Source organism: Narcine bancroftii, chromosome 10 (assembly GCF_036971445.1).
Source record: "Narcine bancroftii isolate sNarBan1 chromosome 10, sNarBan1.hap1, whole genome shotgun sequence".
NCBI lineage: Eukaryota > Metazoa > Chordata > Chondrichthyes > Torpediniformes > Narcinidae > Narcine > Narcine bancroftii.
In genome coordinates, this window is record NC_091478.1 from 88,667,955 (window position 1) to 88,812,133 (window position 144,179).

The 144,179-nt window shown below is 38.9% G+C and overlaps 3 protein-coding genes and 2 long non-coding RNA genes across 8 annotated transcripts; 2 read left to right on the forward strand and 3 right to left on the reverse strand.

The window, feature by feature from the left end:
• Positions 1–3,910: 3,910 nt before the first annotated feature.
• Positions 3,911–15,082, reverse strand: LOC138744903 (uncharacterized protein F13E9.13, mitochondrial). Of its 3 annotated transcripts, none has more exons than XM_069901719.1 (6): positions 14,852–15,082; positions 14,294–14,376; positions 12,054–12,234; positions 9,458–9,608; positions 6,293–6,420; positions 3,911–4,173 (listed from the first exon to the last, which is right to left on the reverse strand). In XM_069901719.1, exons 1-6 carry the CDS (start codon positions 15,024–15,026, stop codon positions 3,983–3,985), a joined length of 909 nt encoding a protein of 302 aa, XP_069757820.1. In that variant the 5' UTR covers positions 15,027–15,082; the 3' UTR covers positions 3,911–3,982. The 3 variants fall into 3 exon arrangements, with proteins under 3 accessions (XP_069757820.1, XP_069757819.1, XP_069757821.1); XM_069901718.1 differs by lacking the exon at positions 14,852–15,082 and adding an exon at positions 14,448–14,732; XM_069901720.1 differs by lacking the exon at positions 14,852–15,082 and adding an exon at positions 14,448–14,746 and having other exon boundaries at positions 4,083–4,275.
• ccne1 (cyclin E1) lies at positions 14,613–22,712 on the forward strand. The gene is made up of 12 exons (XM_069901717.1): positions 14,613–14,725; positions 15,032–15,078; positions 15,358–15,442; positions 15,682–15,741; positions 18,747–18,913; positions 19,004–19,139; positions 20,007–20,153; positions 20,230–20,325; positions 20,465–20,599; positions 21,349–21,460; positions 21,534–21,691; positions 22,198–22,712. The coding sequence occupies exons 2-12, from the start codon at positions 15,065–15,067 to the stop codon at positions 22,312–22,314; spliced, it is 1,227 nt and encodes a 408-aa protein (XP_069757818.1). The 5' UTR covers positions 14,613–14,725; positions 15,032–15,064; the 3' UTR covers positions 22,315–22,712.
• A 6,467-nt stretch (positions 22,713–29,179) lies between these two features.
• On the forward strand, positions 29,180–86,173 carry uri1 (URI1 prefoldin like chaperone). Of its 2 annotated transcripts, none has more exons than XM_069901715.1 (11): positions 29,180–29,546; positions 42,419–42,453; positions 47,207–47,285; positions 49,040–49,175; positions 59,076–59,164; positions 60,778–60,853; positions 61,897–62,077; positions 71,471–71,750; positions 82,471–82,613; positions 82,726–82,972; positions 85,079–86,173. In XM_069901715.1, the coding sequence occupies exons 1-11, from the start codon at positions 29,466–29,468 to the stop codon at positions 85,271–85,273; spliced, it is 1,542 nt and encodes a 513-aa protein (XP_069757816.1). In that variant the 5' UTR covers positions 29,180–29,465; the 3' UTR covers positions 85,274–86,173. The 2 variants fall into 2 exon arrangements, with proteins under 2 accessions (XP_069757816.1, XP_069757817.1); XM_069901716.1 differs by lacking the exon at positions 29,180–29,546 and adding an exon at positions 29,566–30,043.
• A 16,191-nt stretch (positions 86,174–102,364) lies between these two features.
• On the reverse strand, positions 102,365–125,782 carry LOC138744001 (uncharacterized). The gene is made up of 3 exons (XR_011345181.1): positions 125,706–125,782; positions 112,878–112,957; positions 102,365–102,676 (listed from the first exon to the last, which is right to left on the reverse strand). It is a non-coding gene; the product is annotated as an uncharacterized lncRNA (long non-coding RNA).
• A 7,648-nt stretch (positions 125,783–133,430) lies between these two features.
• On the reverse strand, positions 133,431–134,544 carry LOC138744002 (uncharacterized). The gene is made up of 2 exons (XR_011345182.1): positions 134,456–134,544; positions 133,431–133,809 (listed from the first exon to the last, which is right to left on the reverse strand). It is a non-coding gene; the product is annotated as an uncharacterized lncRNA (long non-coding RNA).
• Positions 134,545–144,179: the final 9,635 nt, after the last annotated feature.

Sequence of the window (144,179 nt, forward strand, 5' to 3'; positions counted from 1 at the left end):
CAGAAAAATCAAATGTGACTTAGAAACCATTTCCTGTGAAACCATTAAGCTAACAGGTGAGGCAAAAAAAGATGGCTGTTAATGGGATTCACATGCATCTAGGCTATTGTGAAATATTGGATGTTCAAGGGGCAAGTTTTTGTTATGTATTAGCAAGTATTTAATGATTGCAAGATTATTTGGCAGTTCTTTCAATCTAATTTCATTTAAACTAATCAGATTGATTGTAAGACACAAGATAATTTCCATTTGTTTTAGACAAAGTATGCCTTGCAAAATATTTTGAAATTTGTCCATGCCAAGTTTCAACTAAATTTATGATCCTGGTCCATAGATGGACAAGTATGTACATATATAGTGGTGCCTCCCATTGTGTTACATGGCCACACATTAATATCCAATACCAGCAACATCCACTTATTTTCCTCTCCATGATACACCTCTCCAAAGTGTTTCTTGCTGTTGGAATATGCACACAATTTGTGCTAAGGCTTATTAAAGTCTTAGCATTCATTATCTCTTGTTGATATGCAGCTCTGAAGCTTGCGTATCCAGAACCTTATCATAGTTACTTATTCCTAAAACACAGAATACCATTTAGCCCATCCTGTTGTGCTAGTTGACACAGTAGGCACTTACAAATTTCAACACCTGGGTAGCCTTCCTGGGAACTGGGTGAGATTACTGGTGTGTGTGCCTCCTGTATCTTTCAAACAGCAGTCTAACCTACATGTTAAATCACTAACCTGGTAATTTAAGGGGGATCCCGCCCCTGTGAATAATGTGGTGAGTTCTTTCTGTTCCCTTTCTGTTTTAAAGTTCCAGAGTAACCGGGTAGCCATTTCCCCATTCAAATAGGGAAAGGACACACAGGTAAGTTTTACTGAGCTCCCTGATCACCTCAGAGGTAGGTCTGGGACCCACGTAGATTTTGATCAGGCTTGCCCAGTTCGGTCCATTCAAATAGCCCTGTACCTGGGTCTTCAACCTAGTAAATTGCCCGGTCAACCCCATTTTACGAGGCAATTTGAAAGGGGGTAGTGAGAACAAACTCGACAGTGACAGAGGTTATGTTCAGTGGATGGTGTGACAGAGTATTTAGAGGTTGTTTGGGAGGAATTGTTAGAGCAGCTTGCACACACACATTTTAAAACACAGAATATTTTCAGGACTTTTGCAGAAGGCAACAAAGTATTGACAGCAGCTTGCCTGGGAAAGCATGTGATCTTTGCAGGCAGTGGAGAAGTTTTGCTCTTGGAGAGGGAGGGTGTGAAACAGAGAGAGAGGAGACACAAATCATTTCCAGAAGGACAAAGCTGGCCTGAAAGAAAGAGGATCATCTGGAAAACCCTGAAGGGGGCAAGTTTCGTCAGGAAAAGGAATCAGTTATGGATGTCCTGGAAAAGGAATTTCTCTCTGAAAACCAGCAAGAACCCTCCTGAGTGGTAACCATTTGCCTGTTTAACAAAGTTCACCAGTCTTTGGTGCTAATGCTAACTTCTGTGCACAGAACAAGAATTTCCTGCAACCAGTGAGATTGGACTGTGATCCAAAGAACTTTTCTAATCTTAAATTTACATGACACACACCCGTGCTTAGTGTTGGGGGGGGGGGTGGGGGGGGGGAATTGAGTAGTTAGGTAAGTTAATTAAGTAATAAGTTAAAGTCTAATTCTGTTTTCTTGTTCAATTATAATTTAAAAACTCCTTTTGTTTAAGTAACCCTGTGTTGTGGTGCCTTTCTATTGTTGCTGGTTTTTGGGGTCTACTGGACTCTGTTACAATGGGCATTACATATTTTAAATATTTCTATTAGTTTCAGATTTATAAGTGACCTGCCAGTACAGGTGGTCTTTGAGTTGCATTCTGGCAAACCCATCATAAGTTGAAAAATGTTAGTCAAAAGAGAATACTGCACCCACCACTTTTATAATTAAATTTTGAATACCTTTACTTAATACTGGGGAAAAAAACCATTAATGTACACAGCTAAAAGCACACTGGACATGCTGTATTATACTCTTGTGCGATGCTGCCATCGCCTAGCATCGCAAGGAAGTCGCATACTGCATATTGCAAGTGCAGGAACAGATCGGAATTCAAAATTGAAAGAATGGATTCAAACCATCGTAACTTCGAAAAATTGGAAGCCAGACCATCGTAAGTAGGGGAGCACCTGTAATTAACCACTGGATCTTAAAAGACTGATTTTAGATGTTTGCCCAGATCATCATCTTCAAGGTAATTGTGGGCATCTCGTTCTGTACGCTATTGTCTCTAGGTCCCGTATAAGTAAATCTCAGCATCATAAAGCTGCACATTGTGAATCTAGTAAATGATATAATTATCAATGCTTTGCATATGAAGTGCGAGAAGCTTTTTTTCCAAGGAACATTAAAAGAGCTGTGATAGAGCAGATATTTCATCTATTGCACATATGCTGTACTGAGATTAGTAAATGTTAAGTCAGCTGTTGACAGCAGGAAGGGAGACAGCTGGTTGCTTTGGCTTCTGTGCTTGGCATAGAGAAACATGTATTTTAATACCGACAGGGATGACAGTCTGTCTCCGAGTTGTCATTCCTGCTCAAAGGACATGTACTCACCTTTGGTATATATGGAATCGAGAAATGGTACCTTCACCTATTTGGGCCAAGTACTACAAATTTCGATGCAATTGCACAATATCACATCAACATTGTTCTTTTATTTAAGGGAGGAATAGGTGAGGAGAAAAATTAGGAACATTGATATTTACTTCAGAAAAATGGTTTTTAAAAACTTTACGAAATTGCTATTATGAATTATTTCAAGAACATTTTTTAAACGTAAAGTTACTTGTTTCAAACAAGACCTTTCTATTTGAAGAACAGCAGTTGGACATTCCACCTCTCATTTGCCATTCTATAAGATTGTGCCTGATTTCGGCTCGTGCTGTTACTGACCCACCATGTCACTCAGAGCTGTTAATATGCAAAAAAAATTTTTAGTCTCTTGCTGAACTTTTTCTTCAATTCTATATTGAATTTTCAGCTCCTTAATTTGAACCTGTGGCTCTAGTTCCAGATGACCCTGTCTGGGAGGACCATTGCTGCATCTAATTCCTTTAAGCCCTCAAAGAATTTTTTGCTTTAATGAGTCGCTTGTGATTTTCTAAACTTTGTAAAGACTTGGTACAATCAGTTTATTCTGTTCTGCAAGGACGACACACACCCTCACCGTTGAAGAAATCAATTGAATAGTCCCTGTTACACTCTTATCACAAGGCACATTGAACATACAGGTTGTAGCTCTTTAATCTGGCGACATTGTGACCTAGCCATTGCTGGACCACAGAAAATTCTGGAAAACAGAAATTGACCCATAAGGAAATGACTATATAAAATATATCAAAGGTAGAACAAAGTTTAAAACAAGAAATAATACTGTGGGGCAGCCCTGATAGCGTAGCAGTTAGTGCAACATCTTCACAGCACCAGCAATTGGGTCTGGGGTTTGTACTAATAACAGCAGATTCAAATGTGTTGAACCATGGGATTTGCAAGACCAGAGCGCCAGATAAGAGGTACAACCTGTATTAAAATGACATCAACAAATTAAAGTTGCATATATATAATTAAGGGACAGACCTAAGCAATTAATAAAGCTGTAGAGGTTGCAAAAGCCATCTTCAATCGATGTGCATCAATGTTAGAGATGCTCAGGTGTGATATTATGCTATGAAACTTAAATCTAACCTGCTTTTTCCTGAAGATTCATAGTAATATATTTATTTTTTTTATTTTGTAGTTAAAATTGCATTTTATAATCAAAAATATAAATTTGATTCAAACTTGGTGTGTAATAAAAAGAGTCAAATTCATTAAAGTTAATAGACCATGAGAATACAGAATAATAAAAAAAATATTCAAATTGTGATAGCATCAAAATTTATTCAGATTGCTTGAGATATTGCTTCAACAAACAGTTTTATAGTTTTGTCTTTCATTTCCTCAGTTGATGTATTTTTGTCATGAATTTCTTGATCCGTTCAGGCTCCAGTTCATTTGCCCAGTATCCTGCTTTTTTAAAATGTGAACCAATAATAAGGGCATCTGCATCCATGTACTGCTCCATGTTTTCATAGGTCACACCAGAGCCAATGAAGACAGGAATGTTTAAAGCCTGTTTAATCTCTGCAAAGAATGCCAGAGATGCAATAAATAAAGACAAAATTTTATATCGTAAGGGATTGATCATGTAGATAGTTCAACATTGCAGTGTTGAATTGCTGTGTGCTGCAAAACACAATGGAATGCATGTCAAAAAATGCAGAGCTTACATATTAGGAACATATTTAATGAAAAAGAGTTTACCAGTGGTGTGATAGAGGGAAGGAAACTGAAAGCTCGATTGGGCCAGTTAGCATCTTGCCAACCATAGATGTTAGAATTAATTAAAAGGAAGTAACTAATCATGTAGAAAAGCTGAATACAATGAATCCTAATCAACATTTTATGAAAGGCAATTCATTTTTGAAGAATTTGTTTGAGTACTTTGAAAATGTGACAAGGGGAGTTGATGGATGGTGCCAAAGAAGATACTGGTATATGAATTAAAAGGCCAAGGAATTCGAGAAAGTGCGTTAGTATGGTTTGAAAATGGGCTGTTACATAGAAACAAAGAGAATACATGAGTCCTCTTTTTCAGATGAGAGTACCCCAGGGGGTACAGCAGGAAATGGCTCTTATCCCTCAATGTTTGTTTATTTCAATTACTTGGAGAAGGAAATGAAATGTGAGGTTTCTTGTTTGTCAAAGACATTAAAATTGATGGAAGGGAATGTTGTGATGACTGATTCTGCAAAGTGTTTATGCACTTTGGTAAAAGGAATGAAAAGGCAGATTATATAACTGGAGACTGCAAATGGTGAAGTTCACAGTTCTTGAGCATGAATCACATAATTTTTGGGATGTGATGGTTTTGTCATATTAAGAGTCTAGACCAGGAGTGGGCAACCTTTTTTTAAAAAAAAACTTCACTGCTCTCGACCCAATTGTTCCTGAAATATTTGGCTTGAGTAAAATTGTCATTGGTCCATTTCCTTTGGAGTTAGGAAACAGTGTGCATGAGTCTATTAGAGATGACTGAAACTGGATTTTCATTCCATTCACATACCACCTTGAGCAATCCCTTACTAATCACAGGTAAAACACAAGATTCTGTTGATACCTTGGTTAAGTGAAAAAACACATAAATGCTGAAGAAACTCGGCAGGTCAAACAGTGCCTTTATGTAGCAAACCCACTAATCACAGAACACTTGTGGCATAGGGATTACTTAAGGTGGAATGGGAGTTTAATAAGGTTGGCCACCCCTAGTCTAGACAGCCTCCCTGTTTCTGCTTATACTTGACATAGGGCTCATGACAGAAATGTTGGTTACCCATTACTTCCTATAAATGCTGCACGAATTTCTCCAACACATTGATGTATTGCACTCGATGTCTGGATCTGCACACTTTCTTGCTTAACTCTAGATAGTTTGAGGTTGTATTCCTTGAAGTTTACAAAGAACACCAAATACATTACTCAAATATCCAAGATCATAATGGGGTTGGACTAGAAAGATGTTGAGAGGTTTTCAAAGATGGGAGATACAAAGGGACATGGTTTAAAAAAAGGGGGCAAGTCATTTAAAATTGGGGCAGAAATTTCTTCTTTTGAAGGGCAGTGAATAGCTGGAATTATCTACTCCCTGAAGGTAGTGGAGGCTATACTGTATTTAAGGGGAGGTGTATAAATATGTCAAAGATGAACTAAGGGGTACTGGCACAGATTAGTCCAGTTTAGAAGAGCCAGTTGGCCTACTCCTGTTCCTATTTCCTTGTGTCCTTGATGTCAAGAAGTGGTTTTTCCCCACAAAGATGGACTCTCTTGAACAGTTTGCCAGGATCCAGTGAACTTCAATTTTGCTGAATTGCTTTATGTAAGAGATATGTTTGTTTCAGCCAACGGCAAAGTTCACTTCTTACAAAAGAAAGCTATCTTAAAAAAAAAATTCCCAGTTTTGATCATCTGGAACAGGTGGTAGGGTGGGGTGAAGGCATGGATGGTGCAATCAGAGAGGAATTTCCTTCCTTTCCAACAAGCCTGGGTCTTTTTAAATCAGGGTTTGGATGAGTACAAAATGCACATTTGGTGAATATAACATAATTGATGTGGAAAAAGCTAATAGGCCATCAATGTTTGTATGTTTGACAAGATATTTGATTGTGAAAATGAAAGGTAGCAATCAAGAAAAGGCTCCACACACCTTTCAGCTCTGCAGGATTTGTCTCCTTTCCGGTGGTTATTCCTGTCAGTATGACACCATCAGAGAGGAAAAATTCAGCAGCTCTGCCGGTGTCTGATACACTGATATCTGATGTCACAGCGTGTGAGCTGAAAACAGCGAACAACAGGTAAACTATTGCAATGCATTATTTCAAACACCAGAGTATTATAATTAACAGTCAATGAGATCACAAGATAAAGAACAGAAGCAGGCCACTAGGCCCATAAAGTCTGTTCCATGACTCTATGCTAAGCTAAACTATGCTCACACCAAGTTCCAATTTCTAGCATTTTCCCCATATCCCTCGATACCTTTACTCATTAGGTACTTGTCCATTTTCTGTTAAATACTTCTAGCAATCTGGCCTCCACTGCTTTGTGTGGCAGTGAGTCCACAAATCCACGACTCTGACTAAAGAAGTTCTTCCTTCTCCCTGTTCTAATTGGATAACTTCTATCTATCCTGCATGCTTTTTATTATTTGCAAAAATATCTTCTAATCCTGCTCTGTTCCTCCAACTAGTTTGCATTTCCAGTCAACTTGAGCCAGTTCCTTTCTCATACCACCATAATTTCCTTTATTCCACTGAAAAATTGATACATCGATAACATTTTTACCTTTTTCAAATTTGAAATTGAGTTCAACCATGTTTATGGTCACTGTTCCCTAGAGGTTCGAAGACCTTTAACTCCCTAATGATCTCCGGTTCATTGCACATGACCCAATCAAGAACTGCTGATCCCCTGGTGGGCTTCTCAACAGGCTGTTCAAAAAATCCATCCCTTAGGTTTTCTACAAACTCACTCACCTGTGATCCAGTAATTTCCTGTCCTTCCCAATCCCCTGCCATGTTAGAATCCCCCATAATTATTTTGATATTATCTTTGTGACATGTCCTTTGTATTTCTGTCTGCATCTCATAGTCCACTTCTGGACTGCAGTTTGAGGACCTGTACATAACTGCTAATATGATCTTTTTACCCTTGGTATTTCTTAATTCAACCCATACTGATTCTACTGCTTTAGACCCTATGTCCCTTCTTTCTACTGATTTAATGTCATTACTTATTATCATAACCACCCCTCCTCCTTCCTGCCTTTCTTTCCTATAGAGTGTGTATCCTTGAATATTGAGCTCCCAATCGCACGTATCATTGAGCCATGTTTCAGTGTGAAGAAAATTAATGAAGATTGAAGCCTACAATGTAGACTGGTACGTGTTAATCAACACACTGGGCAGTTTCAAACAGGCATACATCTCAATCACCCATTTGTTCTTAATTCTTAATATTTTTCAAACCATCCACCTTCATGGAGACTTCATCAATCTATTCCATACCAGTCACTGTCATAAAATAATTCCTCTAAGGATGTCCATGCCCTGTGCGCAATTTGTATTTTAACTGAATATTGGGTTGAAGCCAATATCCAATAAACCATTATAATTATATGGCAGAGCTGGATAGAGGGACCATATAGACAACTCCTGCTTCTATTATGATCTTTTAATTGTGAATATTTAACGATATCTGCATAAATCTATAAAATCCTGTGTTCCAGCCATTCCTCATTATTTGATTTTTGTTAGATACGGGGTTGGCTTCTCCTATCTACAATGTCTAGACATGCTTTTGTAATGAAACAACCAAAATCACAACTTTTGCTTTTGACAGGTTATTGATGGATACAGGTAGTCTTTCCTCTTGGAAATTTTGTCAAGATCCAGTGGTGATGCTTTTAGTGAACTATCCCCCAATACATTTCTTGGAATATATCCCTGTATTATTTCATATAGTCCAAAGAAAGACTTGTATATTCTTTAGGGGCAAATAATCAATGAGGACACTTTTGATATATAATCTCAGCTATAATATAGTCAAATGCATCAACATTTCAGCAAGGTTTTACAAAGAATAATGAGACCAATGACCAAATAATCAGTTTTTAATGCTGTGGATTGAGAGTTCAGAACACAGAGAAATCATTTTTTTCTTCATACTCTTCAGCAGACAGGAGAATCCAGTTTTAATATTGTATGTGAAATATGTCCATCTGGTGAGACAAAACTGTCAGCCTAGATTCTTTATTCAACTCTCTAGAGTGAAGATTGAAACCAGGGTCATTTGACTCAAGGCAAGAATGCTAATGTTACTATTTTTAACCATCTTCAGGATTTAACTTGTACTCTTGTTATTCATTTCCCTCCCATGGTCTGTTTGTCAAGTGCTGATACAACAGTGGTTGGGTGACAGTATTCATACTTAAGTTAGGTATTAACAATGTTAAGACACTCTCCAATAATGAGCGCAGAACTAAAAGTGACCCTTCATCACAGACCAATTATAATTGAGCTATTAGTGCTGAGATTGTATCTCAAGTGACCTCATTAACTATTTGCACTAAAGAATATACAATTATAAATGCAAGTCTTTCTTTACGCTACATGAAATAATATAGGGATATTGCCAAGAAATGTATGGGGGTGGTGGGGGGAGAGGGAGGGAAGCATCATCAGCTAGAAAAATACTAACTGGACCTTGACATTTCTATCTTTTGGAGATAAGACCATTGCTTTGTCAGGGGATTTTTCTCTTGGATACCACACGATTTGATAGCTTTTATTGTTTGGTTTTTAAAAAGCTTTCCTGATGCCCAATTCTTCCCTCCCAAAAACAATCACTATTCTACCAAAGTGGTCTTCCTACTTATTTACTGCATTTGACCACATAATACTGAGATTTGCTTGGCTGAAAATGTGAAACATGCTGTATATACTATAATATTGAATGGCAAAGGTGGCTTGGGAGACCAAATACCCAACTCCAATGCCTGCTCTTTTTGGGCACAAGTTGTATCACCTAAAAGGGTAAAGGCAATAGTAGCAGAGGAACAGCATCTCAGAAGTCATGTTTTCCTGTCTTCTTTATCGCTGAATCAGTTCTATAACTGCATTCTGGGCATTAACCAGAAGGACTGTGATGGTTCATAAGCATCCACTACCACTCCTTGAGGGGAAAGTTTGACACCCACAAAGAATCAAAAGGTATTAAATATTACAAAACAGCAGAACATAAATGGATATATTTGAATGGGAAATTTTGGAAGAGATAAACTTTGAATTGGGAGCAATTATTTCAGCAATACCTGTGTTTTTTCTTAATATCAGTAAAGATTTGAATGTGCTCAGCTCCTATTTGTCTGCGGTATCTAAGAAGATCACCAGCACATGCATCCAAAAACCCTTCATCTGAAACTTGTGAGAATACAAATCCTTCAGCTCGAATAAAATCAGCATCTAGGGAAGAAATAAATGATGTTTATTCTGGGAGCGGCCACACTAAACCAGAAATTAGAATCAGAATTTGTCCTTGTGTGTCACAAAATTTGTTTTATGGCAGCATCACCGTGCAAACATTTATAAAAACCACATTTCAAAATAGTGCAAGAAAACGATAAGCTAAGGTAGTCATTGTGGTTCATTGTTTATTCAGAAATCTCATGGTAGAGGGGAAGAAGCTGTCCTTGTGCCACTGAGTGCTCATCTTCAGGCTCCTGTACCTTCTTCCCCAATGGTAGCAGAGTGAAAAGGGCATGGCTGAGTCGTGTGTGTCCTTGAGGATAGAGGTTGCTTTCTTAAGATACCACCTCTTGTAGATGTCCTTGATGGAGTGAAGACTGGTGCCCCTGATGTTGCAGGCTGAGTTAACAGCCCTCTGGAGTTTTTCCTGTCCCGAGCATTGGCAGCTCCATACCAGACCGAGATTCCACCAACTCTCCACAGTACACCCGTAGAAGTTTGAGTTTTTGGTGGCATGCCGAATCTCCTCAAACTCCTCACAAAGTATAGCCACTGGCATCAACGAGGAGGATCCAGGACGGATACTCAGAGATGTTGATACCCAGGAATTTGAAGTTCATGACCATCACTGCCGTCCCCTCGATGAGGACGGGGTCATGTTCCCCGACTTTCTCTTGAAATCCACAATCATCTCCTTGATTTTGCTGATGTTGAGTGCAAGATTGTTGTTGTGACACCACTCAACGAGCTGATCTATCTCCTTCCTGTCCTCTTCCTCATTGCTGCCCGTGATTCTGCCCACAACTGTGGCGTCATCGACAAATTTGCATATAGCATTTGAATTGCGCCTGGCCACGCAATTAAATAGAAGGGGAAAAAAATTGCTGGATGCTCATTTCAATTTCACTCTCTATTGAATTCCAGCTATTGCTTGTGGGATTTATGTTGGTTTTCTGACAGAGAAGGGAGATTTGTGGCTGTTAGAGAACAGAGTCATGACTTGATGCTTGGATTACAGAATAGAAGTGGGCTTACAAGATATTGAGAAATTTGTCTCATAATAACTTCAGGTTGCAAGTCCGAACATCTATGCAGAATAACCTGAAGTTTCCTTCAACTTTCCAGAAACATTCTTTACATGGTCATGGAGCACCGGTTAGCTTTAACTTGTCCAGGTTTGCATGTGTTTATTTCATAAAATTAGATACAATTAGGTGAAGAACAAATTGTTTCTCTTCATCCTTTGTTCAAGTGTGTTCTGATCATTAAAAGCAGAAAGAACAATGTACAGAACAAGGTAAAACTGTACACAGTACATTGATCTTAGCTCCCACTGAAGAGTATCTGCAAATGTAGTTTTCTTTAGCTTTGAACTTTTGATCGTCACAATTAGAATTTCAAGATTCACAAGTTAATACCTAAGCAATTCATTTCATTCTTAAAAAAGTCATCAAGTTTGCAGATGACACAACAGTTGGCTTAATCAGCAACAAGTCGCACTAGAGAAGAGGTGGAAAATCTTGTGAAATGGTGTGAGAGTAACAACCTGAGTCTCAAAGTGGACAAGGTGAAGGAGATGCTTTTGGACTTCCGGAGGACCAGGAACGACCACCCTCCCCTCTGTAGTAGAGAAAATGGAGAGAACCAAGTTCCTTGGAGTTCATTTAACTAGTGACTTACAGTGGACACTCAACATCTCACTTATCAGGAAGTAGCAACAGTGAATGCACTTCCTCAGAAGACTGAAGTGGGTAAGGCCATTATTATGTCAACCTTCTACAGGAGCTCTATCAAGAACATCCTGGTCGGCTGCATCATAGTGTGATATGGTTGCTACAGAGAAATATATTGAAGGTCAATCCACAGGACCATAAAAGTGGCAGAGAGTATCTCTGGGGTCTCTTTTCTTCCCCCCCCCGCCCCCCCCCCCGACACCAATTGACCTGATCTACCGGGACTGTTGTGTGAACAAGGCGTGCAAAATCATTTGAGGACCCCTTCCACACAGTATCTTTCACCCGCTCCTGTTGGGGAAGAGATACAGGAGCATTGGAGCTAGTACCTCCAAGCTGAGGAACAGTTTCTTCCCACGGGCAGTGAGAAAACTGAACAACCAAAGGAATTGCTTACACTAACCATCATATGTACAAAACAACATTTCTTTATATGTAAATAGGAAATAAATGTCCTGCATACGTATTGTTTGTCTATGCGTGATATGGACTGGTTGTGTGTCTGCATGTTTTGCTCCGAGGACCAGAGAATGCTGTTTCATCAGGCTATGCTTGTACAATCAAATGACAATAAAATTGACTTGATAAAGGCAGGAAAAGTTAAATGGAGATCATTTCTGCATATTCAAATCACGCATCAATTTCAAAATGTAAACAGTTTCAGTGTGCAATTTGAGACTTCAAGAGACATTATTATTGATACACAGACCTGCTGCAAGTGCAACTGCTATTGCTTCTTTATTGGCTGCAGAAAGGATCTGGACACCAAGAGGAAGGCTGGGGTAGGACTGTCTCACAGCAGCACAAACAGTTGCCATGACAGCAGTCACTTCTGGACCAACACTTGCACTGTAAGGAATGTCGTGCATATTTTCCACTATTAGTCCATCCTTTGGAGAATTCCAGAAAAAAATTAGTTGGACGGATAAACAGTTTATTTCATATCAACCAATTCCCACCCTTAGAATCTAAAGTGCTTTCAAAGTCAAAAACATTGCAAAATGACATTGGAATGTAATTTACATTTAAAATTTAGACGTACAGCACGGTAACAGACCTTCTGGTCCATGAGCCCGTACATTCTTTGAAAGGTAGGAGGTCACTGATGCTGTAATAGAGTTGCACTAACCATGCCGCCGATGGTTAGTGAAGTTCATTTTATGATCAGTTAATGTTATGCTCTTATTTGCGTTAAATGATTATTTTGATTGAATAATTTTAATTATTATGCTTTACTTGATACCATTCTTGAAGATTGTTAATAATAATGAGTTTACTGTCATATACATTGTACATAGCACATGCAACTACAATGCAGCCAAACTTGTATTTGAATAGAAAATACAAATATAATAGCATTCATTAAATTTAAAAGAGAATATCACAAAATTTATGGATAAATAGTTTTCAGAATGTTATCTATTAATTCTTTTTAGTATTTAGTTACTCAATGGACAAAAAATACACCTTATTATCTGATCTGGAAAATTGCTTCTGATCCACAAATAATAAAGCATGAACATTTGTAATCTACATCTTTGTTTTCTTTTATGGGATTGTCTGTTGGGTCGATGAGCAAACTGACCACAAAATGAGAGGAATTTTGCAAGCTGTTCTCTCTCTCTGATTCTGTTAGAAACCCACAGCAAAACAGAGAATGTTATAATGATTATATTTTTGCTTTTCAAACCTAATAATTGATTTATTTAATAGTAGATGGCATGATTTTGAATCTCAACATGTGGGTTCATCAAAAAAAGTTAATGTGAAGGCTCCACTATCAACCCACAACCCAGCTTCATACTGTAGCTTACATTATTCAAAGGAATATGTGAAGTCTGGCACATTGATGGTTAGTGAAGTTCATCTTATGATCAATTTCTTTACATTTATTTTTGATCGGGGAACACCAACATTTATTTCCCATCCCTCATTGGCAGAATGGCTTGTTGGGCTACGGAAAATGTATCAGGAAAAGTACACAGGTGTTGGACCTCCTCCCTTGAGGATCATTAGTGAACCAGAGGGGCTTTTAATGTCAAGCTGATAGTTTTGTGATCCATTTGTTCCTGTTTAGATTCTAGACAAATTACAAATTTAAATTCAATGGATGCCATTGTTGGATTTCAATTTGGGACCCCTCTCAGGTCTCTGGATTTCTCAAGAAACCAAAGACCCTGCAGATGCTACAACCTCAAACAAACAGGATGGAGTCTTGTTCAAAGCTCCCCACCTGAAACTTAAGACTGTCCATTTCTCTCCATTGAATCTGACTGACCTGCTGAGTTCCCTCAGCTTTAATTTTGTTTGCTCTTGTGTAAAACGCCTGGGTTTGATAAATAGCCCTCAATGTTTGAATTTTAACTAAACACTACCAAATCTGGAGCTTTGCCCTCTTGATCTAATGAAAACAGAAAATGTTGGAAATACTCAGTTCAAGCAGCATCCTTGGGGCCTTGGGGGGGGGGGGGGGGGGGGGGAACAGGGTTACAGGTTCAGGTTGGAAACTCTGTCCTTCAAAAGTCCCACAAGATATCGCTCGAGGAAATATACAATCAAGAAAGTGTCCACCTTTCTGGGAATAAAACACAACACTCCGCAGACACTGTGTGGTTGAAGTGAAAACACTCTGCCGGAGAAACTCAGCAGGTCAGTGGCAAAGAGTTCAACGTTTCAGGCTTCCTCAACGTATCTGCAAAATGTAGTCAAAAGGCTCCTTCATTGTTTGACCTGATGAGTTTCCCCAACTTTGTGTTTTAACCTTTCTAGGGATCCATGGTTTTCTTCAGAGTATTTTTTGAGTTGTGTATCATTACATTGTGTTACATGACAGTTACTGCCCACCTTCCATCACTGACATTTCTACCTTCTACCAGAAGGTCATTCACCACCAACCACCAATGGGCAGATGGGGTCGATGCCAAGGGCGGCGGGAGTTCCAATACTCACTATCCCAGCGCGGACATAGGCCTCCGCCTCCTCGAACGCTCTCTCCGTTATCTTGGCCACGGGCAACTGGTGCAGAGGGGCCCCTGATGGGAGAAGACACAGGATGAGACGGTGGCCATCAGGGGGGAGGCGGCTCCTGGCGCCCCGGCCTCACCTGGCAGCGCTCGCAGATGGACCATCCCCAGCACCGCGCAGCGCACCGAACCCCACCACTGGCGGAAGCGCATCCTGGCCCCGCCACCCGCTCCGGAGACAAGGGAATACGTGACGTCACTCCGCCAGCGTCCCCTGTCGGCGGGGGGGGGGCGGGGCCCGGAGCGCGGGGGCGGGGCCCGGAGCGCGGGGCGGGGCCCAGTGACCATTTCCTGCGACGGGGACCGCGCTCGCTCGTCTCCCGCCAGCGATTTAAAGGGATCGCGCAAGCGCAGTGAGGTGCCTCTCGCCCGGCTTTCCGCGGTGATACCGGCTGAGGGCGGGAGAAGGCGGTTTCCGGCGCAGTCGACGTGAGGGTTGAGGTCCGGCGTGAGGGGCTGGGGGTGAAGGCAGGCGGACACTGACCTTCCCTCGCGTGGCCGGGTGTGGGCTGGGCTGGGGGGTCTCCTCCTCCTCCTCCTCCTCCTCCTTCTTCTTCTTCTTCCACCCCCACCAGTGATGTGACCGGGCAGGGCGGTCCAGCCTCGGCCATCTCGCAGCTTGCAGGGTAGCCCAGCCTCTGACCCTGTCCCTTCTCCATTGCAGGAGACCTTTCTCCCACACGGCTCGGGCCCGAAGATGCCCAGGACAAGGTATTTACTAAAGTCAAACACGCAAATCTGCAGACACCGTGGTTGGTGAGAAGGCAGAGCTGGGGAATCTCGGTGTCCTTTATGTAACAAAGATATAGAGCCAACGTTTCGGCCTTAAACCTTTCCCAAGGGGGGAAAAGACCTTTGGGGAAGGGTTTGAGCCCCCAAACCTTGGTTCGGTATCTTTGCTCTCTAAAGGACACGGTTTGACCAGCTCCGTGGGGTTACTTTTTAAAAAAAAAACTCGCCACGTTTTCAAGTCTACGCTTTCCTCTTTAGTGGAAAAAGAGAAGAACATCTAACAAAGACCGAAAGAGCAAATGAGGCATGGCGCTCCAGAAAGCGAAAAGCAGACGTGGCCACGGTGAGTCTCAACCTGACACCCACTGTGCGTTGGGTATCACCGAGGCACAGAAAACAGGCCCTCCTGCTCCGTGCCGCAATCTCATCCCATCGGCCTGCACCCAGTCCATAACCCTCCAGACCTATCCAATGTATTCTTCACACTTCAAGATCGAACCCGCATTCACGACGTCAGATGGCAGCTCGTGACATGTTTCTTTCAAACTCTCTAATGATTCGATTTTCTTTTTAAAATTGTAGTGTTTGCAAGATTTGGATGAAATTAGCGAAGAACAGGCAATGAAACCATTCCAAGAAGAGGTAATGGCCTGTTGGGGTTGTTTCTGTTAGCTTGTCTCGTGCAAATTGTTCAAACATTAAAGGGGAGTTTTATCCTTAGTCGATGTTGCATTAACGTGTACTTTTAGCATTGTTTCCTGTGCAAATTTGGTGCGGATCTCACGAGACCTTAGGGGTGAATTATGTTAAGTTTTATGGTTTGTTGATCTAACATAAATCATTTTTGTATATCCCTCACAAAAAGTTAAATTCCATATTCAATTCATTCTTTTGCTTTATTCTGTAATGCTGGGCTTTCACCCCGATCCTTATTATTTCTTGTTTCTTTTGGCCTATTCTGCAACTTCATTCATGTCCTCTTGTCAATCTCCCAAGATATTTCTCGTTCGCGGTCGTTGCCATCTAGTGGGCATGAGCAGAACTGTCAAAAGTTAATCCTGTCGACGACGCAAAGTGCTGGAGGAACGCAGCAGGTCAGGCCGCGTCCATAGAAGGTCAAAGTTCCAGGCTCTTGCTCCAATTTTCCAGCATCTGCAGTTGCTCTAGTTTATCTGCTCTCACTCTTTTGCAGATTGCACTGATTAGTCGAGGTTGGAGAAGCTGTCCTGGAGTGATTTGCCCTTTGTCCCAGGAAGTTGTTTTTTTTTTGTGTTGATCCATTAATTGATTAAATATGATCACGTTGATATCTTGGCTTTGGTTAAGAAATGCCAAGGGTAAAAAGAACACTGTATGACCTGGTGAGTTTCTCCAGCATTGTTTTTCAAAAATCTGTTCACCTTTTGGCCCCACAAGATCCACTTCTGGTTCAGCTGACGTTAAATAATTTGCCAAATGCATGCCCATATTTTGTGTTCACTCCCTCAGTCTATCTTTATTGTTGCATCAAAATGGCCTTTTTCAAGTCACAAATGACCTTTTGTTTTTTGACTGGTAAATTTCCATTCTTCCCCAGCTTGGCACAATTGACTGTTTCACCCTCTGAACTTGGGAGGTGCTGCTCTTGATCGCATTCATGTTTTGTGAATTGTGACCAGAAAATCATCTGCAGTGGTTTCAGTTCCTCTGGAGATCTAATCTTGGCCACTTCTGTATGATAGCTAGTTACATATTGAAAATGCATTGGGTTTCTTGTGTATGCAGCTGATGTTCTCTTTCATCTATTACTCTGCAGTCTTTCAGCCTTGTTAGGTTGGTATTCCAACTCGAGCCTCTTGCACACTCAATTTGATTTCTCACCATTCTGAGTGGAATGTTCCTGATGATTTTTGTGGCTCAGATGTGTGCAGCTTGAGCCTCATGTGTAACTAAAGGTGTACTTTATTTTCCTGCAACATGTATGATGTCTAAAGAGGCATTTCACTTGGCTTATCCCTAAATATTCTCGGGTGGTGTATTTTGGAATGGACCAAACTTGGTTTGTAATTTCGACCAACTTGCAGTCGTTTCCAGAACAAAAAGTTGTACGGTAAACTAAAATGCCACAGTACAATCTCTTTGTAATCAGCTGAATGACTAGAATACCTTTACATTTAGGGAAATCTTGGATTATTTGCAGTTCTGTCGAGAAAATGTCTTGATGTCATGAAGTGCTTTGTCTGGTTTTAAAGTTTAATTTTGGAGAACTGTCTCTGACTGACTTTTGTTTTTGGCCCTGACTTTTCTCTCTAATACTCTTGACTTATTCTAGGCTGCAGTTTTTTTTAAATTTAAAAAAAAAGAGAAATACCAGCTCCCAACAGTTTATTACCCAGTGGTTATCCTTTAAATGAACTGCCAGCAAAAGCATTTTAATGGAATATTTGCATCTTCATATTTGGCTGAATTTTCCTGCTTCATCTAGAGTTGGGTTACTTGATTGCAGGCCAATATCTGGTCTAATCTTATTTTAAATATGGACAAAAACAATGACTTTTGGATAAATGGGCTTTTGGATAAATGATTCATACTATAACCAAATGTCTTTAGGTGGTGAACTTTAACAGTTGCTGGGAAGTGGCACTCGCAACATGTGGAAGTATTGAGATTTCCAGGTTGGGATGGTGCATGATTTGAAGTAGAATATCTTGGCATTCACTTCCTGGCTCTGGTCTTGTTAAAAAGGATGAATATTCTGCCCAAGAAACCCTTGGTAAAATGCAATTTGCAATGATTTAACTACGATGCACTGAAAATAAAGGAAGGCTTCAAGTTTAATTTGTGTGAGCCGCCTTATTTGAAGCATTTACCTGAGTAAATGTGTACATCCAAAATGTGTTGATGGTGGAGATAGTGAATGAATGTCAAAGGTAACTTTGGTAGAGTTGCTGGGGCTGTTGAGATTTTGTGCCTAGATTCTTGTTCACTCTTATTGGCCTCTAAAGACATTTGAGAACTTGATAAACATAGGAAAAAGGATTCGATAACATAAATTTGTTCTGCCACTCAACAAAATGAGGACTGATTTTAATACCATATCTGCTGCTTCTCTAATCCCGTGATTTTTTTTCATAATTCTTAAAATTTGATCTAATAACATCTAATTTGTTGCATAAATTTAAAATGTCCATGACTGGGGTTGCATTGCTTGTGTATGGACAAAGTTCTTTCCATAAATGCAATTGTTTTAATGGTAATTCAACAGTTTCATATTCACCTTTATTGGTGGTAGCATTTTATCTGGAATAATTTAAATTCCCAAGCTACTATGGTGGAATTTGAACTCTCATCCATTGGCTTGTTCAGGGTTTTGAGAAATCAGCATTTTATCTCCACAGTTTAAGAAACTGTCAAAATTTTCTGCTAGTATTGAAACTTTCCAAAGAAGGATGTAAGCCAGCAAAATTGCTATACTGTTTCAATGCCATGACATGGAGTTTGTCTAGTTGTATGGAGGAGGGTGAAGTTTTAAAAAATGTATTGGGGAAGGCAGCCTATCTAGCATGGGCAGTAGATGCTGCATTTGACTTTGCGATCATAAGCTGGATTTGGGCTCCAGTGCCAAGAAACGGCATTTTAAGAATTTACAAAATTGACTTTAATTGCAGGTTTGCTGGAGCATTAATACCAACTATGCGAGTCCATGCATTTTCATTTCATCATCACACAAAAATCCAGATAGCAGGTTTGCATCATATTCTACAAGTAATATACAGTACAAGTTCAAAAATGTCTTGGTCACACCAACTAGAGCTTCACCATTACCAGTCTTTTGGTGAGTTTATTTATTTGCACCATTCATTCGTGTACCTTGACTGCATATTCCAATGCATATCCAATCATGGTATTTTAAAAAAATCAACAGCTGGGCAAATGGCAGTGAAGTGTGGAACGTCCTTCTGAAAAAGGATCAGATCTATTTGAGAGACAAAGACGTCTTACAAAAACATCCCCTCTTGCAACCGAAGATGAGGACTATTCTTTTGGACTGGTTAATGGAGGTAAGCACTCCAATTAAATTGCCAGTCCTGCTTTGATTTTATTAAACCAATATGTGAAATATTCTTGGGGAAAATTGGCTTCAGAATTTGAATTTAAAATCTATGCTTTATTTGTAGATATTGACAAACTTGGTTTTTGCTTTTTAGTTATTCTCCAACAATGGTCTACAAGATTATGAAAGGCATATTTAGGGTGGACATCTAGTGCCTGTTCACCAGGACAAGAATAGCGAACACCAGAGGAGAGGAGTACAAAATAAAGGGAGGGAAGTTTGGGGGAGACATCAGGGGTTAGTTTAGTTGTGGGTGCCTGGAATGCCTTGCCAGGTATAGTGGTGGAGGCTGAAATATTAGGGGAATTTAAGAGACTTGGGCACATGGATGGAAGAAAAATAGAGGGTTATGGTTAGAACTTTTGTTAAGGAATATATGGGTCAGCACAACATCAAGGGCCAAAGGGCCTGTACTGTGCTGTAATGTACTGTGGTCATCAACGAATTGGCCTCTCCATTAGAGCATTTTTGTATTAGGATTTTGATCATTGGGATATGATGTTCAGGTTAGAATGGTTATACAAATAACTCCAGAACGAGAGTTGTAATATAATGAGTCTTTCCTGCCAAAGACAAGAAATCTAGAAAAGGCTGAATAGTCTGTATTTCTGGCGTTTTGTTTGAATTTATAAACTATTGACAGAACTAGAATAATGCAGTTTGACACCCATACATTAGTTTTCAGGGATGCTTCAATTAATATTTTAAAAAGTAACTGGAAAAATCATAGGAAATTTAGGTGCCTGTTAATTTTGATCTATTCATCTATCTATCTATTTATTTATTTATATATTTATTTTGCAACATTGAAAAGGTTTGTGAAGTCTACAAGCTACACAGAGAAACCTTTTATTTGGCCCAGGACTACTTTGATAGATTTATGGCAACACAGAACAATGTTGTAAAGACAAGATTGCAGCTTATTGGTATTTCGGCTTTATTTATTGCTGCAAAGCTGGAGGTATGATATTTACAAGCAATTCACAAATTGAGCATACTTTCCAACAGAGCATTCAATTATAATTTTTTTTTCCCAGGAAATATATCCACCAAAGTTGCACCATTTTGCTTTTGTTACTGATGGGGCTTGCACAGAAGAAGAAATTCTCAACATGGAACTTGTTATTTTGAAGGTACTTCAAATTTAGTGTTTTCAATAACTGCCATTATACAGGGAAGCTGAAGAAATTAAAATTATCTGTTGTTCAAAGATATTTGGAAATGCTGTCAATTGTATGTAACCTATTATCCAATGTTTTCAAATTATTCCAGGCTCTAAAGTGGAGTTTGTGTCCTGTAACCATTGTATCTTGGCTTAACATCTACATGCAAGTTGCTTATTTAAAAGAAATATATAAAGTACTGGTTCCACAATACCCCCAGGAAATGTTTATTCAAGTAATGGAGGTAAACTCATTTAGGTTAATTTTTTTAGCTACTGTTAACAAATAATCGGGCAGTAATGATTTTAACTATCCATCAGCTTGATCTCTTACTTATGGAAAAGTGGCAGCTTCAGCTTTATTATTTCACTTCTTGTGCCATAGTTCACAAAGCATCAGGTAGGTTTTTAATATGTAACACAATTGACAGGATTACATTTAATTTCATTAACAAGTTTTATTTTGTGCTTAGGCTTTGAATGGAGTGAAATAGAAGGATGTGTAAAATGGATGATTCCATTTGCTATGGTCTTGAGGGAAGCAGAAACTCTAAATGTAACATTTTTCAGGGGTGTAGAATATTGGAATAAATTACTGTTTGTAGATCAAAATAATTTTTAATATATAGCACATCAATTTAAAACTGAAATACAAAAGCTGAGTAGTGACCAATAAAAACAGATTGTGCTATTAATGGAAGGTTTCATCCTTGATAACCAGTTAATTTTAAATGTTTTTTTGTAAAAACGTGCCCTGATTTAGAAACGGGGGAAGTGAGCAGTTTTTTGCAAGCAGCTGTTGACTGCAGAAAATATTGGGTTCCACATCCATAGAAGCACAGGTATACCATTGTGCATACACAGAAATATGGTCTCGACTCGTAACTGTGTTGATCTCTCCAATAGATATGGGGAAGAAAGAATTTCCAGTCTCTTGCTTTTAAGTTCAGTTTTTGTAATGATAATAGTCACATGTTAATTGCTTTCTCAATAGCTACTGGATCTCTGTATCTTGGATCTCGAGTGTTTGGAGTTCACATCTGGAGTAGTGGCAGCTTCAGCTTTATATTATTTCACTTCTTGTGCCATAGTTCACAAAGCATCAGGTAGGTTTTTAATATGTAACACAATTGACAGGATTACATTTAATTTCATTAACAAGTTTTATTTTGTGCTTAGGCTTTGAATGGAGTGAAATAGAAGGATGTGTAAAATGGATGATTCCATTTGCTATGGTCTTGAGGGAAGCAGGAAGTTTAAAACTGAAGAAATTAAAAGGTGTCTGTCCTGAGAACATGCATAACATACAGACACACTCCAATTGTTTGTCATTATTGGTAAGCTTGATTTTGTATGCCTAGAGGACCAGACATTTTATAACTAACGTACCTTTGTACAACATTTGGGTGGGGGATGGGGAAGGGAAAGGGGAAATTGAACATGTTTCCTTTTAATCCCTTTCTGATCAATTTGCACAGTTGAACTGAGTTCAGCGTGATAATTCAAAAAGTCACCAATGCACTAAGAATGCAAGTTCTGAACAATATTTGTCTCCAGCATAACCTGAGTCTTGCTGTTTGCAAGAAAAAAGGAGCTTTCTCTTGCATTATGACAGTCACTACACTTAATACCAACAAAAATGCTCATGAAGACAAAAAACAAGAATGTCAATGTATAATGCTTGAGATGCACCCCTTGCTGCATACTTCTGAAAATGAGGAATACCTCTTTTGAAATGCCTCAAATTTGAATCTTAAAGTAAATTTTCCAGTTAACAATTCAAATGAGCAAAAATTCATTTCATCAATTGCCTTGATTTAATTTTTGTTGCTTTTGTTCTAAGGATAAAGCTCACTCAAGGCAAGCAATGCTGTTGGAACAAAGTTGCGCCATACCTTCTGGAATTTTGACCCCGCCACAAAGCAGCAAGAAACAGCACTCTTGGAGTGGGTCCTTGTGAAATTCAACTGCAACTTTTAAATTTAGTGGGTGTTTTTTTTTTCCCCACATCTAGAAATCTAAATGAAAATGAACAGAAATGTTGGGACTTCATTTGTGTAATATCAGATGCTGAAGACTGCCAGGAATTTTGCTCTCATTGTGCTCTAGTGGGAGTCTCACTTGATTCTGGGCCTTTTAAAGCTATCTACTTGTACGACTTGTTTTTATGCACCATTTGAAAGCTGTTTGTATAGCCAAAAACTCCAACCAAATCAGGAATACTTTAAGTAATCCTAAATGCTGCTAAGGAGGGTGGCTCCCTGAAAAATGAACAGTGAGGTGATAGTACTGATTTATAAAATTGTTAATGAACTTTAAGCTGCTATGTTTATTTTAAATAAAGGTACATCTATATTATATGCCCCTGTTCCATTTATAATGATGCAACTGGCTGAAGGTATGGAGGATGGAGAACAAGGGCTCTTTGATCTTGCTGCAACAAAGGGAAGTCAAGTTTGAGAAATCAGGAAATGTAAGCCTTCATCCCTAGGGCCATTAAGTGGCTGAGATAAGAGATGCATATTTTGAATTTTCCCTATATTTGGGGAAGGTTCCATGAAATTGGAAAATAGCACACGCCTTGTTGGATAAAAAATTTGCAGAGCAAACGAAATAATTTATATCTGCCCCTCCAGCCAAGTGTTACAGCCATATTCTGGTTTATAGACGCTCACCTTAATTAACAGTGGCTGTGGGTGGGGCAGGACTAGGGTGCTCCGCTGGCTCAGCGATTGCCCCAACTGAGGGTTTGTGTGTTGCTTCTGAGAACATTCTTTTAGAATTTTAAACTTAAATTTTTATTTATTCTAATTATTTTATTAATTTTACTTAATTCTTTTGCCGGTTGCTGGTTCCTTGAATTCCAAATAACAGGGATTTTGCTGTATTCAGAACTTGTGCAAATGAAAGTAATTACACCACTAGACTTGCTTTTCCTGATACAGGGGCAAATGATGCAGTTTTATATTACAGTAAACTACTAAGTACAGGTTGATGGGAGATAGCTGCTCATTTTGAAAACTCTTAAATATTTTTCAAGAGGTAGCATGGCTCAAAAATCAAGATATTGTAATCAAGCAATGTCAACATTATTAACCAATTTATTGATGTTCTGTAAAATGACACAGGTTATGCCAGTGTCCTCTAGTGTGTAAAAGAGCAACAGGTTGAAACAAAAATCGTGAAGGGTCTTGACATCCTGGATGTGGAAAGCATCTAAAAATAGGGATCACTTTATATATAAAAAAAAAAATTGTCCAATTTAGATGAGGTTTTTTTCTTAGGATGGATTCTTGAAGTTCCAAAGGGCAGTGGAGTCTGAACCATTGCTCATTTAGGGTAGAAATTGATAGATAATTGAAATCAAGGGCCTGAAAAATTAGCATAGAATTGAAGTTGCAAATTTTGTTAAATAACAGCAGGCTTGTACCCTACATCATTTTTAATTTACACTTTTTGGTTGACATTGCTGTGTACTTTCTAACTCACCACCAATAATTTTAAAAATGACCTCCTCTTTACCCAGTACTTGGATCTACCCTTTTTAATTTCATTACTGCATTAATCCTTACTCAACTAACTTTCTCCCTTAATTTTTTTCCATGCCTTTATGTAGACTTTGAGAAAGCTGAACACTTTCCTCCTACTTTTCAATTGACAATTTATATCTCACCAAGATTTTGATTTCTTTAATTTTACCTTTTTGTTATAGCTGTAGAAACAAGACTCGTCTGACTGATATCATAACCACTACCCCTTCTTTGACTTGGCTCTTCCTTACTTATAATAGTGAGAATAAGTACAGCATTCTCCAGAACTCTATTCATCTACCCTGAGGAACTATCTATTTCTATTGATCCAGTCCAAGTCAATCATCTATAACATAGTTGTTTAGGTTTGATCAGACACAGATAAAATTCCGTTAGTGAAGTCGATGTTTTAAGATGGTTGTAAATGAAGTGTAGAAACTTAACTTTGCATTTTTTTTAACCCAAGGAACTTGAAGAACAAACATTGACCTTTCCCCTAACCCCCAAGAAAGACAGCACAAATTCAGGAAGGGCTAGCCCTACCGAAATATCTATCATGTTATGGACTTCCAGAAAAGATTTCGTAAGGCTTTCTTAACTGAAGAGGTATCCAAGATATTGATCGAAGATTTCTACCTCCAGGGTAGAAAAACAAATCAAATAATATTCAAACATAAAACAAAGGAGGCAGCACAAAAGTATTGCTGCAGCCGGCAGCATGGTGGCGAAGCTGCTCCGAGTTCGACACCAAAAAGAACCTGGGACTTGTTCCCTTGAAGCACAAGATCCCATCCCCTACCGTCTGGGGCCGCCCCGCCTCCTCGATCTTCAAAGCCGCCGCCTTGACCTCGGCGTGCTCTTCGTCGTGTCGGTGGCGGCGAGCTGGGCTGACAGGCTGATTCACAGACACTAAGGAACCCGTCAACATGGTGGCCGCGGGGTTCCTCGCACACATAGAGGGGTATCCACAACAATCGCAGCACAAAATATTCTCCTGCTTGAGCGCAGCCTTGCCAAGGAATCGCCCTCGGTCTCAGCACCACCGCCAGCTGAACGCCATGTTCCTCGCGCGGAGGATGCCGGGAGCACACGCAGAGAGACGCCGGACCTGCTGCAGCTGCCCGCGCGGAGGATGCCGGGAGCACACGCAGTGAGGCCTGCTGCAGCTGCCCGCGCGGAGGATGCCGGGAGCACACGCAGAGAGGCGTCGGACCCGCTGCAGCTGCCCGCGCGGAGGATGCCGGGAGCCCACAAGTAGCAGGACATCTGAAAGTAACTTTCTCAGTTAGAATCTTCCTCCCTTGGAAGTAAGGGTCTTTATGGTTTAGATTGGTGTTGATTAATACATCAAATACATTAACATTAATTAATTAACTAAAATATTGATACATAATTACAACTTGGTTAATGCTTAAACTGGGACATTTACAAATGGCTTGAAATTCCGTAGCCCTGACCAAGGCCAGCAGAGAGTTAGTGGGTTGTCCCGGCATTTTGGCTTGATGAATTTCTAACAGTTTAGTTTCTCTTGAGTCATGTGATTTGCAGGAATGGTGGGTATTGAAACTGTGGAAATACCTTCAACTCTAATCACAGAGCACCCATGGGACAGGGATTACTTAAGGTGGTATGTGAATGGAAGGAAAGTTTGTCAACAACTGATTTACATCATTAACATCCCTATGGTACCTCGTTGCTTCTTCCTGCTCTGTTGTTTGAGGGGCTTCCTCTTGGTCTCAGCCCCCTCAAAGCCCAGTAATGTGAGAACTAGACTGTGGTCCTTTCCCACAGTGCTCTCATACTGGCTGCACCAAGCCTCTGTTTGTCCTTCAGCACGCACCGCTGCAACCTGGAATGTACCAGTTGGCAGCATTCCCACACCGACATGTCCGCGTGCTGAAAGACCAACAGGTTTTGGGCAGGCCAAAATGTGTCTTTCACCAAGTTGTTGGTCCAGGAGTTCTGGATGTCTGACTCTGTGTCGTCCCCTGGAACAGCCCATAGATCAGAGTCCCCTGTCACGCTACCACTGGGAATGAACTCTTGCATTCTTCACACACTTGTGCAATCAGCATTCTGCAGGTGGGTGGGTGGGATCGGGGACTACACGTATTGTGGGTGATGTTTTGGTTGTAGATTGTGGAGGATCTGTGTCAATCCTCAATCCAAATTCTGGGGTGAGAACTAAATCAGCAGTTTATTCTCCTGAGGAATGAAGGGCTCAGACTTTTCTTTAGCCAGTTCCCTTTATTTGTTACACAGGCTTGTGGGAGGGCCATCACCTCCACAGAGGATCCAGGAGCTCCCCAAAAGTACAAAGTCATGGGTTTAAATTCTCCAACGCTATCTGATATCAACCATTCTCAAAACAGTCACCTCCCAGGCAGCAAGCATTATCCCATCAGCATTAAGCAATGATATGTTCATCGACATCAGTGATTTTCAAACTTTTTCTTACCATTCACATACCACCTTAAGTAATTCCTGTGCCATAGGTAATCACAAAGCACCAATGGCATAGGGATTACTTCAGGTGGTATGAGGGTAAAGGAAAAGTTTGAAAACCACTGTTTTAATTGTACCTCATTGACTTGTTACGTGCACAGTTTCATAACTCCAAAGGAAATGGGCCAAAGACAATTTTTCTCATGCAAAATATTTCAGTAACAATTAGGTCTAGAACAGTGGTCCTTAACCATTTTTTTCACCCTCGCATCCTAATCACAGAGAACCTATGGTATAGGCAAAGTGGAAAGTGAGTGGAAAGAAAAAGTTTGAAAACCACTGATGTAAATAGAATTGGATGTATCAATGTACATCGATAGGAATGTATAGCTATGATTGATGCTATGGATGTGAAAAGACTTTGAATGTTTTTGTAAATAATTTATTGTGAATAAAGTCTATTTTGAGGGGAAAAAAATCTGTGCTGCACAGTTGCTGCTCTTCCCCACTACTCTATGCTACTTAAGTTAATGCTTGATACAAATCTGCCCCCTGAACCCAGCCTTGCTGAACTGAATGATCTGCTCCCCTCATTTCCAATACCATGTATTATCTCTCCCTCATGCTGGCATGGTGCTTCAAAGCTCCCCATTGTCTGTGCTGGCCTCGATGCAGCATGTGTTCTCCCCATGACCTGCACTGCTTCCTCTTCAGTTTTGGAAAGTAAATAACACTGGAGTTGCTGGAATCTGACACAAAAATTTCACTAAAGAAAATGCATTAGAGACAAATAATCAGTTATTAGGAAGACTCCAAGATAAAAGTAAAACACAAAATATTTAAACAGTCCCTCCAAATCTAAAAGGACTGAATTGATCAGAAAATACCGTGGAATATGCTTAAAGGACCTTTATAAATTCATCTCTTTATTTTGACTTTGCTTAAAATATGTGAGCAGCAAAGAACAAAAATGTGACTGTGACAGCTGCAATAAGTTCACACATTACAAGGAATTTAATACATGAACTTGATTTGGAGAGGAGTAAAACACAAGTCCACAGACACCATAATTGAAGTAAAAACTCAGCAAGTCAAACAGTGTTCTTTATATAGCAAAGATAAATATACATAACCATTATTTTGGGTTTGAGCCTTTCATCAAGATATGAACAAAATGGTAGGGGAGAGGAGCACAGTCAACAATCTGGGTTCTGTTGGCCCACTCCCTGTTCTCCGTCTCTTCCATATCCCTCTGGAATAAATAGAGTTACAGAAAATGGATGGGAAATGGGCTGACAGGCAACAGAGAATGGTCATAGTGCTCTGTCGGTTCTGGGACTGGAAGGAATTGTGTGGTGGTATTTTACCATGGGGTCAATGCCAAGATCAGTTTTTCCAACTCATTACTGTCTTGGACATCAGTGTATAGGGCACAATTTTCAAAGCTGCAGATGGGAGAAAAAAAGGAAACTGAGAATGGTAATACACTTCAAGAGGATATAATTGGAGGAGCAACACCTAATATTCTGCCTGGGCACTCTCCAACTGGATGATGTTGACTTCTCCATTTTCTGCTAGATCACTCCCTTTCTTCCTCTCTACTCTAGTTCTCTGTCTCCTTTCCTCCAGCTCTCCACCCCCTTCCCTCTCTATTCACAAAGCTATCCCTCCCTTTCTTCTCTACCTATTGCCCCTTGCCTGTGGGCCTATGTTCCTTCCTCTGCCCTCTCCGTCCATTATTCTGTTCATACCTCGATGAAGGGCTCAAGCCCGAAATGTTGGTTGTGCCTTTTTTATCTTTGCTATATAAAGAATGCTGTTTGGCCTGCTGAGTTTACAAAAGCAGAAATGATGGGGCTGCCCAGCCAATCAAGCAGCATGTGTGGAAGGAGAAACTAATCAATATTTCAGGTTGAAGAGGTTTCACTGAAAATCAAGTTCTAAACAGTGAAGGAGGGGAGAGAGAAAAATAGCCAAATAATGTTCTACCTCTTCCTCAGTATCACCAACTACTCTTCTCCCGTACTTGTCCTGCATATGTACTGCCTGTATGCGTGTTTTGGACCCGACGACCCTGTTTTGTTGGGTTGTACTTTTGCAATCGGATAATAAATTTGACTGTTTTCTCCAACATTGTGTTTTTACTTTACTCTGCGTCTGTGTTACTGTTGACTATTGCCTGCATGTTCACCTTCCCATAGCCTGTACTTGCTGAGCGCCATGCATGCGAGACTTTGCCCAGTATCGTTTCTTTTCCATGTGGCATGTGCCCTTCCCCTCTCACTTCATGTGCTGCCATTCTCCACGCAGCCCTCCCTGCACCCTGCGCGGAGGGAGGGAAACGAGTGTGATGCCTCGCTTGGGGAGCTCTGGAGGGCACATGCCACATGGAAAAGGGTTTGTGTGTTGCTTCTGAGAACATTCTTTTAGAATTTTAAACTTAAATTTTTATTTATTCTAATTATTTTATTAATTTTACTTAATTCTTTTGCCGGTTGCTGGTTCCTTGAATTCCAAATAACAGGGATTTTGCTGTATTCAGAACTTGTGCAAATGAAAGTAATTACACCACTAGACTTGCTTTTCCTGATACAGGGGCAAATGATGCAGTTTTATATTACAATAAACTACTAAGTACAGGTTGATGGGAGATAGCTTTCATTTTGAAAACTCTTGAATATTTTTCAAGAGGTAGCATGGCTCAAAAATCAAGATATTGTAATCAAGCAATGTCAACATTATTAACCAATTTATTGATGTTCTGTTTTGCTGCCTGCGCTCCCTGCCTCCGCCGCGCGGGGCGCTAGCGCCGTCACTAGGGCAGGTCCGACGCCTCTCTTGCGTGGGTCCTCCCCTCCCGGCATCCTCCGCGCTCGGAACATGGCGTGCAGCTGCAGGTGGTGCTGAGCCTGGAGGGGGGATTCCTTGTCGGAGCCGCGCTGGAGCTGGTGGGATTAAAAATGCGAGTGTGAGATGTTTCGTGCGGCGACGTGGTGGATGAAAGCGCCTGCCCCCTCTATGTGTGCGAGGAGCGTGGAGCCCCGCGGCCACCGTTTTCGCACACACAAACACTTCTTTAGGACTCCCCGTTGCTGAGTGTTCGCGGATCGGACCCCCGGCCGCCGCCTGCAGGGACATGGCGGACTCGCCGCCCCGCTCCGCCGCCCCGCAGACCCGCTCGCACCCGCTTTCCCGACTCAGAGAAGAGCACGACAAGGTAAAAGGCCTTTAATAGAGAGAGCGGCCAGTTGGAAGAGCGAGGAGGCTGAGCGGTGGGAGTGCCGGTCTCCGTCGGAAGGGGCGGGGACCCTCCGCCCGTTGCTTGTGTTTCGAGGGTTCGCTGCCCGGCTCCGGAGGTCCTGCTGCACCCACGACTGGTGGCGGACTTGGAGCAGCTCCGCCAACGCTGTTGCTCATCTCTCTCCCGGTGCAGAACTTGGTGGTTCTGCAACTGTTGCGATTAACCTGTTCGACCAGCTTGTTTTAAGAGTCAACGCGCTGTATTTCTCTCCTAAAACGATACAGATTTGATTTAAAAAAAACCCAAATTGCAACTGAATTGCCCCTAATCACTTTCGTTTCAACTTGTGTCTCTTTACCTGCATCGTGAACTGGGGTAACTGCTTTATTTTCAATTGTAAATAAGCAACCGACTGCCATTGAAAGAAAAGATCTGATTTGAGAAATATGAAGTTCATGTAGGGTATGGAGAAGGTAGGATATATTAGCTCAGACTCTGAAGCTTTTTTAAAAATCTGCCCCTTGTAGTGTATGCCAATGACTTTAAATTCTACCCCCTTGTTTTTGACTCCTCTGGTAATGGAGATATACCTTTATTTATTCCTATCTAGGCCCCACGTAATTTTGTGCATCTCATTTAGGTCTCCTCTGTTCCATCGAAAATATCCATCATAAATTACAGTTTTCTAGTCCTGAGGATCTATTGTGTATCTTTCCCCGTTGCAATGATGTGTGGCAGAACTGAATGATCTATTCAAGCTGTACCCCTGAACTAGTGTGTTGAAGTCAGACTTGGCCTCCTAATTTTGTATTGTGTCGATTGGAATAATAAATATTAGCATCCTGAAAGATTTCCAAATGGGTTATCTCATACTTCTCTAGATTAGGTTTACCATTTTTTGGCCTCTTCGAGACCATCTCAATTCCGCTGCAGCTTAAAATCATTCATTTTGTATCTATGCAAAATTTCTTCTATAATTGATATACCTTATTAAAATAAGGAATTGAATACAGAGTCCCAATGTGGCTTGGGTGATAGCCACATAGTCACAAAAGCACCCACCATTCTCTGCTTGCCTTTTAGTCAATTTTGGATTCATTGTGCCAGTCCTTTGGATCCCATGGGCTTTCACTTTTTGAGCAGTCTCCCACATGGAACCTTGGCAAAACCTTTACATAATTCCAGGTCACGACATCAACCACTTTACCCTCATTGACCATTCTTATTATCTTAAAAAATTTAAACATATTAATCAGAAATTACTTTCCCTTGGCAAATATATGCTAACTGTCCATGATTAATCTGTCCCCTTTAGAATTAATTCCATTCCTTTGTGCACCATCAAAGTTGAAAGAAATTGGCCTGTAATCACCTTTGTTTAAAAATCTGTGTCAGGTTAGCAATCCTCCAAACTTCTGTATACTACTTAATGGGCAGAGAGGGACTGAAGAAGTAAAGTCAGTTTATGCAATTTCTTCTCTTTTGTCTTTTAACAGACTGGAGATTTTGATTTATCCGTTTCTGAAAATGTTAACTTCCTTAAAAGGAATGTTCTCAGCTTTTTTTTCCACTCGCATACCACTTTTAAGTAATCCCTTACTAACCACAGGACCTATGGCATCCTATAGGTGTGATTAGGTTAGTAAGGGATTACTTAAGGTGGCATGTTGAGAACCACAGCCTAAAAACGTCGCTTTAATGCTTTTGTTCCTTTCAGTACTCCATGGTTATCTGCCTTAACTGCATAAGTAGTATATTTTCTCTCGATTGTGATGTTATTTTTAAATTTGAGACTCTGGCTCACATTCTCCACCTATCTACCATTCAATACATTTGAATGACAGGTTAGATGGTGAGACGTACTTTTTCAGTTGCTTGCAGCTGAATGTTGCATTTTCTGCCAATTAGCTGTGCTGTGCAGTCATTGGAAACTGGTATTTGATTTTCACGTGGACAGTGGTGAGCTTTGTTGGTGCTAATATTATTCATATGGAGAAATTCAGTCTTTAAAGTTTCAGGTTGCAGTTTTCCCTGTGCTGTTCTTTCATCTGTCTGGGGGAATGTTGGTGAGGAACCAGACTGAAAAATGGAGTCACGTTTGTGCTTTTTCATTCAAACTGGGTGCCTTTTCTAAATGTAAGATGGCATATTATCACTCCATTAGTCATTAAAAAAAAAAAGAGGTTAGGTGAGAACAAAAGCTAGAGAACATGGGTTAAGGATGAAAGGGGAAAAGTTTAAAGGGAATATTAGAGGGAACTTCTTCAGGCTGATAATGGTGGGAATGTGGAACTGACATTTAAGAAAAATTTGGGCTGGTAGATGGATGGGAGGGTCATGGAGGAATATGATCTGGGTGTAGGTCAGTGGGACTAGGCAGAAAAATACAAGAAGGGTTGAAGGGCCTGTTTCTTTGCTGTAATATTCTATGGTTCGAGAACAAATCTTTGCATTTTGTATACACATTGTTTTTGTGACTTGCTGAATGCCACGATCGGCTGTGGAAAAAGGGGAAACCAATTTGAAGGAATTACTGGTTGATTTCTAAGGGAGTTGATGTGCAAGAATTTAAATAATTGGAAAATGTATTCCAAAATTATCATTTTTCAAAATGGAAGCGAATGTATTACAAATGGGTAAATTAGATATTCCACTCTCCCAGTTGTTGCCAGTTGTGTTTCTAGAATATTTGGAAAAATGGGTATATTGCATCATGTTTAATTGATAAACTATATGAAAGGAAAATCATTTCATGAACAATGGGCAACAAGTTAAAAGGAATACAGCAATAAATATGGAACTGGCTCCAAATTTTCACTTGCTGAAAATCTCAAAGAAAAATATAAAAAATGCTGGAAGAAGTGAAAAAGCAGCACATTTGGTAAACATTTTGGGCCAAGGACCATTCATCTTAATTGGAAAAGTGAAAAGATGTGTGTACCTTAATTTGCATTGTGGTGGAAGGATGGAGAGAATGTTCGTAATAGGGTTCAAAATAAATGTGTTGTTTTCTCTGTTCCCATCTCCTTCTCTGCATCTTAAAATAGATTAGTCTTCTCATTTTACCAATTCTTATGAAGGGACCTTGACCTGAAATGTTGGCTGTTTTTCTATTCTCACTGTCGCTGCCTTCCTTACTGAATGGTTCCACTAAAAATAGAATGTTCCACTTTTAAACTTAACAGGTTATCAAAGTAATACATTTGTTGTTGCATATAAATAACATGGATATCTACTTTTTTACCTATTTACACTGAGTAACTAAATACATCATTTCGAAAACAGTTGGATTTGCTTTGCTGTTCAAGGGGCATTATGTCCACTTGGAAGTTCAACAATTTGCGCATGTATTTAATAATAGTGTAACTGAATTTACAATGTTAATGACTTTCTTTTATATTGAAAGTATGCTTTTAATTTAAATATTCTTTTCTTTGGCTTGGCTTCGCGGACGAAGATTTATGGAGGGGGTAAATGTCCACGTCAGCTGCAGGCTCGTTTGTGGCTGACAAGTCCGATGCGGGACAGGCATATATCGTATAGCTATTATTTTAATTTTTTTAATTTTAAGAGGTCTATAAATTAAAATTCAGGATACTGTAGTGAGCTGCATTGATCTACAAGCGAACCGGGTTACGGAGGTGCAGGCTCGCACTGGACTGATGTCGGGATGGGGGAGGGGGGGCCTGCAAAAGACCATGGGGATCATGGTGATAAGCTCTCTGAGTTCCAGTAAAGTCAGTTAATTGGTTCACCTCACTCACTGCTTCTGTGTGGATTTTCTTTTGTTTGCTGCACAGCGCACTGACCACAATGGTGACCCTGATGGTCCAATACGGGGGCACTTGGGATCACACAAGAAATGATACAAGTGACAGAATACAGTCTCACTGAAGCTGCTGACCCTTTGGACCTCACAGCCGCTAGTCTGGTTCAAACGTGCTGAGGCCCAGTTTCAGGTTAGGCAGATCACAGCAGACTCCACAAGATATTACTGTGTGGTCAATTCGCTCAACCAGAAGACTGCTGGATGAATCACCGACTTCTTACATCAGCTGCCAGCTTGCCAACAAGTATGAGGCAATTAAGGCACTCCTTATTCACACTTTTGACCTTTCCTCCAGGCTACTCCACATGGGCAGCCTGGGCGACCGTACACCGTCCACCTTTGAATGATATGCTGGTGTTAATGGTCGGCCACAGACCATACTTACTATTTTAGCAGATATTTCTTGAAAGATGCCGGAAGATGTCTGCCTATTCCTCGTGGACAATGACTTCAGCGACCCACTAAGGTTAGTAGCCTGTGCGGATGTTTTGTGGTACCTCAAACAATATGGTGGAGCATCCGTTGACCTATTTGCTGCATCACGCCCAGTGATTTGTGTGTCTCCTACTCCACCAAGGAGGCCAATTAAACCCGGTATTTCTACCAGGTTCTAGAGCCTGCCACTGCCGTCTACCTTGCTCTCATCAGGGAAACACCAAGGCTGGCCATCGCTGATAGCCACGATGGCAGGCCACCGAGACAGCCTACATTGGAATATGCAGTCAAGGTGCACTCAGGGCAGCATATCCCTTGTGGACAAAGGGGCAGAGGTCAGTGTCTTGCCCCCCTCGAGCCAAGACTTCCGTGCCGGGAAGTCAGGACCATCCTTCTCTGCTGCCAACAACAGCAGCATGTGCAGGTACAGGGTGCAGACCATCTTGCTCGAGTTTGACTCCTATCATTTAACCTGGACCTTCATTTTGGCTGACATGTCTCAGCCCCTACTTGGCACAGACTTCCTTTGAGCTTCCTTCCTGGTGGACTTGAAAGGGTGCTGTCTGGTCAACACAGCCTAGACCTTCACTCTTTGAGAAGCCAAGTTCCCAGTTCCCCACTTGACTCGGTAACTTTTTTGGGTATGGGAAAGTCCCTCTTCAGTCCTTCTTGCTGACACACAGATGATTTGATCACATCCATGTGGACATCATTGAGCTGCTGCTCGTTTCCAGAGATTCCACGTACCTGTTCATGATGGTGAACAGGTTCACTAGATGGCCAGAAGTTGTCCTGTTCTCAGACACCTCCACGATATCCTGCACCAGGGCCCTCATCGCCAGCTGGATAGCCCATTTCGGCCTTTCTTCCAATATCACATTGGACAGGGTGAGGGACACAGGGCACATCTGGCCTATGGGCAGTGGTGTCTCAGCTCCTAGGGACCGAGTTACATTACACCACTACCTACCACCCTCAGTCTAATGGCCTGATGGAAAGGTTCCATTGGCATTTGAAGACGGCCCTCATGACTCGGCTCCGAGGCCTGGATTGGGTGGACGTGCTGCCTTGAGTGCTTCTTGGCATCTGCACAGTGCCAAAGGAGGATTTGGCCATATCCTCCTCTGAGCTTGTCTATGGGGCCCACTGACAGTCCTGGGAGAGTTCGTACCAGAAGCTTACAGCCGAGAGGGAACACCTACAGTGCTGCTAACATGACTTCATGAGAAGGTGGGCACCCTAGCCCCCATCCCAACCTCATGCCATGGTCCAGTTCCACCCTACATCTTGAAGGATCTCAAAAGACTGTGAATATGTTTTCATAAGGAGGTGTGCACTGGACGGCCCTTCAGCACCCATATGAGGGTCCATATTACACAACAGGATTACGTGCATTTTGGACATTGGGGGTAGGCAGGAAATGTTCAAACTGGCACACCTTAACCTCAATCAACCAGTAACTGCTCCAGCCTTGTGGTGGAGAGGTTGGCTTCCCAAAAGTATGGACAGTTGACGAACTGTGAACTCGGCATTCTGAACACCGGTTCTGGAGGGGGGGGGGGGGTTCATGTAGCGGGCTATCTGCAAGCGAACTGGGTCATGGAGGTGCAGGCTCACACTGGGCTGATGTCACAATAGTCCGGGGGGGGGGGGGGTGGGGGTGGGGCGCAAAGTAGGTTGTGCTGATAAGCTCTCGGACAGTTCCAGTAAAGTCGGTTGGTTTAGCTCACACAGCTTCTGCGTGGTTTTCTTTTGTTCACTGCACAGCACACTGACCACAGTACTTTATTTTCAAGGCTGATCTGCTTTATCTTGGAGTCTTCTTATCACTGACTATTTGTCTCTGATGCAATTTCTTTATGGATATGAATAAGGCATTACATCAAAAATCTCAAGTTCAGGAGTGTTATCACATGATAGCAACAAGGAGAAGGGTTCTTCTGTGAACAGAGTAACCAGTGAGCTTGAATGTGTAAAGTAGGAGTGCAAGACTACAATTTCTGTTTCGTGATATAGTAAAAAGATCAATTAATACAGAATAAGGAAAGAAGCCTGTTGTGTGATTTCATGCTCTTGAACTGACTCCCTAATGAAATAATGACTTTGTGTTCAAATTTTCTTACTATTGTCTGTCTTCCCTTCTGCAAATTTCTGAATGGGAATATGGTACTAACATTTTGTGAGAATGTGCCATATCATCAGAAATGGCTATGTTGTGTAAATTAAACTTGATTATGTAGCAAAATAAAAACAACATTTTTTCTAGTAATAGTTTTAAGGACAACTTGTATTTAAGAAATATATTATGAAGTATTATTAAACACTTCTTGAGTAAGAAATGACTGGTTATCAGTTCTGCATATTGTGCAGGTGATGTACTGCCTTCATCTAGTTTTCTTCCATTAATGAAGATTCGAACAACAAGAAAATGTATTGATAAATAATATTTAAAGATTTTGTCATTGGTTGATTTTGAGGAAGAAGGTGTAATATTTAATATCTGAAATTGAAGGGAAATTCAAATATATACCAATAATACAATGCTCAAAGAAAATAATAAATTGAAGATGAGCAGGAAATAATTGAGAGAATAATTGAAATTAATATGTTTCTTATTAGAAATACTAATAAATTGTATGTTTTCTCACCTCACCATTCTTTTGAATGCAAATGATTGTAGCATTTTATCTCAGATTCACAAATCAAATATTATCCAAAATATTTTCTAATATAGCTTTTGAAGAACTCTCTGTCCTTGTATCTACACAGGAGAGGGGGAAATGCAAATAATAATAAGAATCCCTCCTGACTATGCAATAAACCTAGAGACATGGGTAAAAATATCCAGAAATGTTTTAAAAGCTTTAATATTTGTGTAATAAACATATTGAAATAATTGAATGCTATTTTAGTTGACAAGTTACTTGGATCTATGGTGAGATACTTTAATTTTAAAAAGTGTCTGGTTCTAATGCATGGGCTCTTCATTTATTGTTTGCTTCTGTTTATAGCTTTTCTCAGCCACTTGGCAACTTTCATGCTTCTCCTTAGTACATTTTGTGCAGAAATACAGTGATCAATCTCCAGACCTCTTGTATCAAGTGCAAACACAAGAAGCTGGAAGGACTAAGCAGGTTTAATTTAATTTAGAGATACAGCATGGTAACAGGGCCTTCTGGTTCACAAGCCTGTGCCGCCCAAATATGCCCACATGACCAGTTATCCAACCAACCCTGGATGTCTTTGGAATGTGGGAGGAAACTGGAACCCTAGAGAAAACACACATTGACACAGCACCAGATTCGAAACTGGGTCGCTACCACCGATAGCGCTCTGCTAATTGCTACACAGGTTTGGGTAGCATCCATCAAGAGAAATGGACATTTGTAGCATCTACTCTAGTAGTGCTACTAAATCAATTCACCAGATACTGATTGGCCCGGACACCTGCGATGCACTCGAAGGCCATGCGGCTTAAAGTGAAGGCGACAGGAACCTCATGTCATCTTCTAGGTGAGTGCCTAACTCCCTCCCTTAGTGCGCTGCGATTTGGCCCGCGGTGCTGCGCACGGCCTTGCAACCAGCTGCCTGAGTGGCGATTAGGTCCACGGCGCTGCGCAGCTACACAGTAAACATTTTGGATTGGGACTTTTTTGACACTCGAGAAAGGATGCCATTTCTCTCTGGATGTTGTCTGACCTGCTGAATCCCTTGAATTTAAGTTCCAGTCATTTGTCACAAAATTCCTTCTACAGGAAGAAGCGTTCTTCTGCCAGCAGAATTACAGGTGCTCCTCTAACATTCACACGTCCATGTAAATAGCTCAATTACAGAGTTTATGATTGTAAAGCAAAGGGAGATCAATTGGCATCAAGCAATGATTGTTCGACAGCACTGTTATGGGTCCATTTTCTGGTTAAGATTATAGCACCTGGAGCTCTTGTGTTCTCTTGAGTTAACTAGCTCCTTATCATGTGTTTTTTTTTTAAACCTTTGTACTTGTGATTTCAAAACCTACATCAACTGGTTGTAAATATCAATAGACTGACTGGTGGTTGGTTCTTGACGTTGAGGCGGCATCTGGGCTGACTTCAAGTATGAGGATCAGCAGATGGATAGAAGATCTATGGATAACAATTACTGTATGTAATGCTTAATTTTTAAATGTTTCTTTACTGGACTTCAATTTACTTTTGAATGGTTTTAGACGAAGGTTGGAGAGCCAAGCATGCTTGACAAAGCGAGGTAAACTACTGTGGCCATCGTACTTGGGGAAAATGAATGTAGATTACGAGTGTATTAAATGAAATATAAAATTCAGGTTATTTCATGGAAATAAGTGACCAATTTACCAAATATTAAATCTCACATAAAAATAGCACTGGTGGTAGCGGAAAAATGTATTGTGGTCACTTGGAAGTCCGACTCCCCTCTCCTTGTAGCATGATGGATTGCGGAAATAAACAGCTGTATACCTATGGAAAAAATTACATATAACTTAAAGAATAACTGACACTTTTGTAAAGGTCTGGCAGCCATACTTGGACCACATAGGGGCCCAGATACATTAATAAAAAGGATCAAAAAAGGCTGTAAAAGTAACTTATATACATACAAAAACGTAGTTTCCCCAACTGTACTCTATATACTTAAAATATATGTAAGCCCTGACGGTGAACGGATATGTATGTATGGAAGGGAGGGTCTGTTTTTGTTTGTTGTGTTTGTGAGAAAAAGTTTAATATATTGTATATTTAAAATGTTTCTACGCATAATTTTTGAAAAAAAAGTATAGAATTCTTAGAACATTGTGCTTCAGCCAAGTGCTTTAGTTAGGGACTGCATTTAATAGATGGAACAAAAATAGCAAGGTACAGTCAGGAGAAAGGGTTGGGTTGCTTTGATAACTTTATTTATTCGTTCAACAAGGTTATTACATACAGTAAAAAAAAAAGTACATATTATGAACGATAAAAAAAATTTTTATATATAAAAAAGAAGACCCCCCCCCCCCCCCCTCAGCCAGCTCTCTTTAGGAGAGCCAAAGAAAGAAAAAAAAACTGAAATGTATTTACTAAAATCTAATCAAGGTAAATCTAAATGTAAATACTCTGAATATAAAGACCACTTATTAAGAAAAAAAGAATAATTATCAAGTAAAACATGTGATTTTTTTCCATTACCAAACAAGTTTTCATCTCATTATGCCATCTATTAATATCAATCACATTAGCATTTTTCCATGTACTTGCTCTACATTGTTTTGCTACAGATAAAGCTAAATATACAAAAGCAATCTGAAATTTATCTAATCCCAAATCTTTCAAAGGATTCAACTCACCCAACAAAAATATTGTCGGGTCCAGAGGTATTTTGATCTTATACAAATGTTCCAAAAACAATTGAATTGCTTTCCAAAAAGATTGTATATGTACACATAACCAAACAGCATGAAAAAAGTTCCAACCGAATTACCACATCTAAAACAAGAGTCTGATTCACTAAAACTATATTTAAAAAAAAACTTTTCAGGTGTTAAATACAATTGATGTAAAAAAAATTGTAATTAACCATTGCATAACGAACATTTATCGATCTAGTAACACTATCATGACAAATATCTAACCAGTCATCCTCAGAGAAAGTAAAGTTAATATCCTTTTCCCATTTAATCTTCAATCTATCCCATCCCTTTTTTTCCATACTTTCCTGTAATATTTGGTACATCAATGAAATATATCCCTTCTTTGGTGCAATCACAAGAAAAGATTCAAATTTAGTCAATTTAGGTAAAATCATATCTCTACCAAATATTTGTTTTACTAGGGGTCGAAGTTGACAATAAATGAATAAAGAATTCTCATTAATACCAAAATCTTCCCTCATTTGATTAAAGGATAAAAATTGACCTTCTTTAAAACAATCCCCCAAGTTTTTTATACTTTTAAATTTCCAATGTAATAAACAATGATTATACATTGAAAAAGGAATAAATTGGTTATTATATAATGGTGTTAAAATCAATAATTTACCCTGAGAACCTAACGTTCTATTTTTCCTCATCCATAACTTCATTAAATGTTTTAGTATAAGCACATTATATTGTTGTAATAAATTTAAATTCCACCGAAACAAAAATTGATGTATTTCAAATTCAGAAATATTCACCATCTCAATTTTAGCCCAACTTGGGGGGCCGTTCCAAATCCATTAATGAACTAATAAATTTAAATTGAGCTGCCTCATAATAATTTTGAAAATGTGTTAAGCGTAATCCCCCTAATGCATATTTCCCGATTAGCTTATTCAAAGCTACTCTCGGAAATTTACCCTTCCAAAAAAATTCCCTAACCATTTTATTTAAATCTCGAAAAAAAATCTTATTAAGTAAACACGGAATTGACTGAAACAAATATTGTATACATGGAAAGATATTCATTTTGATTGTATTTATTCTTCCAATTAAATTTATAGGAAGATCCTTCCACTTAATCAAATCAGCTTTGATCTTTTTCATTAACAGTACATAATTTAATTTATATAAAGATTGATAATCAACATCCACATTTATATCCAAATATTTAATTTGATCAGTCCACTTCAAATTAATAATATCCTTATAAACTGAATAATCTCCTTCACCTATCAGTAAAATTTCACTTTTTTCCCCAGTTAACTTTATATCCAGATAAAGATCCATATTGTATTAAACATTCCTTCAAGTGTAAAAGTGACTGAGCTGGGTTTGTTAAATACACCAGTACATCGTCAGCAAATTAATTTTATACTCCTCATCTAAAACTCTCATACCTTGTATCTGTGTATTTTGTCGAATCAACTGTGCTAAAGATTTACATTTATTTATTTCTATGTACATATAATTTAAGAAATAACATCACAATATTCGAACAAATATGGGAACCATACATAAAATACAATAAAGAAATCCTACCATGGACCTCCACCACCTAAAATGACAGAAGGAGAAGACAACGAAATGAACTGACTTAAAAGACAAAAATTTCTGGTTTATTTTTATTAAGTGACGACATTATTTAACGGGTTTAATGTATCTTATAAACTGAACTTTGAATACATGGGAAGGGGGGAGAGGGAGGAAGGGAGGGGGGAAAAGGGGAGAAAAAAAACTGCTAAAGGTTCAATTACTAACGCAAACAAAGCTGGAGACAAAGGACAATCTTGTCGAGAAGGCTTGGGTTGCTTGATGTAAATTTGTACTTCTGTATAACCTGAATTAATATTTGGAAATTAGTTAAAGGCTTCCTTTTTGGGAAATTATGGGAGAAATTAGTACACTGTGAATTATTGGCATTGACCATTCTCCTTCCACATTAGATTATTATCTTGTAGTTTCACAGTTATCTTTTCCTTCTTTGGAGCATTGTTCTTTGTTATATTTAAGAAGCAAATATGGGTCTAGACTCTAGACAGTGATATAGGCTATAAAATTATAAAAAAGTATTATCGCTGAACTAATCATGTCATAACTTGATATCGACTCACGCAGTAAAATTTGTCGGCTGTCGATTAAAACAAGTTTTTTTTTTAAGGGTTCTTTTACTAAGGGTTGATGCCAGTTACAGCTTTTTTCCTTCTGCTAGCTCAGAGATGTCATAACAAATCAGCAATTGATTGAGATATTATTTCCTTCTTTATTTTAGAAAGAGCACAATATGGTTTATGTCCTTATGTTGATGTGCTTTATGCATAAATCAAAACAGTTTAAATCAATTGAACATGAATCTAATGAACAGACAGATAGAAAAGCTTTTTAAAGTGTACTCAAATCCTGTGATGGTGATGAAATAATTTGAAGTGTATCCAGGACATTGTTTGGTTCCATTATATTGAAGGATTTGCTTCATCTTTGTGACATACATTTTAAATTCTGAAATCTTGATCCATATGCAGCAGTTATTTTTTGTTTAATCTTCTTTGAAGTTCATATTTATTTTCCAATTTCTTTCTGTACATATATAATTAATTTAAATTGTTCAAAGAGACACTTATCAAAATCTACTACAACTTGTTTAGAATTTATTTGCTAATACCTTTACGGTTTATCTGCTGATATGTTTCTAATCTATTCTTTGTCAGATATGCATGCTGGATTATATCACTGTGCTTAGGCTGACATCTATTTAGTCATTTTGTCAGGATTTTCCATAAAGTACACAATTGACAAAAATTGGGGTCCAATTTTCATTGCAAATTGTGCTTTTACATGATTGTGACACACATGACACATCTAGATTGATTTATTATGTCAAGCAACAATGCTGTGTTTCAGATTTCACTTAAATAAAGTGGTGTTAACAGCTATAATGATTAACCCATTCTTAAATGAAAGCTGAGAAAAGGCTTTGCTTCCCAACAAATTTTCAGAACTTCATTAAAATTGTTTGACATATTTTTGTACTAGTTTGCCTAGGCTTGGTCAATTAATTGAATTAAACCATCTTGAATAATTAGGTTAAATTGCAATTTTTTGTTGTTTTTAGTGTAAGAAATGTGTGTGTTCCTTCCATTGCTGTTCATGAGCAGTTGTCTATTTTAATAACAGGTGGTCTCAAATTGCAAGGAAAAAATCCAGCATTGGTAAGTCCAAACATTTAGTATTTTCATTATTGTGCATAGTTTGTGGTTTTGCCACATTTAAAGATAATATCCTTTCTGTGCTTTACATTAAACCAGACATCAGTGTAGAAGGTTATGTCAGTATTTTTACATAATAACTCAGCTCTGTTTCTTGTCCAATAGTTTATGAATGTCACATGCTTTGCATATTTCATAAAAGTTACCAAGCAATTAACTAAGATATCTGGATTTGAAAGCACTTTGGATACTGGAAATAAACACACACAATTCAAATATTATTTTGCAAAATCCAGTAATTTGTCTTGGTACGGAAAGCAGAAATGTGTGATGTTCTGCAGGAGCTTCTGCGACCAACTATTTGCAAGCTCTTCTATTTGATTTTACATTGCATTCGTGAACTACCTGACTGATCACAAAATTACCTGGTCATGAGACATAATTTCCCTGGCTTACTCCATTTGCAGTGAATCTACAGACATACTTGGTGGTTACCATGCCAATGATCATGGCTTAGTACACCTTTGCTGGACAGTATTGCAGAGCTGAGGATCATCCAAACTTGGAAATATTTCTCTCAGACCTTTCGTCATCAGATATATATAGGAAAACGAGAGCAGAAATAGGCTATCAGCCTATTGAGCCTGCCCCATTATTTTCCCACTCAGCCCCACTGCCTGGTCTTCTCCCCATAACCTTTGATACCCTGGTTAATCAAGAAGCTATCTATCTCTTCCTTAAATACACCCAATGCCTTGGCCTCCACAACCACCTGTGGCACTAAATTCCACAGATTCACCACGCTTTGGCTAAAGAAATTCCTCTGCATTTCTCTAAGTAGACACTCTCCACACCTGTTTTTTTTTGTTCCCACTGTGTTTTTTTTTGTACCCTCTTGTCCTAGACTCTCCCACCATCGGGAACAGCCTTTCTACATCTACTCCATCAATGCCTCTTAACATATGAATATTTTCTATGAGTACTGGCCAAGAGCCATCAAATGTTTCTCCTATCATAACCCTTTCATTCCTAGAACCTCCTCTGAACTCTAACTCCAACATATCTCTTCTTAAATGAAGACCCCAAAGCTGCTCACAGTACTCCAAATGAGGTTTCACTCGTGCCTTGTAAAGGTAAAGCCTCAGTATCACATCTTTGCTCTTGTATTCCTCTTGAAATGAATGCCAGCATTGCATTTGCCGTCTTCACCACTGGCTCAACCTGCGAGTTTACGTTCAGTGTATTCCTGCTGGTGGACTCCCAAGACCCTTTTCAACTGGGAGTTTTCAGTTTTATTCACATTTAGAAAATGTATCTGCTTGTTTGTTTCTTCTATATCACTTCCATACAGCTAAGGTCACTGCCCTGAATCTATGTAGCAGCTTCTAGCACGCAAATACCATTTTACTATTTTCTATAACCATTTCTGTACCATTATGATGTATTACTTCAATTCTAACAGAGTTGGAATTGAGAGTTTTGTCAAATGCCCTTTGAAAATATTTTATCTTTTGTCATGTTGCCTTTGTCTAAAAATGATTACGAATTATTTTACAATAGATTCTAATGTTTCTCTGAGAACAGATGTTCGGAGAACGTTTTTTTCCTTGCCCTTCATTTTGAATAATGGTACCTTCCAAACCACAGGCCTGTTGCAGAACCTAGGGAATTTTGAATCATCGCAGCAACTGCATCCATTCTCCGAGCAACCACCCATTTTATAACACAAACCCAAGGGATTGTATAAAGTTTAGTCTCATAGTTTCTTTTGACTCTTTAGTTTCTTGGCTCTTTGCAATTTCTACTATGACTGGTATCTTCTACTGAGAAGATGGCTATGAAACATTTAAGTCAGTATTTGTCTTTTTCCCCCATTATAATTTCTCCTAGTGCTACCTCTGTCACATGATTACATTTATTACTTTTTATGTGTTTGATGCTCCTATAATTTTGACTTGTATTTTTTTTCTAGTTCACTCTTTCCATTTTCTCCCTCTGTTTTTGGTTTCGTGATGTTATCTTTAAAACTCCCAATCCTCCATTCGGAAATTACAAGATTTCTAATGCTGTTCCATACTTGGATCTTTAACTAGCCACAAATTAATTATTTTCCCAAGTTCTTAATGACAATAATTCATGAATTTGAACCTTTCTGCACCCCAACATGCTTCAGTCCACAAAATCAAAACAAATCAATTGGACATAGTGTGTTTGTGGTTTGGATAGTTTATCGTGGATAATTTTGTACATGTAGAAAACCACTGATCTTTTCATTTGGACCCTTGTATCTCGTATTCCCTCAGGAGATGTTCACTTACAGTTAAGTTTTTGCTATTCATTCCCTGTTACTGAATTTCCACTTTTTACTAATTCTATGTCAAATCAGGAAACTAAATCTTTAATTCAAATACTGGGTAGAAAAGATGGGATTCAGGATTCTTGGTCCCATTTGCTGTAGAGAGTGTCTGTACCTTTTAAATTATTGCCAACCATTACTGCATTTTTTTAAAATCTCTTGAAAGAATTTATTTTTTTAACATTTAGTAAGATGATGGAGAAATTTTCATTCTGTGTTTAGAGGGCTCAGAACTACCTATCTCATCTGCAGGTTATCAAGTTTTTTTTTCCCCGACAACACTACTTGGAAGATGATTTAGGCTGACATATCAAATGGATTCAAAGTGATGCATTTTTAAGATCCTATTTTCAATTAAGATATCAATTGAATGATACACAATCATGCGTCGCATAACGCCTGTTTGGGCAATGTCCAACTGCATATACATCTGTGGTCCCAGAAGGTTATAATAGAGTTCAGAAATACTGATCAGAGAATGGGACATAGCAGATTTCCACATGCAACACATGTATCTCTTGTCTCTTATATGCCAGGGATATAATGGTACAGTACATATATAACCTATAATACATATGTCTTGATAGTCATAATAAACGCCTATGTTACTCTAATATGGGGTTCACACAACGTCCAAATCACATAATGTTCTATTTCATAGAACATAGCATTGAGGTTAAGCAACACATGACTATATATAATACACTGTACAGATTTAACAAGTTTTACTTGCTTTAGCTTCCAAGATGTATGAAGCACTCTAGCAACAATTTAAATATAACACAAGGTGCCACAAAGAAAATAAAAATTAAAGGAAGAGAATATAAATATACATGTATAGAGAGAGTTGGCTGGTAGTGTGAAACGTGCTGCGTCAGTAGACAGATCTTTGGTGGTTTTGGAGTGATGTTAAGGTTCAAGTAATATTTGAAGGTTCACTTTGATGGCTGTGCTTTTAATCCTAGGCATGTTTGTCTTCAGATCTGTCCTCCTGCTGAAGTAGATGCAAGCTATAAGCTGTTATTCAAAACAGTTCTGTAAAACAGCCTGAAAGAGAATTAGCAGCCCAGATGTTCCATCTGGGTTTCAATTTACCATTTACCGATTTTTGCATTGATCTAATTGAATACATTAATCTTTGTTGTTACATTTAAAGAAGAGTTATTTCATAATGTCCTGGCCAGCACTTACTGCAGATAGATCATTATATATTGTGCACATTGACTAAGATTTGAAACTGAGTGAGGATAGACAATCCGTATAATTCTCATTGTTGTCTTGTGTGTGAGAGCAGAGGAATATATATTCTACAAGAGTCAGGAATAGGATTTGATCCTAGATTTTGGAAACGATCATCTCTGATCTAGAATGGAAACATGAGCAATGGAAAGCCAAACAGAGCAACATGCTTCGCTACTAGTTGTAGAACGAGCAGTGTAGAGTTGATGGTCACCTTTTTTGCATTTGCAGATGATTAGACACTACATGAATGAATGGTGATGAAGTATATGGAGTCCCTACTATAAATATTGTGCATGCAGTGATTTGCAAAAGATAACAACTGACTGGTTTCAAAAATAAAGAATATAAAAATAAGAAAAACAAAAGTGGAAGCTATGGAGAGGGTACAGAGGAGATTTACCAGGATGCTACCTGGATTGGAAAATAAGTCTTATGAGGCAAGATTAGGAAAGCTGGGACAATTTTCTTTGGAGTGTAGAAGGATGAGAGGAGACTTGATCAAGGTCTATAAGATGATGAGAGGCTTAGATAGAGTGGACAGCCAGGACCTATTTCCCAGGACAGAAACAGTAAACATCAGAGGACATCTGTACAAAATGAGGGGAGGGAAGTTTAGAGGAGACATCAGGGGTAAGTTATTTTACACAGAGAGTTGTGGGTTCCTGGAATGCATTGCCAGGGATGGTGCTGGATGCTGAACCAATAGGGGCATTTAAGAGACTCTTGGGCACATGGATGGAAGAAAAATAGGTTACGGGGTGGGAAGGTTTAGTACTTTTATTAAAGGAAAATATAGGTTGGCACAACATCTACTGAAGGGCCTGTAAGGGTTAGGATTCTAGTAAGGACACAGAACTTTACAACGCAACTTGAATGATCATGGACTTAATTTTTTTCGTATTTTTCAGCATTGTATCTTCAGGTCAATTTTATACAGTATCCTTTTTTATATATAAACAAAGTTTATATGTTTATAAAAATCCCATAAGGACATGTTATGAGTCGTGCTTTAATTTCAAAATTGGATTCATCCCAATTGAATAATTTCTGTCGTAAAAACAACCAAAGTCACATAGGATTCATAATTTATATTGTACTTGTATAATTCATTTTATGAATTCAGTTTGAAAATTCAAATATTAATATTTTGATATTTAGGGTTAAAGTACAAAATGACTATGATGCACTTCAAGGAAGGCTCAAGACCTTGCCTGATCAACTGTCTTACGATGTAATGGTGAGTATGAAATCTTGTTGAAAATTTCTTTTTCTCCCTCGAGAAATTGTGTGGATGTGTTCAGATTAAAAATCAGCCCTTCATCCTATAAAAGCTTCTATTTGACTTTGGACTGTTCTAAAGTAGGACCCAACAGCAAGCTGTTATTTCCCTGGTTACATAGTCTCTGATGTGTAAAGTTGTACTGTTACAGTAAGTCTCCAAAGAACATAGTGATTTGCTATGAGACTTCCGTACAACTGTACCAATGTTGCATTTTAATTGGTTCCTATAAAATACAAAATGGAAGTTTGCAACATGCACCTGAATTTTCTTTAATTAATTGTCCTTTCCCATTTTTTTGGGGTTGGCTAAGGTCAAAATTTAATATTGGCCTCAATTACTGGGTTTTGACAACACAAACAAATGGACAATTGTCTTTCTTTGTTGTGTTTACTTGTGTCCTCCAGTTGAGTATTAAAACAGGAGCATAGATTCTGAGATGCTTTATTAACTTGTAATAAGTAATGTAGTTCAGCACAATCTTGTTAATCTGATGCTCAGAAGTTGTTGCCAATACTAATTGTTACTGTATTTAGCAAGTTACTGCCACCAAGTAGGGATGCAATATAGCATTTTATTTTTCTTTGAGGTGAATTATTGATCATTCTTTTGGTGATTCACCAAAGAAGCCTACATGGTGCTTTTGCTATGCTTTGTCTGGTTATTACCTGTTGATTATTTTGTCCATTTTAACTGATATTTAACCATCAAAAAGTTCTAATTTTGGCATTGAAAGCAATTGGCAATGTATTTTTTTGTCACGTGTAATTTGCTTTCGACGGATCACTGTCTGCCACCATCATGGTCAAAAGCAGTTAGTGCAACTCGCATAGGCTCATTGGTCCAGATTAATCCACCATTTGATCACAGGACCAAGATCCCTGTTGATCAAGGTTTAGCTTTGGATTTGCTGTTTTTTTTTCATTTGTTTTGCAGTGGTGCATTGTGGGAGGACTAGCCTTTCTCTGGCATTAACCTGATTTTGCTTTGCTGAATTTTCAAGTGATGGACTAATGATCAAAATGATGTTGAGATGCCTTGCATTCCTATTTATACACTGAGGATTTTTTTCTGTTTGATGTGTCTTGGATAGACTTTAAAATATCCTTTTTCTCTTTCTCGAATCCACCTTGTGGCCAAAAATATCTTATTCTCTTGAGATGTTAACAATAATGACATAGCTTGCACCTATCCATCTACCCTGCATAAATGAGTGGCTTCCTAGTCCAGAGATCAGTTGAGAGATGGAGATTAGGTATTATTATAGCTCAGGCTTGGCAGGATAATGAGTTTCTTTCTTCCAGCTCCGGATGATTGGATTTTTTACAACAATCATAATTAACAATAGTTAAAATGATGTGGATTTTTGAAAAGAATTTAAATTCTTAAGTTGCCTTGACAGTACTTAAAATTTCTTTCTAAGGCTCAATAAAAGTTTGAAATTTTGATTGCATAGTTTTCTGTTTCTTAAATTTGACGGGCATAAGGACATCTTTGGGAAATTGTATGCTATTTTCATATTCTGTATATTGACTTGCATTGGGAAATTATGACAAATTATATTTACAGCATAGATCCCTCATGGGATTTGATTTGTATTTAAATACAAATTTATTGCCAATTGTTTGCAAAGTGAATGAAGACAACATGTTTAGCTCATGAGAATATAGACACTAACAAAGTTTTCTATTGCATAATTGTTTTTGTTACAGGTGCCATTTGGCCCACTTGCATTTATGCCAGGACAATTAATCCATACCAACGAAGTCACTGTTTTACTTGGTGACAATTGGTTTGCAAAGTGCTCTGCAAAGCAAGCTGTTGGCCTGGTGGAGCACAGGAAAAAACGTGAGTTACTGCCAATTTTAAAGCTGAATTTTGTTATTTTTGAATGGCATTGCAAACTCAAGTTTCAGATATTTTGGAGTTTAAACAGCATGATTCCCATGTGGGAGAAAAACAAATAGTATATTCTTGCAAATAACTGACGAATAGGATTTGATTTTCTGACTGTTTTAATTATAAAGTAATCTAATTTACTATTAGATCAATTTGGGCAATGAGCTACTGGTGATGACTGGTTACTGTTTGGCTTTGCATCAACAGATTGGATCTTCAAGTACACTCAAGTGTTGAAATTATTTTTCTTGAGGCTGAGTAACAACCACATTGATACATAAATGTGCATGTGGCCAGCTGATTGTCTTTGAGCCAATAAAGCAGATTGATGAAAAATAGTATTTTTTGCTTGAGATTTTAGACTATGCATGAGTGGGATTTAATGTGTAAATAACACAGGCAAAATTTAAAAAGTGAATTAATTTATTTGAGTTATTTTTCTGGATTCTGGGCAGGTCCTGGCAAATTGGAAAATAGCAAATTTCAAGCCATTGTTTTTTTTTAAAAAGAGGGGATGTAGGCAGAGACATGATTATCGGCTAGCTGTCGTTGAAGCTATCATTAATGAAGAAACAAGGATTATGGGAAAAGGCAGGTAGGACTGAGCAGATATTGAATGGCGGAGCAGGCTTGATGGGGGAGACTCTTGCTCTTATTTCTTGTTTCTTAAGTATTAAATGACCTAAACCACTCACACTGTCAGGCAAACATTAAAATGACAGAATATCCATGGAAACTTTGGACCCCTTGACACATTATCTTGGGTTTCTATAGTGCTTTCAATCATGGACAGAAGAAAATCTTAACATGGTTAAAGCCATTGAAAATATTTAAAAAATTTACTGGAGACGTAAAAATCTCTACTTTAGGGTAGGTGCACAAATAGATGAACTGTGAAGTTTAGCGCCTCGTCTCCATTGAACCCTCTTATTCACGTTTCCTGGCTTTGGTATTGAAGGAGTGTGAGTTTACATAGCAGTTGGGAATGCTGATGGCTGTTTGACAACTTTGAGAAATGGTACAACTCTGGGAGGGTGGAATTGCTGCTTAGATCAGGAAAACATTGAGTTGGAAAAATAGCATGGCCCACAGGTGGGCATCAACTGAATTTATTTGAGAAGTTTATTTCTCTGCTCTGTTGTTTTAATTCTATTAAAACTGTAAATGTGGAATTGCAAATATCACCAGCAAGATGGATGAGGTTATTTTGGCATATGAAAAATATTTAATATTATGCAAAAGTTTAAAAATAAAGATTAAATGGTCTTGTGCCCTGAAATGCAAGGATCGACAACGAGATAGACAACAGACTCGCCAAGGCAAATAGCGCCTTTGGAAGACTACACAAAAGAGTCTGGAAAAACAACCAACTGAAAAACCGCACAAAGATAAGCGGATACAGAGTCGTTGTCATACCCACACACCTGTTCGGCTCCGAATCATGGGTCCTCTACCGGCATCACCTACGGCTCCTAGAACGCTTCCACCAGCGTTGTCTCCGCTCCATCCTCAACATTCATTGGAGCGACTTCATCCCTAACATCGAAGTACTCGAGATGGCAGAGGCTGACAGCATCGAATCCACGCTGTTGAAGATCCAACTGCGCTGGGTAGGTCACGTCTCCAGAATGGAGGACCATCGCCTCCCCAAGATCGTGTTATATGGCGAGCTCTCCACTGGCCATCGTGTCAGAGGTGCACCAAAGAAGAGGTACAAGGACTGCCTAAAGAAATCTCTTGGTGCCTGCCACATTGACCACCGCCAGTGGGCTGATATCGCCTCAAACCGTGCATCTTGGCGCCTCACAGTTCGGCGGGCAGCAACCTCCTTTGAAGAAGACCGCAGAGCCCACCTCACTGACAAAAGACAGGAGGAAAAACCCAACACCCAACCCCAACCAACCAATTTTCCCCTGCAACCGCTGTAACCGTGTCTGCCTGTCCCGCATCGGACTTGTCAGCCACAAACGAGCCTGCAGCTGACGTGGACATTTTACCCCTCCATAAATCTTCGTCCGCGAAGCGAAGCCAAAGAAGAAGAGTAGAGTAATGTCAGAGACCAGCAGCAGTAGAAATTCACCAAGACAGTGTTATTTTAAAAACAATATATTGATTAATAACTATTAATATTACAACAACTTAACTTAAATGTGTTTGATTGATGCACAATTCTGGAAAGTCAATTCCCAAAGTTCAGTCTTAGAAATTCGATGTTGAAACTCAGAATTTTTAAACTGATGTTCAGAAGTAATTAAAAAGTAGATATGACACAGAATCATCAGACTGCTTTTAACTCATGAATCCATGTTGAGTTGCTTCCAGAGAAATGTTCTTTCATACAACTCCCTTCTTCCTTGCGTAGGGCAAATGAAACATGACTTCCGCAATGCTTCCAAAAACCCAGGCAAGGGTCAGAAATGACCATAAGAATGGTCATGATCCAAATGCAAGAATGATCTTGCTTCCTTTACCCAGATATGGGTCAATCATAAATGACCATTACGATGGTCATAGTAGATCATTGTTTCCCCTGACAAGGAGAAACAGCAGAAGTGTCCATTTCACACAAAGTCAGTTCATTTTTGTCTCTTGATCTCTGGTTACTTATTAATCAATCTTGCTGCTTAAAATGCCTCAATCACATGATTTGTTTGAGCAATACTCAATGTTGTTTCTTCAAGTGCCTCAAACAAGTCATAATCATATGACCTGTCTCTCAACAGATGTCTTTTCCTTGGGTGAACAATCCATTGTTTTGGTTCTTAAATGAGAGCATTAACTCTGTTTATGGTTTAGACCAATGGTGCGAGGCTGTCTGAAAATGTTGTGAACTGTGACTGCACCCTGCTCCAACCCCTAAAGTAACACTCACTAAAAAAAATAACAAGCTTGTAACAGTAGAAAGTAGGTATTAATTTTGTCTTGAGAAAATCTATACTCAAACTTTTAACTTTTCAACCAGATCATTAAATATTTTTGACACCTAAGGAGACTATTGAGTCCATCTTCTGTCACTGGGTTTATACTCTTGTACCTCAGAGCTTTTAAATTGTATATCCAAGTACTTTTTAAATGTGATTAGGGTTTCTACCTTTAGTAACTTTTTAGGCAATAGGTTCCAGATGCCTACTAATTTCTGGGTGTATAAAGTATTCATCTCCTTCCTAATCGACAAAAGTCTTAGTACTTGAATACTTTGAGTAAGTGAACTGTATTCTTCCTATTTACTGTATAAAATTCTTAATTGTTTTAATTAAACCTGTTCTGAAAACTATAGCTGAGCCATTCTTTGCATATGGTTATAATTGTACATCACTTGGATGTAGGAAAGATTGTTGAATATTAAAATTTGTTGCTGATTCCTGAATGTGAAAATTTGTTGTCCATGGCAAACACCATCTCCCTGGCCTTGCATTCAGTCCTGGAAAACCTGGATAACAAGGTTGCTTCTGTCAGGCTCCTATTTATTGATAATAGCTCTACCTCCATCATCATCATCTCAAACAAACTAATCTCCAAATTCCAGGACCCTATTCTTCAACTGCATTCACGACTTCCTGACTTGCAGATCACAAGTCGTGAGGATTGGTGACAACAGCTCCTCCTCAATAATCTTTAACACTTGCGCTCTGCAAGGCTGCACATTCAACCTTTTACTAAACTCCATACACTCATGACCGAGTGGCCAAATATTTCTCTAATTCCATCTACAAATTTGCAAATGATACCACCATCGTAGGCTGGATCAAGTCATGATGAGACGGAATACAGGAGGAAATGGATAATCTGTTGGCATGGTATCATTATAATAACCTCTCTATGACAACAAAACGAAGGAGCTGGTCACCAACAAAAATGAGGATGAAGCACATGCCCTGGTCTATATCTCTTTTATATATTTTTATTGTTTAACATAATAAGCATACATAATACATGTCAATTATATAATCAATTGAATACAGGTAACTACATATGAAAGGGAGAGAAAAACAAAATTATGAATGAGCTCAGGTTATCATGCAAACTAACCTCCCCTCCATTGATTTTGTCTAAATTTCCAGCTGCCTTGGGAAAGCAGCCAAGATACCCAAGGGTCCATTCCACCCTGGCCATACTCTTCTATCCTGTTGGGCAGTGAATACATGAGTTTGAAAATGTGCACCATTAGATTCAAGAGCAGTTTCTTTCCTTCTATTATGAGACTCGAATAGTCTGCTCACTGGTAAAATGATGATAACCTTGCAATGTTTTAAGTAAATGTTTTCTCATGCCATTCTTCTGTGCTTTTGTTTTGTATTGCACTACCGCTATACTCAAGTATGGTTTGACTTGGGTGCCATACAAAGCAATGTTTTTTTCACTGTTTCTTAGTAAACATGATAGTACAATCCAATTGTACATCGAATGTATGAAAATGGAAGCATTTAAAAAAAATGTTTAAAATGAACAAATGCAAATAATTTTGCCACTGAAACAGACTTACAGATCTTGAACCAGGTCCAACTTGGTACATGCTCCCTGAGCAGCTTTCTTGGTGCATATGTTGGTGAATCTCAGTGAGTTTGCTCTTCTGCTCCTTGACTCTGGATTTAGGAAGTTCATGATTTCCACTTTCAAATATACTTACGCATTTGTCCTAAGCTTCCTAGCATTATTGCAGGTGGATGTTAAGTTTGCCATGAGCTATTGACATTTCCCATCAGGATTCGACCCGTTTGTTTTCACTGATTTTCTAGACAGTTTAACACTTGCTGGGCAACAATAGCATCCCACCTAAAGCAGTTTTTAGATTTGGGTATCGTATTATCTTTGCAATTAAACAAAGTATTCTAAAAGATTGACCTTTTCCATGTCTTGCAGGGTTTAGCAACCATGTACATGGTTCAGTTTTTTTTAAACAATGCTCAGTTGAAAATTATCAAATAATCCTTGAGTTATTGAATTGTCTCAGTTTGACCTTTGCAGACTTGGAAGATGAAATAGCTTTAAGGCTTGGCTTTGCTATGGCAACATTACCATTCTGCAACTGTTTTTTTTAAAGCTGAATTGTTGCAAACATTTAATGTCTTAGAGCAAAATTTAAGACTTCATGAATATTTGCCTTATCATTTTACTTATGCACTGCAGTTCCAATAGTGCTGCACTTTCACTTTTTCTCTGGTTGCAGAACACCAAATGTTTCTTTAAGAAAGGTTTGGCAAATCTTTTTCATCATTTGTTATTTGTGATATTATAAACCAATACAGGTACTAGTAATATAGTCAGGAACATTCAACACGGAAACAAGCTTTTTGTCCCATTGAAGCATCCCATTGAAGAAACCATTAAGCATCCGTTTACACTAATCTTTTTTAAAAATTCTCAACACATTTTCATTAACTCCCTCAGAAATTCTGCCACTCATCTTGGTAATTATTAGAGGTAATTAATCTATCAAACCCTATCTTTGAGATGTGGGAGGAAGCCAACTCACCAGGAGGAAAGCCCTGCAGACACGAGTAGAATGTGCAAACTCTACACAGGTCAAGATCAAATTAGTCTCTGGAGTTGAGGGGAGCAGTTCTCGCTCTAGCATTGTGTGCCACCAAAGTTATTTTGAAGTTCCCTATCAAATTAACATGATGAAATTGAGTCATAAACTGACAACTGTTCTTGCCTCTTAAATTACAGATCAAATACCTGATAAATACCAATAAAATAATACTAATGGGTTAGAACTGAGCAAATCAAATCAATCCTTTGTGTTTTTCATGTATCATCATTGTGTTGGAAGCAGGAAATAACTGAGTTTGATGTAAAATGGCAGGGACAATCAATGAAATGACACGAGCATTTGTTGGAATCCTGTATTTTCCCATCAGTGTGTGTGCACAAAAAATCATTACTGGTAATAAAATAGTCTAGGACAACAAAAAAAAACTCTGGATATAGAATATTATTTGGTTGGAGACTCAAAATAAAGGCATGTTTATTGAAAACCCTGAATATGTGAGAAGGTTCCATGAGCTAGAGAAGTAATGTTTTGAAAGTTTATAAAGTGATGTCAGGATAAGGGAATTGTTCTCTGAATGAGATTGAATAGACTAAGCCCTATATTCTCTAGAATTAAATGAAACATGAAAGATCAGATGCTGAGGAATCTAGAACTGGAATCGGTTTCAAAAGAAGTCGGGCGTTCTTTAACTCAGTAGGCAAATTTGTAGACAACATTCAGGGTTAAAAATCAGTGGATGCTTGAATATCAAATGCAGGGAAGTGCAGCAGACCTATAATCTTATTCAGTGGTGAAACAGGCTTGAAGAAAGAAATGGATCAGTTTTACAATTTTTGTTCTTTCTGACCCAACTCTTTGTCCATGTTTGTCTCAATCACTGCCCTGCTTCTTCTACTTTTACTGAATATCAGGATGCTTTAATAACTTAGATGTTCCCGGTCCATCTGTCTGTTCCTCTCTAAATGCTAATAACATAGCATTCCAGTTTTTCCAAGTACAGCAGCTTTTACAGTTGTCTATGAGAGCAAGTGGTTTCCTTCCTTTTTAAAAAAAAACGTCAGCCATAAGAGTTTCATGTTTTGTGTCTCGCTAAGGCTAAGGCTTATTGAGCTAAAATGTTTCTGGCTTTTGTTTTAGGTTTGCTCTCCCTTGCAAATTATTTATACATTTTTTTCATAATTGTTAAAGCTTCTGATAATTATTGACTGCCGTCATTGATTACTGAAGTTTGGCATAACCTCTCGTCCTTTTAAATTCTATCCCCAGAAATCAGCTTAATAACTTTGATCACATCATCCTTAAGCTTTTTCATTTGAAGTGAATAAATCCCTGGAGTATGCAGTCTTCCTTAATGAGTATGCTCTCAGTTCGAGAAAAACCCTGTGAAGCATTTCTGTACCTTTTTCAATGTTAATGTCTCTTTCCATATAATGAAGTTCAACTGTATGATGAATAAAAGGAATTAATAATTGTATAGTCAAGAAGGCACCTGTGGAGGAAGTGTAATAACACCAGTGGAGGAAGTGTAATAACACCAGGGGAGGAAGTGTCATAACACCAGTGGAGGACGTGTCATGACACCAGTGGAGGACGTGTCATGACACCAGTGGAGGACGTGTCATGACACCAGTGGAGGACGTGTCATGACACCAGTGGAGGACGTGTCATGACACCAGTGGAGGACGTGTCATGACACCAGTGGAGGACGTGTCATGACACCAGTGGAGGACGTGTCATGACACCAGTGGAGGACGTGTCATGACACCAGTGGAGGACGTGTCATGACACCAGTGGAGGACGTGTCATGACACCAGTGGAGGACGTGTCATGACACCAGTGGAGGACGTGTCATGACACCAGTGGAGGACGTGTCATGACACCAGTGGAGGACGTGTCATGACACCAGTGGAGGACGTGTCATGACACCAGTGGAGGACGTGTCATGACACCAGTGGAGGACGTGTCATGACACCAGTGGAGGACGTGTCATGACACCAGTGGAGGACGTGTCATGACACCAGTGGAGGACGTGTCATGACACCAGTGGAGGACGTGTCATGACACCAGTGGAGGACGTGTCATGACACCAGTGGAGGACGTGTCATGACACCAGTGGAGGACGTGTCATGACACCAGTGGAGGACGTGTCATGACACCAGTGGAGGACGTGTCATGACACCAGTGGAGGACGTGTCATGACACCAGTGGAGGACGTGTCATGACACCAGTGGAGGACGTGTCATGACACCAGTGGAGGACGTGTCATGACACCAGTGGAGGACGTGTCATGACACCAGTGGAGGACGTGTCATGACACCAGTGGAGGACGTGTCATGACACCAGTGGAGGACGTGTCATGACACCAGTGGAGGACGTGTCATGACACCAGTGGAGGACGTGTCATGACACCAGTGGAGGACGTGTCATGACACCAGTGGAGGACGTGTCATGACACTGACAAGCCTATTAAATGTAAAGATGCAGGGATTGGGCTTTTAAAATATTCAACAGGAAATAGTTTTGAAATCAATGTGTACATTAAAAAAAAGTTAAGATTGGATTGATACATTAAGCTAGCACCATCAAGATTTCTAAAATTGCAACTTTTACAATTTGTTCATATAATGTTTACAGGCACAGTCAGTCACAAAATTATTAACTCTTAAACCAACTACATTGTCATTCAAGTCAATATAAGCAGCAGTTGACCCAACATCAATCCACCAGTCAGAGGCCCTCAATCTGACTTGCATGCCCCCGAGAGGGGGAAAAAAACCCATCTTTTTTATTGAAAGTGGAGGTGACATGATTTCTACACTTCATAAGTAAGAGTTAGGACAGCTAACTAGGCACCTTACTCATTAGGCTTGAAATACAGTGCAGAAATTTTCTATTAGAGTTAATCCAGGCATGGGAGAATTTAGTTGAAAGACTTGTAAAAATGGAAGTTACAAATGGATCTAATAGAACCATTCAAATTATGATGGTAAATAGAGAGAAACTATTCCTGGTGACATAGAGACCAAGAACTTGGGATATGGGATGAAGGTAGCAGACGTAGTACTAACATTAAAATTAGGGTATTTTTTTAAACTCTGTGGATATTTAGATTCTGGAATGCACTGGCAGATTTACAGTCCCTTGGAGTGGAGACAAATTCAGAAGTGGTTTGGAAAAGTTTCTCAAAAGGTACTTTCAGGTGGCCAATTGCCCCGCATGTAAAGCCGCATGTTTAGTCAATATGTGGCTGCATTGAAGTCACCTGAATGTGCAGGAGGTGCTCTTGAGGCGAGCTACATAACACTCCTCCGATAATCAGCTCAACTCAGCCTGATTGCAGCTGGCTGAAAGCGGATGTTAAAGGGTCAGGCTGCTGATCACAGCTGACACTGGGCAGGAGCCGGAGAGTGCTCAGAGCTGCATCCTGTGCAGCTGTGTCCTTCAGGTGGCCAGCGTTACGCTTTAAACACTGCCAACTGAACGGCAATTTAAAGGGCTGCTTCTGCTTCTTCAGGTGTATTCTTAGCATAGAATGCACCTGAAAAAGCCTAAAGAAAGAATTAAAAAGAAAAGGAAGGGTAATGAGACTAGTGCGATTGTATTTAGTTAGAGCCTATAAAAACTTTGGGATGAATGGCCATCTTTACAACTGACTGTTCTGTGTAAAATTAACAATTTACCTCCAACTTGTCTGGAACTTCATTCAGAATATAGTTGAACTCCATTGTATGGCAAAGGACATTAACACTGGTAAAGATGCAGAATTAGTTCACAGGATTTTGTTAGAATTGATAGCATACTCATTAAGGAAGATTGCATACTTCTGGGATTTATTCACTTCAAATAAAAATTCTTAAGGATGATGTGATAAAGTCTTTAAAATTATGAAAGGGTTTGATCGAAGTAGATGTTGAGAATATATTTGCGAACTCCTAACAAGGGGATATGTTGTCACACATTGACCTGTCCAGAAATTTCAGAATGCCCACCTTTACTTCCAGAGCAGTGAGAATATCAATCTTGCTACCACAGAGTGGTTAAGGTGAATAGGATAACACATTTTTGTACAAATTGGTTCAAATGGAATGGAAGGTTATGGTGATGGGTTCAATGAATGCAGGTCAGGTTAGAGCATAAATACCAGCTTGAATCATTTGAATGAGGTGTCATTATTGTGCTGGACCTTCTCTGAAGTGCAGTGCAATTCGGCAAGTAGCACTCAGAGAAACCTTGGAGCTACACTCTTTTTAAAATGCTAGGATCTTTGCCTGCTGCTTGAAACCTGCTATAGATAATAAATCACAGGTTTTCTTCATGAATCAAATGTTTACTATTCAATGCTTTCTCTTTTTCAGATGTTCAAAAAGCACTGGATGATCTTCACAAAGTTATGAATAATTTAGAATCTAGGATTAATTTCACTGATTTGGAGAAATTGGTTAATGTAGGTGATATTTCTGTTTTTTGTTTGGGCTCAGTTAACAATAAATGTGTTGTTACACTTGTTCAGTTGAATATATTCTACATTTTAGGAGACACCAGGATACTTTAATGTAAGCAGTGATGTTCAATGGGCAGCTCTGAAACATGAATGAAATTTCATCAGGTAGTTTAGAGAACATGAAGTAACTACATATGCATCAGGGTGAATGATGAAGCTGAGGGACCTTGAGGAATTAATGTCCATGTGAAAATAAACGAACACAGTAACTTCAAGCCAATGTTTAATTATTTAACATTGCAAATAATGAGCTTTGTTCATACAATTTAAAAGCAAGAAGCCCAACATCTCTCAGTTCAAGGACAGCTATCAGGCCCTTGAGCCTCCCCTTGTTATACTCATCAAGGACTGTTCTGACACCGCTAAAGGGTTATCTGCATTATTGCTAAGTCACTTTTTTTGCACCAGGATAACTGAATATTTATTATTTTTTTGTATTTATTGACTCTTTTTAATTTACACTTGTTGTTTTGCTTTTTTTGTGGTTCCTTTTTTCTTAGAATTTTGATGTCTATGTACACATTGTACAATGTTTGTACCTGTAACAATAAACTCTATCCATTAAACAAGACCTTCTGTCCACTGCGTCCATGCCTACTCTCAAGTCCCCATCCAAAACAATTCTACGCGTATTTTTTTTGGCCTCGCATTTCCTTCTGTCATATCTCCTGAATTTTCTGACACCCATCTGGACCAAGGATAATATGCGTGAGTCAATTAGCCTGCCACCATGTATGTGGGAGGAAGCAAAGTACCTGGGTCAAATCCCCATGGTCGCATTAGAACATTGAGACTGGCAATACCCAAGGTCAGGATCAAAGCCACACATCTGGAGCTGAGAGGCAGGTATACTAACTGGTTGGGTCACTGCTCCAACATTCGCTTTTGAATACAAAAAATAGAAATTGATCTGATTGGTAGATAGAAGCTCATTGAAATTAATCTCTGAAATCTACCTTTTTTTACAAAAAAGCAAACACTACTTTGCTAGAATCAGGTTATGTTGCAGAATTTTAAACTTCAGGTCATTATTGTGCCCTGAAGCAGCCAATTTATGGAATGTTAGAATTGGCTGCATAATATTGTGTGTATTTGTAGATTATTTAAACATCCCTTTTGAAAATTATGGGATAAACTACAGAATGCATAGACCCTTTCATGATCTGGTTTGACTTTTTTAATGTTGTTATCTAATGTCTTGGTTTAGTTTTGTCCTCAATGTCTAAATATTTTGCATGTCATTTACAATTAATCATACCTCAGTATTATTAGTTTGATTACTTTGCTACATTTTATTTATAAATATGAAATAGACATCCAGTCTTAAAAAATGGACTCTATATTTTTGAAATGTGGTACTGTAATTAGTGACCATAGTGGGAGGCAAGAAAAAAGCAAAATGTTTTCAGAAGAGCTATTTATTTGGTCAGGTTTGAATCACTGAAGAGAAATATCAAAATATATTGCTACCTCATTTATTTCCTCAAATATTTGCAGATAAAATGATTATATAAATCAAACAGAACTTTTATTATATAACTCTCTTTTGTGATTAGGAAAAGGAAGATATTGTAGAAATACATGAAGAAATTGAGAATGAAGATCTAGAAACAAAAGCATTGAATTCTGAAGGTATTTAGCATTTCTGCTGTTTACTTCTTGGGAGATGCTGGGCTGAGATTTATGCAGGGACTCCAAATGGTGCTGTGATTACAACAATAAGAGGTAAAACACAGAAATCTGTGGACACCATGGTTGAAGTAAAAACACAATGCTGGAGAGACTCAGCAGGTCCAACAGTGTCCTTTATGTAGCTCACTGGTATTTTCTCATACTTTGATGAAGGGCTCAAGCCTGAAACGTCAGTTATGTATCTCTGCCTTTGCTACATAAAGGACACTGCTTTGACCTGCTGAGTCTCTCCAGCATTTTGTGTTTTTACTTTACAATAATAATGTACTTATAAAGTTGATTTTTCTCTTCCTGACCCACATCCCACTCTACGTTATTGACCAAAAAATGTAACTTTAGTATCACAACAAATCGGAAAAAAATGCATTTAAGCAATCTTAGTTGACATACTGATTTGCAAAGTAAAATGGTGATCTTTTTTTTAAAAATAACTTTAAAAATATCCTCCTTGTAATACAGAATAAACTTTATGGCATGTCTTTGGAACCATTTTCATAGTTTTAGGCAGAAATAGACTGTGTTCTAACTATTATGAGAAGGCATGGAAATTACAGTAATGGCATTGACATTTCTCCACTTTATAAATTCCCTATTGAAAATGATGGAAGTACCTGAAATAAAGGAACAAATGGTTTCTGTCAAAAATACCAGATTAAAACTTGTATTCATAACTTTTTTAAATCATTATCCGTGGTAATACAATAGTTTTTAATTATTTATGAAATACTTAGAGCTCAACGCAATATTTACCAGCTTGATGATATTCAAAGTTAGAAATAAACATAAAGCTGAAAAAAATTTCTTCCATGTTAGTTTTTTTTTGGAGAATGGTACCTTAAAAATGTCAAAGCCTTAAATCATTGATGCATTTATGGTACCTAATTAGTCTCTTATGGTAGTATTGAAGCATTTACATTATTTTTAAGAGGATACCTGTGACACTTCAAAATTAGAGTTTTGTTCAGCTTGCTTAAATCTTGCAGGGAAACACAGAAAAGCACACAAGCCAAATGAAAATCGCAAACCCAAAGAGATTTTTGTGGCAGATTTGGAGGCTGGTGATGGTGATGGAGACTGCAAGTCAGATGTATTATCTGAGAAGGAATTGTGGGCCAGGCTGGATGAACTGGAGAAACAGGAAGAGATGCAGGATGAAATTGACAGGTAATCTGTGCATATCTTTAAAATTGTAAATAATTTTTCAGCATTTTTAATCTGATTCATTTCTTTTAACCATGCGCAGCACAATCCTTATTATTCCTACAGTTATGTTTGTATTAACAGTAAACATTTTTTTTCAGCAGAATGACAATCTGAGGATACCTGAGTCTATTGGGGAGAAAATTTGTAACAAAAATGTCTTTAAAATCTTTGGATTAATATTTATATTTTATCATTGGAATAGTGATTTGCTCAAACAGTTGGTCTCGTGATCAAAGGATAATTACATGATGCAGGAGGCAGAAGTTTCTCGGTGAGACTGATAGTTTGATACTAAGCATTTTGATTGTGTTACTTTTACTTCCAAACCCGATTCTATTGGTATAGACTAATCTATGTGGGCATTCAGTCATTTATTATGTTTAAATTTTCTCCTAACATTAAAAAAAACCCCAGGGTACATTTTAAGATAGTGGGAAAGATGTTTGAGGATGCAGGTATTTTGCAAGCATTACACATTGAAGCGCGAGGAACTATGCTTAGGAAGTTTTGGAAGGGCGTTGCTACATTTTGAGATGGTAGTGGCAATGGAGGATTTAGATCCAGGTACAGTGAGAGAGTTCTGTTTTGGAGAGTAACATTTGCAGTCTGATGTTGAATATCTCTTTTTCCACTTGGAAATTTAATCTTAATTGGATGTAACTGTAGGAAGAGGTCAAGGAGCTGATGCTTTGAAGAGTTATCTACATGTTAGTTAAGCAAAAGCCTGACAAGAGTACTCATGGAAATCTATCTAAATCCATCATGTCAGAGGTAATGGAAGGGCCAACTCTGGGAATTCATACTTTTTGCAATTTTGCAGTGTTAAGTCAAATACCATTAAGGATGCTTCCTCCTAATCATCACATACTATCCTCCTTCAGCTGATAAATTAGTGCTCCGTGTTGTACGAAACTTGGAAGAAGGATTAAAACAGCAAATGCAAATTTGGGGGATGTAGCATCAGTATCCATATCAGGAGTGCTTTGGAATCACTTACAACTGACTGAGCGGTATATATCTTGAAGGACACAATTGGAAAATCTGTGTTTGTGGAAGGAGCAAACTGACATGAGGAATAAACCCATAAACTTGTTCTCACCGGTCTGCTTGTTGCAGATATAATTTTTCAGGTTAGGTGACTAACTGGCCATATTGCAGTCCCATGAAGATAGACCACTGAGAACACTTTGTACTCTGTGACACCCCATCATGCTAAATGAGATGGACTCAACAAATCTAGCAGCTCCTTTTTCAATATTTTTATTAGATTTTCATATAAGAATACATACAGAAAAAGAGATTGATGCATAGCAAACTCACAATAACAAAAAAAATTACATTATGCAATACTATTACTTCAAAAATAAAATAGAAAAGAGAAGAAAAAAAATTATAATCCAAACCCCAAACCATACCAAAGTTGCATGGCTAATGTAAAGAATACACTACTAATAAAAATAAAAAGAAATGCAAACCCACGAGAATCAGATTACTTAATTATCATTACCATTAAAGGTTATGAAAATAATTCAAAAAGGAACCCCAAAGATTTGAAATTTTTTAATTGAAAACACTTGTACATCTAATTTTCTCCAAAGCTAAATATGACATTAAATCATGTAACCATTGAATGGGTGGGCGGGACAGCATCTTTTCATCTGATCAAAATAAGAGAGGCGATGGCTAATATCTGTTGTTGAGATGAAGACAATTTCACTACCTTCTGTTCAATCATCCCAAACAAGGGTATTAAAGGATCTGGTGTTTGGTTAACAATAATAATTATTAATAAAATACAGAAGAACTCTTCCTAATATGTGACAAGGGTTGAACAAGACCAGAGCATATAAATTAGTGAACTGTCCTCATTCCAACATCTCTCATAATAAGAGCTAATATTAGGATAAATACAAGTTATTTGAACTTTTGATATATAAGCTCTATGCACAACTTTAAAATGTAATCATTAATGACGGGCACATAGAGATGATGTGTTAACCAATTTAAAATAGAGTTCCAAGAATCTTCAGGAATTGAAACATGGAGATCCTAGTCGCATGTCTTTTTTAAATTTTATCCAATGAAGCTTGTCTTGATTTCAATATAGTGTCATATACAAAAGATTATTATCCTTTTCTGAGATGGTTGTAGATTGTTTCTATCAAATTCATAACAGGAGCTTGAAAAAGGTTAGATCGTTGTGAATGGAGAAAGTCCCTAATCAGCAAGTACCAAAAAAAAAGAGAATTTGTTAAATTAAATTTGGTAGAGAGTTGCTCAAATATAGCCAGATTATTATCTATAAATAAATCATAGAAACATTTAATACCTAATCTGAACCATTGCTGAAAGTCAGAGTCCATCAAAGAAGGTTGACAAAAACTAATTTGATGGAATAGGACTGAAAAGAAGAAACTTTTGGAGTCCAAAATGTTTTCTAAACTGGAACCAAATCCTAAATGTGTGTTTGACACAAGATTATCAATCTTTTTTACTAATAGGAATAGACAAAAATGCTTCAAATATTAAAACCATAGAAAATTTCTGAGTCTAATTCAACTCCAAATCAACCCAAACTGTCACCCATTTTATTATCATAATATAACCAAAATATAATGTAATGAATATTAAAATGTAAAAAAATATAAAAATTTGGGTAAAATATTAATCTTAATAACATAAATTTGTCTGATTAAGGACATCAAAGGAAGAGACCACTGAGATAAAGATTTTGTCACCTGATTTAACAGAGTAAATAAAATTTCCTTAAACAAATGTAACACCAAGCACCAAGATGTATAAATTGGCTTTAGCAATCTTAAAAAGGAAAAGCAGTGTTTAAATTTTTTTTCACTCTTTTGTAAATTTATATCCTGAAAACTGACCAAATTGATGGAGTAATGTTAATATAGCAGAAGTTGAAGAGTTAGGATCAGATACAAAAAGCAAAAGGTCATCAGGTTAAAGAGAAACATTATGGACTGATCCTCACCTAAAAATTCCAGAAATATCCTGAGATTCTCTGAAGGCAATAGCCAAGGTTTCTAAAGTCAAATTAAACAACAAGGGACTGAGAGGACAACCCTATCTGGTTCCACAATGAAGTTTAAAAGATTTACACTTCAAAGAATTGGTAAGAATAGAAACAACAGGGGATAAGTATAATAACTTAATACACAAAATAAATGTGGGACCAAAATTAAACTTTTATAATATTGCAAATAAATATTCCCATTCAACTCTGTCAAAGGGTTTTTCATCATATCAAGAAATAGCACATTCCAAAGAAGAAACCGAAGGGAATATATAGTATTCAATAAATAGCGAATATTAAAATGTGAATAACATTTTTTTAATAAAACCCATCTGGTCCTCAGAAATAATAAGAGGCAAAATATTTTCTAAACTACTGATCAAGATTTTAGACAAAATTTTAACATTGACATTTAAAAGAGAAATTGGTATGTAGGAGGTGGAAGCCGACAAATCATTATTATATTTTGGGATAAGAGAGATCATTGTAAAACATAGTTGGCAAATTACAAAATTTAAGAGTCAGAAAATACTAAGCATAAATAGGGTGCCAATAAATGGGAAAAAGTTTTATAGAACTCAACAGGAAAGCCATCAGGGCCTGGTGCTTTGCCAGATTATAACAATGTAATAACCATTGTTAGCTCTTCCTCTGAAATAGGTTTTTTTAACTGCAATTTTGCATCTAAAGAAAGAGTAGGATTTGTCAAAACTCTCCAGAAAATTTGTCATAGGAGTTCGATCGATGGGAAAGTCAGATTTATAAAGATTGGAAATATACTGTTTAAATGTATCATTAATTTCTACATGGTCAATGGTGATATTACCATCATCTTTGTGAATCTCTGTAATAACTAATCGTGCAGCTAAGCCTTTTAGCTGTTTTGCCAAGAGTTTACCTAGTTTATCACCATGAATGTAAAATTGACCCTTGCTTTTCAAAATCTTTGTTTCAATAGGATAAGTCGAAAGGAAATCATACTTAGTTTTAAAATCAAGCCGTTTAAAAAAAATCTTCTGATTTGAAGTAAGGGTATATTGTTGGTCTAAAAGCTTTATTTGATTGGTGAGTGCAATCCTTTCAGTGTTGGCCCTTTTTTTAAATTTTCACTGTATATGAGATAAGTTGTCCTCTAATACAAGCCTTAAAAGAACCCCAGACAGTTAAGCTAGAAACTTCTGGAGGAATTGTTCTCAAAGAAAAATACAATCTGTTCCTTCATAAATTTCAAAAATTCTGGATCGGATAGTAAAATAGAATTAAAGTAACAGTGTCTGACAAATTGAGGTAAATCAGGAAAGCTAAATAAGAAGACAAATGGAGCATAGTATGAAATTACAATAGACACACATTAATGGAATCCATTGTGTATCAGTAAAAAAAAAAAATCAATCCTTGAATATGTATGATGAAGATGAGAGAGTATAAGGAGTATTCCTTATCGTTGGGATGGAGAAAACGCCATGCATCTACAATGCCACACTTGAGTAAGAAAGAGTGAATGAATAAAGCTGACTTATGTAATGTAGCTATTTTGGAAGATGAACAATCCAAAACAGGATCTAACCAACAATTAAAGTCTCTACCCATTAGCAAAGAATATAAATTTAAGGAAAGGAGGAAAGAAAAGAAGAAAAGAAACGTTCTAAAAAAAACGTATCTTCAACATTAGGACCATAAACATTAGTGAAGGCAATCATTCTATTATATAGTTTCATATAAACAATGAGAAAACGACCATTAGTATCAGAAACAATATTACGATAAACAAATCAGATAGATTGGTCAATTAATATGGAAACTCCTCTAGCCTTGGCTATAAAAGATGTGCGCAAAAGAAATCTGAAAAAAAAAGAACTTTATAATAAGAGCAATGTCAGAAAAAAAATATAATTGGAACATCTTTATAACTCATACAAGTAGCTGTAAGTGCAGTAACCTTTAGCAATCTAAGTCTCATACATCTTGCATTCAAAAGAAAATACAGGAACAAAGAAAGCATTACTGATTCACAGAAGTAGAAGTGAGTTCATCAAGAAATTTCTGAGCATCCATTGGCCAACTCAGCCAGTATTTCGAATTGCTTGGGATTATTATCTGAAGATGTGCTGGAAATTAAAGGGAGGATTGTAACCTCCCTTATACAACTGGACATAACTTCTTTATATTAGATATGTTCTTTCATCTCCTTCATGCGACAATCTTCACCAATTCTGATTTTCTGCTGACGATATGTCAACATCCCTCTTTAGCGTGATTCGTGTTTTAGTAAGTCTTTTACTTGGAAATTATGTAAACAGAATTACTGAATGAGGTTTATTTCCAGAGACCGGTTTAGGAGCCAGCAATTTGAGCTCTATCTAGTTCAGGCAAAGTAGGTATCAGCATTTCACCAAAAACTTCCCGAAGTAATTCTTAAAAAAAAAATTAGTAAGTTGGCCAGATTTCTTTTTCAGATTAGGATAGTCATTTGATTTGCTTAATTGCGTATTAGCTGCATCTATAGCATCCAGCTGAGGTTCTGCAAATTCCACTGACCATTTGAGGGATTTAATCCATTCTTCCTGGTCTTCAGTTACCATTGCAAATTTCATCTGACCACATCAGTTTGATTAAGAGTAGTTTTAATATCTTTAATGTCTTTCTTGAGTGTTCCAACAAAGTAGCCAATGAATCCATAAACAGGGTTTTCCTCTTCTTTTCTCCCAACCTAAGTGGCTCTTCTTGTCATCATGAAACAATTTCAATAGTTGATGGAAAAATATCAGAAGAAGAAAAAATCTTTTGAAATAAGGATGTAAGAAATGGAAGGTAATTAAGAAATTAGAAGCAACTGTAGTTAGTTGCTACTCCATTGGTCGCCAGCGGAAAGTCTCCATCTAGCAGCTCAAAGCTCTAGCTTTTAGATATCACTGAGGTGCTATGAGTTTTCAGTAGCAATGAAATAGTGTTCCATCACAATCTGGCACAAAATGTATCATTTTCCCACCATTATTAAACCATTTTAATGCAGTGGGCATACCAGAAGCAACCCAAGGGTACATTATAAACATCTTTCTCCCTCTGCCCCCTCCCCCATGTCTCAAACCTTCAACAACAGAAGACACCATTCAAAAGGGTTAAATTTTAACTATTTATTAATGTCTATTAACCATATAATGTCTTAACACAATTAACCCAATTATAAGTATCTATTAGCAAATATACAGATATATATATTTATAAACAGTGTGTATGTGGGAAAAACCCAGACTATTACAGCCCATGCCCAATATTCAAAATAGAAAAAAACCCAGGGCAGTCAGTCAAGAAAGTTGGTCTAAAATAAAGTCCACAGATTTCAATCTCAAAGTTCAATGTCCAAGTTCAGTTCTTTAACTGTTATCAAAGGACGTCGTATTGAACTTTGGAGAGAGAAATGACTGATGTGTTGGAGTAAACTTGTGATTCCTCACTTATGAGGCTTGTGCATTTCACACAGCTCTCCAGCTGCCCTCTGCTGCTCCAACTGTCATTTTGCTGCTCTCTGTTTCACAGTTGGATTCTCCCTTTGTTCTTGAAAGCTCCAAACAATTGGTGAGTCAGCACTCAGCTGTATCACAAGTTGCACAGAGTTCCTTTTATAATGACAGTCCACAGTCCAAAAGGTCAGTCCATAGTCCACAAAAATATTTTTTTAAAAAGTATAATCTAAGTAAAGTTGCAACACTTTATATGTACCAAAAAACAAAAGCAGCATGCAATAGTTGGAATTTAACAATTTCACAACTAACAAATTATAATAAAGCTGTGTGTTTCTGCTACATTTAGTTATGAATGATGGTGAACAATTAAACAACTTATGGGAGGACAAGTTTCCAAGGGCATCCCTAATGTCATAGTGGCAGGACCCAGGAGAATAAATGATTGAAGCATTTGTAACCATTTTTAGCTTGAGGTATCATTTGCATGATTCCCAAGTGTACACAATCAGAAGTGGTGTTAAGACAACTTGATTAATCCCATGTGTTTCAGAGAAATGTTGGTAACAGCAAAGACTATGGGCATTTGTCTCTTGTACTGAAGATGTGCTTAAGAACTAACTGATTTTTGGGTGAAGCAGTTCCACCACAGCAACTGACATCTGCCTAATAATTTATTTCCCACATCTAATCCACAGTGGAGAGCAAATCCAACCCAGGTTGTAACCATCCAATTGGACTACTCTCAAACATCATCAAAGTGATTATGGTGTTTTTGAGTTGCACTTGCTCACATATTCTCTCTCTCTCTTTTCACTCTCTCTCTCTTTTCACTCTCTCTCTCTTTTCACTCTCTCTCTCTTTTCACTCTCTCTCTCTTTTCACTCTCTCTCTCTTTTCACTCTCTCTCTCTTTTCACTCTCTCTCTCTTTTCACTCTCTCTCTCTTTTCACTCTCTCTCTCTTTTCACTCTCTCTCTCTTTTCACTCTCTCTCTCTTTTCACTCTCTCTCTCTTTTCACTCTCTCTCTCTTTTCACACTCTCACACATACGCACGACATAGAATAATTTACCTTTGCTTAATTAGTATTTTAAAAGTTCAGTTTTTTTTTCAACTTTTTAAAGAAATTAAAAAGTTGCAGGTGATTAATTTTAACTGCCCAAATGTACTTATCCTAACAAAGCCCTTAAAGAAGTAAAAAAAGCACATTTTTGAACTACTGTTAGGAAAATTCCTTCTGTTACACTTCACCTTACTCAAAAGTATCTTTATTTGCACCATGTGGCATCAAAATTTGGCTGAGAGCACTAGATACAGCAAAGAGCATGGGACCAAATAGAATCCCATCTGGAGCATTGAAGACCTGCAATCCATAACTAGTGCCTCCAGCCAAACTGTTCCAGCACAGTTATGTTACAGACATCTAATCAACAATGCAGAATATTGCCCAAGTATGTTATGTTAATAAAAACTAGGAGCATTCTAATCTGTCTACCACAATTACTTTTCTCCAAAGCATCAGCAAGGAAATGGAAACTCTCACCAATGATTCTATCAAGTGAATTTATCAAAAACTATTCAATAATGTTCAGTTTGGCACTAACAAGGTCTACTAAGCTCCTAACTTCAACATAGACATTGTCCAAATGTTTCAAAAAGCACCTCCAATCCTCTCATCTCAACCACCAAAGTATTGCATGTTTCCTCTGTCCTAAATAAATAGAAAACCGTAGACTTAATGAACATGTAATAGGTACATTATATATTCCTTGATGTTATGCTGTTGTAGATTATGAATTTGACAACCTCTTGATGTCAGTTACTGTAATTCAACTGGAGATGTAAAAGTCAAGGTGCCATGAAACAAGTTTATTAAATGTTAATGCAAGTAAAATTAAGGTAATCAGCTTTCATTTGCCAGTACATGGTAAATGATTGATTGCAAAAAACTTGAGCATTTCATTTCATACCTCTAGTATCAGATTGTCAGAATTATTGGGGAAATTTAAAGTGAAATATTGGCATTCAATTTATACAATAGATTGATATTTTTCTTGTTTTTGCTGTAATGACCTATTTAATTTAAGGTATCAAGTGTGAGATTGTTTGTTTAGTTTCCCTGGTGCCAAATTGGGCAAAGCAAGTTTTGTAGTTCCCTCCAAGGAAAAGACAAAATGTCACCAAATTATAGGATCGGTCATTGATATTTTTTTTTCTTCTTTTTGCGGACTTTGTACACACCCTCAAGCTGGAGTGTGGCCACTACATTCCTAAATACACAAACTTCTTAGCCTTAAAGATGTACTAGAGGGACTCCAGTTTTGCTTCACTGTGGAACCTTGGATATGTCCTGTCTCAAAATAGTGTTAGTTGAACAGAGAATAAGAAATGTTACAATGAAAAATAATTGTTCATTTAAGAACGTGAAATTCACCAAAGCTACTGTTAACACCCTTATTCAAAACTATTTTTGAATAAAGTTTTCAAAGTTGTGTGTTGATTCATAGAAAACAAGAGACCAAGTTCAGAGTGCTTCAGGAGAGAGATAATTATTTCCTTCATCTGATTTTATGTATTTGCTGTGTTCCAAAGTGGGAAAACACATTTAATTTTTTGTTGTTGTCATATTTTCTTTAGGTTGAGTGTATTTGTCTAATAACTTTTAGTTCACTATGATGTCACTTCAGGCTACTTGTCACTTGAGCTGTTGGATGTAGTTTTTCCAAAGTAAACAACTAATTGAGAGTACTGTCAACAAAGCTGTGAATCACTATGTAATGACTGAAGTTTTGAAGCAGTTAAAAACGCAGAAAAAGTTGGTTAATGCTAATGAAGGTAATCTATAATTTTTAATTCAGAATGTCAGAAACGGCTAATGGACATAATGAAGAAAATAGCTCTTCGGAAGAAGAGAAAGACAAAAACATGAAATCCAAGAGTGATGGAAGACCTAATTGGAAGAATCTTCCTGCCGTACATGAAAGTGTAATTGATGAAGAAGCTGCAGAACTAAGTTTGCCTTCAGCTCCTATTAACAGTTTGGAATACAGTCACAAAAGTGAATATGATGAGGAAGCTTCTGGAGATGATAACAGTATTCCTACCATACACTTTACTCACACAGTTGAACCAAAAAGGGTTAGTATGAACATTTAGCTTCTTAATTTTTGATCATTTAACGATGTATAAGGTGAAACACAAAAAAACAGATCTCACAGCATGCAGAGAAGGTAAAGATGTATAACCGACATTTAAGGCCTGAGCATTTTGTAAGGATAGGAGCAAAAAGCAGGCATATGCCTGAATAAAAAGGCTGGGCAGGAGGAGCACGGGCCTATAGCAAATGGCAATAATTGGACATAGAAAGGAGGTCAGGAAAGGCAGCTCTGTGAATACAGAGCTGAATGACAGAAGAGAGGAGAGTTATAAGAAAAGAGGGATGGGGAGAGTGGTGGTGGGGGGGGGTGGTTGTTAACAAAAATTGAAGAAGTCTTGTGTTAATGCCATCTGGTTGAAGGGTGTATGAATGGAATACAAATGCTTTTCCTCTGATTTGTGTATGGTGTCAGTGAGGCAGTGTATGATACCATGGACAGATGTCAGCATCGTAAGAGTGGGGAATTGAAATGGGCTGCCACTGGGAGATCCCTGCTATTGCAGTGGACAGAGCAAAGGTGCTTAACAAAGTCTGCACCAAGTCTCTGCGATGTAGAGGAGAACCCAATGGACGCAGGAGGTAACACCTATGGATTCACAAGTGAAGTGTTGATTCACAAGTGAAGTGTTGCTTCACTTGGAAGGACTGCTTAGAGTTGTGGATGGTCGTGAGGGAGGAGGTGTGTGCAACTGTAGAATTTCCTGCGGTCACAGGGGAAGGTGGAAAGGAAGGAATGGACGAGGGAGTTATGGATGAGGGAATCGTGGAGGGAGTGGCCCCTGAGGAAGGCCGAGGGGGAAGATCTGTCTGATGGTGGGATCAATAAGGTGAAAGAAATGTCAGAGGATGATATGTTAGATGCAGAGGCTGTGGTGATAGGTGAGAACAAGGGGAATCCTTATTGCGTGTGGGGGCAGAGGGGGCCGGGGCAAATGTGTGAGTAATGGAGGATATTTGAGTGTGGGCCAAATTATTGGTAATAGAGGGGAGGCCGTGTTTTCTGAAGAGGGAGGTCATCTCTGATCATCCTCCATCATTTCAACAGCTTCCAGTTCGCTAAACTCAACCAAATCATGGACTTCCAATCACTCTACCTCTCCATCCCCATACCAAAGACCTCAAAACCCTCCCTTTCTCAACACAAATTCAACCAGTCCCATTCCACCACCACCCTCCTCTGGCTGGCAGAACCTGTGCACAATAACTTCTCCTTTGACTCATCAAAGGTGTAGCTATGGGTACTCAAAAGGGCCCCAGCCATGCTTGTCATTTTGTTGGCTATGTGAAGCAATCCATGCTACAAGCCGACACAGGCAAGACTCCTCAACTCTTCTACTTCATTCATGACTACATTCATGCACCCATAATGAGTTCGTCGACTTTCTAGAGGCATTCCTCTAGGCCAGGGGTGTCAAACTCAAATTCACGGAGGGCCAAAATTAAAAACTTGGACTAAGTCGAGGGCCGAACTAAATATTTATTGAAAATTTTCAACAACATCTGCATGTTTTCTCTTCTTTCAACATATGTAATGTTAAACTTTAGGATATAACTTTAGGAGGATAATGTTACAGGTCAGGAGTAGGTAGCTCAAGTTCACCCTTTGCTTGACCTGAGTGAAACATATTTGGTCCCTGTGGAGATGTAGTCAGTATTCACAGGCTGTGTCCATTTTGGCCTGCATCAGGATTCAGCATTTCCTGCTCACTCCTCAGGCTCTAGGCCTCTATTCACCCTCAACCCACCATCCCTCTACCTGACCAGTCCTTTACCCAACCTCTACTCACCCCTCACTCCACTCGCTCTGCCTCTACCCACCCCATCCTATACACGCCCCTCTACTGCTTCTCCCCTCAACCTGTTCCTCCCTTTACCCGTCTCTCACCCTCTAATCACCCCTCCCCTACTTGCCCTGCCCCTCCCCTTTTACCTCTTCCCTATCCACCCCTCCTACTCATCCCTCCCTCTAACTGCCCCTCGCACCACCATAACTTTCCCTGCCCATTACTCCTCACCTACACCCTCTGCCCACCCCTGCTTACCCACCCACTCAGGCCCAGCACGCTGCCGATCAGCCTTTGCGGACAGCCACCATCTCTCTCTTCACGTGCAGGGCCGAACCAGCCGTCCCTTGGGTCCGCGTGGGTGCAAGCGCTGAAGGCCGTGGTGACTGGGAGAAGTGCGCTCGCGCTGTGGAAGGGCCGTCTGGTGCCAGTTGCGCGGGGCTCGCGCTGCCCGGGGTCCGTGCGCAGCCTGCCATGCCCGTCGCGCCGACAGGAAATCACAGGCGCTCGCCCATCCGCCGCACTGTTCGACAGGTGGGAGAAGTGACTGGTTGTGCGGGGAGCCTTCCAACTGGCTTGCCGGCTGATGACATCGACAGACTTCTCGTGTTACAATTTCTCGTGTAACAATGGGGAAGGATGTGCAATGAAGGGGGAGGATGGTGGGGGTGACATTACCAAAAAACAGCATCGGCTCTCGCTGCAGGGCGGGCCACCTCTAATACATTTTTGAAATGATCTTGCGGGCCAAATTTGGCCCGCGGGCCAGAGTTTGACATGTGTGCTCTAGGCTATCGGGGCTGAGTAGAGACTGGTATCGGATGTCACAGAGGCTGCAGTCTCCAGGGAGACAAGCTTCTGATCCTTGGTGGACACTAGTGAGTGTTGAACACATGGATCCAGCAAGTGTAGGGGAAGTCTGTGGCAGGCTGTGGTGAGTGAGGTACGGAGCTGTGATAGTAAGAGAAAGAGGAAATGAGGGTGCTTCGTAGGATGCAGCGAGAGAAGTGAAGAGAGCAGCAGTCAATGCAGCACATGTTCTTGAAATACTGTTGGAGACCAATCTGGGAGACCTGGAACCGGAGCTGGTCCCAGATAGCAGCGGAGACAAGTAGCTAGGAAGGACACGTGGCCGTGAAAGTGAATCTGGGTGAGTACGTGGTCATAGAGCTTGAGAGCGGCAGGCAGTGCAGATGGGAAGCAGTGAGAGAGACTCTCATAGAACTCCCTTTGAAGAGAGGAGGAGAACCTCTTCAGGGTAGTCATCCCTCTCAACTATTTTTCAGTGGAGCAATGGAGTGAAATATGAAAGTCTGCAGATGCTGTGATTATAGTAAAAACAAAAAAAAAATAATGCTGGTGGAACTCAGCAGGTCTCGGAGTGCCCTTGGGAGGTAAAGATAGATAACCAAGGCTTTGAGCCTGAGCCCTTGGTCAAAATGTGAGCAAAAAGCAGGTAGACACTTGAATAAAAAGGCTGGGGGAGAAGAAGCACAGTCCAACAGGCAAAAGGTGATATTTGGGCATGGATGTGGATTGGGAGGACAGGAGAGGAAAGTTGATTGAGAGGGATGTGGCTCTATGAACACAGCTGGAGGAAAGGAGACCAAAGGGAGTGGGTGAGAGAGAGAGACAGTGTGAGAGGAAAGGAGGCATAGGGATTTTTTTGGGGGAGTGCTGTGTGGGGCTTACAGAAACCTGAGAAGTTGATGTTAATGCCTTCTGGTTGGAGTGTGCCCAAATAGAATATGAGGTGTTGTTTCTCTAATTTATGTGTGGTCTCAGTCTGACAGTGCATGAGACCATGGGCAGGGCTGTCAACAAGTTATGGTTCAGTTATGGACAAACTGTGGAAATGGTTATTGACCTTTTAAAATTCAATAGAATTGTGTGCAAACATCAGTAGGCATAATTCTTTTGGGAGGAAAAAATTGAAGTCCAGAAGTACTTACAAACTTTTTCCTCTTTTTAGTATTTTTGAGTTTTATATATTATATACACACACACACTTGTAATAAGAATATCAACAAGGGAAAAATACATGAACAAATAGCTGTAAACAATCTATGAAAGACAAAAACAAAAAGTATATTAAAAAAAATATTCTACTAATACCTGTTGATAATGTTGGCTTGAAGTCACTATTGAGCATCACTTGGTGTTCCTACTGCAGCTGTCAACAACCATTTAACCATTTAAAACCCTGGAGAGCCTATGGGGCATCACCCCATACTCTTGGCCTTAGTTCAGGGTGGCAAGGAAAATGAAAAAAGGAGGCTGCTTTGCTTTCTTTCACACCAGGGCTACAGGGGAACAGGTCTTATGTGTTTGGTCCATTTCCAACACCAGGTTCAGATTTCATCATCTTGCTTTTTTCCTCTAACCAGCAAAGTGAGCTACTCCCTGAAACCTTTGCAAGCAGTTGATCAGACCCATCATTTCTCAATTTGTATACATGCCAATTCCTCAATGTTCCCTTTTTGTGCCACTAACACTTTTGTTATGATGTCTGCTCCAGAAAGGAGAAACATCTAGAACATGTGTCTGTGCGCAAGGTAGCAAATATGTGGACACTTGGCACTTTTAGGCCATGCCAAAAAAGTGCAGTGGAGATCTAATATTCCTAATGTCTGCTTTGTGCAAAATCGCTTCTTGGGTAGAACCTTATTGATGGTTTTAAAAGCCCAAAGAGAGCTGATTTCTCAAAGCAAAAAATTCAAATGTTTTACAAAATGCATTCATGTGGTCAGATCCATTTTTGTAAGTTACCACTTGAAACCATGGGTTAAAAGGCAGTGGAGTAGAGAGGATGCAATATTGTCTTTGGAACAGGAGCCAGTAGGTTTTTTTTTTTCACAAATCTGGTTAATTGAAATCTGGAATAAAAACAAAATGCTTTTAAAACCCAGCAGCTCAGGCAGCATCTATGGACAGAAAAATAGCTAACATTTCAGAATCAGAACTCTTCATCAAAACAGCGACTGAGCAACAAGTTAAAGTAGGTAGCAGAACCTGTGGGGTGAGGGCAGTGGATGAAATGCCGGTAATTTATTTGATGAGGATATAACAATATGACAGTTAAGATTTTGAACAGTATGTGCTGGTATTAGGACCAAAGCTCTGTTTAATTATAATTATTTGAGGCTGGCGGAGGGGATTAATGCAAAAAATTAGCACAGAATTGAAATAATCCACATTGGTCTTCCTGAATGGTGGGGCAAATAAGAGGATGAAATGCCCCAGTTCTGCTTCTGTTGATGTTCCCGCATTCTTCATTATTTTTAATAATTTTATTTTTTTTTAATTATTTGGACATACAGCATGGTAGAAGGCCATTTTGGTCCATGAGTCAGTGCTGTTCAATTTACCCTCAATTAACCATAGTGGTACGTTTTTGAATGGTGGGAGGAAACTCAAGCAGACACAGGGAGAACGTACAAACTCCTTACAGGCAACGCGGGATTTGGACACTTTTTCCAAATTTTGAGAGCTGAAGGCACAATAATGATAAGGAGGGTGGTTTCAGACCTGACAGATATAGGCTGATGGAATGGATAGATAGGTGACAGGTGAAGATCAGTCCAAGAAATGTGAAAAGTCACATTTTGGATGGGGAAAAAGAATTGAAAGATATAACAAAGGGAACAGTTTTAGAAGTACTGCAAAAACACAGAGATCTGAAGAATAGTGTTTGTGGAAAGCAGCAGACCAGGTTTAAAGAATGAACTTAAAAAGTATATCCTGGGCCTTATAAATAGAGCTTAGAGGACAAAAGGAAAGAAGTCCTGATAAAGATTTAAAACACTACATTAGACAAAATTTGAATATTGAGTCAAGTTTTGGATGCCATGCTTTTGGAAGGTATGAAAGCTTTGGAGAGGGTATCAAAATAATTCCAAGCATGGATGGGTGCGGTGGATAAACAATACTTCTTTTTAGAACCAAGGAAATGGCAAGATTTGATAGAAGTTTAAAATAATGAAGGATGCAGACCAATTAGGAACTGCTCCCATTAACTAAGGTATTAAGAATTAAGAAACCTTGAACAAAGTGATTGGCTAAAGAGCCAGAAGTGACAAGGGGCCAGATGGTTTTTACATAATGGTTAGAGTGTGGAATGCAATGGCAAGATGGTAGGAAACACAGATATCATTATAGCACTCAAATAAGTTGGAGAAGGCCTACTTCCATGCTGTGATGTTCCTGTGAACAGCAATTTGGAGGGTTAAAAATGTCCAAGCAGAGTTGTATACAAATTAAACACAAAACGTAATCCTTGCGTCCATTTAATCTGCCAGTTTATTCCAAAATGGGATCATGGTTTCCAGTAACAGAGTTGCACCATGCTGAAATCTCATTTGGTTGCACAATCTTTATTTGCATTTCATTGAGCTGAGCAGCAGTGTCTGTTCTTTTACCATGAACTGATTGTACCTTGTACTATTTGAAATCAGGTTTATGATTGATTATCTCTTGATTATTAAATGGCACTAATCAAAAACATAAAATGTGTGGTTAATGTTAACCCTGTGTTGCTTATTGAGCTCACTCTTCCCATTTTGTGGGGTATTGGGTCAGGAAACACACAGAGCTGATTTGTTGTATCTTCTTACTTTTATATTTCAGCCATATCTTTTGTCCTTTGCAGTGCACGGGAACTTCTGTTTGTCACATAGATCCTGATCTGCTTTTCGATAGGCTACTATATCCACGAGGAACTGGAGGGAGGAGGCCCAGGGAGCTTAAATTTTATGCACTTTTTGAATTCCTCAAGTTATATACTCCTACCTAGCATCATCTGGAACTATATATTACCAGCATAAAAGAGTCATTTTAAAGAAAGTTTATGAACATTTTTTGAGATTTTAATCATGAGAGGGAATACCTCTGAGAGAAGTATGTTTTTAGTTGATTTAAATCTAATATCTACTCAGCTGATTCCAAAGCATCGGGACTACTGTGGGTCAAATTTACTACAGGACAAGAAGATATGTTGGATGCAGAGGCTGGGGTGATAGGTGAGGACGAGGGGAATCCTCATTGCATGTGGGGGCTCATTAGGACTGTATTTGTGAAGACCCCAACAATGAAGACGCTGTTTACATCCGGTACCGCACGGATGGCAGTCTCTTCAATCTGAGGCGCCTGCAAGCTCACACCAAGACACAAGAGAAACTTGTCCGTGAACTACTCTTTGCAGATGATGCCGCTTTAGTTGCCCATTCAGAGCCAGCTCTTCAGCGCTTGACGTCCTGCTTTGCGGAAACTGCCAAAATGTTTGGCCTGGAAGTCAGCCTGAAGAAAACTGAGGTCCTCCATCAGCCAGCTCCCCACCATGACTACCAGCCCCCCCACATCTCCATCGGGCACACAAAACTCAAAACGGTCAACCAGTTTACCTATCTCGGCTGCACCATTTCATCAGATGCAAGGATCGACAATGAGATAGACAACAGACTCGCCAAGGCAAATAGCGCCTTTGGAAGACTACACAAAAGAGTCTGGAAAAACAACCAACTGAAAAACCTCACAAAGATAAGCGTATACAGAGCCGTTGTCATACCCACACTCCTGTTCGGCTCCGAATCATGGGTCCTCTACCGGCACCACCTACGGCTCCTAGAACGCTTCCACCAGCGTTGTCTCCGCTCCATCCTCAACATCCATTGGAGCGCTCACACCCCTAACGTCGAGGTACTCGAGATGGCAGAGGTCGACAGCATCGAGTCCACGCTGCTGAAGATCCAGCTGCGCTGGATGGGTCACGTCTCCAGAATGGAGGACCATCGCCTTCCCAAGATCGTATTATATGGCGAGCTCTCCACTGGCCACCGTGACAGAGGTGCACCAAAGAAAAGGTACAAGGACTGCCTAAAGAAATCTCTTGGTGCCTGCCACATTGACCACCGCCAGTGGGCTGATAACGCCTCAAACCGTGCATCTTGGCGCCTCACAGTTTGGCGGGCAGCAGCCTCCTTTGAAGAAGACCGCAGAGCCCACCTCACTGACAAAAGGCAAAGGAGGAAAAACCCAACACCCAACCCCAACCAACCAATTTTCCCTTGCAACCGCTGCAATCGTGTCTGCCTGTCCCGCATCGGACTGGTCAGCCACAAACGAGCCTGCAGCTGACGTGGACTTTTTACCCCCTCCATAAATCTTCGTCCGCGAAGCCAAGCCAAAGATATCACGGCTATTTATTATAAACCAAATCTGTGTCATTTTATACCCTCTCTTTACAGAATTTTTCTTACTGTATAATTCTTTTCCTACTGTTCTTTCCCAAGACCACATTTTGTCAAGTAAAATCATTTGGCTGTGCTCCTTTTGCCTTCAGTCAGTGATAACCAGAAGGTGGTTGAGAGAGGCTGGAGAATAGTTAGAGGACTATCTCAAGTCAGTGAATTGGATGGTGTTCAAGAACTCAGCTGAGGTTCTGAATGATTACAGACTTTATCAAAACAGCTGTGGATGAGTATGTCTCCTTCAATTCGTTCAGGGTTTTCCCAACCAGTAGCCCTAGATGAACAATGAAATCTGGAACCTGCTGAGAGCCAGATCACAGGCATTTAAGTCCAGAATCCAAAACACTACACAAGCAGCAGGTACAACCTATGAAAAGCCGTCTCCTGGGGTGGAGATTCTCGATGAGAATGGAAACAGCGGAGGATACCCGACAGCTGTGGCAGGGCCTGAATGACATAACCTGTTGCAAAACCAAATTCGGTGTCTTAAGAGACAGCAAAGCTTAACTCCCAGATGAACTCAATGCCTTCTATGCCTGATTTGACCACCAGAATAAAAAAGCACTACGCACTCCCATGTCCCCTACTTTCAGTATTCGAGTATGATGTGGAGTCAGTGGGTGAATCCAAGGAAAGATATCGTCTCGACGGAGTAACTGGCCAAGTACTGAAAGCATTTGCTAACCAACTTGCCAATGTATTCATGGATAGTTTCAACATTCCACTCTGGCAGGGCTTGTTTCAAACAGGTCTTAATTGTACTGGTGCCTAAGAAGAGTGTAGTAACCTGCCTAAATGACGACTGACTAGTGCCACTCACATCCATAAAAATAAAATGTCTTGAGAGGCTGGTGTTGAAGCATATGAGCTCTGTCTGAGCAGCGACATGGATCCATTCCAACAGCGCTGTGGCAGATGCCATCTTCCTGGCTCTACACTAAGCCCTGGAATACTTGGACAGCAAAGACACACACACACACACCAGGATGCTCTTTATCAACTACAGTTCAGCATTCATCATCATTCCCTCAAAAGTGATCAGTAAATTCCAAGGCCTGGGCCTCAACAACACACTGTATAATTGGATCCTGGATTTCCTCGCCTCCAGACCACAGTCAAAGAGGATTGGGAAGAAAATCTCCCATCAGTAACGGAGCACCACAGGGCTGCGTTCTTGGCCCCCTGCTCTAATCGCTTTACAGTTACGACTGTGGCTCCAATACACAACAACACCACACCATCTATAAATATGCTGATGATACATCGTGTAAAAAGGGACGAAGAGTCAGCGAGCAGGAGGGAGATTGAAAACTTGGCTTACACTCAACGGCACCAAAACTGCCATCGGAAAGCGGCTGCAATCATCAAGGATCCACACCACCCTGAACATACGTTCTCGCCATCAGAAAAGAGGTGTAGATGCCACAAGACTTGTACCACCAGGTTCAGGAACAGTTGCTACCCCTGCGCCATTATACTCCTACAGGATCATTTAAGGACTCTTACTTTTCACTATTTATTATTGAATAATTTTTGATGCACAGTCACTTTCCTTGATTTATTTTTCTTTACTTACATTTGTCCTTTGTATGCATATCTTTTCTTGAGCACAGTTTTTTGCACTGCCGATATGTAGAAATTCTGCCTAGACTGCTGGGAAAAGAATCTCAGGGTTGTATGTGATGTCATGTTTGTGCTTTGATAATAAATGTGAACTTTCAATTTTCTTCATGAGGTTAACTGTGTTACTTTTATGACCTTTTCAAAGCAAACAAAAGCTTGACTTGCACTTCAGTGCTTCAAACCAGTACTCTAGATGACACTTTTCAATTCTAGTTTTTCCCCACTTCAAAATGTGTCATCTTCAAGGAAACGTAAGCGATGATATTCTGAAATATCTTATTAATCTAATAAACCAAACTTTGTTGTTGCAGCTTTAATTCGTTGATAAAACGGATAAATATTTTTCATAACTGCATTGAGCATTTCATGATGATGAATAAACAAAGCATAGACTGTAAAATAATAAAACAATATTCAACAGAATCAAGAAATAGACAAAATTAAGATGAATTCAAAAAAAAGTATCTCGAGCTTGCATCCCGTTCGTAATCCTTCGAAGAATGAGATGCAAGCTCTTGGTCCGCTCAAATAATACGACATTTAACACCATAGTCACTATGGTAACACTACAAACAATGCTTTCTTAAAGGGACAGGCACAAAATTAACTACAAATCAAAAGCACAAGGTTTTAACCATTACACTGCCATTCTGAAAGAAAATAAATTCAAAAGTTGTGAGAATTCAGCAAGTGATTAGGTGAATGAAGTTGTGGACATTTATGAAATTAACAGTCTAGTCTGATTTTTTTTAAATTCAGTTATTTACTGTTATGCATCTTTAACTGGAGCTTGAAAAGAAAGATTAGGTACCTTGAAAATTATATGAAGCAATCCACGTAATGTAAAGTGAGACCACAACACTGCTTTAGGATTCTTGCTGATTTTATTCAAATTTTTAATGCACTTTATCAATGTATCCCAATTATTAGCATGGATTATTTGTGTATATTATGAAGGAATTTAAATAGAAATGAAATGTTTTGACTTGACTGTTCATTTTTATCTTCTTGTTACTTAGCCTTTTGCTTTTCAAATTATATATTTAAAGGTAAGAATAAACACTGGAAAAAACACAACATTAAAATTCAGTGAGAAGAAGGAAGAGGCCAAGCGTAAAAGAAAGAATAGCACTGGCAATGGAAACTGCACTAATGAGCTACCAAATATCAAAAGTCCTGCAGACATTTATAGGTATTTATAGTTTGCCAAACTTTAAAATGGTGTTTTCTTGGTTTAGCCTATTTTTTTCTACTAACATTATGCCTTTCTTGTTTCATAAACTTATTTGCTCCATCTTTTCCAGACTTTTTGTTGATGTTGTAAATGGAGAATATATGCCTCGTAAATCCATTCTGAAGTCACGAAGTCGGGAGAATAGTATATGTAGTGATACCAGTGAAAGCAGCATAACAGAATTTGAAGACCGACGGTGTACCTTGCGCTCTTTGAGTCACGAAGAATCAGGACACAGTGATGCTAGTGAATGCAGCATTTTGGAAGAAGATGAAATCTTTTCTGGCAAACCTATTCCTTGGCCAAGCTCATTTGAGGTAAGAGATGAAGATTACTTTTTATTTACTCAGTTTTCTTGGGAGAACATAACTCTTTTTGCTTAAACCAGTGGTTCTCAACCTTTTTCTTTCCACTCACCCACCACTTTAAATAATCCCTATGCCATCGGTGCTCTGTGATTAATAAGGGATTACTTAAGGTGGTAGGTGAGTGGGAAGGTTGACAATCAATTGTTACTGAAATATTTAGCTTGAGAAATATTGTCTTTGGAGTTATGAAACTGTGCACATAACAAGTCAATTACATTTGATTAAAACAGAGGTTTTCTAACTTTTTCTTTCCACTCACATACCACCTTAAGGAATCCCTTACTAATCACAGAGCACCGATGGCATAGGGAAATAGTTAAGGTGGTATGTGAGTGGAAAGAAAAATGTTTGACAACAACTAGCTTGAATTTGGTTTGATAATTTTGAACCAAATATTTCAATGGCTTGGGATGATTTCTAATATTAAAATAGCAAGTGAAATCCTTAACTTTATAAACAAAGGGATTGCATGCAAAAAGCAGGAAAGTTGCGTTAAATCATCAAGAAACACTGGAAATCAGATTTTTTTTAAAAATTCTGATTTTTTAAAAATAGAAATAAACATTTCACCTTGGTGAAATTTCATGATCAGTATATCAAGCTAGGCAGGAGAATATGGATAGTCATATTAAGTTGTATTTGTTGACACACCTGACGTTTGCTGAGGGAAGAGTACATGAATGAAAGAGCTACTGAAAATTCCTTTGAGAAATTGGAGAAATGAGAGTCTGCAAAGCCGCAGTTGTCTGCACTGCTTCGCTCTGTTGTACAATTCATATGGTAGCTTGATTTATGGAAAAGTTCAAAATAATTGAATGATTCATTACTTTTGTGTGAACTCCTAATCGATGGAAAGAAATAGTTTCACTCGAACTCTTATCTCTGGCAAACTCTCTGATATGTTGCCAAATTGATTCTTCATAATATACTCTATGACCTTGTACAGTATCTACTACCAGGCTGTGGAACTTAAACTTCAAATCTGTACAACAGTATATCCATTCTAACCTGAATGTGATCTTGAGTGTCATCCAAGTTATTTGGATTATGATTTTTGAAGCCCAATGTTTTGATCAAGGTTACTGGGCACTGAATCAGGAGCAAAAATCTCCTGATCTTTCATGCTTTTTGCCATTTTAAACAATTAATGCTTTGAACCACCTGCAGCTACTCCACTTCCAATTCATTCTTGAACCCACCTGAATTATATTGCCGGCTGGCAAAGCACTTGCATTCTGATGTGATCAGCACCAATTGCCTTGCTATTTTTAACATCTTCTTCAGATTTGTGAAAAATAGGTATGGGAAAGTTTCACTCAAAGTGTTTTGTTACTATGTGTAGAGTTTGGCATCGGGACTTGAACTTAAGAGTTTTGGTTGCTGAGTACTAACTTGACCCATTGAAGGTCACTACATGTGTCTCATGGTGACTAAAAATGTGGCAGCACTTAACTCTTGCAGCCTCGTGATAACCGACACAGGTAGCAGCAATGTCACTCTGACTCTTTCGCCAGGTGTAGCAGATGGCAATTAAAGCAAGCCCATGATGGTGGTCTTCTGACAGATAGTGTACACTGATCTCAAATGTCTGTAACATTTAGATTCATCAAAACAATGAGTACATTTGTGTTAGGTAAGCGGTAGAGTATTGATTTCCAACACTATCCCGACTGCTGCATGAGTATAGGTTTGGAAGACCGGCATATGCTGCCTTGTGTACTGCAGCTAGCCAGTTGCGAAACAAGACCTTTTCAGCTGTTCATCAATCATTCATCCCATTTATATTTTTGTACCATTAAGACTAAATAAAAAGACAGCCTCTGATAATTCAAGATGTATGTTCCATTCGTACATAGATTAGGGACTTATTTCATTGTTATTACATTGCATCATGACCCAAAATGAGCCTTGTGCTTTCTTCATTAATGAAAATTTCTAGTCAGAAAATGCAACATCAAAACTTTTTAATTTGCAGGCCATAAAAATTGAAAGTAAAATTAGAACTAAAAGTTCAAAATTGATAATAAACCAATTAAAATTTCTTATTTTTGTTAGGCATTTTCCGGCATGGTCGTGGAAAAGGAACCTATCTCACCTCCGCTAATTTCACATCTAACTCTTGCACATTCTATCCTACCCACAATTCCTGAGAAGAAAGTGTCTGAGGAAGAAAGTTTCCTTGAAATTCCACAGGAGCCTCCAAAGAGAGTTTCAAAATTTAAAGCTTCCAGAATGCAACAGAAAAAATGAACTTTCTTCAGTACCATCTGTTTCATATTTTGTGGCTGAATTAAATGTTGATGAACAGGATCTTTGGAGAGTCCATTTTTGCACAGTCATGTTTGATTTCTGGTTAACAAATCTTTTCAGCCTGTGATTTACTTTAATAAATTGAGTGTTTGTTTCTAGGAAATAAATCTAAATGTGAAACTGATTTTATAAAATTTTCACAATGCCACATTTTGCAAGCATTCATTTGTTCATTTGTTGGGCAATAAAGCAAGCTAGTCAGGTTTCTTGATACATTTAACCTGGTGCACTTAGCTATGTTTATTTTAACTTGTCGAATAGATTTTAAAATTTGCATTTTTTTTCCTAGCTGTAAAGATCCTATTTTGTGTAGAATTCTTAAAAGACCTTTGTATATGTGTTAACTAGAAATTTACAAGCTTTCATCTGTAAATTTGTGTTGTGCATCAATCTCATTTTAATAAATTTTGCACGGCATATTTTACCTTCCTACTTTTTTTTCGATGTGTTACTTTGATAAGATGATGAAATTACTGAACATATTGAATACTATTTATAACATCGAATTGTACCCCTTTCCATTTTATGGAGTGGTTTTGCTTTTAGAACAGACATATCAACTCATTGGGAAAGGACTGCTTCTGAATATTTGTCTTCAGCTTTTACTGCAGCTAACCTATGGGACTTTCCAGACCAATTCAGTGCCGTTTCTCCATGTGTTTTTTCCACAGCTAACTGTATTGGGGATAATATGATTTTCACCCCTTTCTATGTATTTTATAATCAAGTTCCTCCCATTCTGTGGCTTGTGCAATGGCAAGTTTCATATCAGGATCTTGCGGTAAGGGCAATTATGAGTGCATCTTTTATTGATGTAATAAAATGATTCATTCCATGTAATATCCCATTATGGCCTTCTTGAAACATTATTGAATTATACAGTACTTAAAGGATTGAGATATCACAGAATGCAAGATTATTCTTGTTAAACTTGTGGTAATCACAAAGCTATTTTATTTTGCCAAAACTTCTCAGATATTATTTGTGTTGATTAACCCTAATTTGAAATTGCAATCATGGTAAATATATTATTTAAAAGTACTTATTTAGTTTTGGCTAGGAGGCATCTTCTTTTGAAAGAGTATTACATGAGTGTCAGATGATATGCAGTTATCAGATCTTTTTCATTCCATTAAATGGAAATAAGATGGTTTACCAATCATCTTATAATTGAATCCATGGATATAAATCTTTTGAGAAACAGTGGTCTGATTGATGAATATTTTTCTTTTAGTTTATAAGAATTAGGTAAAAACTACAAAGCACAAAATAAATATTTTCAATTCAATTGTAATTCAATAGTAAAGGTTTCTGCCACAGTTTTAGATTTTTCTCTGTTACTTGGCAGAATGTCATATAAATTGTGAAAACAACCAAAATTGCAAAATTTCCCTTGGCTTCTCCAAATTCTAAACAGCATTCTTAATTAAAAGTAAAATTTGTCATAACAATGAATAGGGAAGAAGCATTCAAAGGGGTAAGGAAGCAAAAGTTTTAAAAAATGTGAAGGGTTTCTAAAAGCAGGTTTGTAGATAACTTTTTACCTGAGGGCAAGAGGAATTGAATATTGCCATGTATCTGGGATATAATTAAATTTCTTGTTTATCATGAAATCCAGCAAGTTAACACATAGTGTTGTGTACAACAGTGCAATATTCCCATTTTTACGTCTGTCAAATGAGAATCCTATTCTGGAGAATATGAGAAAGTTTATCTTTGAATATGTGAGCTCTATGGACTACTTTAGATTGTAAGAGTGAATGAATCGTGCATAATGAGGAGGTATTGATCAATTTAAAGATCAGATCCCAACTTTCTTTAGATATTGAAAATTGTAAGTCCTGTTCCCATGCTTTTTTAAATTTTATCTAAAGGAGCATGATGCAATTTCATCAACATAACAAATAATAGATACTAAACTTATCTGTGAAGGTTGTAAATTATAAATTGTGTCAATAATATTTAGATCTGGAGCATTGGGAAACTCAGATAATTGAGATGGAAGAAAGTTTCTCATCTGCAAATACATTAAAAAATGAAATTTTAGGTGAAGCAAATTTGTTTGCCAATTGTTCAAATAAAGTAAGACTATTGCCAATAAATAAATCTTTGAAACTTGTAACACCTATTGCCTACCAGTCATAAAAAGTTAAATCATTCATAGAAGGTTGAAAAAAACAATTGGATAAAATAGGATTGGAAAGAGAAAAACCGTTTAAATCAAAATATTTTCTGATTTGTAACCAGATCCTCATTGTATGTTTAACTACTGGATTATCAATTTATTTAACTTAATTAAAGAAAAAGGTAGTGCATATCCAAGAAGTATAGTGTAATAGAGAATTTTCTTGCCATTTGCCAATTTTAACTCCAGTATGACCCATGTTGGGCAATCCAGTCGATTATTGTTCTACAGTTAACGGCCCCATTGTAAAATCTGAAATGAGAAACCTCCGTTACTTTTTAGATTTTTTGAAGGTGGGTTTTCTTTAAATGAGGACGTTTATTCTTCCGCATGTATATCGATAAAATAGAATCAAGTGAATCAAAAAAAGATTAAGAAATGAAGGTTGGTATAGCTTGAAAAAGATACAACCATTTAGGTAAAATATTCATTTTAATAGAATTAATTTGTCCAACTAAAGGCAAAAAAAGGGGTAGCCATTTCGATAATGACTTTCACCTGTTTTAAAAAAAAATAAGAAAATTCTCTGTCAATAGATGTTTATAATTTTTTTATAATTATAATACCAAGATAAGTGAATTGATTTCTGAAAAACTTGAAAGAAAGACCAGTATCAGTAAGAAAAGGTCACTTTTATGAATATTTAATTTGTAGCCTGAAAATTGACTAAATTGAAAAAGCAAGGATAAACGTAGAAGGAATAGAAATTTTGGGGTTGGAAATAAAAAGCATATAATTTGCATAATAAGAGACTTTATGAACAGTCTTGTTCCTACAGCTTACTGAAATGCCCCCAGATTCTTGAAATGCAATAGCCAAAGGCTCTAAAGCCAAATAGAATAGTAAAGGACAGCCTTGTCTAGTACCACAATGAAGATTAAAAGGTTTAGGTTTTTGAAACTTGTTAAGAATGGATGCTGTCGGAGATAAATATAATGGCTTAATTCACGTAATGAGACCAGATCCAAATCTTTAAAAAAAAATTCAAACAAATATTTCCACTAAACCCGGTCAAAAGCTTTCTCTGTATCTAAAGAAATAACACATTCCGGACCACAGTGGGAGTTGAATATATAGTAGTCAATAACTGATGTTTATTAAAGTGTAAGTAATGATTTTTAATGAAACCTGTCTGGTCTTCTGAAATGATAGATGGCATTATATTCTCTAATCTGTGGGATTAAATTATATCTTAAATTTTAATATCTACTTTAAATAAAGACATTTGCCTAAAAGAGGCACAATTAGACAGGTCATTGTTTTTTTTCGAATTGGAGAGATTGAGGCTTCATAAAATGTCATTGGCAATTTGCCCAATTTAAGAGTCAGAAAGGACAGAGTATAAATGGGGTGCAATTACATGAGAAAAATGAGAAAATGCCTTGGGAACCTCCCCCCCCCCCCCCCCCCAGAGAATCCATCAGGGCTAGGTGCTTTCGTGGACTGCAAGGAAAAAATTGCCTTTAATATCTCCTCTTGTGATATAGGATCATCTAACCACTTTTGATTATCTGAAGATAGCGTAGGAATATTCAAGCAATCGAAAAAGCTATTCCTTAAACTTCTATCATCAGGAAATTCAGAAGTATACAATTTAGAATAAAATTTTCTAAATGTATGATTTATTTCAGCATGGTCAATAGTGATATTACCATCGGTTTTTCAAATCTCTAATTTGCTGTTTAGCAGAAAACCCTTTTAACTGATTGGCTAATGGTTTTTCAGATTTGTCTCCGTGTATATAAAATTGACTCTTTTTACAGGCTGGGTTTTGATTAATTTAAGCAAATTGGGGTTTGGTGCCAAAGCTTATTGTTGATCTAATTGTTTCAATTTGTTGGCTAATTCATTTTTTCCTTATTAGCCTTTTTTTAAAAAACATTTACAGTATAAGATATAATTTGGCCTCTGAGGTAAGCCTTCAAAATATCCAAGACAATCAGTCTAGAAGATTAATCAGAGAAGTTGGTTTTAAAAAAAAAACTGATCTGTTCCTCTAAAAATTTCAAAGACTTTCAGATAATAAGGTTAAATTAAAATGCCAATGTCTATTAATTTGAGGTATACCAGTAAAATTTATTGATAATAACATGGAAATATGATCAGATATTAGTATGGTCTTGTATTCACAGGATTGAGTTAATGGAACCATTTGACTATCAAAAAAAATCAATCTGTGAATAAGTATGATGGACAATGATGGAAATGCTCCCAGTCCTTTGTTTGAAAAAAAAACAAATATCTAAAATACTACATTTTAATAAAAAAGAATGAATAAATGAGGCTGATATGTTTAGATTTGCTGGATTGGAGATGAGCAGTCTAAGATAGGGTCAAACCAGCAATTAAAGTCTCCACCCAGCACAAAGGAATCCATGCTCAAGCCAAGCAAAAAAAAAAAACAAGCTTTCAAAAAATCCTAGATCATTAATATTAGGAACATAGACATTGGCGAAAACCACTATCTTATAATTTGCCTGATATGATAACAGCATTTCCATTCATCATTTCAGGCTAAAACCAGAGAGGTGTCGATTCTTGTGGACCAAACCATTCCCTTTATTCAATACAATGTTGTGTCTGACATTGTATTGAATAAAGGGAATGGTTTGGTCCGTAAGAATCGACACCCCTCTCTGGCTTTAGCCTAAAATGATTAATGGGAATGCTGCCCCTCCACTTTCTGATAAGCAGCAAATGATCACCATGTCGAATGTGTGTTTCCTGCAAAAATATAATTGTAGCCTTAAACTATTTAATGTGTGGAAATATTTTGCTGCTTCTTACAGGATGGTTAAGGCCATTAATATTCCATCTAATTAAGTTAATATCAATATTCATTATCTCTAATTAATAATGAAAGTTGTATATAAAAAAACACAAATTCTGAGTGGTTAACATGAGCAGAGAGATCAAAGTAACCCATAAAGGACAAAGATAAACATGTCAATGAAAGGCTAATACAACTCTCAAAGAAATTCCAATCCTTCCCCCCCCCCCCCCCCAACCACCACCCAAAACTAGAAAGTTGTCCTAAAGGAGGGAAACATTGAACTAAAACGAATTGAATTAAACTAATTGAATCTTTCTACTGGCATCAATTCTAATTTAATCTTGTTAGTACTTCCAGACTAAACAAACAATCTGTGTTTTGCATCCAAAATAAATCCAAGGATTAATTTTTGACTGAAATTATTTCACAAGATTGAATAAAAACTGAACACTATCTGAATGTCTTTGTCCTAAATAAATTCTTACCACTTGTATTATTATCGAAAAAGAAAAGAAAATCTGAAACATCCTTGCACTTAAAAAATCCTGTATTGATTTTCAAAGGAACTTAAAAAAGAGTTATCAGACAATTTCAGTCCAGTTACTAAGGTCGAGAAATAGATGAAAGGTCTTCCAAATATTACTGGGCTTTGAACCTAGCCACTTCTTTGATGTATCAGGAAGTATGACTTAAAGATGCATAAGGAGGAGCAATGCAAGTTCTGACATAACTTCTTTGTAAGTAGCACGCTCCTTCAATACTTTCCACAATTCTGATGCGTTGACCGTGATATACAAATGTCCCTCTACGACGTGATTCACATATAAGAAGATCTTTAATTTGGTAACAGTGCAGTCTTAGGATAACTGAACAGGGTATGTGTCCAGCAGCTGGTTTAAGCATTAAAGCTCGGTGTGCACGGACCAACTCTGGAGGAGATGGCAAGACCGCAGATCAAAAAGCTTCACAAAGTAAGTCAGCAAAGAACATATTGGGCTGCCTGATTTCAATATCTTCCTTCAAGCCCAGGACTTGTAATTTTTGCCTCCTACTTCTTCCTTCCAAGGCTATGAGTTTCTGTGTTAATTTCTTAATACTACCAGTTAGTCTACTGCAGATATTCTCCAATACTCACATCAGCTGTTTCCACATTTTTCAACAACAGAGATCCATCCCTCATAATCATCCATTCGCCTTCATAAAGCATCCTGTTTAACATCAGTTTGATCCAAAAAGCCTTTGAGATCATTAGCTACTGGCTTTGTGTTGTTCCAACAAAGAAGTGATATTCTCCATAGATAAGGAAGTTTCTTCTCTCTTTTCACCATTAGCACTTCTCGTAGTCATCTTTAAAATAGTTGTGAATAAAGATGCAAGAAGCATACGCCTTGTTATGAAATTATTTTGGTATAAGGACATTAGTAAATGGACGACTTGTAAAGTAGCAATCTGCTACTCCATCAATCGCCAGCAGGATATCCCCTCCAACCTGTATTTTGACATCATTTCCAGTTATTCAGCCAATAACTGTGGAGGTGTCAGTGAATTTATAGATTGCTTTGGCTACGCAGTCATGAGTGTACAAGCCATAAAGCAGAGATCTGTTACTGCTGTATTGATGGTCAGTGGTTTATTCCTGTAGAAAAAAGCACAGCTCCCTTTCAAATCACAGAAAAACTCTTTAATTCCATCCTAACTAAAACAACGATTACCAAAAATGGATAATGTTATTCTTACTGTAGTTTTGCAAAATATTGTCTAATCTTGACAGCCTCACTGGAGACTTGTGAGGAAATTTAGCTCCAGGTAGCAATGGCATCTGTCCAACCTTATTTGCACCCTGCCAGCCAGATAACAAGCCAACAAGAGCAGAGATTGGGTAGCCTGCCAGACCTTGTGCTGTGGGGATATAACGTCCTCTTTTTGGTGGAGTGATCTTTCAGAGTCTTGGATGGAATTAGTTATTTATCATGGTCACCATAGCTCGGTCTTTAGCACAGGACCCAAAGGGTGTTTCTGTCATTCATAGATGTACAAAGAAAATGTTAAATTTAACTTGTAGTAACTTCTCTCTCACGGAATAAGGGCAGTTTTGTGCAGAATAGGTATCCTCAGGCAAAAATTACATCTCAAATCCCTGAAGTAGAACTTTAAAATTATCCAATTGGTCCTTTAGTGATGTACTTGCTACCATTGTAAAACAGGCTGAGGAGTAAAACCTCCCATAAAAGGCATTCAACCATGAAAAATGGGTCTAAGAGAGGAAACATGATGTTGAGCAAAAATGTGATAAGATTGAGTATTAGAAGCTATTTAGAGCTCAACAAAGCATAACTGAGGAATTGTAAAAGAAAGAAAATAAAATCTCCGAATAAAGTAACATGAAATATGAAAGTTAATAGTAAGAACTTTTCTTCTTTGGCTTGGCTTCGCGGACGAAGATTTATGGAGGGGTAAATGTCCACGTCAGCTGCAGGCTCGTTTGTGGCTGACAAGTCTGATGCGGGACAGGCAGACACGGTTGCAGCGGGTGCAGGGGAAAATTGGTTGGTTGGGGTTGGGTGTTGGGTTTTTCCTCCTTTGCCTTTTGTCAGTGAGGTGGGATCTGCGGTCTTCTTCAAAGGAGGTTGCTGCCCGTCGAACTGTGAGGCGCCAAGATGCACGGTTTGAGGCGATATCAGCCCACTGGCGGTGGTCAATGTGGCAGGCACCAAGAGATTTCTTTAGGCAGTCCTTGTACTTCTTCTTTGGTGCACCTCTGTCACGGTGGCCAGTGGAGAGCTCGCCATAGAACACGATCTTGGGAAGGCGATGGTCCTCCATTCTGGAGACGTGACCCACCCAGCGCAGCTGGATCTTCAGCAGCGTGGACTCGATGCTGTCGGCCTCTGCCATCTCGAGTACTTCGACGTCAGGGATGAAAGCGCTCCAATGGATGTTGAGGATGGAGCGGAGACAACACTGGTGGAAGCGTTCTAGGAGCCGTAGGTGATGCCGGTAGAGGACCCATGATTCGGAGCCGAACAGGAGTGTGGGTATGACAACGGCTCTGTATACACTTAACTTTGTGAGGTTTTTCAGTTGGTTGTTTTTCCAAACTCTTTTGTGTAGTCTTCCAATGGCGCTATTTGCCTTGGCGAGTCTGTTGTCTATCTCAAGAACTTTAGTGAGTGCACAAAGCATGTGGCAAAACATGCACTAGTTCCTTTGAGTTGAAATAAATTATTATTGAGAGTAGTTGGAATGGCCAAGAGCTTAAACAATTATGTTATTTGGTCCATAGTAGAAAGTACAAATATTCTAGAATTGAGGGGCACTAAGGGGCTAATACATGTGAATAACATTAAAGAAAAGCAGAAGGAGAAATTAACTTGATAATTGTTGACAAATCTTAGGTGATTATGGGCTTTAGATAACAGAATGGTGGGAATGCTCAAATTCTCCCAATACCTGCTGATAGAAAATCTAAGCCTGACATTAATAGCAGGGAATTTTAAGGTTTTTTTTGAGAGACTTAATAATGAGGCAATTTAGCAAACATTGATGGTGCAAAGGGAAGGTCAAAATAGTGTGCACAGTGGAAAATGTACATTTGTATCTTTATTTTTTGAAATGAATATCATGTTTGACATATTTATTTGGGATATTTTGAATAGGTGGACCAGGAGAAATCCACTTGGATTTTCAGTATGTATTCAGTCAAGTACTAAAGCATTCTCTAAAGGGGCTGTTGGAATTTGGGAATGTTGTTCTCTGGATTGGAGTTTGATATATGAAAGAGAGTAGGAGTTAATGGGTTACTTGTCTGGCTCATTAAAATGCCTCATTATCAAGTCTTTTTTTAGAAAAAAAAACTGGCAATTTCCTTGCTAATAACCCAGCCAAATGGTCATTCATTCTTTTTTGAGCATTCTGGCTGGTCGCATCCCTACACCATTTCAAATTGTCTTGTAAAATGGGGTTAACCAGACTATTTAGCCCAGGTATAGGGCTATTTGAAAGGGCCATACCGGGCAAGGCACAAAATGATATGCAAAGGGAAGATAAAGGCACAAGAGTAAAATAAGATCAAATTGCTTCATATCGAGAAATGAAGAAAGGCTTGAAAAGGCTCAAAATATTTCATAACTTTAGATAACAGAAAATGTGTTTCTACTTGTTCGGGAGATCAAATCCAGAAGGCAAGATGGTAAGAAATCAAAGAGGAAAATCTTGAAGATTTATTTTCATATCAGCCCATGAGTCCGTGCCACCCAATTAACCTACACCTCCGGTACATTTTGAACAGTGGGAGGAAACTGGAGACCCCAGGAAAAACCCACGCAGACATGGGGAGAATGCACCAACTCCTTACAGACAGCGTGGGATTTGAAGCCTAATCCCAATCGCTGGTGCTGCAAAGGGGTTGCACTCACGGTTGTGCCAACTGTGCCGCCCTGTAAAATTTGCCGCAGGAAATAGTAATTGAAAGTTATGCAAATAGAATTCTATTTGGAGGAGGATGAAATGAAGCAGAAGAGAAGTATGAGCTGGTAGGGCTGAATGCTATGTTTTATTGATTTGAATTCTGTCTAATAATGAGAGGTCATCTTATTGAAGGGCATAACGTTTTTTAGATGGATAAGAGCCTGTTTCCTTTATTGTAAGATGGGAGCTGCTGAGCACACAGAAGGGAAGTTTCTTCATTCAGTGTATTGTGAAACTTTGGAATTCTCAAGCCAGAACTGGATGCTTAGCCATTGATTGTATTTGGAAGAGTGGTTATAGATTATTCAGTAAGGGAATCCAGCAATATGACTGCAAAGTGGAAGGCAGGCAGGGAAGATCAGCCATGGTTTTATTATATGGCTGAGGAGGCTCTAGGGGATATATTGCATATTCCTGCTCCTACTTGTATTCGTATGCACTTTACATTTTCAATTAAATATCTCAGGGTATTTTACACAAAAAGAATTACTTTCCACACACTAATTACTTTTGGAGCACAATGTATTTTACTTAGACAAACATACCTCAGTGTTAAATTTAATTTGCCATTTGTCTTCCCAATTACATAGCTGATCTAAAGAGAATCATGCAATTTGAACAATTAAAATTTTTTGATTGATCCTGCTCCTTGACTCCTAATAGCCTGTTATCAACTGTAGCGGAGTAATTAGACCACAGTGTCTCACCACTATGGCCTACACGATAGCACTCAAATCCACAACTGTAAGATTAAGAGACTACGTTAGGCCCTAGAATCTTAATGATATTAAATGATCAAAAACAAAGATGAGCCTATGGGCTATTTTGTGTATTTGACAGCAGGAATATTTAATCATGGATTGAAATGCCATTCAATAAGGTCAATGATAATTCAGTCATGAGTCCTTTATGCTGAGAATGTATGAAACAGTTTGACTGGTTGTGCACCCTGCATGCTTTGCACTGAGGACCAGAGAATGCTGTTTTGTTGGGTTGTACTTGTGTAATTGGATGATAATAAACGATTTTAAGTAGGGCTTGTTCTCAGTAAATCTGAAATATCATTTGAAATAAATTATATGATTTTTCAAATGTTTGTCTGGAAATTGGATTTCACTCCCATCTGGTGCAGAAAATGAGTGCTGAATTTGGTGCTCAGGACAATTGGAGCTCTCCCCATTAATTTCTAGTGTTAGGAATCTGGACTGAGGGGCCAGGGTAATGGTGGGAATAGGAATATTTATGAGGCATTCGGGCCTCACAGATTAGGAAGAGGGGTATATGCCATCTTCATTAACATAGAACATTACAGCACAGTACAGGCCATTCGGCCTCTGATATTGTGCCGACCCATATTTTCCTACCAAAAAAAGTACTAATCCCTTCCTGCCTTGTAACCCTCTATTTTTTTTCTCCCATGTTCCTGTCTGAGATTCTCTTAAATGCCACTATTTTTTCAGCCTCCACTACCATCCCTCACAAGGCATTCCGGGCACCCACAACTCTGTGTTTATTTAAAAAAAAATTACTCCTGGTGTCTTCCATAAACTTTCCTGCCTTCACTTTCTTCATAGGTCCATTGGTGTTTGCTATTCCTTCCCTGGGAAAAACGCATTGGCAGTTGGACATCCAGTGCCTTTTTCTCAGAGCAGGAATATGCCTCTCAGAATCTTGTAGACCTCCAAGTCTCCTCTCATCTTTCTTCTCTGCAAAGAGAAAAGTCGCAGCTCTGCTAACCTTGCCTCATAAGACTTGTTTTCCAATCCAGGCAATGTTCTGGTAATCTCCTCTACACTCTCTCCATTGTTTCTGCATCCTATAATGAGGTGACCAGAACTGAACACAATACTCTAAAGTGTGGGCAATATAGACATCATGGGCCAATGCAGAAACGAGCAAATCTCCCAGCTGATGTTCCAGAGGGTTTGTCCCTTCACAGTGAGTTTAAAAAATAAGTCTTGGGCTGCACATTTTTGGTTTAATTACTGTTAATAAAGCAAAGGTAAAGCAGTGGACATGTTAGGATGTCATTAGTCACCACCACCAGATACATTTTTCCCTCTCCTCCCCTCTCAGCCTTCTGCAGGGACCGCTCCCTCCATGATTCCCTTGTGCTCTCATCCCTCCCCACCTATCACACCCCGGCACCTTCCCCTGTGCCCCCAGGAGGTGCAACACTTGCGCCCACACCTCCTCCCTCAACATGGTCCGAGGCCCCAAACAGGCCTTCCAAGTGAAGCAACCCTTCACTTGTACATCCAGAGGACTTATCTACTGCATCTGGTGCACCCTTTATGGCATTCTCTAAATCAGAGAGACCGGTTGCAGACTGTGAGATCGCTTAGCTCAGCACCTCTGCTCCATTTGCAACCACAGCGACCTCGCAGTGGTTGACCATTTCAATTCCGGGCCACGTTCCTGTGCTCACATGTCTGTCCATGACCTTGTGTACTGTCCCACCCTGACCATCTGCAGATTGGAGGAACAATACCTTATTTTCTGTCTGGGCACTCTCCAGCCACGTGGCATGAACATTGACTTTACTGCTTTCCATTAAACCCACTCGCCTTTTCTTTCCCTTCCCCTCCCTTTTCTTTTCCAGTCCTTTCATTTCTTTCACCCACACAGCCTTACCATTCCTCCTTCCATTTATTGCTGCTGTCCTCTCCCTCCTTTCTCCACCTATTATCTCCTGCCTTGCTACTCCTCCCCCTTCCCCCTTCCTACTCATTTGTTTGGACGTTTGCCGGCATTTTCTCATACTTTGATGAAGGTCTCGAGGCGAAAACGTCGTTTATGTCTCTCTGCCTTTGCTACATAAAGGACACTGTTTGACATGCTGAGCTTCCCCAGCATTTTGTTTTTATTTCAACCATGGTGTCTACAAAATTTTGTGATATACTTAGGGTGCCATAAAGATGTTGCCCGAACAATAGAACTTGCTGAGGGTGCAATGAGGCTTCGGTGGACCTGTCTAATTTCTTGGTGCCCACCATTTCATACAGGAAATACCTGCTGTTCATTACAAAACTCAGATAATGATTTTTATGTACAAGCAATAATATGGATGCAAATAGGTCTTATTTATGGACAATCAAATGTGTTTTAAAGAAGTCTCCTGATCCTGGGAAATTAATTGATGTTAGACCAAGACTTTTGCTCTACTTCACACCTTTGTCTCAGTATAGGCTTTCAGCAGCCCTGTTAAAGGAGACGGTGTTGATTTATTTTTAAAAATCCTGAGAACATGGGGTTGGGCTCAAGATGGCAGTGACTGTGATTGGCAGTGTCCATGAGGGGTTGCAGATTCCAGGGAAGCAGAGGACTGGAGCAGGGCATCAGAAAATGGGGGACCACCCCTCCCTCTTGAGAAGGTGAAGCAGACACGACCCATGGGATGGTGACCACGGCGGTGGGACCAGTGAGGGGCTCTGAGTCTGAAGAACACACAGGCGGTGGGCTTTTGGTGACTTGAGGTGAGAAACCCATGTGGGCTGTTGGAGATTGCGATCAAGGGACTCCAACCAGGCTGCAGACTGGCTGAAAAGGTACCATGTTTTACAATGGTTTCGACCTTTTGTTTGCCAGTCACATATCACCTTGGGTAATCCCTAACTAACCTCATGGGACCTATGGCATAGGTGCTCTGTGGTTAGTAAGGATTTATTTCTTTTTAAAATACTTTTATTAGTTTTATTTTTTAAAGCAGAAAAGTACAATGAGCAATTGTGGAGTTTTAAGTGTAAATAACAGATTCAATCACTAAAAAAGATTTAAAAAATGATAAGACATCCACAATTTATAACCATATTAATAATTTTAGTCCAATTAGAGAGAGATCCAAACCCCATCCCTACTTTATCCACATTGTATGATAATAAGCATATGTAATTACTAAAATGAAAACAAATAAAGGTCAGGTATTTTATTATATTAAAGACTAAGAAAATGGCCCCCACAGCATTTGAAATCTCATCCAAATTATCAATTGAATAACAAATCTTTTCCAAGTTCAAACATGACATAATATCGCTCAGCCACTGAACATGAGTGAGTGGGTGGGGCAGCATCCTTCCATCTGAGTAATATTGATCCCCGAGCCAAAAGAGAAGCAAAGGATAGAGTTCGACATTTAATTGAAGTCAAAAGAACATTATCCTTTCCTGTGGTTCTGAAATGAGCAACCAAAGGATTTGGCTCTAAATTTATGCAAAAATTAAAGATAAATATGAAAGACATCTCTCCAGTATTTTTACAGACTAGGGCAAGTCCAGAACTTGTGAATTAAAGAAGCTTCTCCTCTCTTGCGTGGATCACAGCAAGGGTTTGTATCTGAATAAAAATGAGATAATTTAGCTTTGGGCATGTGACCTATGTATAACTTTAAATTGTAGTGAACATGATGAGTTATTTACCAACTTAAAAAATAAATCCCAAATTTCATCTGATATTGAAAGTTTTAAATCCCATTCCCAGGCATTTTTAATTTTAAATAATGGGGCCTGTCCTAAACATAGTAACATCGTAAATAATAGATATTAAACCTTCATGAGAAGGCTGCAAACCAAAAAAAACTCATCTACTAAGTTTGCCTCAGGAGTTTCAATAAATCAGAAATTAAGATTGAAGAAATTGTCTATTTTACAAATATCTAAAGAAATGAGAATTGGGTAAGTTAAACTTTTCGGAGAGTTGTTTGAATGATACAAAGGTGTTGTCAATTAAAAGATCTTTAAAACATTGAATACCCGCTCTGTGCCATTCCTGAAAGACAAAGTCATGTTGAAAAAATGATTAGATAAAATAGCACTTGAAAGAGAAAAATTGTGGAATCCAAAATGTTTTCTAAACTGTACCTATATTCTTTCAGAATGCATAACAGTAGGATTATCAATTAACAGTTAACGGAAGTTGAAGTGAAGATCCAAGAAATGCTAAATTGGAAATATTTTTAGCAGGGTTCATTTCCATTGCTACCCACAATGGACAGTCGTCACGATTATAAGAATGTGACCATAATGTAAGGCAACGTAAATTGACCACCCAATAATAAAATCTAAAATTAGGTAGTGCTATACCTCCATTTCTTTTAGATTTTTGCAGAAATACTTTGTTTAAATGAGGGTGTTTACCCTTCCATATATAAGAGATGATAGTCAAAAGATTTAGGGGTCAAATTGGTATTGATTGAAAAAGATATAAAAATTTAGGTAAAATATTCATTTTAATGGAATTAATATGACCAATAAAAGATGTAGACAAAGATGACCATTGCAATAAAGACTTTCACTTGCTTTACAAAGTAAGGACATTTTCCTTAAAAAGATGTTTATGATTCTTTTTAATTGTAATATCAAAGTAAGTGAATTGATTTCTAACAATCTTAAAAGTAGAACTATCATACAGTAATGAAGGTGAGATCAAGGGAAAAAGTTGACTTTTATGCAAATTTAATCTATAAACTGAAAACTGACTAAATTGTGAAAGTAATGACATCAAAAGTGGTAAGGAGGTATCAGGGCTTGAAATGAAAAGTAAAAGATCACCTGTGTAAAGATAAATTTTATGCTCAATCCCCTTCCTCCATATCCCTGAATTATCCTTACACTCTTGAAATGCAACATTAGTAATGGACTTAAAGGGCATCCTTGACGAGTGCCACGTTGAAGATTAAAAGTTTGTGACTGTTGTAAATTAGTAAGAATTGAAGCAGTAGGGCATGAATACAACAATTTAATCTATGTAATGAAACTAGGATTTTTTTTTTAAGATCGTGAACATATACAACCAGTCTACCCGACCAAATGCTTTTTCTGCAACTAGAGAAAGAACACAGTCAGGAGCCTCACCAAAGGGCAAATAAAGAATATTCAATAAGCAACATTTATAAAAATATGAATAATGATTTTTAGTAACCTTTCTGATCTTTAAAAATAATCAGTTAAAATATTCTCCATCCTGTTGGCCAAAGCCTTAACTAGAATTTTAACATCGACATTCAATAAAGAAATTGGTCTATCGGAGGAGCATTCAGTTGTATCTTTACCCTTCTTCGCTATAAGGTATATATAGGCTTCATTAAATTATTCTGGAATCTTACCCTGCTTGAATGAATCGGATAACATCCTACCTAAGTGAGGCAAGAGCAAATGAGAAAATGATTTGAAAATCTCTACTGGAAACCCATCGGGTCCTGGAAACTTTCCAGATTGTAATGAGCAAATCGCAGCAACTATTTCCTTCTATGATATCGGCTCATCTAATCTCATTTAATTATCCAAGGAGATAAAGGGTATATTTAACCAATCTAGGAAATTCATCATAAAACTGACTCTTGGTCTTCAGAAGTTGACATTCACTTGGATACATTGAAAGACGATCAAATTTAGTTTTAAGTTCAATTTGATTTTTACATAATTCAAGATTTTTAATTTGAGCATATTTTTAAATCTATTTGTTTAATTTGATTAATTACTTCTAATCTTTCTTTATTGGCCTTCCTTTTTTTTATTAACAGTATAATAAATAATTTGTCCTCTAAGAAAGGCTTTCAAGGTATCCCATACAACCAAACTGTAAGTTTCCAATGAGACATTAATGTCAAAAAAGTTCTCTGCTCTTCCATAAATTTCACAAAATTACTTTCTGATAATAAAGCTGAATTGTTGAACAAGTGTCTTCCAAATGTTGAACTCAGCCACAGATCATTTAAAGTAAGTTCCAAAGAAGATAGACACTCATCTTGATCTTTAACAATTAGGCAAATTTTATAATTTATCATTTAGACTTAGCTGAATATGTTGAGTTTTGAATTCCTTGGCAATCAATAGTTTGATCTGAGCAAGTTCTTCAGAGATAGCCTCCAAGGATGGATTTGCCAGAATGTCTTCCTACTTCTTGTAGTCATTTCAGAATGATATATAAGCAAGAAGGCAAGAATATGAAATCTGACAGACTAAGGTAATGTAAAAAAGAATGGAGAAGTGAAAGAATATAAATTACGTAGGATCTAATGACTGAAGCTGTTTCTCCAGCAGTCCATAAGGAATTATTTAAGGTGAAATATGAGTGGGGGAATAAAATGTTGAGGTATTGGAATCAGAACACATGAGGGTGCCAAGGGCTTCCTGATCGTGTCAGAGGTGTTCATCTAGAGCTCGGATTACCAATGATTTGGACTGAAGGCTGTGTGTCTGTGGAGGTTGCAGGAGTGAATCCACTGACACTCAGTCACTAGGGGAGGAGGGGGGTTTTAATCTTTTGCTTCTCTTTCTGTGACTGTAAAGGGTGCCGGGCAATTTCTGCTGATAGCAAATCTTTGACTGCCTTACATTACAGTAAAGGAAATTTTGTGTAATATCACATTTTCTGTTTTATTACATGACAATAAAATAATCTTGAATCTTAGCCAGCCTGACCAGCCCCACAAGTACAGCATTTTGAACAACGGTTCAGAGCCTGAGTACATTGTGGCAAATGGCTCATCTCAGATTTCTAAGGCATCTCATCATTTCCAAAGGTCAGCTGGAACATCATTGCCTGCTTGGATGCTTTCAGCTCCACCAATAATCAAGAAACATGACATTTTTCATGATCACCCATCCAGTGATTTAATCTTGTGCTTTTTTCACTTCATCTTTTGCATTTGGCAATTGTGTCTACTGTCCAGAGGAGGCACAGTTTCACAACCTCAGTTCGTCATCTCCATCGGCTTGAAGAACAAGAACAGATGCCTCACCTCCAAGTTCCACACCACTCTGCAGCAAATAATTCTTCCTCGTTTGTCATCGTTCTTGGTTGAGATTGGGGAACTCCTTGTCAAATAGCATTATGGGAGGCCCCTCACCACATAGAAAGCAGTAGTTCAACAAGGCGTCCCTCGAGAGGCAGCTGAGGTTTTGCCAGTTATGCATACATTCTAAGAATGAATAAATAAAAGAGTTGAATTTTTCAAGACTTTTCATTTCACAAGTTTTTTTTTGATGATTGTAACAGTTTTGGATTCCCTGCTTAAAATCAGTCATGAATCTCAACCTTTTTTTTCTACTCAGATACCACCTTAAATAATCCCTTACTAACCACAAAGCACATACGACCATCCTATCCCATAGGTTTTCTGCGGTTAGTAAAGGATTACTTAAGGTGGTATGTGAGTGGAAGAAAACAACCACCGATCTTGGAAGAAACAAGTTTGAGAATAAATTAAATATTGTATATGCAATTCTTGCATTTATTTAAAATATCGTGTGCTACAAGATTGTAATTTATCATTTTTTCCCTAAATGATAGCCCTCTGATGGAGAAAGATAAATACAACTGAAATTTCAATGAACATTAACTTGTTGCGAATTTTTAAGGAATGCAGCAGGTCACCGATTTCATCACCAGGTGGCAGTGGTGGGTAACTGCAGTATTGATCTGCCCATTTTCAGTCTGGGCATGACATGTGACTGAAGTACTGCGATACTTGTCTAGTCTGAGGTATTCCCTAGGCAACATTTCCTGATATTACTCCTGCAAATTGTGGCAATTGTACTTTGTTTATTTGCCCCACTGCCATCAGTGACTTGAAGTGAGTGACAACACCATAAGATGCTTTCAAGTGTAAAAGGCTTAGGCTGTGATAAAAATGAACATTTTGCTACGCATCTTCCATTTGAACCTAAAAGTCAAAGAATATGCATTTTTGCAAGATTTTCACATTATTGACAGAGGATGAAATTAAGCGCACAGCATGACAGAATGCATTCTTACAGTCAGTTGAAGGCAAATGAGTTCAAATGAAAGCAGCTATGCCTTTGCTTGCTCATTATCTACTCAATTTCCTAATTTTTAATTTAGTGTTTTCAATGTGTTCTATGACACCTTGACGTCGTTCTGCTCTGAAAGGTTGCACACAAAATAGTCTAGAAATTTTTCAAAATCAACATGTACATTAAACATTTCACAAGAGGCTGCTTTCACAGTAAATAGCTAAAATTATCACTGGAGTCTAACTATCTGCACACTTGATGTTGCTTTAACATTGATAAAGTCAGTGAACATGAGTTCAGGACTATGAAGCAATATAATGACTGGCCCATTCTTGTTGGACCCATTCTAACTAGGGCCAATTTAAATGTGAATTGATACTTCTGAAAGGTGCAAATTGTTAATTGTTTACAGATGCTGAGTTTTCTCTATTAATAAATCCTAGATTAATTACAGATAAGTAAACGTGCTTTGATGAATGATGATAAACATGTGACTATAAATCACATTGAATTCACTAAATTTCCAAATTGTGAACCTCACACGAAGTTGCTGTTTGTAAAGTAAGCTGTTCCTTTGGGGTTGTCAAAATGCAATCTTCTGATGGGTTGTTATAGAGATAGGTATTGAATGTGGCATTATTTAAAATGTCCTTGACTTTTGCCTGGTATAATTGAAAAAAAATTAAACTTGGTGCACAAAGCATCATGTAGATGTATCTTTTGAACATTTTAACCACTTGATTGTTTATTTTGTTTGAGTTTATGTTGCCCAGCAGAGGGCATTTTGTCTTATTTCAGAACATTTGTATTAAGTTTTACCAGCACTTCATCTATTTGTTCTACTAAAAGGCTGACAAATAATGTAAAAAGCAATGATTAATGTTCTGTATTTAACATAGCCTTGAAACAAATCAATAGTTGGGTAGTCCCATACATCTGTAAACTAATAAAGCTATGTAATAGATACGACTGGAATAGGATTGCCCTGAGAAATTCTGGGAATAGTTTCTGGGGAAGAAAAAAGAAAAATTCAGTGATTGAGAATTCATGCATTTTTTTTGTGGTCAAAGCTAATTGTGAAAGTTGTATAAATAAGAGGCAATTTCAGGTAAAAGATACACAAAACTTTTTTGTAATATTTTTATCATTTTTTGGAATATTTTATTTTAATTTTCACAAATTCATAAAATTCAAACAAGCCATATAATTTTTAAAATATTCATGTAACATACAGAGTTTGTATTTATCCCATTGGTCTGAAAAGCTGTGCTAGCGGAGAGAGCTAGTGTCCCCTAGAATCCATCCCTCCGGGTAATGTTGGCCTTTGCCAGTGCAGACCCTCAGAGGATGAAAGATCTGTGGTGAGCTTCGTACATGTGTGATATTTTCAATTTAGGAATTTCATCTTGTGACTTGCATTGCTAGCAGAGAGAGCTAGTGTCCTCTAGAATCCATCCTTCCGGGTAATGTTGGCCTTTGCCAGTGCAGACCCTCAGAGGATGAAAGATCTGTGGTGAGCTTCGTACATGTGTGATATTTTCAATTTAGGAATTTCATCTTGTGACTTGCATTGCTAGCAGAGAGAGCTAGTGTCCCCTAGAATCCATCCCTCTGGGTAATGTTGGCCTTTGCCAGTGCAGACCCTTACAGGATGAAAGATCTGTGGTGAGCTTCGTACATGTGTGATATTTTCAATTTAGGTATTTCATCTTGTGACTTGCATTTCAGGGAGCAAAATGTACAGAACGTGAGAAGTAGTCCATTCAACGGGATCAGGTCTACTCTCATAACTTAATGCTACGTTCCTGGAGCAATCCCATATCCCTGGATCTTCTTGGTGTTTATGAATCAAATGATCTCTCTTGAATATACTGCACTTATGGGGATTGGTAGATACCGGATAATTGAATTTGCCAGTTGCTTGAGACTGCGTGTTGCTTGAGATTGGGTGATTGGCAAACTAACTGCTAGGGGTGGCAATTTCAAGCTTCCATATTTTTAACCTATTTTCTGAAATTTAATATTTTTTTGTTGCCAGTTGCTTGAATTCTGGATAACAGGGATTTCACTGTATTCAGCAGCCCGGCTTCCAGTGCTTTCTTGAGTTGTGAATTCCAAAGATTCACCACTTTGAGATGGTGAAACCTTTTGTGTCTGGGATGAATAGTTGACAATTACTCGAAGGCTTCATTCCTTGGGGTCTAGAAACCCCACCCTGCATCTGTCCCTAAGAATTTTGAACATTTCCATGAGATTGAGAGAAAGTCTGAGGAATTGGGAGCATCACAATGGAAAAGTGAGTGCCATTGTGGGGGTGTTGGCACACTGGGGACCCTGCAATGCCCTGGGTGTCCACAGAAATAATTTGATCAGAAAGGCAATCTTTGGTAACCTCTTTGCGTTGCTGAGCAGCTATCTGGGAAACTCGAGGCAGAATAGTGCTGTGGTCACGTAAGAAGCTCGTGTGAGGAGGAAATTCAAATGAAATATCATTTTGATCTCTGCAGTAAGGCCATTCTAACCAGGAGCTGGACCAAAGGCCTTACTGCAGAATGTCCCAAAGCTCAATGGTGATTCCATTTTATTCCAGTTTATTGTGATTTGATTGTACAAGCACAACCTGATGAAACAGCATTTTCCGGTCCTCAGTGCAAACCACACAGACACGCAACCAGACATGATGGCATGCATACAGACAAACGATCTATATGCAGGACAAATACCTGTATTCATATAAACAAATAAATGAAAAAATTCTTTCATGAATACGAGAGTCCCAGATGGTTAATGTGAGCAGTTCCTTTGGTCGTTCTGCATTTTCACTGCCCATGGGAAGAAGCTGTTCCTCAGTCTGGAGGTGCTGGCTCTGATACTCCTTTCTCTTTCCCAATGGGAGCAGCTGAAAGATGTTCGCAAGGTGGAAGGAGTCCTCCAAAATTTTGCACGCCCACTTCAGACAACGATCCCAGTAGGTCACGTTGATTTTGGGGGGGTGGGGGGGTGGGGTGACGGCAGGGAGGGAAACTCCAGTGATCCTCCCTGCCACTCTTAGGATCTTGTGGATTGACCTCCAATCCATTTCTCTGCAGCAACCATACCATACTGTGGTGCAGCCAGCCAGGATGCTTTTGATAGAGCTCCTGTAGAAGATTGACATAACGGTGGCTGGTAGCCTTGACCACTTCAGTCTTCTCAGGAAGTTCAGTTCCTGTTGCATCTTCCTGACAAGTGAGGAGATGTTGAGTGTCCACAAAAGGTCACTAGTTCAGTGAACTTGAAGGAACAGCTTGGTGCTCACCACTCTCAGCACCACAGAGTTGTTGATGTCTGCTAATATGTTGTTATTGGTAGATTGCAATATTCTGGAGCAGGATTTTCACCATCAATTTGGCTCCTGCCCTAAGCCCCCTGACCCCTCTGTCACTAGTTCTTACCATTCCAATGTACCTGGTAATGGAGTGCGCTTCTGGTGTCATGACTGACCATGCATGCTTCAGCAGCTAAATGTTGAAGGGAATGAGAACTCACTGTTGATGGTAGTAAATCTGTGAGCTTCGGGTTTTTAAGCAGTTCTTGAGATGTTCAGTCAGGTCTTCTGATGTCACCAAAATGTACCTTTTTAAGTGATGAGGGAGAAATGTACACTCAGTCAATGTACCAGTTTGACTGTGACTGCCATGACAGTTATAGGATACAATTGTCTGATCCCATTTGTGTCTGTACAGCCAAAAATATGGATAATAACATTGTTAGAGCTGTGTGTAACATCAGAAAAAAATATCTGGTGCAGAGAAATGAATTGCACATGTGTCTGGTCGAATTTTGTGAATGGTATGATTTTTGCTGAGAAATTATCTATAAATCTACTCTGGCTAAAATTGAAATGGAAGCATGTTTTGTCCAACGCTTCAGTATTATGGGAACCAGCTTCTAGACAATAGTTTTGAAATTGTGTAGCTGCCAATCTATGTACTTCCACCATGTGGCACAATGCATGAAATGATGAACCATTTATAATACATCAATTTAAAATATACACTTTCACCCTTTTAATCATTTACATTTTAAGAGTCTCTCATGTAACACAGAATGTCGTGCAAAATATGATTATTTTGGATATAGTTATTAGCCCTCAAAAATAAGTGAAAATAATCTTCATGAATAGAAGAAAATATTTTATTGGGATAAAAATTTGAGTGATTTTGGTACCTATGATTCTGGTTTTGGATCAGATATGTTCACTATGCATTCTTGCAATGTCAAAGTACTGCCTTGTAGTACTGCACTTGTAAATTTCTTTTGCATGGCAGAATGTTAGGGAGTAGAACATCTGCAATGTGATTACAATAGCCATCCCCTTCAAAGTGAGCCACAGGGACCATTTGGGATGGCCCAACCACACGCTTCCAAATTTGCTTTCCAGATGAACTTTTTTAAGGCCCACTTTGCCCTTGCGTATGTACCAGAGGAAGTTGGTTTCCTTCCTTTTTCCAGTCATGTGAAAGGAAAGCAGGAGCAGATCATGTGGCCTCTTGAGTCTCCCTCCGTCATTCAGTAAGAACCCACATTCCAAAGATGTAGGGGGTTAGTAGGTTAATTGGTCACATTGAGTTTATGTAGGCCTGTTACCATGCCGTATCTCCAAATGATATAAAAGAAATTGAAAATGAAATTTTTGATTTACAACTCTAGTTCCTATGCTAACAAATAGTAAGTCTATCTCTGACCAGAGAAAGGCACTTTGCCTAAATACCCACAATTCATTTTGCACAGTATTTTTCTCTTTTCACGTCAAGTTTTACTATTTTTGGTACACAGACAGCCAATCTGTTTGCTCATAGTTTTGCTATTATCTGATTCCACCTGCATTGAATTCGCCCATCGTTATTGAATGAAAATCTACCGGGACCAATGCCTGAAGAGGGCGCACCGAATCAGTGAACCGGTGTGGACTCGAAAGGCCAACATGGCCTTTTTTCCGCTCCGTAAATGGTTATATGGTTAACAAGGCTAATCTTGGACCACTTGTCTGTTCCATGTATCACATTTAACTCGTAGTTCAAAATTCTATCTCATCTTTGAGTGTATCCAGTGATTTTGCCTTTACGGGTCGTAACTCTCTGAGAGGTGAAAGCCTTGCATACCCAATGGTTAGCAGATTGCCTTTACAGTGCCAGCTATTGGGATCGGGTCTGGACCTGGGCTCGAATCCTGCACTATCAGTAAGGAGTTTGTAGGTTCTCCCTGTGTCTGCGTGGGTTTCCCCTGAGGGTTCCAGTTTCCTCCCACCCTTCAAAAACATTCTGGGATGTAGGTTAATGGGGTGTAAATTGGGGAATACGGACTCGTAGGACGGTTCCAGTGCTGCATGTCTAAATTAAAAAAAAAAAAAAAAAATATCTGTCTCACAAATAGAGAACTCCTTATTCTTCAGCTATTCCTTTCTACAGAAAACAAATATTTCATCGCTGGAATCAATCAGGTAGAACTTTACCTGAGCTGCTTTGAATGCAAGTATATCAGTCCTTGAATACGGAGACCAAGACTGTACACAGTTCTGCATATGTGATCTTAACAATAGCATGTATAGTTGTAACAAGACTTCACCAATTTCACCATTCCATCTGCAATTCATTTTGTCTTTCTGATTGCTTCATGTATAAAAAGGGACAACATGGTTAGGGCGATGCTGTTACAGTGGCAGCGATTGGGGTTTGAATACAGTGCTCTCTGTTAGGAGTTTGTACATCCTCCCCGTGTCTGTATGGGTTTCCTCCAGGCAGTCTGATTTCCTACCACTGTTCAAAACATCATTGGGATTGTAGGTCAATTGGGTTGCATGGGCTGGAGGAATGAAAGAGCCTGTATGTCTAAATTTAATTTTTTTTAAACATCTGGATACCTCTGCAGTGTAATATTCTTTAGACAATCATGTAACAGCATATAATTTTAAATGGTTCCTACCAATGTCCATAGGCTCATATTTCTACACATTATACACCATCTGCTTCATTTACCCACTCAATTAACTTTTCTATATCTCCTTGCTGGCGCTTTGTTTTCTCACAGCTTGCTAACCCCATCCCTGCATTATCAGTAAATTGGCTGCAGTACCCTCAGTTCCTTCATTCAAGCCATTAGTTTAGTTTGTAAATAGTTAATGCCTCAACACAGATCCTGTGACACCCACTAGTTACTGATTGCCAATCTGAAAGTGATCCTTTTGCCCAATTCTGTTTTCTGCCTTTCCTCTATTCAGGCTTGCACCAATGCTCACAAGCCCTCGTGCAATCATGTTTCCGATAGCCCCTTACTGAATGCTTTTTGAAAATCCAAATAAATAACATTGACTCACGCCTCTTTGATTCCTCAAACAACTCAACAAATTTGTCACAATCCATTTTCTCTTTGATTAAACAACAGTGATTCTGCTTCCATTGCACTATGTTCTGAGTATTCTTCTCCTTCATCCTAAGTGATGAATTTCAGAAATTTCATGATGCCACAAATTGGGCTGTGTGGTTGATTGTTTTCTCTTTTCTTGGATGGGGTATTACTATTTACTATTGGGTTTTCCCCCAATACACTGGGACCATATTCCAAGGGTCTTTTAGAAATGCTTAATTTCACCCAGAGGTCCTTAATCCCATTACTTTATCAAGTACATTTTTTCACTGATCGCAATTGTTTTAAATTTCTTTCTTCCTCTCCATCTGTTTTTCTTTGGTGTGAGAATTCGATGCGTGTCTTCAAGCAGCAAGATTGATACAAAACCTTTGTCGTAAATAATTTCAAAGTTCAATCCTTCAGTCGATCAATATTTAGTTTATTCACGCTCGGCCTTTTAAATACTTGTAGAATCTCGTACTGTTTGTATATTTCTTGTATAGTCTTATTTTTGTCTTTTTCTTGGTCTTGTATTTTGGATTTCATTTAGTTCTAATTTTTTTTCCAAATAGTTTGTTTTACCACTGCCATATTGTGTGCCATTCCTTCCATTTTGATACAACGGATCCTTCAGTCCATGAAACCGTTGACCACCAAGAACAACTCTCTGCAGTAATCTGACCTTAAACCAACGGTTCTCAACTTTTTTTTTTCCACTCACATACCACCTTAAGAAATATCTTACTAACCACAGGACCCCTATGGCATTAGAATGCCATAGTTGTGTGTTTAGGGTTAGTAAGGGATTATTTAAGGTGGTATGTGAGTGGGGTCAAAAGGTTGAGAACCACTGCCTTAAATCATTTTTCTTCTCCACACAATCCCCTCAATCTCACCCCAGAATCTACCACTCATCTACACTCTGAGGTTAATTGGCCATTGAATACTACCCTATCAGCCTGAACCATTTTGGGATCTAAGAGGAGGCCCATATGATCACAAGAAGTATGTGTAAGCCCTATAAAGGTTTGGACTGACTGAGGTCAACATCTATGAAGCAGTAGCTCTATTAATTTGGTCACCCAAATCCTCAGGTCTTTGTTTTACCTGGATGAAGCAGGTTATTTGGCACTCAACCCAGAGCTTTAACATTCATTGGCTCCAACAATAGGAACCGTCGATTATTCACATAGTCTGCATATTCTTCCCCGTCTGGCAGAAAGGTGAAAAAGAGGAGACAACCAGGACGTGCACCTTCCCACCTCCATCCCCACAAAATGGCTAATGAGAGAGGGTCAAATTGATCTGACTGTACTTCCCAGTTCCCCAAGATGTGAACTTCTCCATCATATTTTCCTGTTCATAAAAACTAGATTATCATTTATCACAACAGAATAATGGCTAACCACTGACAGAATGCCAACCCTTATTTATGTGTTCGGCCATGACAATAAAATGGTCAGCCAATCACCCTTGGGTGCTGTCTTTATGTACCTTTTCCAGACCTGATGTTCCTGAATGTTGTCTGCTAAACCTTCCTTTTTCCCCCAATCAATTCTCACCTTTCCTCCCTCCTCTCCTCCTATCCATAACCAATTAATAGCTTTTGTCTAATGGTCTGTGTTCCTTCCCCTACTCTTTCTTCCCAGCCTTTTCAATCAGACACGTGCTTACCTTTTACTCCTTCTTTGGAGAAGGGTTAAGGTTCGAAACGTTGGTTCTTTCAGTAACTCCAAAGCCATAGAATGAGGAATGATGGGCTTTATTATACTTTAGATGTAGCTTGCCTGGTTCCAAGTACTTGACTCAGGACAGAGAGAGGGAGTTCGACCTTTATTTCAGGGTCCCTAGGGGAGGAGTTACTAGCGAGCAAATCACCAGTGGGGGATGGGCCAGCTATCCATCAGTTACAGATTTGTATCACCACATTCAGGCCCTCTTAAAACATAAAACCCGTGGGTTAAAATTCCTAGAGGCTCAGCCGGTTGGGTGGTCTCCTTTGCCTCTGTGACTGGCGCAGTTCTGCCGGTGGTATAATGGTCGGCTCCATTGCCAGTCGTGTGTCCTGAGGCTGGGGAGGGAGGGCTGGCTCTGTCGGAGGTGGGGCTTGATTGTATGTGGGGGGGGCAGTCATGGTGGTTGAAGCAGCTGGAGCAGGGTCTGGAGTGTATGGCTTGTTGGGTGGGGGTAGGTGGCTGACCTGCACCGAGTCCCTGACGGAGGTAGATTGGGTACATAGGTTTGCATTCCGCATAGACCTGACTAGTGTCAGGCATCCTCAGTGGAGTAGGGAAGGTTCCAGGCTTTCACTAAGTGGAACAATCTCGTGAGTCTGGGGTGGCAAAGGTCGTCGTGGAGGGACTGGAGGCAGCTGAGATGCACACTGGCGCACGTTCCCCTAGATAGGGTGTCGGTGGGTGGGGGGGGGGGTGGTTTGTAGGAGGAGAGTCTCTTCCTGGCCAGGAAGTACTGTGAGTAGACTTCATTTACCCATGGTCCGTAGAGGAGGCAGAGCTCAGTCATAGCCATAGAGTAAGTTGTGCAGCCCCTGATTGCCAAGTACAGACGGCAGCTGACCCTTGCTCACAGTAACTTGAGTTTCTTCTCGTCAGAGTCCATGAGGTCCTCAGAATCTTCCAGAAAGTCTGTGAAGCACTCGATCCACTGCTTGTACAGCTCTGGGGCTCTGGGTGTCTGTGGATTGAGGTCTTTTCTGTGGGGTCACAGCAGTTTGTCCATCCCATGTGGAAAATTTAAAGTAGAATAAATTGATAGACTCTATCAATAACTCCAAAGCTGTAGAGTGAGGAACAATAGGCTTTATTATACTTTGGACGTAGCTGGCCTGATTCCAAGTGTTTGATTCAGGACAGGGAGAGGGAGGTCAACCTTTATTCCAGGGTCACAAGGGGATGAGTTACCAGGGAGTGTCACCAGTGGGGGGACAGGCCAGCTATCCATTGGCAGTTACATACTTACATATTTGAGAGACTTGCAGAGTCCCTCAACCATTTCTGAATTTCCAAACCAGTCTACTCCATATACTTTCCACAGTATAACTGTAATAAAAAAAAATGTGGCTTTAAGTGCCATGAAAGATTACAAATCTTCTGATTTTTTTAAAATGAATTTGGTTTCTCAATCTGCCTCTTTGTATAGTGCCTGTACAAAATACTGCTCTATTGAGATAAATGGGAAAACAAAACATTGGTGCTTTGCGATTTTAGGGTAGGACTTAGTGGTGGGAAGAATTGTTTTTATTATTGTTCACGGCAAAGCTTTAGAGGAAGTGGAAAAAAAGGACTTGAAATGGATTTTAGATATAAAACTGTAACTTTCCAATTAATTTGAATGGAAATCAAAATGAGATGATTTTATGTCCTGGTTTTATGTCTTGTCAGAAATTTGAAGATAGAACGGATTTGTTTTCAATTAAGTCTTTCTTTAGGAATGAAATGGTGTGGTGTGACCTACAATTTGTGTGTGGTTCATGGTTGACTCTTGAGAGATAGGTAAAATAATGGATGACAACACTAGGACATGTTCCATCCTCCCGTGTGAATTGTCTTACCAACACGAGCACCATCCCCAATCAGAAATATCACACGAAAGGCAGATCATTACAAAATTATTTTGACAATTGGTAACCTGGCTGTTCATTAGCAGACATATAAATTTGCAATGTTCACACTTCATTGCTTTTAATGGCAGGATATTATGTCTAGTCTCATTTTAAAATTACCATTATAAAAGATTAAATATACTGCAAATACATGAAATATTTTTAACATATACAACTTAATAAATATTTTAGCTGAGATGGTTAACCCAAATTTACATTGTAAAAGTGAACATGATTGTAAGAAAAGGAAAATTGTTATGAGCCGTTAAGAGGTCTTTGATGTATTGAAGCAGGATCCTTCAGCCTGACATCAGAAAAGAAATCAATGATATTGAAACAAGAGGCTAAAAATAACAAAATTAAAACTGCATTATACATAGTGACTTTCAATTTGCCTTCTCAATTTCACATTTGGCTTTAAATATTCTCATTTTAAATTAAATTAACCCATTAAAATATTCATTCACGCTATCCATAAACATAAAAGCCAACATTATTTTTACAATTGAAGTCACGAGTGTAAAATAAAATTCCTTCAGATGAGGAGAAATGGCTTTCTTTGATTCTGCAAAACTAAGCCTGTAAAAAATGATGTGGTGACCTGATGATTCAAGTCTGTCACCAGTTTAATATTTTTGATACTAGATAGATGCTCTGATGTATGTTTATAAAAGTTAAAAATCCTATAGTGAGTTTAACAATATCAAGGGTATAGTCTTAATTTTTAAATCTTTGTTCAACTTTTGTCTTTGCATCACCAGGACATGGACTTTTTTTTCCCCCTCAATGAGTAGTGTCAAAGAAACTATGTAAAGGTACAACACCAATGTAATTTCCTACAGCAGGAATTTGGAGACATTGTTTGGGCTAAATAAAGAAAAACGTATACCCTTTAGAATTTCTTTCTCTGTAATTTATTTTTCCTTGTGAAGAATCTTCAAAAAGCCATTTGTCTGGAGTTTCTCAGTCGACCTCCAAAACTTCTGAAATAGCTTGAAATCACATTACTTATCCATACTGAATGGGGAAGACTGCTTAAAATATCAAAGGTATGAAGTGAAAAGAATGAATAAAATACTGAGAGATGGGTCAGTCATGCATAACACTTCAGCCTATCAGAGCACACAATACTGCTATTATATGTCTGCTATATCTTCTGAGTGGTTATGTTTAATATCGGCTTTAGTCTATTTTTTACATTAGGAATTATCTTCCTGAAATTGTAATTTTAATGTATTTTAATATCCCCTGTGATACACTAAAAAGGTTCTTCTTTAACAGAGTTTTGATTGAATTCAAACAAAGTATCTTACATCTTTCATTTACTATCAATTGCGTGAGACAGAATTAACTTGTTCATTTTTATAATGGGTCTTGAACTATAATACATTCCGAATTTGTGATGATCAAACTGTATCTGGAAATTATAACCAATAAAGGAAGTTTAATCCATTTAATTTTGGAAATGGAAAACTCGGCCCATGCAGTTGGAACTGAATGTCTGTGCTAATGGGTTATATGGTAACACCGTGCTAGACTGTTTTTAACGACCTGACAAGCTTGAAAAGGCAGCAAGCTTTACGAAATCTGGAAATGACAGGTAATGTTATGATCATGGAATTCTGGGATAATTACCTTACCCATGCAAAAATTTGCACCCATGAGTTAAATGTTAAGTAAAATTTGATAACCTCTTTATTTCATCATTATACTGTTTGTTAGTCCTTAATTTAATTGAATGGCAGAATATTTTTTTCATGCAGAACTGTTAAACAAGAATGGATCACTGTAGATCACTACAGCATGGGGTTAAAAGTCTGTCTTGGTGGTATAATTCACTGCTGTTGTGCCAAGGAAAAAAAATCTCACTTCAAAATGACCTTCATAAGATACCGGAAGACAATAGTATGTTGCAGTGTTAATCCTTTCATGCATTTCTTAATATATTAGAGCATGACCTATTTAGTTTTTTATGTATGCACGGTTCTCAGTGTATAATTAATTATTGTGAAGATGGTGTATTTTATTTTTGAATATGTTGACGTGAATGTCAAAGCATTGGCATTGCATTTACTTGATTTTAAAAAAAACTTTTCATTGATACCAGCAGAAACAAATTGTTTTTCATTATTAAAATGCCTTTGGCTGAATGCTGTGGGAGTGTCAAACCTAAAATTACACTTTATTGGATAAAGGCTTTTGTCAAGAGGTTTAAAAATTTGTTGCATTGTGTCAATTTTTATAGCTCTGAGGAATGATTTGCTTCCAATTTTGTGAATTGAAGAGATTTTTAGAGGGACTTGCATTATTCAACAAATTAGATGGTGCAGTAATGAACACAGTATATTATTTGCCAATGTCAGAAATGTGTGATGTTGGTGACTGGGCACCAGCCAAAGGCCAAGAAAACTACTAGGAGTTAATGGGGTGAGGCATGCTCTAGCCAGAAAGGGGATATTCACTGTTTACCTTTTATGACAAAGTACTCCTCCTGATTCCAACAATACGAAACAGCAGCTAGGACAAAGCTATGATAATTGCTAATACAATCTGATCCAAATGAAATTGCAACTGGGCATCTTTTTTAAAACTTGGATGTCTTTGACAACATCTGCCAAATGTGAGAATATCCTTTTACTAAACACCCTGTGCCTGTACAAGAAGATAACTTACCACCAACTTCTGAAGGGGAGTTTGGGACGATCATTGAATGCTGTCCTGCCAGTGATACACAAGTCCCATGAGTGAACATAAAACAAATATTCCAGTTTCTCTGTTTGCTTTCTCACTGATCGGTTTGACTGCACTTTATGAATTGTGACCAAATAAAATCATCCTATCAAAACTTATTTGCACATTCAACCAGACCTGAAAACACAAATGCCAACTTGACAACATCCTAATACCATAAAACTCTTGGTATCTGGCACCTATGGGATTGGTAGATGATGGATAAGAGAGTGTTCTGATTGCTTGAGACTCATTCTTACAATGCCTAACTTATACACCTGCATTAAGAATAAACAGTTTAAAAGATGAAAAATACTAGTGTACTTGCACTGGGCAAATTTCACTTGCATGAATATATGAACCCTAAGCCATTTTACTTTACTTTCAGTCACATTCTTTGAAAACATTTAACCATCGTTGCATCTGCAGGTTCCACCTCCCTCCTCAGAATTGCCCAAAATACAAACAATATAAACTGTAGATAATGAGCCCTCCCCCCACCAAATCTACAGATAAAACTAAGCAAGGATAAGGAGACACTTTAAGAGAGTCACTCAATAGCGAGTGGCATTAACCAGCTCTTCATCCTGGGTGATGTTATTGCTTCTTCATACAACTTTATTCTGCACTTGCTTAGTATTTGCTCCCATCTTTATCCAATGTTTACTTTTACAATTTTAAACTTTTATTTACATTTATTTTCCTTTTTGCTGGTTTGTTGAGGTTTCCATTTCCTTGAATTCTGGATAACAGGGGTTTTTACTATACAAGTCTTTCACAAAGATTCTTCATCTCAGTAGCTGCAGCCAATCCATCGGAAGGTAACTAAGCTGCGGTGAAAGTTGCTGCAGCGAGCTCGAAAAGATGATCCAGAGTTAACTGCATTGAGCTGATCCTGCTTCAATCTGCCCCAAAACCTGCCATGGGCCACACCAGTCTGGACAAGCTGACTGAGCCAACAAAGGGGGCACTGGTTGACCATGCACAGTTTCCTGAGAGAGAACAGATGCTTTGCTCGAGGGAACACTGCCATTTGCTTTAGGCAGCATCTCTTATCTCTCCCAGTAATCTGCAGGAGAATGGGAAGCCAGGGTACCTGGATACTTTGTCTTCTGAACAACCATAATGGCACAGCCTGAACATGTATTACCAGATCTCTGAGATTTCCCCTGTGACACTTGCTCATTGGCTCAACTGCAGCCCACTAGAAGGCATCAGATGGTGCATGATAATTAGGTGTGCAAGCACTAGGCTTGCTGGGATTTTATAATGCAATTCCTTTGGTCTTCTGTTGGCAGCCCATAAAAATTACTCTCATTTGGAACAAAGTGCAGGTATTTGAGCTTGTGGCTGTAAACATCACGGCCTTTCATGAGGTTTTTAAAATCCTTCTTTGCTATTTTCTTGCTCAGCAACTTCTATCTGGCTAGGTGGGATTTTCAACCAACCTAAAACCCTGATAGTACTGAGAATGTAAGTTTTAAAATTTTGATCGGGAAGGTGAGGGTGAGAAGCAACAAGGCAAGTGCTGAGAAGGAACTCCTTACTTGGCAAAACAGTAAAAGTTATTTACCATTGGATGAGGGGCATGATCCTGGTTAATGAATCCCAAGAGAATTAGTTCTTGTATGAAGAGGTCTGTTTGAATGTTCTAGAAAACTGGAAATGTATCTGTATAAATATGTAACCTTTGAGCCACGAGGCAGACTCCCTTGTGGTGGGATTAGATGCAGGTGGCAGTTCTCCTTGCCATAACAGTTTTCAAGCTTTGCAAAGCAACAATAAAGCATTGGCAGCTATATTTGTGTTTGTTTAAGTATTTTCAGGTCCTCTTTAATAATACAAAGGTGAGGGCAAGGGACACATGGTAGAGTATTGTGACATCTGCTACTTTGAGTCAGAAATTATAAGATAAAGTGGATGTGGAACAGCAAAAAGGAGATTTTGTTGATCGTGCTTCTGGACTCCATGATGCCCATTGTGGTGTCCTCTGGCAGAATTGATGGATAAAGAATTCTCTGGTATCTCACTCAAGGGAGAAGAAATTCTGCTGAGCAGTTGCAACATGTGGCGCACGTGCCTACTGTAGTTGACCAAATGGCACTGTGTGGCAACAAGTGTGAGACTTGAGATGGTTAAAAATAATGGGGCAAATAAATATCAGTTAAAGCCCAATTGTTCGTGAATAATAGGTGTAAAGCACTATTATGTGTTTATTGGTGTAGTCACTGAGGCAAGGAACAGAAGAGATTTAAGAATGTCTACACCAGTGATTCTCAATCTCCTTTCCACCCCTCCCTCACTTACATACCACCTTAAACAATCTCTTGCTAACCACAGCTGCCATAGATACTCTGTGGTTAGTAAAAGATTACAAGGTGGTATGCAAGTGTTTGGTGGGGGGGGGGGGGGGGGCGAGGGAGGAGGGAGGTTGAGAACCATATGTCTCCACTGATCCCCTGCTTTAATTTCTTGTGGCACTAGGTTCACATCCTAGTTCTGTTGTCCATCCCAGTGCCATGACTTCCCTCTGGGAGCTGTGCACAGATAGCCTCTTGTTTCTCTCCTCCACATCCACTGTCGTGATTGAAAATCTTGGTTCTCCCTCCTTCCTGTGCTCCACTTGCACTTCTGCTGAGTGTCTGCAGTTTATGGAATGATTCCCACCACTGGAAGCAGGGAAAGAATTGGTCTCTTTTTTTTTAAAGAGGAGGAGGAATGCTTTATTTAGCAGCAGTTGGCTTGTGTGATTAAACCCCATGGTTGCGCACTTAAAGCATTGGATACTGAATAATGATAATGTGAGACCATGAAATTTGTGTACCTACTGCATTGGTGGAAATAGAGCCAAGTTAACTCTACATTTCATTTCCAATATAAATTCTTGCCCAATTGCAACCTGATTCTGGTTTTCATACATCTTGGTGGATAATGTATATGCTGAGCAGCCAAAGTCTAAATGGTTCTTTTTTTTATTTTGCAAATATTTTGAGGGAAGTATTCTGTACTTATGCAAAAATGTCAGTGTCTTTTTCCCAGGGTAGGGGACTCTGAAACTAGAGGGTATGGCTTTAAGGTGAGAGCAGAAAGATTTAAAAGGGGCCAGTAATAGGGGGATTGACTTCAGGAGTAGAGGGGTCATGTTGCAACTCTACAAATCTCTGGTGAGACCACACCTCAAGTATTGTGTTCAGTTCTGGTCACCTCATTATAGGAAGGATGTGGAAGTTAGGGAGAGGGTGCAGAGGAGATTTACCAGGATGTTACCTGATTGAATAAATAAGTCTTATGAGGCAAGGTTATCAGAGCTTGGACTTTTCTCTTTGGAGCGTAGAAGGATGAGAGGAGACTTAATAGAGGTCTGCAGGGTTATGAGAGGGCATAGATAGGGTGAACAGCCTGTGCTTGTTTCCCAGGGCAGGAATAGCAAACACCAGAGGATACATGTGCAAAGTGAAGGGAGGGAAGTTTAAGGGAGACATCAGGGGTAATTTTTTTCTGCAGAGGGTTGTGGGTGCCTGGAATGAATTGCCAGTTATGGTGATGGAGGCTGAAACATTGGGAAAATTTAAGAGACTCTTAAGCACAAGGATGGAAGAAAAATAGAGAGTTACTGGGTAGGGAGGGTTCAATACTTTTATATTTAAAAAAAAAGTACTATATGGGTTGGCACAACATTGAGGGCTGAAGGGCCTGTACTGTGCTGCAGTGTTGTACATTCTAGAACCATTATGATTACTGCTAGTGAAACTATAAATGCCCCAAAAAAATAAAAATCTAAAGACTTTGTTTGGGCAGTGAAGACATTTGCAAATTCCTTCTAATCTTCTCAATGACTGCCCTGTTAACCTTGTACAGTGGCTCAATGCCCCTATTTCCCACTTTAAATCCACTTCAATCAATCCGAACCTAACCAAAATTTGACTGTTCTAAATTCAAAGTGCAGGGAAATGGTGGTTAGTTTTAATTAAAAGTGCTCAGATCCTGATCGGAAGCTGTATTAAGACTCTCCAGAGAATTCCTTCTCAATAATTGCCAAGACTTGAAAGCAAGAACAAAGTAACAATGATGTGTTGGGAGCACTGAATTTAGGTAAACCTTGACTCAGGGTGAAAAAACTACTTTTTCTGTATTTCCGGTTTCATTAAATGTGATCATGGGTCTTTAGTTTCATAAACGTACAGCAGAGAAACCAGGCTGATTAAGTTCTCTCCCTAATCTAGTCCCATTTGCTTGCATTTGGCCCCGTCCCTCTAAACCAGTGGTTTCCAACCTTTTTCTTTCCACTTGCATACCACCTTAAGGAATCCATATGTTATGGGTGCCCTATGATTGGTAAGGAATTATATAGTGGTATGTGAGGGGGTGGGGTGGTGGTGGTTGGGGGAAAAGGTTGAGAACCACTGCTCTGGACCCAATTGTTTCCTTTGGAGTTATGAATCTGTCTGCATAATGAGTATGATTAAAACAGTTGTCTTCAAACTTTTTCTTTTCTTTCCACTCACATACCACATGAAGTATCGCCTATGCCATAGATGCTCTGTGATTAGTAAGAGATTGCTTAAGGAGGTATGTGGGTGGAAAGAAAATGTTTGAAAACCATTGCTCTAAATCTTTCCAAGTGCCTGCCAAAATGTCTGTTGATCATTAGTAATTATGGCCATGTCTACCTCTTCCTCTTGCAGCTCCTTCTGCATATCTTCCACTCTCTGTGGGGGAAAATGTTGTTCGTTGAGTCCCTTTTAAAATCTTTTATCTCTCATCATAAATTATGCCGTCTAGTTTTAGATTCATCTAAAAGATGTTCATTGTTTTTCTTTTGTACATTCAAGATGATATCAGATACCTCTAGGATCCTCCTATTGTCCAGAAAAAAAAAAGTCTTAGCCTCTTCTTGTAACTTGAGCCTGTCAGTTCCACTAACAATCTTGTGAATCTTTCTGCACTCTTTCCTGCTTGATATATTTTCTATAGTAGGGGACCGGAAATGTGCCCAACGCTCCGTGTCGTTCCAACTCCTGTTCTCAGTCTATTGACTGATGATGAAGGCAAGCATGCCAAATAGCATCTTCTGAAGAATGCCAATATCATAAAGGTCCCCCCATCACCCTGATCACAACCTCTTATCCTTGAATATAAGGTAGTCCTTGACTTCAGCCTATGTGATTGAAAACAAAATTGTATAAATTTTTAAAAAAATAAAGAAAAAAATTTCTGGTATGTAAATATAAAAATTTAGCTTGGCCATTGGGAAGGAATAACCTCAGACTAATGTGAACCCGATCCTGAATGGGAACAGCTATTTGAACTGATGCCTATGTGTCCAAATGGCTTTACATTAGGGAAATGGATGAATGATAAAACTGATTCCGTGAACTTCTGACTTGCGTCCATTTCAAGATACAACTGGTCAGTCAGATCAGAACACGGTGATAAGTTGAGGACTACCAGAAGTGTGAAGAACAGCACCTTTAGGTTCAAGAACAGATTTTTTTTTCCCATAAATTATCAGGCTCTTGAACTTTCTTTTGGTACACTAATCCTGAACTGTTGTATAAAAAAGGGGATTAGTCAGCATACAGGATGGAGATTGAAAACTTGACTGAATAGTGCACCAACAACAACCTTGCACTCCGTGTCACTGAAACTGTTGGCTTTAGGAAAGGAAAGCCAGAGGTATACAATCCAGTGATCATTGGGGGAATCAGAGTTGGAGAGGGTCAGCAAATTTAGGTCCTTGGGAGTCACTATTTTGGAGGATCTTTCCTGGACCCAATACACCAATGGCATCATGCAGAAAGCACGTTAGTGCCTGTACTTCCTCAGGAGAGGTTTGGTATGACACCAGAAACACTGGCAAATTTCTACAAATGCATGGTAGAGAGGGTGCTGACCAGCTGCATCATGGCCTGGTATGGGAACACCATACCCATGATCTTAAAGCCCTCCAAAAGGTATTGGACACAGACCAGGACATTACAGGCAAAACACTCCCCACTATTGAGTACATCTACAAGGAGAGCTTCCATTGGAGAGCAGCAGCAATCATCAAAGACTCAGACCACCCAGTACATGCTCTATTCTTGCTGGTGCCATTCGGAAAGAAGTATAGGTGCCACAAGACTCACATCACCAGGTTCAGGAACAGCTTCTACCCTTCTTCCATCAGACTCAACAACACTCAATCAGGGTCTCATTTAAGGATTCCTACTTTTGCGCTTCATCGATTTTTTTTTTTTTAAATAATTTGTTCTCTCTGTATTGCACAGTCAGTTGTTAGAATTTGTTCCCTGTTAACTGTTCTTTTATTTACATGTTTATGCTGTGTACGGTTTATTTTTTGCATTACCAATTAATGGTAACTCTGCCACTTCTGCAGGGAAAATGAATCTTGGGGATGTATGTGATGTCATGTATGTACTCTGACAATAAATCTGAAATCTCCCCTCATCTTCCATGTTCCAGGGAATAAAGTCCTAACTTTTTTAATCTAGGATGTCTGGGTAACATCCTAGTGAATGTTCTCTGCACTCTTTCCATCTTATTGATATCTTTCTGGTAATTAGGTGACCAAAATTTCACCTATTTCTCCAAATTTAGCCTCACCAATGTCTTATACAACTTTACCATAACATCCCAACTCCTACGCTCAACACTTAATCAAGTTATTAATATAGATACAAACAGTAGACCCAATACTCCTCCCTATGGCTCACTGTTAGTCACTTGCCTCCAATTTGAATAACAACCATTCATTATTACCTATTATGCACCCTGTGTTATCAAGCTATATCTGTATCCAATTGATCAGCTCACCTTGGACTACCATACCATTTTGCACTGGCCTACCATGAGAAACCTTGTCTCCATGGACAGTAGCAAGGCCTTTGGAAAACTTCCATTGCCCTGCGCTTATCCTCTTTGTTGCTCTTCAAAAACACCCCATCTCTATGATACTTATTCCCCACACTCAAAGCCATGCTGACTGTCCCTAATCAAACTTTGCATTTCAAAATGTGGATGGCTCTTATTTTTCACAATCCCCTCCAGCAAACCTTCCACTGGAGCTATTAAGCTCTCTGGCCTGTAGATCCTTAGCTTATTCTTGCAGACCTTCTTAATTAAAGACACTTAATTAGCCACACTCGTCTTCCAGCACCTTACCTGGGGCTAAATTTGATGCATATCTCTTCCAGGTTGCTTGCCATTTTCTTCTTCTTTTTCCCCCACAATGACCCATGATCAGGCCCTGGAGATCTAACTACCTTTCATGCAGTTTAAACCCTTCAGTACCACCTTGTTTGTAATATGGATATGTTCCCAGACATCACTATTAATTTCCCTTAATTCCTTAACTTCTGTGATCTTCATGGTAAATACAGATGTAAAATGTTAATTGAAGGTAGTGAAGGAGCATGCAACATTTGTGTAACCAGAATATGAATTTAAAATTTTCTCTATTGCCCATAAAATCCAATAAATCTTTCCCATTTGTCTGATATGAAATGCCTGCAAATGAGCAGCCTGGATGTCCAGCCTGTCATTCCAGTCAATGGTCTCCTGAGATGCCATGAAAAATAGAGGTTCCTCCCACAATAGGTCTTAAATTTAAGCATACAGCACAGTAACAGGTCCTTCTGGTCCATGAGCCCATGCTTTCCAAAGTCATCAATTTAACCTACAAACCCCGTACATGGTGGAAGGAAACTGGAGCACCAGGAGGAATCCCACGCAAAACTTGTAAAGCTCCTTACGAGGTTTGAACACCAGCCACTGGTGCTGTAACAGCTTTGTTCTCATTGCTATACTAACCATGCTGCCCTAAATCTAGATAGAAATCCAGTAAAATTAAATTAATTATTTGTCATTTGGTCATCAGATTTTAGGTTGTCTTTATCAAATTTCATACAACATATCCCAGATTATTTTTTAAAACTCGTCACTGAGATCTGATATAGAAATGTGAGCCATTATATATTTTTCTTTAGCAGGCTGTATTCTTCTGCTAAGGTTGACAAATAAATGCCTCATTGAAATTCCTCACTGCCATATAAACCTCTGAAATGTGTAATTCTACCACTATCGTATTGACAATTTAATTTCTTTTGCTTTGCAAAACATGGCCATGTGGTGTCACTAGTATAACTGGAATAGATTTCCTAATCCATATTTGTTGAGTTAAGAAAACAAAATTTAAAGTTTAAATTTAAATGACAGACAGATGAGACTGAAATGGGTGCATTTTATTTGTTTGCCTAAGAGACGTGGCGATTGGGTTGTGCTGTGGTATACTGCATAATAAAAGAATCCTGACTTTTGCCTGGATCTCTTGATCGGACCAACAATGTGCACTGTTTCACATTTATCTAAGGGAATTAGAATTCCTTGCAGTTCATCTCCAATTTGCACAGAACACCCTCAAAACATGATTGCCATGGGTTGTAGTAAATAGTAAATCACCTTATTTAGCTTTCTCACCCAACTCTTGTGTTTGATAACTAATTGGACTGTGCAGCTGAATTTTTTCACCCTAGTTTTATGAATGTCACCTTTTGATGATTATCATTTCACTTCTGATTTGTCTGACAGGCAAGTTCCACACCAAAAGAATGTGAATTTTTGGCGTAATTGACCCTTTTCTCCCTCCATTCTATATCTAAAGATATTAGTTCCAACCTGCCATTACCACAAGAGATTCCAAGGAAATATATAGTGCCCATGTTCTTTTTCATATCAGTCTCTTTAGTTTTAGTTACACCCATCTTGTAGAACTGAAAATGGTCCTTGTCAAATATTAATCCTTTCAACAAGAACTGCAAGTTCCATAAAAATATAACTCAGAATGATCAAACTTCCCCTCCGTGTCAGCCAAGATGAAGAGTTCAGGAAGCAGGGTGGTCTACACACTCCTGCCTGTATCAATAATGCTGTGGTAGAGATGGTGGAGTGGTTTTAGGTCAAAAAAGGACACCAGTGCCTTTACTTCAGGAGCCTGACCTGAAGTTTTTTATTTTAAACAGATGTGCCAGTTAAAGTATTCTGCCTGGATGCCTCATGGTTTGCTCTTGCCCAAGACTGCAAGGAAATTGCTGAGAGTTGTCAACGCAGCTATCACACAAACCAACCTCTGCATCAACTCTTTTAAAACTCCCTATTGCCTTTGGAAGTGGCCAGCATGTTAAGGAAACCATCGCACCCTGGTCACTCTTTTCTGCCCCCTCCCATTTGTAAACGTGCACCACATTTCAGAGGTTTATATGGCAGTGAGGAATTTCAATGAGGCATTTATTTGTCAACCTTAGCAGAAGAATACAGCCTGCTAAAGAAAAATATATAATGGCTCACATTTCTATCAGATCTCAGTGACGAGTTTTTAAATGACTGTTTCCCCATGCTGTTATCTCTCACTGGAAAAATGATGCTGCCCTTGTCTTAAGTAAACATTTTATTTTTACCTGTAATGTCTTATTTTGTGCAACTTGCATTCACGATGACTAGATAGCACAATTTTTTTCCCCCACAGTGCACCTGTACATCTGAAACGGAACAATAACCTTACTATCTTACACTTTGTGAGTGAGATGCACAAGGCAAAGTGAAGTTCTCTGGGCTGGCCACAAATTACATTCGGGGGGTGGGGGGGGGGAGGATTTAGTAAACAGAACAAATGAATTATTAGAAAATAATTTTGCAGAGAATGAACACACTTTATTATTAATTGTGTTTGATGCATGTATTCTCAGTATTGTGGTAATTGTAACTATAGCACAGAAAAGTCAAACATTTGCAGGTTAAGTAAATGATATTTTGTTTGTCAGCTTAACATCTCCCAAAAACAAATTAATCTCCTTTAATATGGAATTAACTTGCTCTGTTATTTTTACGTAAACATCTGCTCAAAAGAGTAGGTGTTGCGTGTTTGCCTTGCACATGTTAGCAGATTTGTAATTGTAGTAATTTCAACCTGCTGCCATTGATTTTTAAAATATGGAATAAATGTGAACAATAGGTAAAGAAAAAATATTGATGACAATTGTGGAAAAATAGATAAATAACGAATGCTAAAGGAATGAAATCCATCAAGAGACCTTTAAGATTTTCCATTGTACCTGCAAATTATTCAATTCATTTATGTATTTTTATACAAAAAAAATGAATTGTTCTGAGTTCAACCAATACTACAAGAGTCTTGTTTATACTCTATAAATGTTCCAGATAATCTCCATCCGACAATCACCTTTACTTCATTTAATTTTTATCTACTAACATTGTATCTGTCAAACACAAATGCAACACAATAATTCAAGGAAATCTATTGTATCCTGCCTGTCCTAAATATTTGGAGCAGTTAAGTATCTGCATTTTGTTTATGATCCTAAAGAATGGTTTTCATGGCTTAACAAATGACCATTTTTTGAGAAAGAATAGAGATGGGCTTTCGAAAACAATTCAGCATGCAGAACCTTGGTGTTCAGAGAAAATTACATTAATTTTCCCCTTCCTCCTCTTATTACATGGGTACCAGAATTTAGATGTGCTTTAAAATGTGTGCAACCTCTCGGCAATGCAGGGAATCATAATCTGAGGTCCACGTCACCAGATTGACAAAAAGGTAGTTGCAAGTGACTGAAACTCCATGGCCAAGGTGAATTGAAGCAAATTGCATTTTCATCAGCTAGGAATTTAATCTGACATCTCCTTGGTTTAATTGAGCCATTAATGAAGCAATGTGAATATCTTTGTATAAACTTAATGACATTAGGTAGTATAATGGGCTCACATCCTGCCTCCTCTGGTTCCTGGATTCAAATGCAATCAGGTTTTGTGTCTCTACATGGAACTTAGTTGTGCTACCGTACCTTAGTGTGTTCTACCATAAACAAAACTCACAATTCAATACAGAATGGCAATGCAATGAAACTCCTCAGGACAACTGAAAATGTAAGTGGTAACATGGTAAAAGGCTGTAAACAAGAAAAACTAGGGACCCTGAGGTCGAGTGGAGTGAGCAAAAATGCTGGAGAAACTCAGCAGGCCTGAGCTCTTCAACAGCAATGCTGAAAATCAGACCGCCACCTAAATAAAAAAAGGTGAGGGGGGAGGCGTACAGGTAAGAGTTAATGGGAGGATACAGGTGAGAGGGTAAAAAGCTGAGGTGATTTTTTTTGGGGGGGGGGTTGTGTGGTAGGGGGAAAGAGGCCAGAGGGCTAAGGATAGCTCTTTGATAGAAGAAGGAAGGGGGAGGGGATATAAATGATATGTCAATATTGATGCCATCTGGTTGGAGACTATAATTTACTTGTGACCTCAAATTAGTACACGAGTCCATGCACTCGTTGGCCATGATTTGATTTTTGAAAGGCAAAACAGTCACAGGGCCCAAATAACCTACTTTTCTTTTCATTCTTTTTGTACTGATGTATATGGAAAAAAGTAACATTATGAAACTGTCAAGAAATTGTGTATTCTTTCATCATAATCAGTTCAATCAAGTAACACTGTTTTCATTTAGTTTTGTGCAATTGGAATTGATTTTTTTTTTCTGGAATGAAATTCAATAATGGTCATTTCTAGGTTGTTTTGCAGCACTCCTGAAGTTCTTCTGAGCATGAGTCACCATTGTACTCTCATGTTGTGTATGTAGTGAGAATGCTTGGGGTGTCATCATTCCCCATGCACCTCCCCTACTACAGGATTGAGAGGGGAAATTACAGCTCCTTGTTCTGAGAAGGGGTTTTTAGGCCCAAAAGCCACATATCACCTGCTCATTTTTCAAAAAAAAAGTGGATTTACCGTTTATGCTGAGGACTGAAATTGCAGATCGTGCAGTCCTTTTATGTAGCCCAGAGCAGTGCGCCAGCTTCCCAGGGCAAAAGGGGGAAGGATGTAGGACAGCAGCGGCTGCCCTATGGCAGCCCCACTGCCTGACAGCCCCGACAGGAGTGGGGCGGCGTGAGAGAGCAGGGCTGAGTAAGTGAATGCAGCCTGACAGTTCCATTGGTCGTTCTGTGACAGCACAGTGGGTGACAGGGTTGTCAGCGCAATGTCAATCATCTTGCCTCCCTACTTGGAGCTGCTTTCACCGGCAATCCTTTTACGCAGGAGGTGGAGCGACTTCTTTCTACCTCTGATACCACCGTTGGTGAAGGGAACTGGGATTGTGTGGGACCCATCAATCCACCTTTGGACCTTTTTCTGCAGGTCAGTGGAGCGTCTTTAAGGGAGAGGGCCTAGAGTAACCACAGTGGATCACTGCAGGAGCAAGGAGTTTATTGAAACAAAATGCCCAGTTAAATTGGGAGAAAGAAATGTTCAACAGCAATGATATTGAAAATGAGGGCAGCAGATCTGGGATGATTAGTCTGTATCAGCATTTGAAGCATAACCTGAATGCACTAAGAAAACTAGTATTGAGTTAGGGGCACTAACTTGTTGAGGTTTTAATGGAAGCAAAATGACAGCTTAAGGAAACTATAGTACAAAGAATGACTATTTATTTAACCATATTTATTTTTTATATGCATCATTTGTCTGTATGTGTGTGTGTTTTTGCACTAAGGACTGATGAACACTGTTTTGTCCAGTTGTACTTGCATCATTGGAAAATAATAAACTTGAATGTAAATTTCCATCCCTGAGTTTAAAAGATGAAAATGCAACTGTCCTTTCAAAATTTTGATTTGGAATTCATATTTTTAGATTGAAATACAACAGACATCCTGCTATTTTTAGAAATGTCAGAGAGATAAGATTGGTATTCTTAATCCGCTCCCCTAACTATTACCAACAACCGAAGTTGGAGCTCATAACTTGGATCAAAAAGATTAACCAATTTAAAATGTTGGAGCTGGTATGAAAGAGCAAACCGGGATGGTAAAATATAGTTTGTGACTTTATATTTATCCAATTTTGTATCATCTGAAAATTTGGAAGTGATGTGCTGCCCATCTGATTCCTTGCACTGACACTTCCCACCAATCTGAAAGAAAAATATTTTTACATCACTATTCTCTATTTCTCTGCAAATTTTCAATCCATACTGATGGCTGATCTGGTTGTGGACTCAGCTCCACTTGCATAGCTCTTTCTCATAACTCTTAGTTCCCTTTCTATGCAAAAATCTCTGTGCCTTAAATGTATTTTGTTAGGCAACCTCTTCTACTTGTTTTGGCAGAGAATTCCAAAGATTCACTATTCTCTGAGCAAAATTGTTCCTCCTTATCTGTCTTAAATTCGCTTCTCTGAACTTGGAGTCTATGTCAGCTAGTTCTAGTCACACCAATCTATTCAAACATGTTTTGGATAAATCAAAGCAACCCCATTTCTCTGCTCAACAGTTTATATATCTTTATCAAAAACTGTTTTGCTGTCACTACATTCTGTTAATTGTGATCTTCTACTTTCTACAGCAGCATGGATGTTTCACTGTACTAGGTGTAATGTGGCAAATACACGTAATCTTAAGATTAGAGGAATCCAAGTACATAATGCGCACTGACCTCTCATCTTTCAAATGTATCTGTGAGGTGTTACCTCAAAAAGGCAGCCTACATCATAAGGGATCCCCATCACCCTGGCCACACTATCTTCTCACTGCTACGTTCAGGCAAAAGGTAGAGAACCAATGTCTGACCACTCGATGTTCAAGAACAGTTTATTTTCAACAAGCTATCGAGCTCTCGAATTTTGCTATACCACCCTAATATTAACAGGACTCCAAGATCACCAAAGACCTGTCTGCATGATGAGAACTGTTTTTTTTTTTTGCATCACTGCAGCTGTAAATAAGAGGAAGGTGATTGTAGACTTCAGGAGAGGGTGTAGGGACCTCACCCCTGTCCACATCAATGGTGCTGAAATGGAGAGAATAGTCTGCCTTATTCTTGGGAATAGACATTTCTAATGATCTAAAATGGAGCCATGGCAATGACCTGACAGCCAAGAATGCACAGCAATGCTGTTTCTTTCTGAGAAGACAAAGTTCAACGTGTTTCTCAACAACTACAACTGGCTCGCGATCAAAATCATATAGCTGGATGTATCACAGCGTGGTATGGGAGCTGCTTTGCACAAGATCAGATGGTGAATGTAACTCAGAACATAATGAAAATGTGTCCCCTCCATGGACTCCATCTTCATCTCTCACTACCCAGCCAACGTACTAAAGGACTCGTCAGACCCAAGAACACAGTTCTTCCTCCTCCTCAGGGAGAAGGAACAAGAATATGAAAGCATATGCAAGCATGCTTAATGGCAGTTTATTCCCTGCAACCGTCAGGCTCCCGAATGAACCCCACAACAGTGCTCTTGGGTGAACTGACCTTATTTCCTAATATAACTATATTGTCTTCTTGTCCTTCAACCTTGCATAGCTGTATGAATTTCAGAGTTGACCTATTAGAGTGATCACTGAAGGACTGTACTAGGTATAATGTACAAATAAATTGAAACTGAAATGCTGACTTTCTCTAATCAGTGAATGCTTGTCCAACTGACTGTTAATTCTGCTTCTGATAATTGCTTCTAAGTTAAACTGACAGATCTGTGGTTACTTGGTTTATCTCTATACCCTTCATTGAACAAGATTATTGAATTTTAAAGTTTTGCAAACTTGAACCTGTAGTTGTTGAAAAATTGTGCCCAGATCAAACATTTTCTTCCCTTAATTCCCAGCCACAGAGGTGCATCCCAGACCGATATGACTATTTATCCACTTTGTGCAGCTTGCTGTTCTAAAACCGCCTCTTTTCTAACACTTAGCTTATCAAGAATCTTAACTACGGTACCTCTACTTTTACTGAGATTCTGGCAGCATGTTTAGTTTAATGAAGACTATATTTTCAATGCTAGATCTGTTCTTAATCTAAGCTCTTGGTACTGCCACAATGGGAGAAGTCATCTCACTTGGGTATGAGGCTGTGCACTTATTATTTCTGCCTTTAGGATTATGGACTGCTCATAGACGAGTAAGGATCACCATTTACACCACTTTAAACACCAGCAGGAAACTCTCATTTGGGCTAGGAAGAGTCAGCTCAGTACAAAGACTGCCTGTCAAGCAATTGCCCGAGAACTGCCAACACTCACCAGCATAAAGCAAACAGCTCCAAGTGTCAGGCACTCCAGGGACTCCACTCTGATCTCTTGCTTGCAAGTAAATGTGCTCCAGGGCTTCAGGGGACTAGTTCACCTCGAGTTTCCTTTCTATATTGTTTCTTCTGTTAAAATATTTGCTTAGTGCTATCAGCTTCCTTGAAATGTATTAAGTGAAGGATCTGAAACTGGCCTCTCATTGAGCTTGTAGCTTAGTAATAAATTTAAAGATTACTAATTCTGTGGTTTTTCAAATTAAATAATAAAATACTGCCATGTGTCACCCGAAGGGAACAGAAAAGCTTTGCTGACCTGAGTTTGGTTGCATCCTGATTCACTGTGTGCGAGCTTAAGCCACAAGTGAAGCTGATCAATTAGTGAAGCTGGTCGATTGGCAAATAGCAATGGCCGACACGCACAAAAGAGGTCAGCTCCAACCCAGCTGTGAGCTGCCTTGTGTGTGAAATGGTCGAATAAAAGGCAACCACATACGGTTTCATTAGCATGGTGATCAGGCAAGCAACACCTCTGGAATATATTAATCACTAAATGTAACCGAGATATCCTATAAAAGCAGTGCCTTTGTAGTTATTGTAAGGTCAGCACAATTTCCTGTATATAAACTATTACGCATATCATCTTTTCTCTTCGTCAGCTGCCTGCTTTGTCTATAAAATTATGCAATCATGGATAGTTTTTTGCCTATTTTTGTATTTACTTTCCAATAACCAAATACTACTAATTTCTGCTGACATAAGTGCCAAGCTTCAGATAATACAGTATTTCATTATTACTTCCTCCTCCTCAAAGGTTATTTACAGTCCTCCATATACTATGCAGCAATCTTAAAAGAAACTATTTTAATAAGGTACTGCTTGCTTCTGCAATATGTTACCACCAAATGAGATTTTGTTTAAAGATGCTATCAAGAAAAGCATGTGTGCTAAGGTTTTTGTTTTGTCCATGAAATATGCATTTCATATCTCTTCCATTTCATTAACATAATGTAGTTTGTGCTTTGCATTCTGTGCATAGTACATGTTTGATTTACAAAATAAATATTTCCATTAGAAAATGAATTATGTGTGAATGGAATGCAGAATAGAATGACATTTTATATGAAAGAATACAAAATGCATTTCCTCCGCAGAATTAAAATCTGTGTCTTTATGTTAAATGTGTCACCCATATTTTTTTTACACACACATAAAATGTGTGTCAAAACTAAAATGGATCATTATATTTTCAAGTACGAAATGGTGGCTCTTTGCAAAAGATGGAAAAAAAACCCCAGAAAACAAGTAAGAATTTTTTTCAACAAAAAATCCAATAAAATCTGTTCAGAGTTGATTACTCTCTGTATTAGTCTTTAGTGGTTATATATGTCTGTTAAACCCCAAATTCTTCAGCATTAAGGAGTTATTGTATTGATAAAAGTGGGATACTCTTCTTGTTCACCTCATAATAGGTTTTGTGAAATGAAGATTCAGAAACTCAACCTGCTTGACTCCCTTCGTTCTTCAGAATATTCTTATTCTTTGTAAAATACATCAATAATCATAAAGTAGTTGACAATCCCATGACAAAATATCCTTCCCAGGAATTATTACTTCTATTTTAAAAAGTACTAACTTACAGAATGAAAATATACTATTCTTCACCTTTTTGAAGTTTTGGATATTATATGATCACAAAGGCACAGAGTGGATATTGTCTGTTTTTTTTAAAAACATCTCCAATTTTCCAAGATTAAAATGGTGACCTCTATTCACGTAATTTGCAGTCTCTCGGCATACGTTTCACTGGGGCATTTGACTCCTAAAAGAAGTCTTGCATTTAAACTACATCTTTCCTTACAATGTAAAGTAGAATCCATCAGGGATTTTTAAAATGTGAAAAAAACATACCAGCAAAATGCAAGCAATACAACTGCGACATTTGAAGTGTGAGCTTCTCTGATTTCTGTGAAGCAATGCAAGTGTTGTTTTTAATATTAGTTCACATCTCATTAGGAATATTTTTACCAGGAATGAAATTGAAATGTGGTCTATTAAATTCGCTAAGTACATCATGCTTATGGATCTGGATTCTTCGTTAAATCTTTAGTTTATTTTCCAATTTATGGTTTAAGTACTTTGTTACCAGTTTGAATGTTTGCTGATGTTCTTTTCACCTATAGTCTCAATCTCTCAGTAAATCTATTAATGAGTTCCACATTCCACAAGTAGTTGCATTTCTTCTTGTTTGTTTGCAAAGTCTTCTTGAAAATTGCCCTGGCATGAAGCTTTGTCTTTAGAACTATGATGTAAGCGATATTACTTTTCCATTGCACATTTGTCTATCAGAAAACTCCATGTCTCATGGGGTAAGGACTGTCGCTGTAAAGATGCTTCAAGCATGGCATCTGGCTGGCACAAGATGTAATCTTATAGTGGTGGGGGATGGATGTATTTCCACTGTATAATGCTGAGAAATAATGGTTAAAGTGTCAAAAACTCCATTGCAATTTGCCACTGGGGTTTACATGCATTTATCAATAAATCAGAGGAATTCCATTGAAGAGAAAGGGAATAAAAGGAATGACATTTCCCATACTACTGAAGTCTCCTTGATCTATGTGTTCTGAATATAATTGATTGTGTTGATGATGGACAGAAATGTAGAAACCCATATAATGGAGGAAAGTGGGAACTGAGAAAATAAACTTGAAAGGTAACCAAGGGAAGGTGGGGGAACTTTAGGGCTTGATGGTACAATTGTAAATTATGGGCATAAACTCTGATTATGTTATCAGAGGTGTACTCTACAATTCTGTTTCCACTGCATTATTTTGAATAGTTAATTTAGAATATTTCATCTTGGTTGCTCTGCAAATGGTTTTGGCTTCTACAACACAAATGTTAAGAAGACCCATTCACTATTCTCTTTTAAAGAAGGGAAAATTTTAGACATCAATCACATAGCTGCAGGACTTTGTGTGCACTCGCATCTCCTGTGGTCACAAATCCCCATACATATCAATCTACAACCACGAGTACATTATAAAATCCCCTTTCTAATTAGCATCATTTGGTATTATTAGACCCTTAGGCTAGAATCTTGATTTGACTACCTGAAAAGTAGAAACATGCTTAAAAATAGTTTTCTCTATTGCCTGATAACCCATGTCCAGAGGGCAATAGTTTAAATGAGTGACCTTAGAGAACAATAAAAGGATATGCTTCTGACATCACAGAGCTCTGACTGATGTCTACTGATTGACTTGCATGATGTAATGCTGTCTGGCAACACTTGTTCATTTTGCAAAGGAGAAGACCAAGACTTTTATAATTGACAGTGAAGTCCGTTTTGAACACAAAATAGATTGATCATCCCCTTGTTTATGGAAGTGACCTTGTATGAAATTACTTGTTAAAATCCTTATGCTTATCACTTTAATCCCCATTATTGAATTTCTTTTTTCCTCTTCTATTCTTCCAGCTGAAATGCCAGGATCTATTGGAGACATGATTGCTACGGTTACCATCTAAACTGCTCTGTGATTAGTGAGGAGAAATGTCAGAATGATTTCTCCAATTGACTCAGTGGAACTCTGAATTAGAAGTGGGTGGGTTGAACATGAATATCTCACTGACACACAAGTTTGGGGCTGAGGGATTGCTGCACCATGTGAAGTTCCTTGAGGTATGCTCCAGTTTACTCCCTCGTGTAGGCTTAAATGAAGCCATTGCACAAGTTTGAGAAAGATGCAGCTTCAATCTCTTCAGTCCAATATTTCCCCCTCATTGACATCAGCGAAGTAGATCATCATTGTTTATGAACGTTGCTGGACATAATTTTATAACTTTTTACAGCATCTATATATGTGGGGAAAAAAATAGTTTGTTTAATTTTTTGGGTGACATTTTGTCTTTATCTGTGAACTCATATAACCGGAGTAAGGAAAACTTGTACATTCAATCACTGACCAGCAATCTTCTGCTGCAGCTGTGGTGCAGTTTATTCAATGTTACACCCACACCTCCACCCCCCCACCCCAACACCCCCACCATCAATTCCAGTTGGAAACTGACTGCAACCAGTTTGGGTCAGTGTGACCTAGTCTGAGTGTCATTTTGTTCCATACCTCTCATCATCCTTTATGAATTGTTAACTTCATGGTTGTCTGTGTTCAGATAATGTCTTGTCCCATTTGTATTACCCACAAGTTTAGAGCCCTTTGTAAAGTTTGGGAAGAAGACACCTTTTTTTGCCTCTGTGCTCCACAGTTTTAAATTTGTAATCAAACAATTCACATGTGATTTAAAATGCACATTCCAGATTTTATTCATGTACATTTTGGTTTGACCATACTACAGATATTACATAATTTTTTACGTAGAGTCCCTCATTTCAGGACACATTATATTTGGGACATGTTAAGTCATGTTAAGTACTTTGTTGCATATTCCTTGCATGTAATGACTGCTTGAAGTCTGTTCATAGACATTCACCATGTGCTGAGAATCTTCTCTGGTGATACTCCACCAGGCCTTTACTGCAGGCATCTTCAGTGCCTGCTTGTTTCAGGGGGTTGTCCCCTTAAGTTATCTCTTCACCATATAGAAGGCATGCTCAATTGGGTGATTGACTTGGCCATTTAAGAATTTTCCAGTTTTTAGCTTTGAAAAACTTCTTTGTGGCTTTCACAGTATGCTTGGGATCATTGTCTTGCTGCTACATTAAGTGCAGTCCAATGAGTTTGGAGGCATTTTCTCAAACTTGAGATTTTCTATACACTTCAGAATTCATTTTGCTATTTCTATCTGCAGTTGCATCATCAATGAAGGTAAGTGTGGCAGCCATACATACCAAGCCCATAACATGCCCAGGCTGTAAACATCCCCACTACCATATTTCACAGATAAGGTGGTCAGCTTTGGAAGTGGGGCAGTTCCTTTAAACCTCCACACTTTGCTCTTGCCATCACTTTGATACAGGTTAATCTTGGTCTCATCTGTCCACAAGATCTTTTTCCAGAATTCTGCAGGCTCTTTTAAATATTTCTTGGCCAACTGGCATCCTGTTTCTGTGGCTAACTAGTGGTTTGCATCTGTATTTCTGTTCATGAGGTATTCTGCAGACAGTTGTCATTGACACATCCACACCTGCCACCTGAAGAATGTTTCTGATCTGTTGGACAGGCTTTTGGAGATTTTTCTTCATTATGATGAGAATATTTCTGTCAACAGCAGTGGAGATCTTCCTTGGACGACTGGTCCCTTTGCGATAACTGAGTTCACCAGTTCACTTTCTTGATGATGATCCACACAGTTGATTTTGGTTTGGGTGACGTCTCTTACCATTTTATTCTTGTTTTTCAGCCTCATAATGGTTGAATTGACTTTCATTGGCACAACTCTGGTCTTCACATTGAAAAATGGCAACTACAGACTTCAAAGGCGATCAAAAGCTTAAAAGCAAGCCTAGCTCTCTTATACCTGCACCAGTGAAGTAATTAAACATACCCAAGTCTTCACAAACACCTGTGAAGCCAAATGTCCCAAACATCATGGTGCTCTGAAATAGGGAAACTTTTATATTAAAAAAAAACTTTAATTTCTACATGGTCAAACCAAAATGTCTACAAATAACCTTGAATAAAATCTGGAATGTGCACTTTAATCACATATGATTTGTTTGATTATAAATCTTAAACTGGAGCATGGGGAAAATAAAGGGAAAAAAAAGTTTCTTTGTTCCAAAAATTATGGAGGACACTGTATGTAGCTCGGTTTTGATTTCTATTTAAAAAAAATGCTCAGATTTTAATTGACCTTTCATACCAGCATGAACCAAACATATTGTTCTTCAGTCCTGGAATCCAAAGAGTGGGAGTTTCCAGACAGAACTTATTAGAATAAATTGATCTTCATCATGTACAATTCATTTATTGTTTTAATTCTGTTGTAAATTTTGAATAAATGTGAACATAGCACAATATATGACTGGAGTTTAAAGAATGAAGAAGCAGTTTATCTCATTCATATTATCATTTGAATTGATCTAGTAGCCATCTTGGATATTATTATTTAAAATAGTTAATTAATAACCTTATTTTGATTTGTTGTGTCCATTTGTTGTATGTGTTATTTAAACAAATTGCACTGAGAAAAGATTTGAAGAGTTTGTTCCTAAAATGCCCAGATGTGGAGACTATATTCAATAGAACTGAAAATGATTACGAGGACTGCAATGCATAGATTTACCCACAGTTGTTAATTGCAAAACGTGCAGCAGACCAACTCCATGTTACCTGCTTATTTCAGTGATCTTAACGTCTATCCAGCAGGAACTCTGCTTCTGATTAGGTAGATCCTCAGGTGACCAAGGATACAACGGCTTGTATCCTAGCATGCTCAGAAGCAGATGGAGGTTTGAGCTAGAATTTGAATCCAGTTCAGCAAGGATTTGAATCCAGTTCAGCAAGGATTTGAATCCAGTTCAGCAAGGATTTGAATCCAGTTCAGCAAGGATTTGAATCCAGTTCAGCAAGGATTTGAATCCAGTTCAGCAAGGATTTGAATCCAGTTCAGCAAGGATTTGAATCCAGTTCAGCAAGGATTTGAATCCAGTTCAGCAAGGATTTGAAGCCAGTTCAGCAAGGATTTGAAGCCAGTTCAGCAAGGATTTGAAGCCAGTTCAGCAAGGATTTGAAGCCAGTTCAGCAAGGATTTGAAGCCAGTTCAGCAAGGATTTGAAGCCAGTTCAGCAAGGATTTGAAGCCAGTTCAGCAAGGATTTGAAGCCAGTTCAGCAAGGATTTGAAGCCAGTTCAGCAAGGATTTGAATCCAGTTCAGCAAGGATTTGAATCCAGTTCAGCAAGGATTTGAATCCAGTTCAGCAAGGATTTGAAGCCAGTTCAGCAAGGATTTGAAGCCAGTTCAGCAAGGATTTGAAGCCAGTTCAGCAAGGATTTGAAGCCAGTTCAGCAAGGATTTGAAGCCAGTTCAGCAAGGATTTGAAGCCAGTTCAGCAAGGATTTGAAGCCAGTTCAGCAAGGATTTGAAGCCAGTTCAGCAAGGATTTGAAGCCAGTTCAGCAAGGATTTGAAGCCAGTTCAGCAAGGATTTGAAGCCAGTTCAGCAAGGATTTGAAGCCAGTTCAGCAAGGATTTGAAGCCAGTTCAGCAAGGATTTGAAGCCAGTTCAGCAAGGATTTGAAGCCAGTTCAGCAAGGATTTGAAGCCAGTTCAGCAAGGATTTGAAGCCAGTTCAGCAAGGATTTGAAGCCAGTTCAGCAAGGATTTGAAGCCAGTTCAGCAAGGATTTGAAGCCAGTTCAGCAAGGATTTGAAGCCAGTTCAGCAAGGATTTGAAGCCAGTTCAGCAAGGATTTGAAGCCAGTTCAGCAAGGATTTGAAGCCAGTTCAGCAAGGATTTGAAGCCAGTTCAGCAAGGATTTGAAGCCAGTTCAGCAAGGATTTGAAGCCAGTTCAGCAAGGATTTGAAGCCAGTTCAGCAAGGATTTGAAGCCAGTTCAGCAAGGATTTGAAGCCAGTTCAGCAAGGATTTGAAGCCAGTTCAGCAAGGATTTGAAGCCAGTTCAGCAAGGATTTGAAGCCAGTTCAGCAAGGATTTGAAGCCAGTTCAGCAAGGATTTGAAGCCAGTTCAGCAAGGATTTGAAGCCAGTTCAGCAAGGATTTGAAGCCAGTTCAGCAAGGATTTGAAGCCAGTTCAGCAAGGATTTGAAGCCAGTTCAGCAAGGATTTGAAGCCAGTTCAGCAAGGATTTGAAGCCAGTTCAGCAAGGATTTGAAGCCAGTTCAGCAAGGATTTGAAGCCAGTTCAGCAAGGATTTGAAGCCAGTTCAGCAAGGATTTGAAGCCAGTTCAGCAAGGATTTGAAGCCAGTTCAGCAAGGATTTGAAGCCAGTTCAGCAAGGATTTGAAGCCAGTTCAGCAAGGATTTGAAGCCAGTTCAGCAAGGATTTGAAGCCAGTTCAGCAAGGATTTGAAGCCAGTTCAGCAAGGATTTGAAGCCAGTTCAGCAAGGATTTGAAGCCAGTTCAGCAAGGATTTGAAGCCAGTTCAGCAAGGATTTGAAGCCAGTTCAGCAAGGATTTGAAGCCAGTTCAGCAAGGATTTGAAGCCAGTTCAGCAAGGATTTGAAGCCAGTTCAGCAAGGATTTGAAGCCAGTTCAGCAAGGATTTGAAGCCAGTTCAGCAAGGATTTGAAGCCAGTTCAGCAAGGATTTGAAGCCAGTTCAGCAAGGATTTGAAGCCAGTTCAGCAAGGATTTGAAGCCAGTTCAGCAAGGATTTGAAGCCAGTTCAGCAAGGATTTGAAGCCAGTTCAGCAAGGATTTGAAGCCAGTTCAGCAAGGATTTGAAGCCAGTTCAGCAAGGATTTGAAGCCAGTTCAGCAAGGATTTGAAGCCAGTTCAGCAAGGATTTGAAGCCAGTTCAGCAAGGATTTGAAGCCAGTTCAGCAAGGATTTGAAGCCAGTTCAGCAAGGATTTGAAGCCAGTTCAGCAAGGATTTGAAGCCAGTTCAGCAAGGATTTGAAGCCAGTTCAGCAAGGATTTGAAGCCAGTTCAGCAAGGATTTGAAGCCAGTTCAGCAAGGATTTGAAGCCAGTTCAGCAAGGATTTGAAGCCAGTTCAGCAAGGATTTGAAGCCAGTTCAGCAAGGATTTGAAGCCAGTTCAGCAAGGATTTGAAGCCAGTTCAGCAAGGATTTGAAGCCAGTTCAGCAAGGATTTGAAGCCAGTTCAGCAAGGATTTGAAGCCAGTTCAGCAAGGATTTGAAGCCAGTTCAGCAAGGATTTGAAGCCAGTTCAGCAAGGATTTGAAGCCAGTTCAGCAAGGATTTGAAGCCAGTTCAGCAAGGATTTGAAGCCAGTTCAGCAAGGATTTGAAGCCAGTTCAGCAAGGATTTGAAGCCAGTTCAGCAAGGATTTGAAGCCAGTTCAGCAAGGATTTGAAGCCAGTTCAGCAAGGATTTGAAGCCAGTTCAGCAAGGATTTGAAGCCAGTTCAGCAAGGATTTGAAGCCAGTTCAGCAAGGATTTGAAGCCAGTTCAGCAAGGATTTGAAGCCAGTTCAGCAAGGATTTGAAGCCAGTTCTGCAAGGATTTGAAGCCAGTTCTGCAAGGATTTGAAGCCAGTTCTGCAAGGATTTGAAGCCAGTTCTGCAAGGATTTGAAGCCAGTTCTGCAAGGATTTGAAGCCAGTTCTGCAAGGATTTGAAGCCAGTTCTGCAAGGATTTGAAGCCAGTTCTGCAAGGATTTGAAGCCAGTTCTGCAAGGATTTGAAGCCAGTTCTGCAAGGATTTGAAGCCAGTTCTGCAAGGATTTGAAGCCAGTTCTGCAAGGATTTGAAGCCAGTTCTGCAAGGATTTGAAGCCAGTTCTGCAAGGATTTGAAGCCAGTTCTGCAAGGATTTGAAGCCAGTTCTGCAAGGATTTGAAGCCAGTTCTGCAAGGATTTGAAGCCAGTTCTGCAAGGATTTGAAGCCAGTTCTGCAAGGATTTGAAGCCAGTTCTGCAAGGATTTGAAGCCAGTTCTGCAAGGATTTGAAGCCAGTTCTGCAAGGATTTGAAGCCAGTTCTGCAAGGATTTGAAGCCAGTTCTGCAAGGATTTGAAGCCAGTTCTGCAAGGATTTGAAGCCAGTTCTGCAAGGATTTGAAGCCAGTTCTGCAAGGATTTGAAGCCAGTTCTGCAAGGATTTGAAGCCAGTTCTGCAAGGATTTGAAGCCAGTTCTGCAAGGATTTGAAGCCAGTTCTGCAAGGATTTGAAGCCAGTTCTGCAAGGATTTGAAGCCAGTTCTGCAAGGATTTGAAGCCAGTTCTGCAAGGATTTGAAGCCAGTTCTGCAAGGATTTGAAGCCAGTTCTGCAAGGATTTGAAGCCAGTTCTGCAAGGATTTGAAGCCAGTTCTGCAAGGATTTGAAGCCAGTTCTGCAAGGATTTGAAGCCAGTTCTGCAAGGATTTGAAGCCAGTTCTGCAAGGATTTGAAGCCAGTTCTGCAAGGATTTGAAGCCAGTTCTGCAAGGATTTGAAGCCAGTTCTGCAAGGATTTGAAGCCAGTTCTGCAAGGATTTGAAGCCAGTTCTGCAAGGATTTGAAGCCAGTTCTGCAAGGATTTGAAGCCAGTTCTGCAAGGATTTGAAGCCAGTTCTGCAAGGATTTGAAGCCAGTTCTGCAAGGATTTGAAGCCAGTTCTGCAAGGATTTGAAGCCAGTTCTGCAAGGATTTGAAGCCAGTTCTGCAAGGATTTGAAGCCAGTTCTGCAAGGATTTGAAGCCAGTTCTGCAAGGATTTGAAGCCAGTTCTGCAAGGATTTGAAGCCAGTTCTGCAAGGATTTGAAGCCAGTTCTGCAAGGATTTGAAGCCAGTTCTGCAAGGATTTGAAGCCAGTTCAGCAAGGATTTGAAGCCAGTTCAGCAAGGATTTGAAGCCAGTTCAGCAAGGATTTGAAGCCAGTTCAGCAAGGATTTGAAGCCAGTTCTGCAAGGATTTGAAGCCAGTTCTGCAAGGATTTGAAGCCAGTTCTGCAAGGATTTGAAGCCAGTTCTGCAAGGATTTGAAGCCAGTTCTGCAAGGATTTGAAGCCAGTTCTGCAAGGATTTGAAGCCAGTTCTGCAAGGATTTGAAGCCAGTTCTGCAAGGATTTGAAGCCAGTTCTGCAAGGATTTGAAGCCAGTTCTGCAAGGATTTGAATCCAGTTCTGCAAGGATTTGAATCCAGTTCTGCAAGGATTTGAAGCCAGTTCTGCAAGGATTTGAAGCCAGTTCTGCAAGGATTTGAAGCCAGTTCTGCAAGGATTTGAAGCCAGTTCTGCAAGGATTTGAAGCCAGTTCTGCAAGGATTTGAAGCCAGTTCTGCAAGGATTTGAAGCCAGTTCTGCAAGGATTTGAAGCCAGTTCTGCAAGGATTTGAAGCCAGTTCTGCAAGGATTTGAAGCCAGTTCTGCAAGGATTTGAAGCCAGTTCTGCAAGGATTTGAAGCCAGTTCTGCAAGGATTTGAAGCCAGTTCTGCAAGGATTTGAAGCCAGTTCTGCAAGGATTTGAAGCCAGTTCTGCAAGGATTTGAAGCCAGTTCTGCAAGGATTTGAAGCCAGTTCTGCAAGGATTTGAAGCCAGTTCTGCAAGGATTTGAAGCCAGTTCTGCAAGGATTTGAAGCCAGTTCTGCAAGGATTTGAAGCCAGTTCTGCAAGGATTTGAAGCCAGTTCTGCAAGGATTTGAAGCCAGTTCTGCAAGGATTTGAAGCCAGTTCTGCAAGGATTTGAAGCCAGTTCTGCAAGGATTTGAAGCCAGTTCTGCAAGGATTTGAAGCCAGTTCTGCAAGGATTTGAAGCCAGTTCTGCAAGGATTTGAAGCCAGTTCTGCAAGGATTTGAAGCCAGTTCTGCAAGGATTTGAAGCCAGTTCTGCAAGGATTTGAAGCCAGTTCTGCAAGGATTTGAAGCCAGTTCTGCAAGGATTTGAAGCCAGTTCTGCAAGGATTTGAAGCCAGTTCTGCAAGGATTTGAAGCCAGTTCTGCAAGGATTTGAAGCCAGTTCAGCAAGGATTTGAAGCCAGTTCAGCAAGGATTTGAAGCCAGTTCAGCAAGGATTTGAAGCCAGTTCTGCAAGGATTTGAAGCCAGTTCTGCAAGGATTTGAAGCCAGTTCTGCAAGGATTTGAAGCCAGTTCTGCAAGGATTTGAAGCCAGTTCTGCAAGGATTTGAAGCCAGTTCTGCAAGGATTTGAAGCCAGTTCTGCAAGGATTTGAAGCCAGTTCTGCAAGGATTTGAAGCCAGTTCTGCAAGGATTTGAAGCCAGTTCTGCAAGGATTTGAAGCCAGTTCTGCAAGGATTTGAAGCCAGTTCTGCAAGGATTTGAAGCCAGTTCTGCAAGGATTTGAAGCCAGTTCTGCAAGGATTTGAAGCCAGTTCTGCAAGGATTTGAAGCCAGTTCTGCAAGGATTTGAATCCAGTTCTGCAAGGATTTGAATCCAGTTCTGCAAGGGTTTGAATCCAGTTCTGCAAGGTTTGAATCCAGTTCTGCAAGGGTTTGAATCCAGTTCTGCAAGGGTTTGAATCCAGTTCTGCAAGGGTTTGAATCCAGTTCTGCACGGGTTTGAATCCAGTTCTGCAAGGGTTTGAATCCAGTTCTGCAAGGTTTGAATCCAGTTCTGCAAGGGTTTGAATCCAGTTCTGCAAGGGTTTGAATCCAGTTCTGCAAGGGTTTGAATCCAGTTCTGCAAGGATTTGAATCCAGTTCTGCAAGGATTTGAATCCAGTTCTGCAAGGATTTGAATCCAGTTCTGCAAGGATTTGAATCCAGTTCTGCAAGGATTTGAATCCAGTTCTGCAAGGATTTGAATCCAGTTCTGCAAGGATTTGAATCCAGTTCTGCAAGGATTTGAATCCAGTTCTGCAAGGATTTGAATCCAGTTCTGCAAGGATTTGAATCCAGTTCTGCAAGGATTTGAATCCAGTTCTGCAAGGATTTGAATCAGTTCTGCAAGGATTTGAATCCAGTTCTGCAAGGATTTGAATCCAGTTCTGCAAGGATTTGAATCCAGTTCTGCAAGGATTTGAATCCAGTTCTGCAAGGATTTGAATCCAGTTCTGCAAGGATTTGAATCCAGTTCTGCAAGGATTTGAATCCAGTTCTGCAAGGATTTGAATCCAGTTCTGCAAGGATTTGAATCCAGTTCTGCAAGGATTTGAATCCAGTTCTGCAAGGATTTGAATCCAGTTCTGCAAGGATTTGAATCCAGTTCTGCAAGGATTTGAATCCAGTTCTGCAAGGATTTGAATCCAGTTCTGCAAGGATTTGAATCCAGTTCTGCAAGGATTTGAATCCA

Bases quoted from the DNA above. Each gene is read 5' to 3' on its own strand.
- LOC138744903 (XM_069901718.1), bottom strand. From the start codon at position 14,655: ATGGTCACTGGGCCCCGCCCCGCGCTCCGGGCCCCGCCCCCGCGCTCC. The intron at 9,609-12,053 runs GTCTGTGTATCA...TTTCTTCCCTAG, and splicing joins AGCAGTTGCACTTGCAGCAG to ATGCTGATTTTATTCGAGCT. The intron at 4,174-6,292 runs GTGTGTGGAGCC...CATTCTTTGCAG, and splicing joins AAATCCTGCAGAGCTGAAAG to AGATTAAACAGGCTTTAAAC.
- ccne1 (XM_069901717.1), top strand. The intron at 18,914-19,003 runs GTGAGTTTATTT...AAAAATCAACAG, and splicing joins TCACCATTACCAGTCTTTTG to CTGGGCAAATGGCAGTGAAG. The intron at 20,600-21,348 runs GTAAACTCATTT...CTTTCTCAATAG, and splicing joins TGTTTATTCAAGTAATGGAG to CTACTGGATCTCTGTATCTT.
- uri1 (XM_069901715.1), top strand. From the start codon at position 29,466: ATGGCGGACTCGCCGCCCCGCTCCGCCGCCCCGCAGACCCGCTCGCAC. The intron at 60,854-61,896 runs GTATTTAGCATT...TAAATCTTGCAG, and splicing joins AAAAGCATTGAATTCTGAAG to GGAAACACAGAAAAGCACAC. The intron at 82,973-85,078 runs GTAAGAGATGAA...TATTTTTGTTAG, and splicing joins CTTGGCCAAGCTCATTTGAG to GCATTTTCCGGCATGGTCGT.